The sequence below is a fragment of the Pteronotus mesoamericanus genome, unplaced genomic scaffold (assembly GCF_021234165.1).
Source record: "Pteronotus mesoamericanus isolate MK-2021 breed Mesoamerican mustached bat unplaced genomic scaffold, CSHL_Meso_final contig_468, whole genome shotgun sequence".
Classification (NCBI taxonomy): Eukaryota; Metazoa; Chordata; class Mammalia; order Chiroptera; family Mormoopidae; genus Pteronotus; species Pteronotus mesoamericanus.
In genome coordinates, this window is record NW_026555176.1 from 5,335 (window position 1) to 131,870 (window position 126,536).

The window sequence follows — 126,536 nt, forward strand, 5'->3', positions numbered from 1 at the left end:
TATTGGAAGTCCTAGCCACAGTGATCAGACAAGAAAAAGAAATAAAAGGCATCCAAATTGGAAAGGAAGAAGTAAAACTATCGTTTGCAGATGACATGATAGTGTACATAGAAAACCCTATAGACTCCACCAAAAAACTACTTGGCCTAGTAGGTGAATTTGACAAAACAATGGGATACAAAGTAAATATTCAGAAATCAAAGGCATTTTTGTATACCAACAATGAAATATCAGAAGCTGAAATCAGAAAAAAAAATCCCATTTGCTATAGCAACAAGAAAAATAAAGTACCTAGAAATAAATTTAACCAAGGAGGTAAAAGACCCACATGCAGAAAACTATACAACACTAAAGAAAGAAATTAAAGAAGACACAAATAAACAGAAACATATACCGTGTTCATGGATTAAAAGAATTAACATCATCAAAATGTCCATACTACCCAAATCAATTTAAAGATTCAATGCAATCCCTATTAAAATACCAATGACATATTTCACAGACATAGGACAGACATTTCAAAAATTTATATGGAGCCATGAAAGACTCCAAATAGCCACAGCAATTTTGAGAAAGAAGAACAAAGCAGGAGGGATCAGAATACTGGACATAAAACCATATTATAAGGCCACTGTAATCAAAACAGTCTGGTACTGGCATAAGAACAGACACATAGATTAGTGGAATAGAATAGAAAGCCCAGACATAATCCCATGTCTCTATGGTCAATTAATACTTGACAAAGGGGGCAGAAGCATAAATTGGAGTAAAAATAGCCACTTCAACAAATGGTGTTGGGAGAGCTGGACAGCTACATGCAAGAGATTGAAATTTGATCACCTACTGACACCATTCACAAAAACAAACTCAAGATGGATAAAAGACTTAAAGATAAGTCATGACACTGTAAAAGTCCTAGAGGAGAACATTGGCAGGAAACTCTCAGGTATCCCATACAGCAATATTTTCACCAATATGTCCCCTAGAGCAAGGGACATAAAGGAAAGAGTAAACAAGTGGGACCTCATCAAAATAAGAAGCTTCTGCATGGTTAAAGAAAACATTAGCAAAATGAAAAGGGAACCAACTGTATGGAAAATATATTTGTCAATGATACATTACATAGGGGATTGAGCTCTAAAATATATAAAGAACCCACATGACTCCACTCCAAGAAGACAAACAATCCAATTAAAAAAATGGGCAAAGGACCTGGACAGGTGCTTCTCCAAGGAAGAGATACAGAGGGCCCAGAGACATTTGAAAGGATGCTCGGCATCACTAGTCATCATAGAAATGCAGATCAAAACCACCATGAGGTACCACCTCACACCGGTCAGAATGGCCATCATAAACAGATCAACAAACAACAGGTGCTGGTGAGGCCATGGAGAAAAGGGAACTGTAGGAAACTGTTGATGGGAATGCAGACAGGTGCAGCCACTGTGGAAAACAGTTTGGAATTTCCTCAAAAAGCTAAAAATGAAGCTGTCTTTTGACCCTGGTGATTCCACTGCTGGGATTATATCCTAAGAATCCCAAAACACCAATCCAAAAGAATTTATGCACCTCAATGTTCATAGCAAAACAATTTACAATAGCCAAGTTTTGGAAGCAACCTAAGTGCCCATCAGTAAACGAGTGGATCAAAAAACTACGGTACATTTACACAATTGAATACTACACAGCAGAAAGAAAGAAAGACCTACCACCCTTTCCAACAGCATGGATGGAACTTGAGAGCATTATGCTAAGTGAAATAAGCCAGGAGGTGAAAGACAAATAGCATATGATCTCACCTATAAGTGGAACTTAACCAAGAAAACAAACAAGCAAGGAAAATATAACCAGCAACACTGAAAGAAAAAGGAACCAACAGAATCAAGAGGGAAGGAGGGGGCAGGGAAAGGCAAGGGAAGGGTCAAGTCAAGGAACATGTATAAAGGACCCCTTGACAAAGCCAAAGTGGGAAAGGATTGAGGGAAGGAGGTGGGGGAGGGGGTGCAGGGGAAAGTAGTGGCAGGAAGGTGGAGAAAAATGTATTTGAACAATAAAAAAATAAAATAAAATAAATAAAATTAAATTAAAAAATCATTGGTTCAAACCTGCTATAGGAAAATGTATGTTTAAAGGGAAAGCCTTTGCTTTCATTTAGTGGCTTTCCATTGGAGCCACATTTGGTGAAGTCCAAGGTTTGAAAATAAAGAAATGGTAACCTGTATCTTGAGTTCTGGGAGATTAGAACTAAGCTGAGTTGGGGCTGGGGAGTGAAGGAGTAATGGTTTCTTCATGGAGAAGCATGTGGTCATGATGGAGGTACCTGGAGAGTGTTTCAGTGGTTGACTATTAGAGATTGGATAGAGAGCCAAATCCTCCACCCATGGCCTCCACCTGGGCTTGTGCATTCTGCTGTGTTTTGGAAGGAATGAGGAAGGCAGAAATGGAGTGACTCCCTCATTCTCCCAGCTTTCCTCCATCCTTTCTCTGCCTGTGAGCTCCTGTAGGTTTAAAGAGCCCATAGACCATCTTGGGTTATGTTCAGTAATAGGATTTATTGTAGCACATTTCTGGAAATTAGGAAGCCACCAATCCTGAGGGGTTCATAAACACTGAATGCAGATTAAGTTCTTGAAGCTTAGAACAGGATTCTGGATCTGTGGCAGCTCCATGGGGCTGGTCATCTCCTCCACGCCACAACAAGAGGAGATATACTCAGTTTACTGCTGGGCTCTCTCCACTCCTTTGTCTCTGCCTCTACGGACCCTGCTGCTCTCTGCCAATGTGTGGTTTCTGGTTATTCATAGCTTCTGCTTACCCGTGGCTTCTTTCTCTGTATCTTTTAGCTTCTATTCACACTACCAGTTGCCTTTTATTTTACATTACAACTTCTTGAGAGAATTTGATTAGACCATTGTCACTACGGCCCATGTTAGTAACTTTCATGCCAGACTACCTCTTGGACTACTGGCTGGTCAACCAATGGGCTGTACTTAAGTCCCATGCTCATCCCTGGCCCAATCAGATGCAGGTGGGATAACAGAATAATACATGACACGATCCTTTCCTTTGCAGAAGGGGACTGTTTGTGTTGGTGGTAGGGTGCGTGTCAGGTGGGGAATGTTGAATGAAAGAATAGCACACCTTCTAAGACTTGGCCCGCCTGAATTTTTAATCCAGCAATAAAAGCTAGAAACATACTGAGGGTGGGGCTAGGTCCTTTGAAAAGATTCCAAAGGCCTCCACAGTATGCATGAGGAACTCAAATTGCCCATAGCACTGTTTCTTGAGTCAGATCTCCCCATCAGGTACAGAGAGTGGTAGGCTTGAAAGGCACTGCCTCATTCCTCCTCCTCCTCCTCTTCCTCTCTCTGTCCTCCTTTCTTTTGGTTTTGTTAGTGAGAACAAAGAAAGGTGACTGGACAGGTCTGTAGAGCTCTCTTTCTGGCTACAGGAGATGACCTACAGATTGCCATAAGACATGGGTTCCACGGCACCCCTGTTTACCTGACACTTAGCCCAACTGACCCTTTTCCTTTTTATGCTACATTTAATATTTCCAAATTTTGAAGTAGTATTTGAAGCCTAGTAAGTGCTGAAATGTTTGATAAATAAATAAATATATGAATGAATATGCCATTAGCCCTTCATGGAAAGCTAGCAGAAGACTGAGGGGCTTTGGTAGAAGAAAGGCCTAACTCTGAATCCCAGTTCTACCACTTGCAAGCCATGTGACATCAGAACAAGTTACTTAACTTCTCTGAGCCTCCTTTTCTTCAACTGGAAAGTTAGGATAATGTCTACTTCAAAGTTCTTTGGGAAGTCCAAGTGACCATGTATTTCTTAGCATAGAGTTTGACACAGAGGACCACTGGAAACTCAGTGCTGAGAGGGAAGGTAAAGTGAATTTTATTCCCTGACTTTCCCAGAGAGGAGTCAGTCTTAGGACTGGTTACTCAAATAAGGTCTTCCCTCTATGAACATGCCTATTCTTAGTAGACAAATTACATGACTCCTAAAGCTCTGCTGGGCATCCAGCCCAGTTCCATTTCTTAGAGAATTATCAGAAATTCAACTTTAAAAGCTCTGACATGGAAAAGGATATCTAAAAAGAGAATTTGAGGCACAAAATTCATCATAGTTCAGCCTTTTGTATCTTCTGTAAACATTACTGTATTCCCATAAGATGTAGAAGAGCACAAGCATAACAAACAAAAGTGGTCTGGGGTGCCAGGCTCCCAAGAAGGGAGCACAGTAGCGCCCAGTGCCTTCAGACCCTAGCTGCTCATCTGACCGGTGTGGCCAGAAGAAAGAGTCACTGTTTAGGCTCTTGCAGGACAACAAATGGAAGTGGGGTCTGCAGATTGCTTGCAATTGATCTCCCCTTTTTGTTAGAGATTGAAAGCAATGAATATCCCAATATTGTCTATCAACTCAGAAGATGACAGAATTCTGCAGATGTAAGGACTCTACAGGGCAGAGGGCAGGTGGCAGTCAAGTCTGGCCATCAGGTGGAAGAAACTGCCAGGGATTCCTTTAACTAAAAACAGAAAGGTTCACTTATGAACTCCTGGGACATTCAGAGACACTCTGACCTGCCTGAAAACTGATTTTAAAACAAAAGCTAAAACCAGTTTGGTGGTAAAGTCAGTCTTTGTCTGACAGTCCCCTGGGGCAAATGTCCACAATTCTCCCTGACAACCAGATGAAGAAACCATGTATTTCCTCCAGGACTTGGCTCTGTACCTCCCCTCACAAATATCCTCTACCCCATGACTCCAATGCCACCTCTCATGGTCAACGCTATCCAAGTACCTTAGAAACAGCGCAGGACCCTCCAGGGCCACCAACATTGATTTACACAAAGATGAGGACCCAGTCTTCTCACATTGGATTTCCCTTCTGTCAGAAGCCAGGCAATCCTCTACTTGTACTGAGAGTTACCTGCACCCTAATTCTACAGGGCACTACTCCGCCGGGGACCCTGTACTCAAGGAGCTTGCCATTGGATAGTCTGAAGGCCTCTACTTCCAAGAGAAATGGAAAAATAAACAAGAGTATTGTAAACCAATGAATAATGAAAGAACAAATTTGAATACCCCATGGATAGAATTCTATGTTTAAATTTGTTTATTCAGACTTCCAGCCAAGATGGAGGCATAGGTAGATACACTTTGCCTCCTCGCACAACCAAAAAAGGGCAACAACAAAATTAAAAACAAAAAATAACCAGAACTTCCAGAAAATTGAACTGTATGGAAGACCAACAGCCAAAGAGTTAAAGAAGACACATTCATCCAGACCAGCAGGAGGGGTGGAGAGGATGAGAGGCAAGGCGGCAGCTGGGGGATGGGTAGGTGAGATGGTGGCTGCTGGTCTGGGCAGTCTCACATTTGTGTGCAGATAAACCAGGAGGAACAGCTGGGGAGTGATACAGATGGCGAAATCCAGGGTTCCAGTGCAGGAAAAGAAAGCCTCAAAACCTCTAGCTGTAAAAACTTGTGAGGGATAAGGCAGTGGGAAAAACTCCCAGCTTCACATGAGAGTCCGATGGAGGAACCCACAGGTTACTAGAATATACACAAACCCACCCACCCAGGAATCAGCACTAGAAGGGCCCAATTTGCTTGTGGGTAGTGGGGGAAATGACTGAAAGCCTGCCAAGAGCTGAGCATGTGGCATTGTTCCCCCTCCGACCACTCCCTCACATACAGCGTCACAACACAGTGACCTGGGTTGCCCTGCCCTGGCAAATACCTAAGGCTCTGCCCCTTCCAATGTAACAGGTGCGCTGAGACAAAGTAATATGGCCCAAATGAAAGAACAGATCAAAGCTGCAAAAATAGAACTAAGCGATGAACACATATTCAACCTATCAGATGCACAGTTCACAACACTGGTAATCAGGATGCTCACAGAAATGGGTGAATATGGTGGCAAAATGGAGGAAAAAATGAAAGCTATGCAAAGTGAAATAAAGAAAAATTTACAGGGAACCAACAATAAAGGAAAGGAAACCAGGACTTGAATCAACAATTTGGAGCAAAATGAAGAAATAAGCATTCAACCAAAACAGAATGAAGAAACAAGAATTCAAAAAAGTGAGGAGAGACTTAGAAACCTCTTGAACAACTTTAAATATTCCAATCATAGGAGCACCAAAAGGAGAAGAAGAAGAGCAAGAAATTGAAAACTTATTTGAAAAAAATAATGAAGGAGAACTTCCCAGTCTGGTGAAGGAAATAGACTTTCAGGAGATTCAGGAAGCTCCAAGAGTCCCAAACAATTTGGATCCAAGGAAGCACACACCAAGGCACATCATAATTACATTACCTAAGATTAAAGATAAGGAGAGAATCTTAAAAGCAGCAAGAGAAAAGGAGGCAGTCCCATAAGACTGGCAGCTGATTTCTCAAAAGAAACCTTGCAGGCAAGAGATGCTGGAAAGAAGTACTCAAGGTCATGAAAGACAAGAACCTACACCCAAGATTACTCTATCTAGCAAAACTATCATTTGGAATGGAAAGGCAGATAAAGTGCTTCGCAGATAAGGTAAAGTTACAAGAGTTCAGCATCACCAAGCCCTTATCATATGAAATGTTAAAGGGACTTATTGAAGAAAAAAGAAGGTCAAAAACTATGAACAGTAAAATGACAACAAACTCAGAACTACCAACAGCTGAATCTAAAAAAAAACAAAATTGAAAACAAACTAAGCAAACAACTAGAACAGGAACAGAATCACAGAAATGGAGATCAGAGGGGAGGGGCAGGGGGTGAATGGGGGAAAATGTACAGGGAAAAAATAAAATAAAATACATTAACTTAAAAAAATTTTGATTATTCAGCAAATATTTATTGACAGCCTGGCATGCCTGAGGTCCTGTGCTAGGTCACAGAGATATAAAAATAAGTAAGACCATGATCCTTACCCTTGAGGAGATGTCTCAAACAGGAAAATGCACTTAAGAGAGAAGGTCATTGCAATGAGAAAAGACAAAGTGAAGGCCTTGATGAAATGTGAAAAGACTGCTCTGGAAACATTTAGGAGGAGCAACTAGTCTTGGAGGGCTCAAGAGAAACTTCCAACAGGTAATTCCTAAGAACCCTCAACAGTTATGAGGAGTTAATTCGACAAAGAGGAGGAAGGCATGGGGGTGGGCACAGAGGTGAGCCCAGGGGTTGCCTGCAGTGTAAACTGGGTGGAGATAAGGAGTGTGGCATCATCTGGGGAGGATGGTAGCTCAGGTGTGCTGGAGGAGAGGGTGTGCATCAGGTGAAAGCTGATAGGCAAGAGACAGTGGGAGGCGGTCTAGGAGAAAAGACCATGGGTGCCATTTGCTGTGTGCCAGTAAGGAGCAAGGCACTTGGCCAGGGATAAAAAACCCAAAAACAAAGACATGTATACATTACTTCATTTTATCTTCACAGCCCCCTGTGAAGTGAGCATATTACCCTCATTCCATGCCTAAGAACACAAAGCAACAGGTTCCCCCTGCTCACCCTCTTTATTCTTTACAGAAGTGTTTAGAGGTTTGGCACATTCCTCGAAGACTGCTAAGTGGAACGTGAAAAAGTATGCCTCAAAAATGAATGTCAAGGACTTGATGAAAGCACTCCATTGTGCTGATCAGGTGAGGACATCTCAAACATCTTTCTGGCTCCAGCCAAAGCAGAACCACCTCCATAGAGACAGCTGGTTGGGTGTACAGCCATTGAGTCAGAAGACTGGGAAGAACTTCCGGTCAGTAGAGCACTACAATCCCAGGTCAGCTTCCCATGTGCTTAGTTTGACCCATACATTCTCTGCCTTCCTCAGCCCTGGGTCCAACTTTAATCTCTCTAGATTCACTCTTCCTCTTCCTTTCTCTACCAGGATCATTATTTTCTTTTTAAAAAATCTCCATCCTTCAACCTTTCTTTTTTATTGAGTCACCTCTCTCCTATAGTTCCCAGAAGAGGAAATTTTTATACATCCTCCAGTTACTGCAGCTCAATGTCATGCACAATAAGATAGGAACTGCACTGTGTCTGAAGTTGGTAGATGTAATTGCTAGCTACCTGAGAACAATGGTGAGGAGCCCATGCCCCTTGGGTGGCGGCTGTGGGAGAAGATAGGGTCCTAGGTCTAAACCCAGGAGCTCCTTTCTGGTGAATGATGACATTTGGAAACTAAGTGGTATCTGGGATATGAGTACTTACAGCTTCTAAACAATTTACTACAGCTTACATCTGATATCATGAACATGTCTCAAGAACTGTGACCTAGAAGATAAAGTAATGAACTAAAGGGGTAAGGTGAGAGAAATGGGATGGAAAGAGGGGGAGAATTTAGGCTTTTGGCCTCAAAACCTGACCTTGTTCTCAAGTTGTGAAGCAATAGACAATATAGGAAGAACTCTGAGACTGCATTGTTGTTACTGGCCAGCATCTAGCATCCTGGTTGCCAGGAAACGTCTTTTATCACTTAGGTAGAATGAATAGCAAACCAAGGCAGGGAGGAGGAGCAAGACATGTCTTGTCCACTAACTCAGGAGTCCTGAGCCTGGTCCAATAATATTGCCAGGTGTTCCAACATCACAAGAAACACTATGTTAGTAAGGAAGGAGGGAAGTCCTTGAAATTCTATGCAGCATTTACACTTTCTGGGGGAAAAAACCCCCTGAAACTGTGCTTTCACTCCAAAGCCTGTAATGCGGGTGAGGGTCGACAGTGATCAAGGAAGAAGCCCATAAAACACCTTTGGTCGTCTACCTCTGGTCACTATCTGTTTTAAGAAGGAGTCCCTAATGCTTACAGAAAGAACCCATAAATAACTTTGAGTAACTGCCCCAACTTTAATTAACTACCTCCTGTAATGTATCTGTTTTATAACAAGATGAACAAATGGGGCCTGAAGCAAGAGAAGGATTTGAGCTACCAGACCTCCACATACCTAGGTTTGGGTAGTCACATGCCTCCTGGGAAAGCTGGAACCACATTTACCCGTTAATCAATATGTAACTTTTTTACTCCCATCTCGCCAACACACACACAGCCGTCCATTCAGCAAGGTGTCACCGCTGGGCCCTCTCTGGGAACCCAGAGCCTCCCTTTCACACCTCCCCTCTGCACTGCACCACAGACTCAGACTATAAAAGGCTGCTCGGCAACAGCTGGCACACCTTGGACTCCAGAGCTGCATCTTTAAGACAGGAGAGGGGTAGACAGGAGAAAGAGGCCTCCATTCTGTCAGAAGTCACTCTCCAGCAACACGGGGTCCTCCCCCTCCCACCTAGAGCTTCCTGTCCTTAGATCTGGCTGGTTTTGGCTTTTAGCCTTTGCCTCCAAACTGACCCGTGCACTTGGTCTCTGACTCTAAGCCTTCATGTACCCTGTGTAGGTTTTGGCCCTGCTGGTGGTATGGCCCTTTTATTGGGTCCTGGTCTTCCCCAGCTCTTTCCCAAGGCCAGGCTTCTGGGACACAGCGTCTGCTTGCCAGGCTTGTAACTTAGCCCTGGTTAGAACTGGTACTTTAGTCCCAGCATGACAGCTCTGCTAAATGATGAAAGTGAAGATGAGACCAGCAGCTAGGGTATGGGCCTTGCCCTTCATGCCCTTCTTTATAATCACAATCAAGCAGGTATTTCCCAACAGGCCTGTGCACCCATGTCCCCTTACGGTGACTAAGCTGCTCCTATTTTATGGTCCCCTGGAGCTAAGGGCCCAACGTTTACTTGCTTTATTGGGAGCCAAGGAATTTGAAGAGGGTTTCAGCTGTAGGTGGGGATGGTTTAGATTAGACACACATCAGCATTTCTTGCTAGGAGTCAGGGTGTTTGGGAATAAGGGAGGCTGAAGCTCTTCCTGCAAAGGTCTTTAAAAAAAGGCGAGTTCTCATCCATGTGGAGTGACAGCAAGGTGGGCGTGTCGGGTGATGGAAGACTGAGCTGGCTGGTCTCGGGTAGACCATTTCTTCTGCTTAAATTAGGTTATGCTATTGGTAGGAATGTGAACAGTGAACCAGGGAAGTGCCTGAGAGTTGGTTTGCATTTTGTATGGATGGCCCACAGGTGTTCAAGGATTTTAAACAAGACCCTCATCCCTGTATCCTTAGTACACATGTCCTCTCTCCCTCTCCCATCTCTTTTGGGACAAGAATCAATTCTATTGAAGGAAGCCATGAGATGGGGCAGATTGGATGAATCCCTGCACAGAAGCCTGCTCAGGCAGAGCCCTCCTCAGCTAAGCTGATTAAAATAGTCAGTGCAGGACACTTTCTTCTTCCTGCCTGCCCAGGGGCCTGCAGCTGTTTGCATGTTCTGGACACAAGTATCTAAGCATGCAGCCAGGAAGCAGAGCTAAAGTAGGGATTGGACTTTAAGTCAGTCTATTTGGTGAGTGGTTGAGGGAGGAGGACCCCTCAGAAGTTCGGCCTACAAAACCCCAGTCTTGGAGGAATCAGGAAGCACTGTTGAGAGAATCAGCATCCTGCATTTTTTTCCAGGAACTTGTATTTGTAGGGTGAGCCTGGAGTGTGATTGACTGTAGGTGAGAACTAGTTTTCCTTATGGTAGTGCCGGAAGGGATAAGGAGGCTAAAGAATGAGTGTTACTGAGGACTGTGGGGCTGCAGTGCCTATTTACAAGGGTTCCTTGTTAGGAAAAAACAAAAACTGCTTCCTAATATTTCTCCAGACCAATGGAGGCAATGAGCCTAGAAACAAAGTTAGAGAAAGGCATCAGAATTAAGATGTGTTTATTCATCACTCATTCATTCATTCAACTCGTAAGTGCTCAGCACTGGGCTAGGCACTGAGACGGGGAAAAAAGAAGGTAGGATCCTGATCTCTCAGAACTTACAACTGAGAATTGAGATGTATGGCAAGGGCATAGCTAAGCACATGTGCAGCACAGAAAGGGGAGATGGCTTGAGATTATTTTTTCATCTTGGTTTGGACATGGGGTGTCCTATGTACCTACATCTTCCTGCAGTGGATATTCCTACGGCCTTTAAGTTCTGAAACATTTTGTGTGAATAGTTTTGATGGAGATCTTTAAAAGGATACTCTCCTCTGCCTTAGAAAACAAATCACAGAACACAATGTCTCTGGAATGATTTGGTTCTAATTTGACCTGTCCTTGAATATCCCCCAACATTTTCTAGTTGTTAGTGCTCCTTTTCTTCCAAACCATTTCTCATCTTGTCAAGTTGTGGCTGTTCTTGCTGCCACTGTACCCTATTTGGCTATAACCATAATGAATTGAAAGGTGACTGGAAGAACAGGAGAACTATTTTTAATGAGCAAGTTTAACTTTGTATTCAACTTAAGTGTAATAAACTTTGGCTTGGTGATTGGAGACTTGCATCGGACAATGTGACAACTACTCTCCTTTTCTGAGAGTGTTTCCTTCCCTTAAGCTGTATTCTGCAAAATCACAGTTGTTGGGTGTAACTTTGGCTAATGTAGGACAAAACTCTATAAGGTGCAGTTGTCAGAGTGAGTGACACCATCTATAGTGCTGTGAGAGTTTAAAGAAAAAAAGTTCTCCATGGACTGGGAAGCCCTAGGAAAGGTTTCATGGAAATGAAAGTAAGACCTGGAGGACAGAACAGGAGATTATTGCATTGAGAAGTGGCCACATTATTGATAAACTCTCCAGTGGAATCAGTGTCTTCATGATCTATTTATGTAACTCTTCATGAGGTTATATGAGATGTCCCAACATCCACCCTGCCAGCCCAAGCAGGGATTTGCTCTACAGAGCCTTGGCTTAGCACCCCTCCCTGACATTCTGCAGGATGCCATAATGTGTTTGCTGGCTGCAAGTGCTTCCCGGAGTATGAGTGTGGATTGCAGGACAGAAACTTGTACTCTGGATTCCACTCAGATGTCATAAAATGAGACAGTATTACTGAACTTTTATGTGTACTTCCAAACGGGAAGAACACTGGTTTCATATCCTTCTTGTGCTGTCAAAAGATCATCCTCTTCTCTGAAATCCAAATTTTCCTAATACTTCAGAAGAGTTAAAAAGTTGCACTTGAAATCAGGGGCAACCAATGGGTGTTAGCTCATGTGAGCATCTGTTTTATTAATGAAACACATTAGGGTCTTTTTTTTCAATTTATCAATCCTTGGAAAATAGGGAAAGACAAGAAAAGCTATAAAACTGGGGCCAAAGATCTTACCATCTGATCTGAAGTTCTGCATCCACTTAAAATGGGGTAGTGGCGGTGGAAATCAGTCACTATGTCAAAGAATCAACAATTATTTTTCAAGTGTAAAAATTCTTCAATAAAACATAGCAAGCCATTAGAATCCATTCACTTATCCAACAATTCTTTATTGAGAGCATATCATGTCTTTTTGTTCAAGTTGAGTAATTAAGCAAAAATGGCATTTGCACTGTTCCACCCCACATTTCCAGAAATGACAGAATATATAATTTAAAAATAGAAGCAATGATAGAAAACAAAAAAAAGGTGTCCTTGGTACATCAGAAACTGAAGAATGTAGTAGTCAAAATCAGATCAATGAAGAAAGCCACAGCTCCAGATATCCCTATAAAGGATTGTTTTTAAAAAAGTTTCAGGCCTGGAAGTGGCAAATATGGGGCAGAAGGAAGCCTGGAGTATATAATAGGGTAAGTATTTGCAGTTACCAAGAAGATCAGGCAGACAGGTGACTCCCTCAACACCTTTACATTTGACCCCCTCAGGGCAGGCAGTAGGCAATGAAGATTGTTTAGATGCTTGGGTCAGAGGGGCAGAGCAGTGCTCCAGGTAGCCCAGACAACCCAGAAGAAAGATGTCCACTTCAATCCTCCCTACTGGAGCACTTTACCAACAGCAGGCACCTTTCTTTGCTTATCTTGGACAGGCTGAAGTAACATCTGACTCATAATACATCCTACTATTTCCCTCTATTGACCAGATTAACATGGTACAAAAATGAACATGTATCCAGAATTCACCAGAAATGTGTGGAAAACCAATACTGTGAAAAGAGGTACTGATTGCATAAACAAAAGTTTGCACCCAAGAAAATCTTAACAGTTTAAGAAGAACAGGAATTTTTCTGGGGCTTTTGGAGAAGTGCAGACATAGGATTTGTAAAACAAAAACAAAAACAAAAACAAAAACAAAAACAAAAAACCCCCCAAAACAACAACAACAAAAAACTCCTCTCCCCAAAATATTAAAATGAACAAATGGGTTGTAAGAGTAGAGTGAGCATAACTGAAGAGTAAGTTAGTTAAATGGAAGATGAAACTGAAGAAATCTCTTAAGTATGTGGTCTAAAAGGATCATGAGATGGAAATAGGGAAAGAAAAGTTGAGATATGGAGAACATATTCAGATACCCAAGCATCTCTCTACAAAAAGTTTCATGAGGATAGAATGGGTGGAATGGGGGAAGAAAATAGAAAAAAATAGAAGAAAATTTGCAAGAAGATAGGTCAAAAAACAGCATAAGATTAAATAAGATGACCAAGTGCTAAGTAGGAAGAAAGAAAAAAAAACCCCTGAAACTAGATACATCACAATAATAAAGTTAAAGGAAAACTACTTAAGAGAGAAAAAGAAAAGATGGTAAAAAGAACTTTCAGAGAGGAGAGTAAAAATAAAAAAGGTGATCTGAAAAAGAAGAATGAGAGTGACCACAGATCTCTCACTGGCAATACTAGATACAGAAAGGCAGTGGAATTGCATGCACAAAACTGGGACAAGGGAAGATGTTGAAGCTGGAATTGTATACCCAGTCAAAAACTTTCAAGTGTATAGGTGAAAGAGAGTCATTTTGGACGTTTTGGATTCCAAGAGTTTACCATCCACTGGCTCATTTTAATAAAATTGTTAGAGGTCATAAAAAAGCAAAATGGGAATGAAGAACTTGCTTTTTGCTAACTCCATACTCTTCTGTCAAGAGCGGGGCGAGGCAGTCTTAGTTAGTTCACTCTTGGTTGAAAAAGAGTGAACTTACCAGTTATCTCCCCAAGATAATTAGCTAGACAGAAGCAACTGCCTTACAGTTGAGCTGCCCTTGTGTGTTTGTTGTATTAAAATATGGAATGGGTGCGACTTGTTGGCAGTCTTCTCTCAATCCTCATCCAAAACTCTGCTTTTGTCTCTGGAGTCCAAAGAGTTATGGTCACCTGGCTGGATTTCTACCGTCTTATTAAATGTTTGCTATCTCTTAATTCTCAAATTTATCCATGAGTGCTTAGAGGGGATGAGGCTAGGGAAATGATCTCACTCCTCAGACTGAAACTGTGGATTGCAGTGATTACACTTCTGTGAAATTTTTTGATTGGAAGCAGTGCAGTTGCAGACCCAGATGGATCAGAACATCAAGCATATACCCAGCTCAGCAGATAGAGGCATGGCCTGGATCTCTAGGAATGCTGCCCAGTGACCTGGAAATTTAGGGGAAAAGACTGGTCAGGAAGGGGCCCTGACAGCTTTGGGAAGGAAGAAAATAACAATTGTTAGGAGGCCATACTTACCAGAAGTCTAGGAAAATCCACGAAGTACTGCTTTAGGAAACCTCCTGGTGGGGGTGAGAGGAGGCATATGGGACTGCCCCAAATGTCACCATAGTCTGAGCTAAGGTACAACAGATTCTGGCTGGGAAGTGTTCTGGATCTTTTGTCAGTCCTCTCCACAGGGTAGGATTTGGAAGCTCTTTAAAAATTCATATGTTATTAGAGTAATTCTTCCCACTCAAATATCTGTTCTTTGCACAATCATGTTTGAGAAAACCATGTGGGACTAATGTTCCCAACCCAAGTTTGTGCTTCCCTGGTGGCTCCTCCGGTCAAGGTTGGGCCTAGCCCTGTGTGGAGCAGAGCCCTTCTTAAACTTCCCTTTACCGAGATCCATCTTCTGAAGAGCGTCGGAGACACATGGCCTCATGCCATCTTTGCCCAAGAATGAAAAGCCCTCTTGGTTCTTGAACCTGCTGTACAGAGTTTTTATATGTTACATGTTAGTGTTGGGTTTAATCCTCAGATTTTCAAATTTATACCCATTTAAAAGCATCTGAGCAGAACTAGAGGAGACTATGGTAGTGGGGACATAGAGAGGGTAAGAAGTGTGAAGGGAAAAATGGTAGATGAACAGGCAATTGTTTATGGCTGCTTTGCCAATAGTTACCCAGAAGTACCAGTCCACAGATGCACTTCACCTGCTCACTCCTTCTGTGTGCACAGATAATGGAAGAACTCTAGCCAGGATATTTCTTCATAAATTCCCAGCTACAGAGACTTCTTTGCAAGCCTAGCTTGAATGCAATATTTATTTACTTTTAGAAAGGGGTGAGGGGAAAAAGGGAGAGAAACATTGATGTGCAAAGGATCACCTGAAACCCAGGCATGTGCCCCAACTGGGAATTGAACCAGCAACCCTTCCACAGGCTGGTGCTCAATCCACTAAACTACACTAGATTCTTACCAGGAGACCATGAGCACTGGAGCTCATCAAGGGGAGGAGATAGTATTTAAATCTTGTCCTTTTTTTCTTTAAGGAGAGAAACAACTTTGAGGATAGGTAGGTTTGGGTATTCTTGAGGCTCCAGGGCCTGAGCCCTCAGGGCACAAGCTTCTCTAATACTTTTTCCTCCTCCTCCTAGTTTGTTACTAGAGCTAGAGATAGTATCTCCAGTCTGAATAGCAGCCACAGGGTCACAGTAATAGGATGAAAGAGTTCAAAGTGGCCCATGAATTCAGCTTGTCCATATTATAGTCTCCTCATATTATAGAGGAAGAGATGCAAACCAGGATTACGAAGGGCTCTAGGGCAAGGGCAGGCCATAGCCACCCCCTCCCATTTCTCAGGGGTCCCTCTTTCAACACCTCCCCTCCCCACAAGAGTCTTCAGCAACTTGAGGCGGCACTGGAACTAAGATTTGAGTCTCCTGATTCCAGTTCCATGCTCCCTGCCCTTCGAACTCCATGCTTTCTCTGCAGCTTGGAGGCCAGGGCACAACTTATAAGCAGATGGGCTGAAATACTAGTGCAACATGATTGTAAAGAGTTCAGTGTGAACTTCCACCCTTAAATCATGCTCCCAGCAGCCTGGCACTGATGCTTGACCTTGTACCATTAGAGATTTATTCTTTTTTAACTTGGAGATGAGACAGGCTTCCAGAATATCCTTTTGAACTGCAAGTACCTCTGGGAAGGCCACTAGCAGCTGATAGCTAATAAACTACATGCATGGAGAGGAAGCCAGGGCAGAGAGATTTTGGAACATGTTGAAAAAGAAGACAGAGCTGGGAGTGGGTTCACCCTGTTATAGATAGACCATAAATGCTACTACCTGCCCTGCTAAATTGCCCCAGAAACATTGGTAAAAAATTCCCTTTACAAGGCATGAGCAAATGTTTGGGACTCCAAAGGGAAAGGCAGGGCTGCTCACATCCTGTCATAAGAGCACACCCTGCCCAATGCTTCCTGTGTATGGGGGAGTTGAGCCAGGTCCCCTCAACTCCCCCAAGGCTTCATTTGCCTGAATTGACCTGCAGGGGTACTTTGGTCTATGGATGAAGAAGAGAGAAGTTTTCAGTAATATTTTATAAATGGAAGGCAGAGCAAGAGACAACAACAGAGGGTATGGTGGATTATCTACATTCTACCCTGGCACTGGGCTTTGTGCCTTTCCAGAGGCATGGAACAGTTAGGGCCAGAAATGGAAAGAAGTGATTCTTCAAGAGGCTTGATGAAACTCAGGGCACTAGGAGTGGGCTTGGAGGCTTGTCAGCTCTGTCCCTGCTGCTGCTCAATACCTGGAAGTGGCTGGGTGTGTCTGGAGATAGCAGCCCTGGCACAGCCATCAGCATCCTTATGAGGGACATTGTCAACATGGGCAATGTAGGCTCCTGAAAGCAACTTCAAGATTTTTGGATGCTAACTAAGGGGAGTAGAAGATAAAAAAGAAGACTCAATGTAAGTATATATAATGTGGCCCTACAGGGTCTCTTAGACACTCTTAGGGAGACCTTTAGAAGGGGAGGGGTGATAAAGGATTCTGTCACAAGAAGGATCAAGAAGAGAAACTTCGGGCCATTCTTATTTAGTGTGACACAGGCTAGAGTAGCCTAGCCCCTCTTATATCATTCAAACCTTGCCCGAGATGCCGATAGACTATAAAGGTCTCAGACCCCAGGTCTGGGGAAAGGATCTGTTGGCCCTGCTTAGAGAAATTCCGGTAGCTCACTGATGCAGTCTCCATTCTTTCCCACCCAAACTTAAGCTTTGATGCTACTGGATGCTACAGGACTGGAAAGTTTGCTCTAAACTCAGCCTGGGAAGGTCAGAAGCAAGAGCAGTTTCAGGGACCCCATTATCCAATCAGTAGAAGGCAGAGAGAAACCTAAGCACTGTCTGAACTACCGTAACCTGAGATGAAATGAAGCACAAGGATGAAGACAAGACTCGTTCAGAGTCTCTCAGTTGGAAACCATGCCTTCAACTTTTCAGGGCCTGGTTTATGGGCCAGAAGTAAAAGATACAGATTTAGGACCTGCTATTTGTTTTTGTTTTTGTTTTTTTTTAAAGACCAAACTTTGCAGGCTGGAAAAGAGCCAAAGCTCATACGCAAAATCCTTCTGATATTGTTGTCCCCTCCTTCCTCCACCATCCACCTGCCAAAGTGCTGAATCTTTCCTTCCTTCCTGTGATTAATCCCACACTTGCTCAGAATGTATTAAGTCCTGAAGTAGTTATGTGGCAGTTTTGGCCACTGAATAAGATGAATTTTCCAGAAGTTAAAAAAAAATCAATGTCCTCTCTACCTGCAAATATAGTATGCAACCCAGAGTGACAGCACTTAGAGCAGCTACTAAGCAGATGTGACAGGAAGGGCTGCAGTAGGAATACAGGTTGACAGGTGCCATTTCGATGGTTACCCTGTCTGGAGACATTACCAGGCTGACAGATACCCTGGCCTCTGGAGTGGGGTGTGCTTTTTACACCTGTAGCTGTGCCTGACAGCCTAAAGTAACAGCCGATGCAGTTTTGCTGAGTTAAGTGGGTCACATCCAGCCATGTGCTGCATGCCACCACACCCATATATTGAGCCTGGTTCTGGGGTAGGCACTTTATAGCAACACTGAACAATAGTTTTCCCAGATCCAACTCTTTTCACAGATAAGAAATTTTGGACTCAGAAGTTAAGCAATGTGCCCAGAGTCACAGAGTCAAAATATCAGACACTGGGTTTAAAGGCAGGTCAGTGCAGTTCTGAGGTCTGTGCTTCCTCCACGGGTGGAGTTGGGGAGACATGGGCTCTAGGCAAGGCTCAATACCTTACTAGGTGGGTGACTTTTGCAAGTTCTCTAACTTTTCTGAGTCACCCTTTCATCATCTATACAATAGGGATAGTGATGCAGCTAACCTCTGGGGTTGGTATGAGGATTCAGTGCAATCATGTGTATAATGCGTTTAGCACAGTGCCTGCCCGGAGTGCACATGTGGCCTGTAGTCACCATGCTCCCTCTCCCTCTGTGGGGCCCTAGGAGAGAGGAACCACACCCACAGGAAACAGCTCTTTGCTTTGCCAGCAGTATTTCCATTTCAGGAGAGGGAAGCCCTTCCCTCTGGAAGCCACAGCTGCATTTTAATGAAATGGATACTTGGATAGTCCAAGAAATCAAAGCCACCCTTTTCTTGCTGTGTGATTTAAAAACATCATCTAACCTTCAGGTAGTTTTTCCTGTGGAACAACTTGAACAATCCATGACCCTGAGAGGTGTGCTGGGATGATAATTGACTTTTGCTCTTTCCATAGGGAATTAACCACAGAATGCAGTGTTTCTGGTATGGGCAGGACTCTGGCCAGCTACTGCAGCCACCAAATGGGCTACTTTCCAGACCATCACCCATGGCTGCCATTGTGTCCTGGGACAGCATATTGACTTGTATATATTTGAAAACAAGAATCATTAGACAGGTTGAAATTCTATTTACATGTATCTGGATACATAAATTGAGTCAAAGAGAAGTGATTTTTGGATAATCTGCTGATTTGCATTATTCATGAATTGACATGGATCCTTGAGAGCTGATAGGGTTAGGTTGATTATAGTCCAGTAGTCTGTGTTACTCAGAAATTTCCTGGTTCCCCCAGTGGAGCTCTACCCCTTGACTCCATGTCAAGTGATGGGCAAATCAAATGACGACTATTTACAACGACTGCTTGGTCATTGCCTTTGAGTCTGCTGGAATCAAACAGGGCTCTTTAAAAAAAAAAAAAAAAAAAAAAGAACTCCTTTTGATATCTGGAAAGCCTTAATCATAGCCCAGTCCAGGAGTGAATGTTATAATCAACATTACCTACAGGAATCCTTTGTGAATCTCTGACCTGTAACTTTCTATTCCATTACCCTTACCCTTTCTATCCATTACAAGTGGCAGGGAGAGGGTGTTCTACTCCTCAGCATTTGTTTTGGCCATGAGTGTTGAATTTTGGTGTGAGTGAGATGCATGTGACCCGTCTTTGTTGTGATTTGGGTGTGGTTAGAGTCACAATTTATACCATGCATGAAGTGATAAAGCAGAAAGGGCATGTAGGGCTCGTCTCACGTAAACTCTTCCTTTCAAAGAAGAGGTGATAGGCCCAAACGCTTTCTCAAGGCCACCCTGATGTTTAATGACAGAACTGGGACTTGGGCACATGACTACTGACTTTGCAGTGCCCTACTGCACTACTGATTTTCCTATACCACAATATGTCTCTATTTCATGTGGACAGAGATGGTCTTCTATAAAAAGGTGTTGGGAAGGACACTCACTTTTATTAAAACACAGTTTCCCCAAGACTGTGCTAGATGTGTCATCTACATTGGGTTATTTTATTCTGACAGTGCCTCTGCTGAAGAGAGAGGACCATCAAGCCATTTTTAAACAGTGGAGCAGTTAACTGACCGGTCTTTAGACCACAAAACCCCTGCTCTTTCTCCCAGGCTCGGCCAAATGTCTCCTTCCTCTCACTTCTTTCCCCTTTGGACTCTCTCACCATTGGAAACACCCTCTGACAGACTCAAGTTGGAAGTTGTAAATGGCAAGGCTTCCATGGATGAAGAGGCAATGCATGGGCTAGTCTGAATACAGCAAATACTGTTTTAAGAGGGAGCCATGCAAGACTTCTGGGAAGTGGAGAGTGTGGTTTTCCAGGTGGTGGGACTTCTATTAGGCACTGTGTACAAGCAGCTGTGGCATTGTCATCAATCCAGGCACAGTCTCCTCAAAGAAAAGGGAATGGAGGGTGGCCCACAGGATTCAGTATCCTTTGTGGCCATTCTACCTGAGTGACAGGCGATTGATGCGAACTTTTTTTATCCTTATTGTTTTTCAGAGCACAGAACCTCTTGGAAACATCAAATTCATGCCCTGCTGCCTAGCACTTGGGAGCAATCTAGTTTCCCTCCAGGGAGACATATCCCATGTCTCAGCATCTCTCATGAACATTTCCTAGGCATTGTAAAGCTCTTGGTGTAGGAAACACCTTTAAAACAGGGACTCTATCTTTTCTTTCATGGATCCAGGGCTTTGAGTGCAGCAGATGTTTTTGCACATTAGAAGAGAGGAGGGGAAGGAAGGTTGTAGCCAAAAGTTCAGGTTGTAGAGTTTGAGAAATCAAATTTTGGTAAGGATCTGGCAATATATATTAAAATGATACCACTTTTGGAAAACTACCATATGGAAATAAAAGCTATGGTTCAAAAGGGTATATGTGGAAGAATGTTTATTGCAATATTGCTTAGAATGACAGGAAACTAGGAACAACTTGAAAGTCCATCAGTAGGGTCCTGGTTTTAAAAAGTACAGTTTATCTATACAGTGAGACATGAAACAGCTTTTTAAAATAATAACTTGTATTTACATGTAGTAATCTGAAAAGAAGCCTATAACACACTTTTTAATGAAGAAAGCAAATTGCTGAATAATGTATACAATATGATTCCATATTCACACAACATGTACCAAGAGCACATGCTCATAGGTATATGCACATTTGCATGAGCAAAATATGGAAGACATACAACAAAATGTTAATATTACCCTAATGGGGGTACAGTTTCAAATGTGAAAAAATCTAATAAAGCTTAAAACAGCAAACCTTCTGAGAAGAGAAGAAAGAGATCGGGGTGGTTAAATGGCCCAGAAGGAAAACAGATGGAATCAAGCACAGCTTTGTTTAGCCATCTCTCTCATTGTGCATTCTCAGGCAGGGCTACCCCAGAATCACCAGGAATCAGCCCTGCACTAGGACAGATCATAATGTGTTATGCTCCATGTGACATCATTACATAATTCATGGCGGGGGGTGGGGGTGGCGCGAGGCTGCAAAACTACTTATCTATGAAAGCTTTGGAGGCACACAAGAACTTTAGTATCTTGATAAAGAATGTGTCCAAAAACTTACTTGATTGGAGGCTACTTTGCCGCTTGTCCAGGCCCCATAGCCTCCGGGGTCTCCCTGTCCTTATCAGTAGGTACTTTTCACAGAGCCTACCTCTCCATAAGCCATTGGTTATAGCTACATTTAACTAATCCGTATGACCCCTGATAGTACCCGAATCCATAACCAACTCTTCCTGGAAGATGTCTTAAGGGTAGGGATATGTCTTTTCACTTTTAATCCAGAATGCCCAGCACAATGCTTGGTTCCTAGTGGTTGCTATGTAAGGGCTAAATGAAGGAAATGTTTATTGAGTTGTTGTACCGGATAGACAAAATTGATTTCTACCTGGCTTTGAGGGGTTCAAGTGAGACTTTTTTCCAGAAAAAGTGATCCTTTAATGAAGGATTTGAAAAGGAGGAAATGAGTGAAGGATACAACAAAGAGGAAAAAGCTAATTTCTGTTGTGACGGCATTTAAAAAGTATTTTAGTGTCTTTAGGGCTCTGCTACTGCATCCCCCTTCCCCTTCCTCCAAAGAAGTTCACAGGTTATTGAGAAAATGTTGAGATGTCTTTTGGGTTTTTCTCACTGTGAGAGGAAGTAGGTAACAATAGTCCAATATTCAGCTTTTTTAGGGGCAAAGAACACCAAGGATTAAGCTATTAATACAGAATGACTAAGAAAATGCCTCCCAAGGATTGTTAGAATAAACAGTCAAACTAAACAATATAATAAAACTGATTGAATCAACATAAAGAAGAAATAATGTTTTGGTTTTAATGGGGGGGGGGGAGAGAAAATACCCAAATTACTTTGCAGGTACTGGTGGCACTCTTGCAAGCTGGTCTTTGGCATATAGTTTAAAAAATAACTGGGCCTTGCGTTAGAAAGAATTAAGACTGTGGAAGCTTTTGTGTAGGAGCACTGCCCAGGTCTGGGGCTGCCTGGAGGTTCAGCCAGGTAGCTGGCTGCTGCAGCCTTGGCTTGGCTCCCATCTGGCCCAGAAGACACTAAGAATACCACTGGGTTATCTGCCAAGAGGTGGTGGTGGGTAATGGCTGTGGCCTGATTCTTGAGGAGCCATGGACTCACTGCAGAGTGCTTTAGCCATATGCACGCCCTAGCCATGTGTGAGGTTCCCCTGGCGGGGGCGGGGAGGGGGGAGGGAAAGCCACATGACATGGCTATGCACCACCTTGTATTACAGAAACCACATTTGAGCAACCCCAGAACCTCGCTTTCCCAGAAAGGTCTACTGGTTAGAGAAACTGCACCTTGATTCCCTAGGCACTGGATTTTGAAAGGCATCAAAGGGAACGTTGGTTGGTGCCTACCACACATGGTCTTTACCTTCTGGAGGGCTCAGAGATGAAAGGAGACAATTATGCAGTCACAGCATGGGGCAGGTCGAACCTTAGGGGCTTTGGTCAACCTTCTAAGGTTTGCGGCCATGGCTACGCTGAAGAGTTAGTCTAACTGAACCCTTCCAATGACAGGAAACTCACTTTGTGGCACCTCATAAAGCTGGATAACTTTCAATTATAGCCCTCCCCAAGAGTCTCGTTCCAGCCTTTGCACCCTGGCTCAACCATCAGTCCAACTTCATGCTTTCAAGAATCTTGTGACTGTCAAGAACCTTTGTGTTTGAGATGAACCTTTCCATAATGTGGGTGTTCTTGCAGTTTTGGGGGGCCCTTTCTGTAACCTAGGGGCCTTCTTTCTCTGCTAATTTTTTGATCTCCTCCAAATATCCTTATCCAATTGTCATCAACCATGAATGACCATTAAATCATACTGCTTGGGGGTCAAACCAAAGCATTGGTATTTTCAAAGCCCCATTGTCTTGTTCCCTGAAATTGGTTAACCTCTTGAAGGTCATACTATGGAATGAGGCATCTTAGATTTGAATCCTGACTCTACCACTTGGGTAATTATCTGTGTTTTTGTGTCTTCATCTGTTATGCAGAGACAATAACAGCACCTACTGCAAAGACTGTTCAAAGAACTGCATGAGAACCCACCAAGGCTAGAAGAGTCTCTGGCATGTAGTAAGTGCTCTACAAGTTTAGCTCAGAACCTAGGACAAGGCCTCGCAAATATTAACAAAATATCTGTGCTATTACCACAGGCCAAGTGTTGTTCTAGCACTTCGCAGGTACTACTCAATATGTTTTGTTGTGTTGATCTAGTATAAGAAAAGAGAAATAGCAAAATATGATTTGGGATCACTTTACTTAATAGGACTATTGTCCCAGACTTGCCCATGTAACTCACATCCTGGTAAATTCTCTTTACACCTTGTAATCTCAAGTTTCTTCTTGCCTCCCATCAAAATCCCTTCCAAAGTTCTTTTACAACAGTTCTGTACATTTCAAGGTGCTCAAGGTAACTAAATTAAGAGCTCCATATCTAAGTCCAGTGCCTACTGATGAGCTAGGCATGTAAAGGATACTTAGTAAATTCTTCATAGAATGGTTAAATTAATTAACCTGATACACTTATGCAAGAGGGACAAAGAAGCCTGAATTCCTGTGAATGACAGGGATGGTGAGAGAATGCTACAAAATGCCTACTGTGTGCTAGGAACTTCTTCATGCATCACAAAATTTTCAAAACCCTACTACATGGGTTTTCAGGTAACCTTCCTGTGTAACAAAAAGTCACCCCCAAAACTAAATGCCTGAAAGTAACAATTATTTTGCTTGTGAATTTGTAATTAAATGGGAGCACAGCAGGGACAGCTCCTCTCTGCTCCAAAATGACTCAACAGAGGACTGAAGTATCCACTTTCAAGACAGCTCACTGGTCCTCCAGCCATGACAGAACCAGCACGTGACCTGGGCTCTCACTCAAAGCCTCAGCCTGGCTCTGGGTTGAATGGGTTGGAATAGAAAGCTCTTGCCATGAGAATACAGCTCTCTATCTCAGCCTCTCCACTCTTCACTCCAAGGGGAGCAGTGTCTGTGCTTGGGGAGAAGCCAAGCAAGCAAAAGATTTCAACAGAGAATGGAGGAAACACACCCACTGTGGTTCTCATAGCAACATAATCATACATAGGCAGCAGCCTATTTCGGTGGGAGTTTGTCTCGGCTTCCCTCCCCCCTCAGTTAGTCACAGAATGGATGCTAGGCACAGGCAAGCAGAGTGCGGTGGGGTCAGAGGAGAGTGTTGGACTGAAAGTCAGGAGGCTGGGGAGCGGCTCTCAGATGTTCCCACAGCTGGCTGAAGGGTCAGGGACAAATGTCCTCTCTCTGATCTCTGGGTCTTTATAAAATGAGAGGACTGGACGAAAGGGTTATGAGCGTACTTTCCTTTCTGGTTTTCTTTGATTGGACAAGTAATGAGACTCTTTTGTTAGGGAATCAGATGTCTTAGGATCTTTTACCTCTTAGAAAGATACTTAAAGAAAATGGGGTTCGATGGGGTAAAAGTCACTCTTTAGATTCACCTCATTTATCCCCTACTACTTGCTGCATGATAGCAGGATGTGAAAGGGAAGGAGAATGACCAGGTGTTGCCAAAGACTCTGCTCACTCACCCTCAACACTAATCCAGGTCTGTGGTCTGAGAAAGAAAAAAGGTTAAGAAGGGTAAGTTCTTTTTTTTTTTACATTTAAATCTGCTCCTTCCTCAACACACACACACACACAGACACACACTCTCATTACTCCAGCCTCTTGCCTGTCCTCTTGTCAGTCTTCTTACTCTGCAACCCTTCCTCTTGTCTCCCTCCTCCATTTAAAGCAATGTGTCCTCTCTTTTCCCTAGGACCGGGTGAGGAAGCCATCCTTAGCTTCTGGTCCATTTCTTCAATGGACTCTGGGGTTAATTGAGGACAATCAGGCTCACACTTCCCGACTGTCAAAGGTGATATTCAAAAACAAACAGGACTTGCACGCAGGACTGCTTTTCCCCTGTAAGTACAGGAATGAAGTGAAGAGAGACAGGGTGCTCAGGGAGCATCATTTAGGTCTCTGTCCTCGACCTGTGCGCCGAAAGCTTGAAAGTGCAGCTGTCTTTGAAGGAGCCGGCTCCAGTGGCCTGTTGTAGTTGGAGAGACAGAGTAGGGTTCTCCCTCCGCCTTGTTCCATCTCTCATAGCCTGACAGATGGCCGGTAAGAAAGGGGGAGAAAAAGCTCTCAAAGTGAAGACAGGAATGCATTGTATAAAAATTCACACCCCCTGCTGCCGCCCAAACTCCTTAAAAAAGGATCAAGAGAATCCTAATGGGTTCGTGACATCCTCCCTCTCTCCATAAAAGGGACTTCAAAATCTGGTGACGAAGGGGGAGGGGTGAGGAGAAAGAAAAGAAATGGATTTTGGGCGGGGGGCGGGGCGGAGCGGCGCGGCTACCAGGGAAAACTAGAGTAGGGGAAGCACGACCGCAGGCTCTTCCATTTGACTCTCTCCCACCCTCGTTCCCAAGCCACCTCTGGCTGAACCTTCGCCCCACCCTCCCAGCCTCAGCGAGGCTAGGAGCTCCAAGTGCCCTGGATAGGGAGAATGGGAGAAAAGGAGCGCTCGTGATACCGTACTTAGTCCTAGAGTTGAAGGAGTTAAGGACCCTCCCTCATCCACATGCCTAGCCCGTCGCTCCCAAACCCTTCGACGAGGCAGGATCCAAGAACTGACCGAGGAGCGGGAGAGTTCGGGGGTAGAGTGGGTGGGAGCGAGGTAACCGTGGCCCAGTTCTGCCCAGAGCTTGTCCTCGGTGGGAGGACGCACCCCCGGGTCTAAGGACCTGCACGAGTCCAGTTCCGGCGCCTGCTTTCTCCAAGCCTCCCGAGCGGCCCTGCAGCGGCCGCGCGGCCCTGGCCCCCGCGCAAGTGGCCCGCAGCGCCGGGGAGTGGAGGCGGCCGAGAGACCCCGGCAGCCCGGGGGAGGGGGCGGGCGCGCGGGCGCCGCGGGCCCTAGGTCTGCGCCCAGCCGCCGCTCGCTCCACCGAACCTCTTACCCCGCCCCCACTCACCCGGCTCAGCCCCTAGGAGAGACGCGCAGGAAGCGTGTTGCTTCGCCCGGCGGATCCGCAGAAGTTGAGAGGAGTTGGCGGCAGCCTCGGGCCGGCCGGACTTTGCGAGCAGCCGCGGGAGAGACGCCGCCGCCGCGGAGCCTTCGGGGCTGCCTCGCTCCCGCTGAGCCCGCGGCGCGGGTGGAGAGGGGCGGGGAGGGGGTCGGGCGCGCGAGAAGAACTTGAAACTGTGTGAAGGAATCCGAAGCAGATGAGAAGGGAAGAAAATAAAACAAAGTGGGGACTGCAGGAAAGACTCAACCGTGGTTGATTGTATCGGCTGGCGCTCCGGCAGAGGGGCTGGGTTGAGTTTTTTTTTTTTTTTTTTCCTTTCCCCCATTCTCTCTCTCTCTCACTCTCTTTTAAAGCTACACCAGCTCTCTTTCTCTACTATCTTTGTATCACCAAACCCTTGCTGGCTCTTATGGGCATGAAACACTCCTCCCGCTGCCTGCTCCTAAGGAGGAAAATGGCGGAGAACGCTGCCGAGAACACCGAGGTAAGGAGGCGAGCGCTCCGGGCGCTCGGCGACCCCGGCTGCCCCCCGGCCGCCCCCCGGCCGCCCCCCGGCCGCCGCGCTGCCGCCGCGGTCGCTGCTCAACGCCTAGAGCCAAACTTTCCCCAGTTCCATCCCGCTTGCTTCTGCCGGCCGGCTGTGTGTGTGTGTGTGTGTGTGTGTGTGTGTGTGTATGTGTGTGTATGTGTTGGGGTGGGGGTAGACAGTGCACTTCTCAGGTCCCCCCCTTTGAAAATGCAAAGGAGTCGCTCTCACCCCATCTCTCTCTCCTGCCACGCTCTGCTGCTTGCTTCTCTTTCCCCCAAGTCCTAAATCCTGGGCAGCCGCGCTTCCCTGCCCCCTCCCTGCTCCGACAGGGCATCAGAGTCCCGACTTTGTGCAGAGCTGGGGTGGGTGATCCTGGGGCCGGGTCTTCTCCCTGCAGAGTCTTGACCGTCTCCAGCCTCTGCCCCGGATTTACCCTTCAAGCTCGAGCCCCTGAGCCCGCGGTCCCCGCAGCACCGCGGAGAGCTCCCGACCGCACGCGGCACCGCTGAGCTGGTGGGGGTGCGATTTGGGCACCACCAGCAGACCCTCGGGCCCAGATTCGGGCCGGAGAGGTCTGCCATCGTCGACTGTCCGAGCCGTCTCGGGCGCAAAGCCCAGGGAGGGAGTGCCGGCAGCGGCCACCTTCAGAACGAGGGACAGCGTCCGCTCCTGCCGCAGCCGAACGAGCGCTGGCTGTGGTGGCTGCGCGCCGCGGGCTGCAGCCACAAATGAGTCTGCAGCCACTCGTCCCGCAGCAGCTTTTGAATGCCTCTCTAGCTCCTCAAATTGCGCTCTTGCCCCCCGTCTTTGGCAGCCCTTTAGCTGCCCTTTCTCTACTCTGAGTTGGCCATGAGCCGTAAAGAGCCCTGCTGCGTTTTGCGTCCCAATACTTATGGCTGCGTTTTCTGGCCTCTCACTGACCCTGCTGTCATTACAACTGGACTAGTCCGTAGGTTCTGGGCACCTGTGGTCACGAAGGGGATCAGCGTGGGCCGTCCCCTTACCTTCCTGGAGAGACGGTGAGCCGAGGTGGGGGCGGAGTGGGGTAAGTGTGTGAAGATCATCCCTTACCCGGTGGCAGGAGAAAGGCAGGGAGCAAACTCTCGAGCTCTATTAATAGCCGGGTGTCTGGTGGGGCTGCCGTACATTTCACATATGGTTACCCATATGCAGCGTGGGGCAAGGATGGAGGTGTGGTGCGGGGATTGTCTCTCTGTCTTTCTGGAAGGCAAAAAGGTGCAGAGACCCTTCCCCGATCTTCTTCATGTGAAGTATGAACTGCAGCTAACCCCTACCCCCACAGCGTAGGCAGCAAAGCTTTTTAAAACCCCATTCTGGGAGAGACTAGAAGCAGCATGCATCTGGCAACTGTCGATTTTGAAACAAACACCCTCTAGGGCTTGGAAACAGTAGGATACTCAGTAGCTGGTGCCTTCTCCTTGAGTTAGGGCACAGCCAGTAAGCCTGCGGGTCTCCCTGGAAACTTCCTCACCTCCCCAGCCCCACTCCCACCCCAGAGCACACATTCTGAATGATGTGCAGTGCAAGGCTCTAGGCCTCACAGCGGAGAGCTAGCCTTACCTCCCTCTGATCGCCCACCCGAGAAAGAGGTTTCTAAAAATAGCTCGCAGTCAAGGCTGCACTTCTGTGAAATGTTGGACTCGGCACGTAGCAGCAGTCCCTGCAGCTAGGTGGTTGGGGCAATGGAGGGTAAGAAACAGCACCCCTCTGCTCCCCACCCCCGTCCCTCTCGGTTCCTGGAAAAAAAAAAGTTTTCTAGGGTTTCTAGCCCCTGCACCCTGGCTGTTGCGCGTGGTCTGAGCGCAACCCCCTGCAGGGTTTCTCGATGTGCAGCCGTGGCTGCTGAGCTCCCCACCTCGGTGAGGATTGAAAGCGTCCGGAGCGAGCAGAGCCACACGCGCCAGGCTATTTTTACTTGCTTCCCCCGCGGCTCCGCGCTCCCCCTTCTCAGCAATTGCATATGCCAGCCCTGCTCAAAGCATCAATGAAAATAGCTGTAGAGGCTCTAAGCTCCTGCAAGGGGGTGGGGGACAAGTCGTTATACGGTGGTGGTGAATGGGGGCAGGCCCATGGGAGCTCCTTACAAGGGAGTGAGTCTGGGGTTCAGTTCTTAGCAATTTCCCTGAGAAGCGGAGGGAGCCAGGCCTAACCAATGTTCGAATGTGTCCAATGAAGCCATCCAGGCAGCGTGACAATCACTTGGTTTTTCTCCAGGAACTGACTGTTTTTGGAATAAGCCAGGACTAGAACAGTACTTTCAAAAGTGGGGAACCGTGGATTTGCCTGCATGTATGGTGGGAGAGAGGAAGGCAAACACACATGTCTCTGGGGTGTGTGTGCGCGCGCTGGAGCACTCACGCTGCACTGATGGTGGTAGTGGTCCTTCTTGTTAAATGAACATGTCTTTATCAAACACTGACTCTGTATTAGGAATAATTAGCTACCCTAGATCTAAAGCTCAAGACGATCAGGGCCCTTGCCTTCCAGGGACTCACAGTCTGGTGGACAGTGGTGCTGGATCATCCAGATAATCCTGTAGCACCCTTTCCTGCCTTTCGTTGATATTGTTTGCAAGCACTTTAATCTCCTTTCATCCGCACAATAATCCTGTGAGATAAGCAAAGGTCAGTATTCATTTTTTTTTCTTTTTTTTCCCCCCACTCTATAGTTGAGGACATAGAGGTTGAGAGGTCCAGCAATTTCTGAAAGTCACATGGCTGGCTAAGGCAGCCTTGGAACACAGCTTGATCCCACTTCTGATCCTTTGCCCTACATTTGTACTTCCAAAAAGATGCCATGTGTGAATGGGAGTAGGCAGGAGCCAGCTGGGAAGAGAAGGTTACTTCGGAAGCAAGAGATGAATGTGGGGGTAGGCAAGGATGATGGGAGAAGGTGTTCTTTCACAAGGTAAAGAGAGGGAAAGATATTCTAATTGTTAGGCAAGAAGGAGAAAGTGAAGAATAAGACTACTTATATTGTGAACCAAACCTTTCTCATCAAGTAAAGTCTGGAGCTGGGGCCCGGTTGGCACTGGGTGGCCCAGAGTGCACTCTTTGAACACTTTGGCCTCAGTTCCTTTAACTTGAGCTGATTTTCCTTATGGATGTAAGGAAATGTGGGGACTCTGGCACATGGTAAACATGCAGCAATGTTAGTTCCACTCTGCTTTCTCTGGCTTCCTCAAATACGCTTTTCTTCCTCTGCTGAGGGCATCTTCACCCAGCCAACCTCACTCTTATCAGCCTCTTCTCCTTCTCCCCTACTCCCCACACATCACCAGAAACCTTCTGAAATGTCTGAAAAACTTCCAGTCTGACTCTCCTTTTCAGTCCATTCTCAGTGTCTGAGGCAGGTCATCCGCACCTCTGTCCTCACTAAGGCAGTAAGTAGCCTCTCAACTGTTGGTCCTTTCCCCTAATCCAGGCTCATTCTCACTGCTCAGTGGGCTTTCAGGAGCACAAATCTGCTTGTGATCAGACATCTCTTTAAAAGCTCCCCATGTTCCCCATGTATTGCATATAGGATCCAGGATAGAGCCCAGTTTCCGTAGCATAGCCTAAAGGCCCTCCAATACTCGCCCCATGCAATCCTCTGTGTAGGATGGCCACTGACATCATACCTGAATGCTTCTGTGCGCACTGGCCCTTCTGCCTGGGCTGCTCTCACCCACTGCCTTTTGGAAAAAAAAATCTTCCTCCACCTGCAGGCCTCAAATCAAAGGTCACTTCCTCTGGGCAGCCTTTCCAGATCTGCCATTTATTTATTCTCCACCCCCATGGAGAATGAGTGTTCCTTCTCTTCCTTGTTCTTCACACCTGCCTCTCACTTTTCCTATTAAAGATATTTGGCTTTATATATATCTATTTCTCCAGTTAGATAATGAACTTTTAAAAAATACCCTGTTCTTAACACTGTGCCTGACACACAGTGAATAATAAATGCTGATGAATATCTTATGAGTTGATTCACAGAATTATGAACAAGCTCATGAGCCTTCTGGGTTGTAGCCATTCATGGTTTCTGAAAATTGGGCTTCGTATCTTCCACCCTTTTGCTATACTTAGATTACTGTGTATCTTTAAAATTCAAAATGAGTAAATATTCTGAGAATCAAGGTGCTACAGTAATTCAAAGCATGCGTACACTTTGGTTATTCATGTACCTATTCAATGCTTGGTAATTACTGTTACTGTGTGGTGTTCTTCTGAATGGCAGATAAATGGATTAATCACACTGCCCAATTATGAACCATGGGGGATAATGGACTCTTGTGAGCTGCTGCTTGCTTTACCAATTCTTGAAGAAAGTTGGGCGCCTCGTTGATGGTGATGACTCCCTGATTGGGGTTTTAGCACCTTAAAGGAGAGCCACAGAGGTGATAGAACAGTTTTAGCAGAGGAGTCATTTGGAGACTGATTTTGAATGTTCTATTGCCTTCGCGACCCAGGGAGAGAGAAGAGTGATGGGTTGGAAAAAGTCCTACACTAGGACAGGGAGGTGAGGGGTGCAAGTGAGCGCTGCTCCGTGAGTCATGGGGAGAACTGAGCTGACCTCTGACACGGTGTCTACTGGTGGTTTTAGCTAATGGAAGCTTCTCCTCAGAAACTTCCTTTCAGCTACAGGGTCAGGGAATTGAGGAGGAAGAGGGCAAGAGGAGGCAGGACCCACGCCTACTTCCCTGAGGATGTCTCTTTCCGAAGAGGTGGGAGCTAACTAACCATGTAGCCTCTGGCATCAGCCTGCCTGGTTTAAAATCCAGCTCTGAGCTTAAATGTGTTGTCATGTTGAACATGACTTAACCTCTTGGGGCCTCATCAAGTTGTTGTGATGATTAAATGGATTAATTCACGCAAAAGGTTTAGAAGAACATGGTGAGTGCTCCGTGGCTGTTTATGATTATTATCCAGCTGGCTTTTGTAAGTCTTGCTGAAAAAGTGCAAACTGGGTGAGCTCTCCGGCTTTCTTGTTTCTCCATGGAAATGATCTATAAAACATAGTCCATATCGAATTTTTTCTCCCTCCACAAACAACAATTTCAGCCCTTAAGTGAGATCAGGGGAATTAAGAAGATACCCACATTCCTCCCCCCCTGGGAAATTTGGCTTTTCAGAGAATCCTAAATTGGCTTTTGGCTGTCAACAGGGTGAAACACAGCACTCCTGTCTCCAATTCAGGAGTGGGTTTCATTTCCTCCTCTTTGCTAACTGCGCTGTGAAGTGATTATCACATATCAGTTTGGAACATGTAAAAATCTGTAAAAACAGTACTTGCACCTTGGAGTCTACTGTGCGTGCAGGGAAAAAATGGGCAACATGACTATATGTGAACTGCCAAGGTAACTGGAAGTGGAATGGAGTTGTTGTGTAAAAAGCAGACATTGTTGTTCTGTCGTGAGCTGATTCAGTGGGTGCATAGAGAGAGCATAGGCAAAAAGGGACCCCTGAGCTGCTACTGCCCAGCGTACTTACTTAACCAGAATGCACAGTTGGCTGCTGGGTAAAAAGCTTCAGAGGAGGCGATTTCCCCAAACTCCTTCTGCATCTCGGTGGTCAGGAAGTTCTTCCTTAGGTTTGAGCTCAGTCGCTTCTACTTCAATCTGAGTCATGCCTGTTTATGTTATGCTAAAGAGATAAAAGCTGGCCAGTTGCCGTTGCATTTTTGGGCTGTATTAAGGCTGTGTCACCTTCTTTACTAGTTTTTGTCCCAAGTGATTTCCACCCCTGTCTCTGGTATTCTGGTAGCAGCCCTCTAAGAGGAATAGCCAGGAGAGGAGTCCTGGAGGTTTGCCTCCCCAGTGTTATCCGGCCCGTGGGATGTCTCACACATCAAAGGGCTTTTCCACTTCACTTGCTATTAGAATCCCCTCACGCATCACAGCTTTCTGCAGATTTATTATGGGTGGCCCATAACTAAAAATTTCTCTTTAAAACATATTTTTTAAAAGAGCAAATAGCTTGATGTGCACCTTTTCATAAAGTCATAGAATTAGAGTCAGATGAAAACTCAAATCATTTTTAAACTAAGTGATGGAAAAACTTGCCTAGTGTCACGGAGCTCTTTAGTCTTGAGGCCTTGCTCATACCCAGGTCAATGCCATTTCTGTTTCCCTGAAATGTAGCATCTGGTTTATTGTTTCATTTTTGTGCTAATTTTCTAACATATCCAGAGGTATCATATAATATCTAAAACCAGTGTTTCTCTATATGGGGTCTAGGAACTGTGCATAATGCGATCTCTCTCTTTTTCATATGGCACTTAAAATGCTTTGGCATATATCACCATGTTTAATGCATGCCATCATACAGTGCACACATACATGTGTTCCATAATGTACACCACGCAAAGATTCCTAACACTGTGAGTTACTATGTGTCCCCATTGCACAGATGAAGAAACCAAAGCACAAAAAGTGTTACTTGCCCTCAATCCCGCAGCTAGTAAATGATGGAACTGGGACTCGAAACTGTGGTTTTCCAACCACCAAGACATGTCTTTTTTCCAGTTTGCTAGGCTGTGAAGACATCATAAGGACAGCAGGAGAAACTTAAAATATGAAGAGAAAGAGTGGAAGAATTAACAGGAGAAATAAGGAAGGGTGGATCTGGGAGAAACCAAGAGTAAGATGTCAGTCCCACCTTTCTTTTCCCAGGTCTTCTTTTCCTGCCTCCACCACTGCCCTGCCATCCCTCTCTCTCACTCTCCTCAGTGCTGTTCCCTGTGGGTGGCAGGGATCTGCTATAATTTGTGGCTGGGACAATCCTCATTCCACGCCACCTAGTCATCTAAACTGCCCCCGTGCTTCGGGTCCCTACTGGTGGGCCGGGAAAACTCTTTTCTAACAAAGTACACCTCTTTGGAAACTAGACCCAAGGCCATCCATAGTAAACCTGGACTCCCATCCCATCCACCTTCTTTGTTGGGATGAAATAAACAGCAGATGCTTCAGCATAGGAACTTTTTTTTTTTTTTAAATTATCTCTGTAGTTTTATCACCTGTTTTCTTTAGCTAGGGCTTCTGTAACAAAGTACCACAAACTGGGTGACTTGAAAAAACGCAGATGTCTTCTCCCACAGTTCTGAACGCTCGAAGCCTGAAATCCAGGTGTCAGCAGGGTCCGTTCCTTCTGGAGGTTTTTAGGAAGAACGTGTTCCTTGCCTCTTTCCTAGTTTCTAGTGGTTGCCAGCTATGCTCAGCATTCTTTCTTCTGTAGATACATTATGCCAGTCTCTGCCTCTGTCTTCACATGGCCTTCTCCCTTGTGTGTGTGTCTGTATCTCTTCTTCCTATGAGGACACCAGTCATACTGGATTGGAGGCCACCCTATACAGTAGGACCTCATCTGAACTTGATTATATCTGCAAAGCCCTTATTTCCAAATAAAGGTATATGTATAGGTGACAGGGGTTAGGCAACACACCTTTTTGGGAGGCTTAATTCAACCCCCAACATCATCCAGTGTCTACACATAATAGGTTGGAGTAAAAAATGGCTGATAAAGACTGAATGAACCCATAGCGGGCCTTGGAATAGTTGCAGAGTCAATGAAGGCAGTCTCTCCCTTCAAGTCCCTTTCTTGATGCTCATTTCTTAGCTGACCACCTTGCCCACTGGCTTTCCAGCACATTTGTTAGGACTTCTTTCCTTGAGCAGTAACATTGATATAAGAGCTACCATTTTACTGTCTTCATTATGTGTGGGGCACAGTGTTAAGTGCTTTGTAAGCATTGTCTTATTTAATTTACACCACAAGACTGTAAAGCATTCTCTTAATATTCTCGTTTTGCAGTTGAAGAAATGGAAACTTGCAGTGGTTGATTAACTTGACCAAGATTATAGCACTTGTAAGTGGCGGGGCTGGAGTGCACTCAGAATTGGAACGTGTTCTGCTGTTGACTTAGGCCTCTTTCTCCACTTTTTCCACATTCCCAACCTCAAACTGATCCTCACTTTTACCTAATCTCCCTTCCCCACACCAGCTCCCTCTCATAGAAAGAGTTGGGAAGGAACTGATTACTTCCTTGCATGGCAAAGGCTTACGCCCAACTGGATCCTCTCAGCCTGTAACAGGCCCGTGTGTTTAATCTCCTCAGCTTCACCAGGAGTTTGCTTTGCCATTGCCAGGGGAATTATTTCAGTGGTAGAATTGGGAGCACATTAGTAGCTTATTGAAGGGCTATTCTGGAGGGAGGGAGGCATAAGGACCTCCAAACAACTAAACCATATATCCACTGATTTCTCAGCCTGAGGTAGTTTCACGTGGAGGTGAGGTGTGCAGCCTCTGCGATTAGTATGCCTGGGTTCAGATCTCAGCTCTGCTGATTACTAGCCTGCTCAAGTCACCATAGTCATCTGTGCCTTGGTTTCATCATCTAGGACACATAATAGCACCGTATCCCATAGAGTTATTGTCAGGATTAAATGAGTTACTTCACGTAAAGCACACATCTGGCACATGGTAAATGCTCAGGAAAGATTAGCTATTATTTGTAATCTGGGTTTATCCAGTGGGGTCCTGAAGTGAAAGCAGATGAATAAGGGGCCTTGACTGGTGACATTATTGAGTTAGTGGCAGCAGAGACTGGAGCAGAAGAGCCAAGGGAGGCCTCTTTGACTCAGGTAATTGAATCATTGAATCATCAATTCAGTCATTCTTAGGTCAGCCAGCCAGAGTCACAAAGACAGCTGAAAGCAGGGCTCTTCAGCAGCCCCTGCCCAGGGAGCCACTCATCCTCATGTGATGTACACCAGCTATAGGAAGAATAGGGTTCTCTGTTACCCACAGGCTGGCCTGTCTTTCTCCAAGCTCACATTTGGGTCTGGGGTCTGGAACTCGAAATCTGGAGAATGAAACTGCAACCTCATCGAGTCCCTACCAATGTGAGAGAACTGGAAAGTAAAACCTGCTAGACTGCAGACCCCCTGAGAGAGAGGCCAAGATCTCAGTCTCCTCTGTGCCCTTCATAAGGCTTGCTGCTGGAAAGGATGCAATTCCTATTTGTTGATTCCTAGATTGAATGGTGGTCATTGCCCATGTTCCCACTGAGGGAAACTCAGGCATGGAGGAAGGGGAGAGAGAGGACAGAGATATTGCCCAGACTCATGTGGCAAATAGATGTTTAATTACCCAGTTAAACTCCCTGTCCCCTGTGTGTGAGACCTGACCTGGGGGTGGTACCACTAAGACCAAATTGGGTTAATGCTACTGTAAAGGGAATGGCTATTCACAAATTCATCTATTAGGGTCCCATTTGTAGCTCTATTGTGAAAGATAATCTCTTGTAGGCTGAAGTAAAGCAAAGTGGTAGCCTTTAGGGCTGGGCCTGCCAAAAAATGAAAGACTGCAATTCCCATAGACAGTTAATATTAAGGACTTCATCTCTCCCTGACAAGCAGTTATGACAGCAGTTCCCTAAGGAGCATCAGCCAGAGACGCCCACACAAATGATTACAGCCCATCAGAGGTGTAGATAGGGTCCCAATTAAGGAATGTTCTCTATTAACATGCATTAGTTCTACTCTGCCTCCGGGTATACAGTAGGAAATTGATGAATATTTATTGAATGAATAAAGGAAGTAAGCCTGTATATCAGACATATATTATGCCAACTTCCTCTTGTTAGAATCTCTTTCTAATCCTCAGACCTGTCTTCTGAGCTTGGATCCATATATCTGACTGCCTTCAGGACATCCCCACTCAGATGTCTCACAAGTACCGCAAACTCTTTGGGGTCCCGTTTGCAATATCATCTCTTCCCACCAACCTGCCCCTCTCCTTCTGTCTTCACCTTGCTTAGTATTAAGTCTCCAAGGCCATAAGCCCTAACTCTCCTCCCCGCTTTCTCCACAATGAGTCCTGATGGGTCTACGTCTCAAGGCTTTGCCCCTCTGTCCTGAACTGATCCTTCTCTTTGGGGTCTGACTTTTGTTGTCCTAGTTCCTGTTCTCCCATCTCCTGTTTAGATCTCTGCAGCAATCTTTTGGATGCTCCCAGAATATCCTCTCTCTCCTTACTTTGATCGATTCCCATGGCAGCATGAAGGTACACCTAAGGTGGAAATCTGGTGATATGAATCCCCTCCTTAAACCTTTCTGTGGCTTTTCCATTCTCACTAGAAGAACTCCCTGCTTACCATGGCGTATAAGGCTCTGGTTGATTGTGCCCCCAAGCCCTGTTCCACGCTCATTTATTGTAAGTCCTTCCTTTTCAGTCCAGCTGTACTCCGCTGCTCATCTCCCTTCATCTCCTTCCCTTCCTTCAAGTCTCGGCTTAGATGTCACCTCCTCCAGGAAGACTTCCCTGACATCACCCCTTTATCCCAGGCTGCCTTAGTTCTCCCTCCTATGTGATCCTATAGCACCTATGCATCTTCTGTCACAGCATGTATCATGCTGTATTTTATTTGCTGGTTTTCTTGTCTATAAGTCTGCCATAAACTTTGTAAGAGCAAAGGCTCTATCTGTGTGGTTCACCATTGATTCCCAGCACCTGTCCACAGGGCCTGGTACCTATTAGAGGTTAAAACCCACTTGTTCAATGAGTGACATTGCATGTACCTTTCCATATGGAAAATGTCCTCTGAATGCTAGTGTTTAAATGAATATCTATTTATTGTTTCCTTCCTAATGCGCTGCTTCAAAGTGCATCAGTCATATAGGATCCCACTGCAAGAGGAAATGTCTGTGGTCATAGCCATCATCCCCCTAACCCAAAGAAGGCTGTGATTAAGCTGTTTCAGTTAGATGCTCACTGCTGAGGAGCAAAGACAAAACTGCACAGAGAATGGTTATAGTCAGTGCAATCTGGGTAAGAAGAGATTCTGAATAAACAGCAGTATAAGTTTAGTGCCCTCTTGAACATGGACAATATGAAGTCTCAGAAAGGGCTGGGAGTCAGGGCTTTGCTTGGGCAGCGGGAATTCCCTGCACTTCGGCAGTGGCAAGAGGTGGCAGAGAGGCTGTGGAGTCTTCCGTGAAAACTCTTGCTTGAGGCAGGGGAGTTTGGAGTTTGGATCAGCTGAGATATATATATATCCCACTTGGCCTGATACAACTTAATTGGCTGATCTGAGCAGGAGACATAGTGGGCAATGTCCTCAGACAGGCAGCTGAGCGGCCCTGGGGCTCTGGCTCCTAACCACAGGCCCTCAGGGCCCCAGGCTCCTGTGCTGGGCCCAGTGCTCTGCCCCCAGCATTGCCTGAGCCTCCTTTGTTCACGCTTGTCTTCGTTCAGCACTGCCATCCCATCTCCTGTTTAGAAGAAAAAAATAAAATGCTCCATATTCCAAGAAGCGAAGGACACCAAACCAATGTCTTGGGTGCCAGTGCTGCAGGGCACCAGGCCTTTGTCCACAAGGCCAGAGCTGGCGGCTTTTCTTGGAGGTTTAACGGAAGCTCTGCCTAGCCTGCGCCCACCTCTCCTTCTTCTTCCAGCTCTGCTTCAGCATTAGCGACTGGAGTCTCAGAGCTTTTTAGGTTCATTCTCCCACCTCAGAACCCCATATGATTTGGTCAAGACAGTCAGGCTCTATCCTGAGACCCCTGGAGGAACTACCTCAACTTTTCTTGTTTATTCACTCCAGTTGCTCAGCTGATCTCAGGGAGCTTAGAAAGACTAGGAAACCAAGAAGCAGAACCCAGAATCCTGACTCTGTTGCCACCTCCCCTCCATGACTCTCAGTTACATGTATGGAAAGTGGGTGATGTGCTCCTAATCTATCTCCTTTGATGGGGGTGCACTGAAATAAATTGAGTCAATGGGCATGAGGACTCTTGAACAACGAGGAGGTACCTGCAAGTCTTACCGTTTGCTGTCAATCCCTTGCTGTCTCAGGTGCTCCCAGTGCAGCTTTGTGTCTATTTCCCCTCTATGAGTTGTCAGTGGGGTTGGAAACAAGCTCATCCCCATCCTTCACATGGCTTCTGCACCCAGACATGCCCACATGGGCTAAATTTGTGTTGTTGAAGATGGGAGATGTTTTTCCCTCTTGGTGGCAAATGGCCGTCACAGGGAAAATGGAGGTTTGGGGGAAGGCAGGAAAGCGCCATCAATCTGGACTTTGGCTCGTTGGGGAGCTGACCTCATCTAGGGCCCTGGCTTGAACAAAGGACATAAGGATAGGCAAGTTTCAGGCAAATAAAATATTTATCTGGGGGAAAAAAGAATCTGCCTCCAGAAACGTCTGCTTTTACCCTTGCCGTCCACCTGCTGGCTCAGTCTCCTCCTTCCTTCCCCACTATGCCAGGCATGGGTGCCTGAGCTTTTACAAGCGATGACCCTTTCTTTTGCAGGCAGGAGAGACTGTGAAGAGCTTACTATTCAGCTGCCAAGGACAGGCAGCCCCAGATTCTTGGCTGTGGGGCTCTGTGGGCCTGGATGTTGAACGCAATCCAATCCCCAATAGCCACTCCTTCAGTACCTGTTTGATCAGGCATTGATGCAGAACCTTATCCAGGTGTTAGAGGTCTAGCTTGTTCCAAATGTATACAGGTGCAAAGGAAAACAGAAAGGGAAGATTTGAGTTTCAAATTCGTTAAAGCCACGCTTCTTTGTCTCACCTAGCAGGCATGCTGGAGTATTCTTTCTAAAGTGTTGGGACGTGACTCATTTTCCAGAATTCAGGACCAAGCCACAATGTTGAATACCTTTGGGTACCAGGCCTGGTGAAGCAGCCTAGCTCCACACTGGGGGACTGGAGGAGGGCTGATGCTATGGCCATCCCTCCAATTACCCTCCTCTGACATGCTCTTGTCATCAGCCTTGGAGAACCCCTTGTTACTCATTGCTGTGAATTATCACCTTATCTGACCAGCGAAAGGCATTAGTCACTGTTGGTCATTGCATTTTTTAAAAAGCCTCCCTTTTTTGGGACCCTAAGTCCTACTTTTTCTGCCTCTTCCACATCTCTGATGACTGTTCTCTTTCAAGTTTTCATGTGTATCCTTCTTCGCCTTAATGATGCTGTCTAATCCTCTTCCACAACTTCTGACACCCAGACCTACACTTCTAACTGGATTTCTGTTCCTGAGTGTTCTGCAGGCACTTCGAATTTAACCTGACCCAAACTGAATTCCTTATCATCCTTCCAGACTTGCCCATCTGCTCCTTCTGTTGTATGCCTGTCTCCATGAAGGGCACTGCTGTTCTCTCCTTCACTCTAGCCAGGAATCAGGAGTCATACTCCGTAACTCTCATCCCTCCTACCCCAATCAAAATCTTGTGAATTCTACTTTCTTAACATGATTTTCTTTCTGCTTCTTCTTATCCGCACTGCTTTAGATAAGACCATTATCTCTTGTCTGGGCCACTGCAGCTGGCTTTTCAGCTTCTGCCCTTGCTCTCTGACGGTCCACTGTCTGCTCTGCAGCACAATGTCTGGACTCCAGAGGACTCAGTAGATGTTGGTTGAATGAATGAATGAATGAGTTATGAGTATTGATTGCTTGTGAAGAGGAGTAATGCAGGGCAGTTTTTCTACAACTGGTTGTCATTTTGAGTTAACATCAAGGATCAGCATTCTCCACCTCATCTGGCCTTAGTGGAGGTGCTTGGGTATTAAATACATTTAGAATAAATTCATGGGGTTCAGGAGACTTGGGTGATATAGTCCAGGCTCTGAAACTTGCTTACTATGGGACAAGTTTTTTCTGGGGCTGTTTTTGACCCTGAGAGCGCTGCAAAACCTCGAATCAAGGAACTTGAGGTTCTCAGTTGCTCTGCACTGACAAAGATGATAGAGAGTAAATTTGGAGGAGTGGCTGAGTTTCCGGGGAGGTGTCCTGGTAGCTCTTTGTGTGACACTATTCAATCCCACAGCATCACCCAGTCCTCTCAGACATTTCTAATGAGGGTTTCTATGCCCTGTTTCTTCCTCTGTCCCTCATGACACAATGGGCTTGATCTTGGGGATTCTGGAACCATCTTTGCAGGACTGTGACTCCTAAACCAAGCACAGTATGTGCTGTTGGACAACTAAATCTTGTTTAATTTCCCTTACACCTTGGCTTGCACAGAGCCTTTATATTTAAGTTGAGTACCTCGCTGGGGGACCTCCAGTAGGCTCTTTGGGCCTGGTTAATGGCAACTTACCAGAGTCAGGGCACAGAACTGCATGACTCATGGAAGTACCTTTTGGATTTCCAGCTGTTAATTCTACTCTTCTCATGGCAGTTTTCAGTGAATTATATTCTGTGATAGAGTACATATTATCTTCTCTTCATGGAAAACTTGCTTCTTCCATGTCGCTTTGTTCATCAGTATCAGGGAAATGCAGAGCCTCAGCCCCCTTAAAGGTTCTAGAGGCAAGAGCCAGTATTTGAGTAAAGAGGGCCTCAGAAGTTACTAGTCTTGGGAAAATGTTTAATAGAAACAGTTTTATTTCAGTTTGCTGCCTCAGCAGATCCATTCCCTGCAGTATATTATTTTTTAGTACTCCATTCTGTCCAATTTTAGATAATAAATAATCAGTTATGTCAGATAGTGCTCCATTGATTTCCTTCAAGTAGCCTAGGGTGACAGAGCACATCTCAGAATCCATTTCCGGGCCCTAAATCCTGACTGATAAGGAGCTGGATGGAGGAAGGGGGTAGGAGTAATCACAGCTGTCTCTTGGAGAGGGAAGCTCTGAGGAGAGGTACTTTGTGAAGGTCAGAGAATTGGCTTCAGGGCCAAAGTCAGGCTCTTAACCCTCATGGTCCCACAAGTCGAGTTGCTTGTGTTTATTTTCTAGTCTCTGCTAACTTGAGCCTGTCTTTTTTGCTACCTGCAAAGTTATCTCTTTTCTCCTACAGAAATCCTACAGTTCATTTTCCTCCAAGCTTGATGCCTGGTTGGCTCAGTGTCAGAGTTCCGGCTGGGTCTGGAAACTGTGACCAGATTGGTGCCAGGTGTGACTGGCATTTCAGGGTGCAAGATGTAGTTTGGAGAGGAGTTGCCCACCCCGACTCTTCAAGCTTTTCCAAATACATCAGCTCTTTCATTGGAGATCATCAATATAAATTGGATTAGGGGACCCCGTGCATCTCAAGGTGGGAGTGTAGACCAAATGAGTCTGAAGGCCCTTTTCTAAGTGTGCTGGTATTCTGCATATGATAATAGCATCATATATCAGAAGATAACAGCCTGAGGAACTGGCCACCCCTGCTGCCATGGTAGGTATCATCACCTGTACTCTCACTCCACTGGTTCATGTCACCAGCTTTAGACATGCCTGTTTGATCCATAGTATTTAATCTGGTCCCTTCTCTTTCTGAGATGGGAATCCAAGGCCCAAAAGGGTCAAGGATGACCCAAGAATACACAGTGAGTTAATAGCAAAGCTGGGATGAGAAATAAAAGCTGGGGTCCAAGTGTGGGTCTTTTCTCAACATTTGGTCCTGGCTTGAAGGCTGAAGATCTCTGCGTACTCCTGAGTATTTGCAAAATGCCCAATTAGAAACTTTTCTCTTCAAGATATTTTTACAAGCTGAAATAAAAGAAGGCCCTTGCCAGTTTGTTAGGGTGATTCAGAGAGACAAATATTTGTGTCCAGTTGTGAAAATGGTGAGGCACTTAAGAGATAGTTCAGAATGCTACACTATGGGGCCTAAACGGATGACTTTGGAAACCTTTTTGGGCAGGATCTGTCATTACTGGCTGCCTAAACATCAGGATCTTAATTTTGGAGCAAGAGGAATCTGTGTTGAGATATAGGAGGCAGCTTCCCATAGGCTTAAATCCATGTTCTTCTAATTTTTAACTCTATAACATTGAACTAGTTACTTATCTTTTTTCTGAGCCTCATTTACCTTATATATAAAATGGGAATCATGTTTTCTTTTTTTTTGAAAGAGTGGTATGAAGTTCAAATGAAGTAATAATGAAAATGCAGGGAGACTTCTGGTCAAGATCTTGGCGTAGGCAGGCACAGCTTGACTGTACAACCACATCAGAATTACAACTAAAATATAGAGCAACCATCACTCAGAACCATCAGAAATTGAGTTGACTGGAACTCTGACAACTATGGAATTCAAGAAACATCCATCCAGTCTGCTAGGAGGAGCAGAGATGCAAAATGGGTTGGTCCCACATCCACGTGTGATGGATAAAAATTCGGGAAGGATATCTTGGAAGTGAGGATTCCTAGCCCCACACAAGGCCACTCAGACCAGGGTTCCAGTGCCAGGAAGGTAAGTCCCCACAACTTGTGGCTGCAAAAACCAGTGGGCATTGAGTTGGTGGAAGGAACTTCTGGAGCCCCAAGCAGTTCCTCTTACAAAACCCACACATGTACTCACCTACTCAGACTTACTCCCTCTGAGCTCCGACACTGGAGTAGCAGCTTGAAAGGCGTCAGTGGCATGCAGGGAGAAACTGAAGTGTCTGGCATCAAGGCAAGCACAGGCTATTGTTCCTTTTCTAATCCGCGCACCCCCCACCCCGCCCCCACCCATAGAGCCATGGAGCTGCAATCTGGTGCCATATCTGAGACTCCATCAACCTGGCCAACACAGTTTGACCTGCCTTGGAGATCCCTGGAGACTCCACCCCACCCTGCTAATGGGTCCACCCAGGCTGCTTTTCCATATGAATGGTTGGTCTTGGTTCATGCTGCTCAACTTCCTAAATCCTCTCAAAAAAACAGCGGCTGGCCTCCTTGAACCCCAGGCCCACCACTAGCAGCAGCCAGCCTAGATTCACAGCTTGGTTTTGCCTGGGAGTCTCCAAACCGAGCACAAGTAGCAGCCACCTCACATTGCTTTACAGCTCAGGCACGGTGGCCCCAGGCAAAACACAGGTGGAGGCTGAACTTGACCGGCACCACCCAGGAAACCCCAGGGCCAGTGCACCCAGGGGACAGCTATAGACCATGTCAGAGCACCACCACCTTGCCCTTGCACAGCTGATCCTCCACAGAGGGCAAAGATTTGTGGTCAGTGGTCACAGCCAGTCCTTGCAACTGACTGGCCTAGGTAAATCCCTCCTATTGATCTGCCAATAGCAACCAAGGCCCAACAAGAAGAGGGAGTACTCCACCCACCCAAAGGGTACATCTTGAGAACCCAGCTTGGGTGATAGGAGAGGCTGTGCCACTGGATCCTATAGGACACCACTATGTTAGGCCTCACTACCAACACACTGAGTCAAAACAACTCTACCTAATATAGAGAAACAAACACAGAGAGGTTGCCAAAATGAGGAGACAGAAACATGGCCCAAATGAAAGAACAGATCAAAATTCCAGAAAAAAAGAGCTGCATGAAATAGAGATTGGCACTCTATCAGATGCAGAGTTCAAAACACTGGTTATAAGGATGCTCAAGGAACTTAATGAGGAAGGACCTCAGCAACATTAAAAAGATCCAGTCAGAAATGAAGAATACACTAATTGAAATAAAGAACAATTTACAGGGAAACAACAGTAGAGTGGATGAAGCCAAGAATCAATCAATGATTTGGAACATAAGGAAGCAAAAAACAACCAATCAGAACAACACAAAGAAAAAGGAATCCAAAAACATAAGGATAATATAAGCAGCCTAGGACAACTTCAAGAGGTCCAATATTCACATCATTGGGATGTGAGAAGAAAAGAAAGAGCAAGAAATTGGAAAGCTATCTGAAAAAAATAGTGAAAGAAAATTTTCTTAATTTGGTGAAGGAAATAGACATGCAAGTTCAGGAAGTATGGAAAGTCCCAAACAAAATGGATGCAAAGAGGCCCATTCCTAGGCACATCATAATTAAAATGCCAAAAGTTAAAGATAAAGAGAGACTCTTAAAAGCAGCAAGAGAAAAGCAGTTACCTACAGGGGAGCTCCCATAGGACTATCAGCTGATTGCTCAAAAGAAACTTTGCAGGTTAGAAGAGATTGGCAAGAAATATTCAAAGTCATGAAAAGTGGGGACCTACAGCCAAGATTGCTCTACCCAGCAAAGCTAGCATTTAGAATCAAAGGGCACATAAAGAGCTTCCCTGAGAAGAAAAACTGAAGGAGTTCATCATCACTAGATCAGTATTATATGAAATGTTAAAGGGACTTATTTAAGAAAAAGGTCAAGTTTATGAACAATAAAATGGCAAAAATACATATCTATTAACAATTGAATCTAAAAAAACTAAGCAAGCAAGAACATAGACAAAATCCTGGATATGGAAAGCATTTTGATGGTTGCCAGATAGGAGGGGGTGTGGTGGAACGGGTGAAGAAGTGAAGGGATTAAGAAGTACAGATAGGGAGTTACAGAATAGCCATGGAATCTCTGCCCTGGCTGGTGTGGCTCAGTGGACTGAAAGCCAGCCTGCAAACCGGAATAGCCATAGGGATGTTCAGCACAGTATAGGAAATGGAGTAGCCAAAGAACTTACATGTGTGACCCATGGACGTGAATGATGGTGGGGGGATTGGCTGAGGGAGTAAGGGAGTGCTGGGTGGAGGGGAGCAAAGAGAGAAAACTCAGGACAACTGTAATAGCATAATCATAAAATATAATTTAAAAAAATTAAATAAAAATAATTAAGAAAAAAAGAAAATGCACTAAGCAGAGGGTCTGGTCAACAAATGGTGGCTGTTGTTTTGTCTGTGGTTGTGAATGTTGATTATGATTGCTTGAAGCTCTCCTGTCTTGGTTGAATTCAGAAAAGCAGACCTGATTTGCATGACAAAGTTAAGCCCGAAGAAAGCTGAGACCCATCACCTGGGAAGATGCTTAGGGAATGGAAGAGGAAACTAGATTCTGAAGAGACATTCCAAGTGCTTAGCAATCTTGCCTAGGGCCAACTCTGGCAGCACCTAAACCCTGAGTTTTGTCATTTGCTGAGATCAGGGACCTGTGGGGCAGCCACTTAAATAAACTCAGTCTCCTCTGCAGAGCTGTCTGTCCATGTACCCACCTATGCATTCAATCGGTTGTTCTTTAAATAAGCATTTACTGAGAATGTACAAGGTGTCACCCTATGCCAGGTATTATTATAAGCCCTGAGAATGCAACCAAGTAAGAAACATTCCTTGCTTTTGAGGAGCATATGCTTCATTAGGGGAGTCAGAAAGGACACCAGTGGTTACAGGGGTATAGTGAAAACCATAGGAGAGGTGCCAAGGAAGCCGCTATAGAAGGGAGTTGTCCCTGGTGGATGCAGTTCTGGAGACTGTGACACTCATGGAATGGAAAATCCCATGATACATAGTAAGAGACTTTGGGACCCTCTGATCAAAAACCTCAAAATGCTGTCCTTAGGGAGGGGCCTGGCAAAGTACTGAGGTCTTGTCAATCCGTTGAGCTCTATCTTTCTATATTGGACAGATTACATGTTCTATGACTGGTTTCTTCACCAGGACATTAACATGGTGGGGGAAGGTGATCAAAGTGTAGGTAATGACATTAAGCTTCATTGAAGTCTTACTGGAGTTGTCCACATGTGGGCTTCGGCAAGTATGTGGCAGGAGAGAAGGAGGAAAGGAACGCGGGTACCTAGGTCAGGAGGCAAAGGCACAGTGCCAGAAGGGGACAACAGGACTGGAGCAGCATTTGAGGAGGGAAACTGAGGAGTAGGCAGGAGACAGATTACGGTGGGGCTGGGACAATGGTAAGCCTTGAGAATGAATCTGAACTTTATCTGTAAAGACTATGGTAGCCCCAGCTTACACTTTGGCCTCATGGGCAAAGCTAGCCAAGCTCTCCTGGGCTCTGGAGTGCTCCAACTCCTTCTGAGAGACAGCAATGAAGAGCAGGCCATTCGTGTCGGAGTGCATCTTAGGGCCGACACAGAGCGGGGACAGTCAAGCATAGACAAGTGGGGAAATGCCCTTCTCCACTGTGTGCCTTTGGGGCTCTCTGGGGTGGAGCTGCCCAGTGTGGGACTGAGAGTGGGCCTCCAGGACTGACTTCCAGCTGCTCTGCCACTGTGTTTTTCATTCCTGTTCTTTCCATGGTTGCCCCGGGCACTTTGTTGAGGGAAATCATTCATTCATTCATAAGCTCATTTATACCTTCAACAAATATTTATTAAACATCCACTCAGTGTCAGGTAGGTTGTATGAGCTGGGATTACAGTAGAGTCTTATGCTCCCTGCATTTATAGAGCTTTCATTTTATGGGGCAGACAGATATAAAGAAATAAATGAATTAGTGTCAGGTGCTGATAAGATTTCTGAAGAAAATTAAAGTCGGTAAGGGAAAACTGAGGTAGAGATGGCAGTGTTTGCAGATAGAGTAGTCTTGAGAGGCCACTCTGCAAAGGTGACATTTGACTAAAAGACTGAGTGAGGTGAAAGAGCGAACCATTCATATATATGGGGAAACAGCTTGTGCAAAGTCCTTAGGCAGGAATGAATTTTGGGGGTGTACAAGGAGCAGAATAAAGGCCAGGGTGACAGAGACTGAATAGTAGGAGGGGTTTGCAGAGGTTTCGGGGCCTTCCAGGCTTGTGGAGGATGCAGGAGTTCAGGAATAAAATTTTAGAACCCCAGACCACTGAGCAGATGGCCGCTGGACTTGGGCTTTCCTGCTTCTTTCTTTAGCACGTGGCCTTCCTGGACTTCTAGATAAGGCCTTTCCCAGGCTCCGGGACTCATAGGTATTCCCTGAGAATATAGCCTCTTGGTCTTGTCTTCTGCCTCTTTCTCATCATTGTTAAATTTCATGATTAAAATGAAAGGGGTACTTTCTTCCTCCTTTCAGTTGTGAAGGGATTGATGGGACTGACAAATGGGTTCACACTATGGTGTTAGTTTGACAAGCAAATACTGAGTGTCCTGTATTTATTACCCCAAATCAACTTTGATTTGGGAATTTAGGAAATAATAGGAAAGATAGAATGGGGAATGCTGCCTCTAGATTTCTTGGCTTTTAAGTCCAAGCATTGCTTATTTTAGTGATTATCAAACCACCAAATTAATTTCTCTCCTTGTGGTTTTATCATTTTTTTTCCTTTCATTTTTTATTATGGTCAAATAAAGAAAACAAAATTAACTATTTTAACCATTTTTAATGTACAGCTCAATGGTAATAAGTACATTGTTATTGTTGAACCATCATTACTATCCATTTCCAGAACTCTTTTTATTTTTCAAAATAAATTTCTATACTCATGTTATACTAAGTCCCCATTCCCCCTCCCTCAGCTCCTAGCAACCACCATGCTTTCTGTCTCTATGGATTTAACCACTCCAAACACCTCATGCAGGTAGACTCCTACAATATTTGTCTTTTTGTGACTGACTTGCTTCACTTAGCATAATGTCCTCAGAGTCATCCATGTTGTAGCATGTGTCAGAATTTCCCTCCTTTTTAAGGCTGAATAATATTCCATTGCATGGATAAACCAGATTTTGTTTATCTATTCAGCCATTGATAAACAACTGGACTGCTTCCGCATTTAGCTATCATGGGTAATGCTGCTATGAACATGGTCTATGAATGTCTCTTTGAAACCTTGCTTACAGTGCTTTCGGTTATATACCTAGAAGTGGAGTTGCTGGATCATATGGTAATCCTATTTTTAATTTTTTGAGGAAGCACCATACTGTTTTTCACACTGGTTCCCACCAACAAGTGAACAGGATTCCAATTTCTCCACATCCTTGCTAACATTTGGTGTCTGTTTTTCTGTTTGTTTTGTTTTTGTTAATTATTAGCCATCCTAATGGGTGTGAGGTGGCATCTCCTGTTTCAGTTTGTATTTTCCTAAAGATTGGTTCTATCAGTTTTTGCTTAATGTACTTTGCATATCTTTTATTAGATGAATACACATTTGAAATTGATGTGCCCTCTTACTGAAGTGACACTTTTATCATTGTGGGAAACTCCTCTTTTTTCTGATATTATTTGCTCTGGAATCTACTTTGTCTGATATTAATATAGCTAGTCTACCTTTCTCATTGAGTTAACATACCATTTTCTTCATCCTTTTACTTTCAACTATTTTTTTTTAACTTTAAATTTCAAGCAGGATGGCATACGGTTGTCTTTAAAACCTAATATGATAATCTCTGCTTTTTAATTGGGGTGTTTGAGACATTTATATTTAATGTAAGTAAACATAAATATTGTACCAATGCTGTTGGGTTTAAACCTACCAGCTTTCTATTTGTTTCTACATCACTTATCTGTTCTTTTTTTACACTTACACTTTTTTAAGTCCTTTTTTGGTGGAAATACTTGTGTATTTCTTATGATTGCATTTTATCACTTTTCCTGGCTTATTATCTAAAACTTTATGCGTTTTTTTAAAAAGTGCCTTCTTTAATTTGCAGAATATATACTGAACGTATCATAATCTACCCTCAACTAATACTATAGTGCCTCGCATATTTTACAAGTATTTACAACAATACACTTCCATCTCTCCCTTTTGGGCCTTTGTGCTAATGCCTTCATATATTTTGTTCCTACCTATGCTATAAATCTCACAAGACGTTGTTGTTATTTTTTTTTAAACAGTCAGTGACTGTTTCAAGAGGTTTAAACAATGAGAAAGATGTCCTTTACATTTACCCAGGTAGTAACCATTTCCAGAGCACTTCATTCTTGGCCTAGATCCAGATTTCCATCCGGTGTCACTTTTCTCTGCCTGAAGGATGTTCCTTCAACATTTCCTATAGTATGGGCCCGTGGATAACAGAAGCTTTCAGCTTTGGTATGTCAAGAAGTCTTTACTGTGCCTTGTATTTTGAAGATATTTACACTGTGAATAGAATTCTGAGTTGACAGCTTTCTTTTTTCCTTTCAGTACTTTAAAGCTGTTGCTGCCCTGTCATCTGGGCTGTGTCGTTTCTTAAAAGAACTTAGCTGTCATTCTTCTATTTGTTCCTCTGTATATAGCATGTGTTCATCCCACCTCTGAATGCTTTTAAGATTTTCTATTTATCAGTGGTTTTAAGGAATTTGATTGTGATGTGACTTGGTGCAGCTTTTTTTCCCTCTTATTCCTTTTCCTCAGGGTTTGTTGAACTGTCTGGACCTGCAATCTTATGGCTTTTATCAATGTGCCAATTTAAGTCATCATTCTAACATTTCTTTAGATATTGTTCTGTTCTCCTTCCTCTGCAAATTACAGTTACATGTGCACTAAGCCACTTGAGGTTATTTCACAGTTCACTGATGTTCTATTTAACTTTTTCTGTGTTTTTTCTCTTTGTGTCTTATTTTGGATAGTTTTTATTTCCTTGTGTCAAGTTCACTAACTTTTCCTTCTGTAATGTCTAATCTGCTGTTAACCTAATCCAGTGTATCTTTTATCACATATAGCTTTTCTCTCTAGAAGTTCAGTTTTGGATCATTTTTATACATTCTATGTCTCTATTTAACATGATTAATCATTCCCCTAGTTTCTTAGACATGTGAAACCAAGTTACCATAATAATTTTAGTGACCTTGTCCACTAATTCCATCATCTGTTTTCATCTGGGTTGATGCAGAGTGACTGTTTTTTCTCCTCATAGGTAGCATTTTCCCATTTCTTTGACAAGCCTTATAATTTTTGACTGAATGCCAGACCTTGTTGATATTGGATATTTTGGAATATTTAGTATTTCCAAGCTTTGCTCTAGGATACATTTAAACTACTTGGAGAATATAACGCTTTTAGGTCTTGCTTTTAAGCTTTGCTTGGTAAAATCAGAGAAATCTTTAATCTAAGGTTAATTTCCATGACTGAAAGAAAAAAAATACTACTTGTGAGCATTCATGAATTATGAGGTCTTCCTATCTGGCTTGGAGGCACAAGAACTGTTTCTGGCCCTGTGAGTGCAGTCGGCTGGTCCCTCTATCTTTTCAGTAGTGTCCTTCCTGGCCTCAGGTAGTTCCTTCACGTCGATGACTTGGTCAGTCTCTGATGTGACTTGAGGGGCACCCTCCCTGCTCTCTAGGGGACCCTCTCTGTATAGGCTTCTGTACACTTCTTTGCAAACTCTAGATGCCTTGCTGTTCTGGTTCCCACCTCTGGCTCCTCCACCAAGAGCTTTCCTCGCTCTGCCTGGGTTCCTCTCCCTACACCATCGCTCAGGTATTCACACCAGGGAATAAGCAGGGCCATCATACTGTTCACTTTGTCTGTCTGTCATCTCTCAGGGATATAGGTTTTCATTGCTTGATGTCTAATATCTTAAACACTTATTTTTTAAATATATTTTTGGCTTGTAAATGATCATAAGAATTGCCTGGGAGTGATTTTAAAACACCAGCTACGTGTAATAGGTCATTGGATAACTTGAGGTCACCTTTGGAACAGATCTGAACATAACCAGATGGCTGACATTGTTCCCTCTCTAGCTGGAATGTCAGTATTTGCAGTGAATATTTACCTCAGAATCTCTGATTAAAAGAGTCATTCATTTCTGCTAAGAATGTGGGGTGGAAATATATTTAGTTCAAGTGAATAGGTTTGCTAGGACTAGAAAGAAGGAGTCTAGAGGAGTCCATGGAAACCAGATGAGAATCTAGATTAAGTTGGTGTGGCTCTGGTCTTGGCCCACAACTTGCGATTTTCTTTCTGACTTATAATGTGACTTTGTAGCTTGTTTTTCTCCAGCCATTGGCTTAATGGACACGTGATGGGGCCAGAGACTCTGCGAGGGGGTCAGCTCTTGGGTCCTGAATAGCTATGCTGTATGGGTTGAATCAGTTTCTCTGAGCCATGGAATCATTTCCTGCAATTTTCGCCTTGCTTGACCTGGCTATGAAGGGATTGTTGGAAAAATGTCCAGCAAATAACTCATATCTGTATTGAAGTCACTAGTAATCTATATGGATGGAATTATGGGTGCTTATTAAATGTATTTTATATTTGCAAGATATTTTCTTCTTCTAGAAATCCCAGGAGATAAGACACTTCTCAGTAAAGGCATTTGGAGTACCATTGAATGCTCCAGAGAGTTGAGTATTACTAGGATTCTGGTGATTATTCTTCTCAGTTTCATCTTTCTGGCTGCCACCTCCCCACCTTCTCAGGGAGATGGAAAGGTCTATGAGTGCACAGTGGGAAGGAGACTCCTTCACTCTACTTTCATAATATATTTATGAAGGGCAGTGCTGACTCAGCTGAAATGTAGGGAAACTATAATCATCATATCTTTACTGAGCCCCAGCTCGGGGCCAGGGGTTAAGGGGAAAATAATAACACCTAAGACCTGGTTGCTGGTCTGAAGGAATTAACTGTTTTCATTGCAGAACTCCTACAATTGTGAGACAATTTCAATGAGACCATTTGCCAAAAAACAAACCAACAACAAAGTCTATAACTGGTTGCAGAGGCCATAGACATTCAGGATAAGAGCAGGAGAGACCAGGTGTCAGATGCTGGAGAACATAACTGACTTTCCATGACAGCAATTCCCTAACAGGCAGAAAGCTCTGAGGAAGGAGGTAGCCTAAGGCACGGGCAACTTGGAGGATGAGGGACAGGGTCAAACAGCCAGCAGAACAGAGTGATAAGGGCAGCCAAAGTCACTGTGTCTAGTGCCAGTGAAGGGTCCAGAGAGCATCCAAAAATAGCATCATGGCCTACCATCACATTTCCAGAGATGGAAGTCTGATACCTCCATCCCATACTTGAAAATTTTCCCCAAACATTTACACACTCAGCAACTTTCAGTCCTCACACTAGGCCTGTGAAAGAGGCAGGACACACCACTGCTGTCATTAGGCAGGAGAGGAAACTGAGGGTAGGAAATGTTACTTGGCTTTTGCATAGTGACCTGAATAGGGGAAGAGAGAACTGAGACCAGAATCTACAGTTGCTCTATCTGCCTGACACCCTCTGCCCCCTGCACCCCCATAACCCCAGCCTGGGGTAGAGAGTTGCGAGCCCAGCTCAGGTACCACAGGAACAATTTAACCCAAATCTGGGACTAAAGCTTGGTCGGATTCCAGGCACAGTGCCGGTGTGAAGGGATCTGCCATGTCTAGAAAGACACATCTGCCTATAAAGGCAAGTAGAGAGGGAAGCCAAGTGCTCTGTGACCTCCTTCAGGTCACAGCAGAGAAAGAGGCTCCTTTTGCCTAGGGGAGGGAAGAAGGAGGAAAAAGAGGGGATGTTGGCTTTTTGAGCCTATTAAGGAGGAAGAGCCAGAAGCCGAACATCCAATTAAACTGACATTTCTTGCAGCCAAAATATCTGATGAAATAAGAGAATTTAGTATGTGGAGGCTTGGGAGAAAAGTGACTAATAGCTGGAAAATAGCCCCAGTTTATTTTATTTTATTTTTTTAAAATAGAGCAAGCCCAACCAATCCAGTAGATTCCTTCCTAGCAATTCCTGGTCCAGGAGCCAGAGGGCAGGCCGGGTAGGTCCCATTTAATTCCATTTTGATTTGAGGCAGGTACTGCAGTTGTACCACAAATAGACAGTCAGGGGCTGCTGGGAAACACCAGGACACAATACCCCTGGCGTTGACCTGCCTGGTGGCCCTGGCAGTGACAGCATGTTAGAGATTGGCCCAAGGTCACCCAGGTTGAAGGTGGCAGAGCCTAAACCCAATCCCAGCTCTTTTGCTGTGAGAAATAAGGTACTTTCTGTAACCTCTTGCAGGTGTCCTTGGTCCTGCTTGGACATTGTCTGGGAATCCCAGTAGCACTGAGGCAGAGCCAGGCTTGCCTCCGGGGGCCGCAGCGAGAGTCCAAGCGGAACACAGAAGGCAGGAGGACCAGGGTTTCACAGGCAGCACTGGGGGAGCTGGTCAAACACGCAGATTGTTGGGTCTCACCCACATGGGTTCTGATTTCCTGGGTCTGGGGTGGGGCCTGAGACTCGTTCCAGGGGGGCTGATGTAGACTGTAATAGAGAAACACTGTCCTAAATCAGAGCCCCCCAGACGGTTCCCTCAGAACATTAATTCTAGAGATACTTATAGATCTCTCAGGAAAATAGGGTGCCATAGCCAAAAATTTGGTAGCACTAGGCCCCCTAATTCCTTCTTGGAGAGCCACAATTCATTTAAGTAAATTAAAGCATTGAAAGGAGTACAATTTAAAAAATCTCTTTGCATTTTTGCAATATATACATATATCAAATTGTTACACTGTATACCTTAAACTTACACAATGTTATGTGCCGATTATACCTCAATAAAGCTTAAAAAGAAAAAAGAAAAGATACCTCTTTAGCTACTTGCCCAAACCTACATCACCAGAGAATCTACCACAGAGTACCTATTCTGTGGAATACAATGCAGAAAAATGCAACTCTAGCCCAAATGTTCTCAAACTTTGTGATGCATCAGAATCACATGGAGGACTTGTGGGAATAGATTCCTGGGCCTCACCCCAGAGATTCAGATTCAGTGGTTTCCGGTAAGGCCCAAGAATTTGTATTTCCTACAAGTTCCTGGGTGATGTTGACTGATGCTGGTGATCTGGGGGCCACAATCTGAGAACCACTGCTCTAGACCCCTCTGTAGGCCCTGGCTCAACCAAGGGTCCTGGCAGGCCTCCCGGCAGTGTTCCCCAGTGGGAGGATGAGGACTGAGCATGGTGAGGACAGCACCTGAGGGAGAGGATTCCAGGAGCACAGCGTTGGAGGGGCCTTGACTCTTAAGGTAATAAAAAAGCTTGTCAGGATGGGCTCTCCTGCAAAGCCAGAGTTGCAGTCAGAGACACTGTAAAACAGGAAGGCCTCAGTGGGTGACCATAACTGACACCCTGTGACAAGCATCTGTGTCTGGCCTTGCTGCAGGGTAACCCAGAGTGTCTGTGCCTTTAAAAAACCGGCTCTAGTGAGGCGCATGAGGATGGCTGTTGACAAGGGAACAAGCCAGGGGTCCCTGGAGGTCGTGTAATGGAAGACAACACCATCTTGCAGGACCAACAGCATCTAGACCGTTCCCCCATCCCCCAGACTCCCAGACATCTGACACTGCCTCGCCCCCTTTCCCGTGAGAAGCAGTGAGCTAGGGCTATCTGCTGTAGCCTAGCGGATACAAGCCTTCTGGGGAGGCTGACTTCCCCAATATTGCTTTGCTGGGTCCCATCTTTTAGGCCAGATGCTGGGAAACATGGGTGCAGGAGAGTGGATATGAGGGTGGAACCAGGGCTGTCTTTGAACAAAGCAGACATGAAAGCTCTATATTTGTGGGCAATAGGAGAAGTCCCAATCCCCAACAGAGCCCTTGCTTGCCTCATGCTGCCTGACTTTCTGCCACTGGAATATTGCCCTTCTGGGTGAAGCTGTGGTCTGTATCTGAAGGCAGATAGATGGTGCTTGAAGAGCTAGCGCTACGTGATTATAAACTACATGGGCCACAGTTTAGATCACACCTGGTGAGTAAACATGGGGAGGAAGAAGGGGAGCGCTGTGTCTGAGGGTGACACTGGGACGGGGCCAGATGTGAAAATGGGTTGGGTGGGAGGGAGGAGGAGGCATCTGGGAAGAAAGATATGGTGGGACCTGGGCTGGGTGTCCCCCCTCTCCCACAGCCCCCTTTGTTCCCCTTCTCATGCCCCCAACACCTACGGTCTTTTCTCTGTCCCTCCACAGGGCCTCAGTGCAGGCAGACTGCTGCTGAGGACAGACACTCAGGTTAGAAAATGCTTTCTTGACATTTGGAGAGCAGAGCAGGATTTGGCTCCTCACGTGGAGCCTCTTGTTCTCAGGAAAATCATTTTCACAGCTTGGGCTGGTGCCAGTTAAAAGCCATTAATAGCCGCATGGGGCTGGGTTAGCTTCAGCTGCCCGGCGCAGAGAACACTGGCTTCTCTCTGCCAGGCCGCTTCCAAACTTCAGATCGCCTTCACCTCCGCTCTCCTTCCTTAAAGCCACTTCCTTCCCCTCACCACCCCATTCGTACACCCCAAATGTACGTTCTTGGAGGTTCCAGTTCTAGACTGGCCTGTGTGGCTCTAGACACATTCCTTTCCTTGTGAGCCTCGGCTTCTTCTTCTACAAACTGGAGCTGACCATCTGCTCCCTTTTGAACTCGGTCACCTTGAGAAAGTGCCTACCTGTGCCTATGTCCATCAAGGCACTTTCCTCTGTTTAGTTGTTGCCTGTTGACCCTCCTTCTCCCCCAGGCCTGGGCTTCCTGCCTGGGCCAGCTTTGTCACCCATTTCTGAGCACAGGGCCTGGCTCCTAGTGGAAGCTCCATTCAGTTTGGTGGGACTAGACTGAGCTAACCAGAGTATCTGTGACCAGAGCACAGCATAGCATCAAACAGATATTGGTTTACATCCTGGCTCTGTTACTTGGTAGCTCTGGGCCCAGGCAATTGACTGAATTTTTGGAGCTCTATTTCCCTCATCTGTAAATTTCAGTGCCTCATTGTGTTGCTATGAGGATTTTATTAGATGATATTTGTAAAATGCTTAGCACAATGGGCCCCCAATTAATGTCATCATCATCAATCATTTACCATCACTTTTAGGCAGAAGTGGGGTTTGGTAAAAAATGCTTGCCCTGAATCCTCACCCATGCCTGTGGAAGTCCTACCTACCCTTCGGGACCAGCTCAAATCCTTCCTTAGGAAGCCACCCTCTTCTTGGTGCCTCCTTTATCTTATGTAGTGGGGCCTGGGCCCACTCACCAGGAGGAATGGGATAGACCAGGCAAATTACAGATGGTTTACTGGGGAGAAAAACTGCTGAAGAGGTCCTGGGGAAGGCCAGGTCTAGAGGTAAGCTAGTGCCTCAAGAGTCCTGATCGGCAGTTGGCACTGAGAATGGAAGACACAGTCACACATCCTAACAGTGGGAGATGACCCTCAGCAGATCAGGACAGCAGACAGTGTTGGGAGACCTTCCACAAATGTCAGTGCTCTGAGCTTGGGTTGCTTGGGAGGAGGTGGAGTCAGAGCAAGGCAGGGCATGTTGTACACATTGGGGCACCAGGCATCCCATAAGGTCAAGGCTGAAGGCAACTGTGCAGAAACAGTTACTATAACCAGACAGTAGGGCAGAGCAGGCAGAGCTGAAACTCCAGGTTCCTGAGCACAAGCTCCCACTGCTGACCTAGAGAGAGTCAAATGTCCAGTGGGAAGGGACGGGGAGCAAATTGGAGCTGTGACAGCCATAACTGTGGGGAAACTGCAGTGGCGAGGCTGCAGTCAGTCTGGCTTCCTCCCCTGCGTGGCTCCCAATGGCTTTGTTGACTTCTCAGCCCACATGTACAAGACTCGTTAATGTTTGAAGGCTGCCTTTGCCTGGAGCTTCTATTGCCCACTGTGGCCTATGTAGGGGTCAGGACTTCTGACTTTACAGATGAGCCCACCATCATCCTCCAAGACCCAGGCCCTATATCTCTTGAGTCTTTCTAGGGCCTTAGGAGGGCAGGGAGATGGGCCAAAGACTGAGTTTTCAGAGCTTCTTCCAGGGGTCTTCCCCTGAACCATCTCTAATAACTCCCAGAGGCATGTCTGGATTCCTATATGGGTCTCTATATGCCTACATGAGGACCCAGAGGGTCTCTGTACATCGCTGTTTCTCCCACAGGACCACGTGGTGCCTCGCTGCAACAGATGCTCACTAGGTACTTGTGGAGTGAAAAGCATCACCCAGGTAGCCGCATGCCCAGGGTTCACGGGCCACTGCTGTTTCCCACCCCACTCCCAGCCTCCTGGGACAGGACACACCTGTGAGCTCATGGGCAGAGTGCAAGGCTCCTCTGCAGGAGGCTGAGCTGGGCCGACAGCCTGTGACATCAGGGATGGGGCCACACTCACCTTTGTTCCCATGACCTGTGAATTGAATCACTGGCCCTCGACCCCAATAAACATTCATCCCTTTGCTTCATGAATGCAATGTATGGTGCATAGCAGATGCTTTGTAAGGTGGCTGCTGGGGACAGAGTCTCAGGGAGCCCCATGGAAACGGGAACCTTGGAATCAGAGTTGAATGGCAGCTGAGGCGGGCAGGAGCTACCTGTGACCTTTATTTACCACGCATGCCGGCCAAACCAGCTGTAACTTTTTCTCTTCTTAATATATTTAAATGGAGACAAGATTGGGGTCAGCTTTGTGCACAGAGCCTTTTTCAGCTTTAGTGGTAACTGCGCAGCTTCCTGAGCAGAGCACCCTTTTGGATCTGCAGGGCTGCATGGCAGTTTTCTTTCTTTGATGCCTTTGCCTGGTCCCTGGAGTGCAATGTGTGGGTCGCATGTCCTCAGAGGAGGAGCAGTCACAGAACTAGGGGGGTGAGTACACATCTCTCTCCCTGGGCCCCTGGTGCCTCCAAGGTCCTAAGAAGATAATGTTTCAGCTTCTCTCCTGGGCCTAGTCTTACCCCCTCTACCTCCTTCCCTGAGGGCCTTTTTCCTTTGTAAATGCCTCAGCCCTTCCTCTCCCGCCAACCAGTGCAGATGGTTTCCCAATCCAGAGTGCCTGTCTCAGCTTCCCTCTAGAGCCCTGGGATCACATTTCCTTTTCTTTCCCAATATTACCTCTTGCTATTTACAAAAGCAGTATTGCTAATGGCATACATTTTAGAAAATATAAACAAGCACAAGAAAGAAAAGAATTAACAGTTGACAATCCAACACCCTGTGACAATCCCTAAGTCCCCCCTCATCACACATAGGCATGAATAGGTTTTAATTTTCAAAATGCAATCATGCTGCCTATTCTTCTCCCACTTGTTCTTCTCCACCCACAGGTTATCATGATTATATTTCTGTGTTATTAAACACTCTTCCACAACATGTAAAAGGCTGTGTAATGCAGCCTATATTGTGTCAATGTACCATAGTCTATGCAATCATTTGTGCTTTGTGGAGCCTCTAAATTGACGCTTACTTTTTGCCATTAAATAGCGTTATCACAAAATTCTTACAGTCACACATATATGACTATCCATGATTCTTTCCTGGGGGCTAATTACCAAAAAGTGGGATTATTGGGCTACTGAATTTGGGCTTTTAACACTTTTAATAGATTTTATCAAACTACGCTCCAAAGAGTTCTCACTAGATAGGTATGAAAGTACCTATTTTTCTGTAACCATTAAAAATGCAGAGTTTTAGTAGTTTGAGGGGGTAGTTGAGCTTATTTGGTATTTTAAAATGATCACTTTTTTTATTTTAACTTAAGGTTATCTGATTTCTACAGAGATTAAACATGTCTGCTGGGCGTCACTTTGCCATTCGTGTTTCTTCTCATGTGAATTGGCTATAAGATCATTTGTCCAATGTTAAATTGGGGATGTTCTTCTTTTTCCCATTGGTTTGTAGGAGCTCTGTCCATGTTAAGGATATTAACCTTTGCCTGCCATGCATGGTAGAAATGTAATCTCAGTTCACCACTTGCCTTTTAATTTGGTTTGTGGTATTTATTGGCTGGGACTGCATTGTTGTCTGCTTGCTAGACATCTTTTCTTACATGACTCAATGCCATTTCACACTCACATAGCGAGTTGAAATTCATCATTTCCCTGCCCAGCCTGCCCTTCCTGATGACTTGCTTGTTTCTGTTCATGTCACTGACATTTGCCTGGTCCCGCAGCCTTGAACTGTTGGAGCCACCAGTTTGGGTCCTGACATGCTTATCAGCAGCCAGCCCTCGTAGATTCTTTTTCTGCAGCTTCTCTGGCAGGCAGTCCCTCTTGCACAACAGTCCTCCGGGTTCCCATTATTTCTTTGCTGAACTTTGCAAATAGCCTCACAAGTTCATACCTTGCCTTTCCAATGCCAGTCCTTCCACTCTTCCTTTCTCCTCCTTGCCCCTGTGGTACATTGTCACCACATTAATCTCCCTAAAGTAGAGCTTAAACATAGAACTCCTTGGTTACAAACCACCAACGGCTCTCCATTGTCTCCTGTTGAATTACATCATAGCCTGGCCATACTTTCCTTTCAGCCCAATCTCCCACTCTCTGCGCCAACTTGCTCCCCAAACAAGCTAGCTGCTTTCCTGCCCCTTTTTACCTCTTTGTTCAAGCCGTCCCTCCTCCTAGAATCCTTCCCACCACCTCCACCTACAAATCCATTCAGAAAGCTTCCCACCTACCCCACCACTATTATCCCAGGCTTTTCTGACTCTTTAAATGGAAACAAGTTCTCTCCTTTGAGCCCCAGCACAATTTTCTTGAGCTTCTCTTGTGAAACAAACTTATTCCATCATCTAGTGGAGCTATCGGAGGTCTTATACCCCTACTAGAAAGCAGAGTCCTTTGAGGACACTGTCCTGTACACCCATTTTCCCCACAGGACCACGTGGTGCCTCGCTGCAACAGATGCTCACTAGGTATTGTGGAGTGAAAAGCATCACCCAGGTAGCCGCATGCCCAGGGTTCACGGGCCACTGCTGTTTCCCACCCCACTCCCAGCCTCCTGGGACAGGACACACCTGTGAGCTCATGGGCAGAGTGCAAGGCTCCTCTGCAGGAGGCTGAGCTGGGCCGACAGCCTGTGACATCAGGGATGGGGCCACACTCACCTTTGTTCCCTTGACCTTTGGTTATTGAAAGGAATGACCCTCTATATCTATTCATTCATTTCCCTCGTGAATGTGATGTGTGCATGTGGTTGAGACTTTGTAAATGGGCAGCTGGGGAGTCTCAGAGAGCCTTGAGTGGAATGGCAACTAAGGGGTGCAAGAACTACCTGTGACCTTTACCACACATATTGCCTGAACCAGCTAGGATTTTTTTCTCTTCTTAATATATTTAAATAGAGTCAAGATTGGGGTCAGCCTCATGCGCAGAGCCTTTTTCAGCTTGGGAGGTGACTGTGCAGCCAGCAGGGAGTGTGCAATTGACACAATCTATTTTTAGCCTCTGTAAGACCGTGACCAACATCCTAAACTGAGGGTGGGCACACCTGCTGCATTCCAATGAGGCGGCCCGGTTGCTTCTGCCAGCCTGGGAGCTCAACGACCTGAAATCTGATGTTGCTAAACTGGGAAGTGTGCTTATTTCCCAGAGGCTGTAGCCTAGATACACCAGGAAAATGGGAGCATCACATGCCCCAGCTGGCTCTCCTCCAGCCCCGGGTGGCCTTGGGGCTGTGCCCGCAGCATGATGAAGGGACAAGGTCACTAGTCTTTCTTGATCTTGCTCTGTCCTAGGACCTCCCTGTTTCCTTTGCAGGAAAAGAGGTAGGAAGTCTGTGCTGACCCAGCTACAGTTGTGAAAATTGAGGCAGAGAACAGGGACATGTTTATGTAATCTGAATAAAAAAAAATAATACACTTAATGCCAGCTAATATTCTAATATCTTTATATATATTAACTCGTCCAAACTTCTGGACAACTCCTTCAGGTAGCTTTTATTTTGATCTCTGCATATGGAGGAGGAAACTGAGGAACACTGATGACAAAATGACTTCCCAAGGTCATTTGTCAGCAACGGGTAGCAGGCCTGGGTTTCAGAACCACGCAGTGTGGCTCCAGGCTTTGCGTTCTCGCACTGTGCCATCTGCCACTCAATATTTACTTTTAATTTTACTAGAGCCAGGATAGGATCCGGGAGCCCTGGTTCTCAGCCTCAGACAACCAACTATTGGATACTGCTGCCTCTCTGTTTTTAAAAACGCTTCCCTGCTTTAAGGCCTTTACTGTGCTGTGTGTACCTGCATTTCCTGCACCCTGGGGAGGGAGGCTCTTCTGGCAGACCTGTGCTTCTGCAGGGAGGCTTGGACTCCTGGGCCCCAGAAGTTCTCTGAGCTTCCATCTCCTTCTTCCTCCCCTTGACCTGTGGAGGTGTGGGGGGGGGCGGCCAGTGGGGGGCAGCAGCAGTGTGGTGTGCAGCTGGGCCAGATGCCAGGATTGGGGAACCCAGAAAGGGCGGTGAGGGTAGTGCCTGGGCAGTTGCCGACAGTGTGGGTCTTCCCAGTTTAAACTTCTGCTGAAGTTCAGAGCAAAACTGTGGGCCAGAAAGCAGAGGGCAAGACAAGAGGCGTGAGACACCAGAACCTAAATGGACCTGCATTTTGGGGACCAAGTGCTCCCTGTTGGGTAGCGAGAAGCCCGTGGGTGTGATCTTCTCAAGGGGACAGGTGGGGCTCCCTTTAATTGAACAAACACTTAGTGCTCGACCCTTTTCTAAGCACTTTACAAACACCAACTTGTCTAATTCTCAGGACAACTCTAGGCAATGGGAACCATTTTATTCCCACTTTAGATATGGGAAAACTGAGGCACCGAGAGCTTAATAACTTTGCTCTGGTTTGTATAGCTAGTAAGTGGCAGAACTGGGATTCAAGTTTCGGTTGACTGGCCCTGGAATCTGTTCTGTAGCCACCATGCTATGTGATGCTATGCTGTACATCTTTCCTTTTGTTGAATGTTTACTATTTCTCTCTAAAGAAAGGTATCATTGTCCCCATTTAATGGATATGGAAACTGGGACCTAGATGGGCTCAAGTCCGCTGACTAGTAAGAGACGGAACTGGGAGTCTGATTGGCTCCTGAGGAGCACGCCACCTGAGCCATCAATGTGACTGCCACAAAGCTTGAATGCACCATCCACCCCTCGGGAATGGCTGCGGTGGTTGACTGGAGCTGGGCTCAGGGGCAAAATCTCAGAGAGCAGCACCTCGCTGCCACTGTTAACACCTGGCTCCCTTTTTTTTGCCCTCAGGTGAGCAGTCCCCCCTCTCAGCCCCCTCAGCCTGTGGTCCCATCCAAGCCAGTGCAGTGTGTCCATCACGTGTCCACTCAACCTAGCTGCCCAGGACGGGGCAAGATGTCCAAGCTGCTGAACCCAGAAGAAATGACCTCAAGAGATTATTACTTCGACTCCTATGCCCACTTTGGGATCCATGAGGTAAACCATCCTGAGCTGGTGGCTGAATGGGGCAAATGGACCCACTGTTTCATCGCTGTTCTCAGAGGCAACGTAATGTGTTCAACTCTCTACTGTCATGCAGTGAGTTCTCCCCATGGTCCAAGGCCCCGACCCTCTCTCCATCCATGGGTCCCTTTGGGAGGGGGTCAGGGTCTGGCCTGGAGCAGGTGAGTAGGTGAAAGTGTGTGTCTGTGTTTCTCAGCTGGTGAGCAAGGAGAGCTCATGGTTTCTTGGTTTTAGAGTCCGGCACCTGTGTCTCTTCCTGATCCCATTCAGTTGACTCAGGGAGACAGAATGTCCTTGGTCCTTGCTCTAGGAGTTCAGATGCTTTGCAACTAGGGTCCTAAGGCTGAAAGGGCCTTCTGGAGGTCACAATATCTGATTTTTAGTCAGGAATGAACATGATCCCTTAGGTTTGTCCTAGACCAATGAGCACCTTTAGGGGAAGAGATGCAGTAAGTCTGCCTGGAAACCTGGCCCAGGTCTGGCACCCTGATTGATTCTCAGGAAATTCCTATGGGTAAATATTTGTCTTGACCCATAGCAGGGAAGGCTTAGGTGAGCTGTGGCATAAAACGGAGCTCCCTGATGAGAGGCTTCCTGACTGTAGTGGGGGCTCAATGGGGGCTTTACCCCTTCCCTGCCTTTATCACCTTCAGCACTCTCTTAATTCACCCCGGATAAAGGACTAACATTAACTGAATGCTTATTGTTCTAAGCACAGCATGTGTATCATCATTTAATCCTCATAAGAACCCTACAAATAAAATATTTCTGTTATTTCCTCATGCTATGAAGAAACATTGAGAAAGAAAGATTTGCTTTGTATGCAAATGCTTTTTCAAAGTTAAGTCTTGAAGCTCCCCCTTCCAAATAGATGCTTCTGTAAACCCTTCCTATATCGAAATGGCCCTACTACCATTGCCAGGAACATGTTTAATAACAACCAGCATTTTTTTTGAGTGCTTACAACAAGCTGGCTGTTGTAAATTCAAGTTTTTTATTATTGGTTCATTTATTCCTCAGGTCAATTCTATGAGGTTGGTATTATAATTTATCTCCATTTTACAGATGAGGATATAAGACCTTAAGCATTAGATCAACCTTCATTCATTCTTGCCGGTTCCTTTGCATATAAGGTTACAGGCTAGTAAGTGTCAGGGCTAGAAATTAAACCTTCACATTTTGGGCTCAGGGCCTTCATTCCTAACTATGATGCCACGCAGCTTCTAAAACAGTTCATTCTTTCTGGAAACGTTGACTTTGTTCCTGCTGGTTCCTTTCCCATTCCATATGGAGGTAGAGGGTGTGAGCTTAGCCTGGGGGGACTCAAGGTTTGGCCTCCTGAGAACTGCTCCCCACGTAAAAGCTTAGGCCTGGGGCATGCAGTGGGGAGGGGGATTAGGGTCCTGTGTTTAGCTCTGGGGACCTGAGCAGTCAAACTTGCCATTCTTGGTGGATCAAATGCCTGCTCAGGACAGATGGGTGAGTTGTCGTACCTTCCATGATCTTGCTTCCATAGGGGTTGGGATGGTGCACAGAGCCTTGTCCTGGGCCTATGTGAGGCTCTGGGAGGTGGAAAGGACTCCTCCAACAGCTTTCCTCCTCGAGACCCTGCCCCTAATTAAAGGATATATACCTTCCATGTGACAAATTCTAATAGGCCGTGGCTCTGGGCACCTGTTTCAAGGCAGATTCCTGGGAAGAAACAGCAGTTCTAGGTGCCCTAATGTGCCTCCCCTTGGTCCTGCCTGAAATCCCTTCCAATAGAAACCAGCCGACACAATGTGCACCTCATGCCTACCCTTCACCAGTCTGCAAGCTTCACTCCTCCAGGGAGCGCCCTTCAACTGACTTCTCCGGCACATCCCTCTGAATTGTTAAGTTCTTGCTGGGCAGCACTTTGGTACCTAGGGTCTGCTCTCATGGGCTATTAGTAATATCTATAATTCCTTTAGGACTTGGTTCCCCAGCCCCTAACCCAGGGCTCGGCTCATTGTCTGATTGGCAAAAGTTTATTGATGTGGCTGCTAATCTCATCGCTCAGGTGATGCCTGGTCAGCACCATGGCCGGGCATCCAGCAGGGTGTGGTCTGCACTCAGACAGGACACCAAGGGTCATTAAACAAATAAATATTATACTATGTGTCCTCAATTTCATGTAATGATACAAAAATCAAATTTGCATGTGAACATATATAAACATAATGTAGATTGAGCTAATTAAGTTGGAGTAAAGAACCTACAGGTCATGCCTTACCTGCCCTAGATTAGCTCTAGCAATCCTTCACATCAGGAAGCGCTTCTGATCACTTAGCTTAAATCGCTCCTGCTGCCGTGGCTGGCCACCTCTGGATTCTGGCCTCAGGGAAAATGCAAAGGTCTGTAATGTAAGGGTGGCTAGTTGGCCTTCCTTCCTAGTTGGAGCTTTTCCTCTATCGTGTTTTGGTTTCCAAGATCACCTGGTAGGAAATGGGGAAGGGGCGAGCGGATGGACTCTTAACCGTGTTCTTTTCAGAGAGAGGGCCTGCTCATTTCTTGTTATCGCGCTCCAGGGATCGCTATTCTGTGCCAGACGGCTTGCAGCGACACCTTTGCCTCAGTCTGGGCAAGACCCATATCTCAGCCTCCAGGGCTGAGCTGGCCATTTGGCAGGCTTCTCCTGTCATTAACAAGATGTTCACAGGGCAGGCAGTGCAACCACCAGCTTGCTGATTAATAGTTTTCAGCGAGTGTTTAGGAAACATGGTGCGGGATGGCTTGGGTTTGATTAGTCTGCAAATAAATACAAATGAGAGTGCTGGGTTTGGAGAGGGACACTGTTGGGGGCTGGAGAGCATAGCAGGAGGTCATTCTGAACACCTCTGTTCTTCCATCCCATGATTCCACCCAGAGAGGGCTCCATATTCAACCTTCCGAGGACAGGGATGAGGGAGAGGGGGGACAGTGGCCTTCTATCACAGGGCCTCTATGAGAAGAGTGGAATCTTGAACATAGGAACAGAAGTGACAGAGGCATGCTTACTGAGGCCTCTGCTCAGAGTGGAGAAAGCCAGCTCCGTGACCCCCCAGATTCCAGCTTTGCATTCTCAGCGTCTTTGACAGGCCCTGGGCTTGGTGCCTCAGCTGCCTGCCAGTGGGGCTGTGTTCCCAGCCCCCAAGCCCTGGGCGCCCATCCCACTCCTGGCCAGCTCAGTTCTTTTGACAGTCTTTCTGCAGTTTCTTTGGAAACCTTTTTCAGAGCCTCATTTCCCAGCAATTAGTCAATGTGCTGTTACATTTTGTTTAATAGGCAAGAGAGCTGGGAGACAAAGTCATCCACAGCTGGGGGCTGGAAATTGTTCTCACCGGAGTGGCATGCTCTGTCTGAAACGTTTGAGACTTCTTTGGGTCATTCTCTCCCAGGGATGATTAAAGGAGGGGTAGAAGAGGAAAGAGCCTTTACTTTGGGCAAGCCAAGTAGAGTAAGATTTGCTAAGTCATGACTTTTCTTCTCCCAGAACTTGTATCTTTGAACCAAACTCCTGTGTTCTGGAGCCTTAAGGAAGGGAAAAAGGGGCCAAAGAAGTGACAAAAGGCAGTGAATTAAAGGGGAGAAGGGCATTTGGGCAGGTTCGCTTCAGCAACAATAGGCTCTGCAGAGGTACTGGGCCCATCTAATTCATCAGGAAAGGCTGTGAGGACGTTTAACCATGACTGTGAAAGTTTTGCCTTTATTTTGCTTCTATTCTTTGCTCACCCTCAACAGTTTCCTTGTGTGGACAAGAAGGGTCATCGTTGTCACAAAAAGCCAGAGCTAACACTTATGTAATTCTTACTATATTTATTTAACGATTACAACAACCCTTGGAAGTTGATGCTGTTATTACCCCATTTTCCAGAGGGGGAAATTAAGATAAGGAGGATGAATGATGTTCTGGATCAGAGAACTCAAAAGCATTGGTGCATGATTTGAATGTAGGGACCCTGGCTCCAGAATTCCTGTGCCTGGATCTGGGGAAGCTGTCTTCAGTCCTGCGGTCTCACACTTGGAGGTCTTGCCATTTTGATGTACAGTGGCCTTGTAGTGTTCGGTCCCAGACAACTCCCGGAGGGAGAGGCTTGAGCTCACGTACAAATATTTTAGAGCCAAAAATGAACTCAATCTGAACAAACCCTTACTTTCTCAAATTCTAGTATGATCAAATATATGAGCCCTGGGGCAACATAGGAAGTAGTGGCTCCACTGGAAAGCAAATACAAGATCTTTTAGCCCCCTGTGGCTGAATTCCAAGCCTTTAACAGAAGGATAAAAGCCATAAATGCATCCTAAACCTGCTTAGCTCCTGATCGGATTTAACTAATCAGCCCATCACTCTAGCTGCCTAACAATGGAAAAGACATTCCTTTTTGGAAAAAACAACAATAAAAATTAACTTCAGCTAGTAGCGTTTCTTACACATTATCTACAACATAAAATAAAAATTATAAGGCATGAAGAAACAGGAGAATTTTGTCCGTAGTCAAGAGGAAAAATAATCACTAGAAGCAGATCTATAAACAGCCAATATCTTGGGATTATAAAAATACCACTGTGACATAACTACAATAAATATGATTTTTAAATCTCCCAGAAAAGATGGATATAGTAGGTGAACTCCCACAATAAAAATACAAGATCTAAACTAGATGTTTACTGGATGGATTTAATAGCAGATAGGATACATAGAAAGAAAAGATCTATGAACTTAAGGACAGGCAAATAGAAGTCATCCATAAAGAGGAAAAAATTGACAATAAGCTCAGTAACATGTGGGACAGAATCAAGTGGTAAATATGCGAGTAATTGGAGTTTCAGAGGAGAAGAGAAAGAATGGGACAGAAAAAGTACTGGAAGAAATGTAAGTGGATAAATTTCTAAACGTGACAAAATGACAAATGGTAACTCTCTGTATTAGTTTGTTCAAGCAGTGAAGCCACATCTGAAACAACTGCTATAATTGGAATTACCACCTGATTATGTTTATGATAATCCCTGGTCATTCTCCAAGATCCACCCTGTCTCTGCACAAGCCAGATAGGCAAACTGAATAGGCATATGGTTCTCCAGAAATTAGTCTCCTGGGATAATGGGTCCCCTGGTATTAGTGTCAGTTCAGAGCTAGTGTCCATTAACCCTCAAAAATCTGGCTTTCTTTCCCTCTCCAATGTTACTGCCCTGGTAAATGGCTATCAGCCCACTTGGAGAAGGCTGGGGAATGATTAACAGCATAAATTTTTGGCAATGTAACAGGATTTTCCCCCATGGGGCATGCCCATTCAAGGGGTTCTGTAAACTGACTCATCTGGGACTCTCTGTTTTGGTGATTCAAGCCAGACTTCTGTTCACTAGACCGATAACTTTTACACTTGAAGATATTAAGCAAGAATTTAATATGTTTCCCATCTATTTCTTTTCTGGAGACACTGTGACCAATGAGTAAACATCAGAGGTCTTTTAATCTCAGACTGTTCTGAAAATCCTTGGCTCCCATGTCCATCATGGTAACCACACCCATCTCATCTCTGATGATTAAGTGCTGTAATTTGGCCTCTGCTACCCCAGGATCCCAGTTTGACATTATTCCCATGGCATTTAGGGATCTCAGTTCAATGGTAGAAACTCCTCCTGTAATTTCTGACTTATAAAGAAGAGCAACCACAGAGCTCTTCAAGGATGCTGGACTCCTCTTGCAATTTTATTTCCCACAGCTATGGTGAAGGGTGTGCATTCTGGCGTTCGGTAGAAGGTTTGACATGACAAATGCACTCTAACATTTTAGTCTCCCTGAGCCTTTGGGTACCTCCCTCGTCAGCATACGGAGATAGTTCTGACATTTAAATTTCATTTAGTGTAGGCTAAATTTATTATTTGGGTCCATGTTTCAGTCAACCAACCAAACCAATAGTTATTTTTATTTTTTATCTTATCTAATCCTCACCTGAGCATATGTTTATTTATTTTAGAGAGAGAGAAAGGAGGTGGAGAGAGAGAGAAAGAGAGAAAGAAACATTGACATGAGAGAGAAACATCAATCAGTTGCTTCCTGTGCCCCAACCCGCAACCTTTTGGTTTACGGGATGGTGTTCTGACCGAGACACCCCGCCTGGGCCAAACCAACAGTTAGAAGCATTTGAAGCCCCTGGAGCTAAAATGGTGAATCCAGAATCTTTGCTTAGTGGTCCTGTATCAATAAACTTGGCCCAATCCAACTTTATATTCCTTCCATGTCAATCCCACACCCCCTAATATAAATCTCTCTCTCTCTCTCTCTCTCTCTCTCTAAATATATATATACCCCAGCTTTCAATCTATGTGAATAAAAATATCATGCATTTCATTTCTTTGGGTGTCCTGATGAGTCACACTTCACACCTTTGGGACCTGCTTGGAGTTGAATGTAGTTTTGGGCATAGCAGCAAAGAAGGCTGATGGGGGTAGGTCCTGAAAAATCAGCAATACTTTGCATACAAGTACTTCAAAGGAAGCCAATGCGATTCTTCAGGAAAAGGAAAACTCCCTCAGGGGTAGAAGAAGATTCTACTGGCAAAGAAGACTTTGCGTAATTTGGGGACTTGAGGACCCAGCTTCATCCAAATTTGCCTATATGTTCCTATTCCAATTTTCAGGCTCCCATTTCTTCCCAAAAGATGTCTCAAACTTTAACAAAAAGAGACCCTGCAAGGATGGGAATTCAATTGACATTGTAATTTCAGCATTTGCAAAATTGGGCTTTTGACTTGGTTATCAGAAATCTTAGCCCTGATGCAAAGGAAAAAAGGATTTTTTTTTCCCAGAGAAGTCATAGAAACTTTTAGGTACTATGTTTAGACCCTGAACAGAGAATTTTAAATCCCTGTGCTCATGCTTTGCTTTCTCTGTTTTCTAGCAAAGTTACTAGTAATCAATCAACCAACCAACCCACCACATTGTGTTCTTCATTTTGACTAAAATGTGCAAAAGTAACAAATACTTGGTCACCCAGTATTGCCTTCCATAGGCCCTTTATTACAGGTATCTAAAGCTAAAATTTGAGTAACTCCTTCACCATTCCATGCCTGTGACTACCAGTGCCCTCTTTACCAATGGCAATAAAATTATTAATGCCTTTAAAACTCAGAACTGATTCAGAAAACACAACCTTAGGTTCTGTTCCTTAAGAGCTATTCTTGGTACCAAACTGTATGAGTCAGGATTCAACAATGGAAGCAGATCCAGTAGGATATATCTCCATATCTCCTGTTATTGGAGCCTGAAGTCTACAGGACAGGTAGCTAGAAAAGAAATTTGGATATAAAATAAGGGGAGACCAGGAGCAACTAGAACCCACAAGCACAAAGCTTGAGGATAGTTTGAATCATATGTTCATTCTATTGCCTTTGACCTTGGTGGCAAGCATACCCTATAGAACAGGGGGGTTTCACCATAGAGCTGAACAAACATATACCTGGCCCAGGAATCATAGAAGCTGAACTTGAAGACAGAACAATTGCAGTTGCTCCTTCATGCTAACGAGTATGGAATCAACACATCAGCAATGACATGTGCTATAAAATGGTTCCTGCCTCCTTTGTGCCTTCCAAGTCTCACAAGAGTCTCTCTTGTGACCCATTGTAACTGGAAACATAATAGAAAGAGAATTCTGTGAAATGTAGTTCAGGTGGCCAAGATGACATCTTATAAAGTCATTGAACCTGTGTGCACAGAGTTTTAAACACATGAAGCAAAATCTTCAGAACTAGAGAGAGAAAAATACCAATCCCCAACCATAGTTAAAAATTTGTTTTAACATTTCTTTCTCGGTAATTGATAGAACAAATGTACAAAGAAATCAGCAAGCCTGGAGAAAATATGAGCAATTTTATGACATAATCAAATAACCTGACCTAACTGACATTTATAGAACTTGTGCCACCAATCTCCAGACTGCACGCTCTTTTTGAGTGCACATTGAAAAATTCAGTACGATAAATCATATGCTGGGCCATAAACAAATCTCAATCAATTTCAAAAGATTGAAATCATGCAGAATATTTTTTTATAATAATAGAATTAAGTTAGAAACCAAAAGCAATAAATTATCTAGAAATTCTCCAAATATTTGGAAATTAAGCAGCACTGAGAACAGGGTCAGGAAGAAATCATAAGACGTCAGGAAATACTCCAAATGGAATGATAGTGAAAACACAAAGCTATGGATGGAATGTGTCTCCCTAAGTTTCATATGTTGAAATCCTACCCCCTCAAACGTGATGATACTAGGAAGCGTGGCCTTTGGGAGGTAACTAGAACATGAGGGTCAGCCTTCATGAATGGGATTAGTGCCCTTCTGAGAAGAGGCCTGAGGGCTTGCTCTCTCACTCTGCTCTCTGCCATGTGAGGGTACAAGGAGAAGACAACCATCTCAGACCAGAAAACAGGTCCCCACCAGATACTGGATCTGATGGCACCTTAACATTGGACTTCTGAGCCTCCAGAATTGTGAGAAATAAATGTTTGTTTTTTAAGTCATCCTGTCTGTGGTATTCTGTTATAGCAACCTGAGCTAAGACACACAACATATGAAAATTTGTGGGATGCAATTAAAGAAATCTTAAAGGAAGATTTATAGCTTAAATGCTTTTATTAGAAAGAAACCAAAGGTATAAAATCAGTGATCAAAGCTTTCACCTTATAGAAAAAGAAGAGAAAATAAGATCCATGTGGGTCAAAGGAAAGAAATAATAAAGATGAGAACAGAAATCAACAGAGTAGAAATAAAACATTAAAGAAAACCAACAAAGCCAAAACTTGGTTTTTGAAAATACTAATTGAATTGATAACATCTAGCTAGACTGACCAAGAAGAAAATCAGAAGAAACACAGATCATAACTAAATGAAGGCAAGAACATTACTACAGATCATATGAACACTCAACAGAGACTATTATGACAATATTATACCCAAAATTTTACATCTTAGCTGAAATGGATAAATTCCTTAGAAAAACACCTTTTCAAAATTGATGTAAGAATGCATAGAAAGTGAAAAGAGCCTTCTATCTATTAAATAAATTGAATTCATAATTTAAAATCTTCCCACAAAAAGGACACCAGGTTCAGATGGTTTTACTGGTGCATAATATCATACATTTAGGGAAGAAAAATATCAATCTCACCAAAACTTTTTCAGAAAATGTATGAAGAGATAATACGTCTTAACTTCTATGATTAACTCAGCATAACTAATTATCAGAGACAATAAGAGAAAGTTACAGATCTATATTTCTTATAAATACAGATACAAAAATTTGCAACAAAATATTAGTAAATAAAACCCAACAGTATTTAAGAAGATAATACATCCTGACGAAGTGTTAGTTCAACGTCTGAAACCAATCTTTGGAGCTCAACACATTAACGGAATAAAGGAGAGAAGTCATAATCATCTCAGTAAATGCAAAAAACAAACAAACAAACAAAAAACTCTCAAAAAATGTGACAAAACCCAACACCAATTCATGATTAAAAAAACTCAGAAAATTAGAAAGAGAAAATAACTTTTCAGTCTGATAAAAGACATTTATGAAGAGCCCACAGTTAAAATTGTACTCAATGGTGACATTTATAAATCACTGGAACAAAGGAAGGTTGCTTATCTTCTCCAATTTTATCTAACACATTACTGAATGGTCATCCTTGCCAGTACAGTATAGCAAGAGGAAAGAGTGAGAAATAAAGGGCATATAGATAGGAAAAAAGAAGTAAAATTGTTTGTATTCAAAAGTGATGAAAAATTTTTACATGGAAAACAAAGGAATCTACAAAAAAAGAAATCCTGCTAGAGCCCTGGCTGGTGTGGCTCAGTGGATTGAGTGACAGCCTGCAAACCAAAGTGTTGCTGGTTCAATTCCCAGTCAGGGCACATGCCTGGGTGGTGGACCAGGTCCCCTGTCGGGGGTACACAAGAGGCAACCACACATTGATGTTTCTCTCCCTCTCTTTCTCCCTCTAAAAATAAATAAGTAAAAGCTTTAAAAAACCTTACTAGAATTAATATTTGACATGAGCTAGATGGCAAAATAAAAGGTCTATATATATAGTAGCAATTGGAAAATAAAAATTTTAAAATATCATATACAGTACCATAAAATAAAAGTTAAGAACAAGTTTAATTAAAAAACACAAGACCTTCTCTCCTCATAGGTTATTTGTTAGAACTATTGTTTAAATTACAAATTAAATTCCGCAATCTTAAGTATATATCTTGAAATTTACATACATATACACCTGAGTAATCATTACCCAGATCTTTTCCAATACTTCAGAGGGTTCCTTTTGTGCACTTTCCCAGTTAGGTCACCTCTCCTAAGGCAACCACCATTCTGACCACTATCACCATAGATTACTTTAGCCTGTTTTTGAATTTCATATGCATGGAATTACGTACATGAAATGAACCCTTTTGTATCTTTGACTCAGTATCGTTCTGTGAGATTCTTATTGCTGTATGTCTCAGTATTATTTTTAAAAAATGAAATGCTGTGTAATATCATTAAAAAATACAAGACCTCTGGATTGAAATCTATAAAATATTGCAGAGAGAAATTAAATAAGACCTAAACAAACAGAGAGCTGTATCAGTGTTCTTGGATTGTAAGACTCAATATTGTTAAGATATCAGTTCTCCCCAAATTGATCTATAGACTCAATTCAGTTCCAACCAACTCTGGCAGGCTACTCTCTATGAGTTAGCAAACTGCTTCTAAAATGTATATGAAAATGCTGAGGATCTGGAAAAACCAAAATAATCATGTAAAAGAACTAAGTTGGAGGACTAACACTACTTTATTTCAGAGTTAATATAAAACTATGGTAGTCAAACGAGTGTTGAACTGGTATATTAATGGAACAGATCAGAGAGGACACACATGTACAGTAAACTGGCTTTTGATAAAGGTGGCAACACAATTGAAACAAAGGAAGTATTTTTCCAAATGATCTACCCCTGTAATTCACTGGGGAAATGAACGCTGGTGCTTGAGCCATCTATTTGTATGAAAATAATGAACTCACATTCTTAACTTAAACCTCACACAAAAATTAATTTATCATGAATCATAGACTTAAGAGTAAAATTCATAACTATAAAACTTCTGGAAGGAAACATAGGAGAATATCTTCGTGACCTTGGGATAGACAAAGATTAGGCAGGGCACAAAAACTTCTAACATAAAAGAAAAGATCTAAAAAATTGGTCTTTATCAAAATTAAAAACTGCTTTTCAAAAGACAACATTAAAAAAAATCACAGATTAGGAGAAGATATTCACAATGTGTATACTGACAAAAGATTTGTTTCCAGACTTTATAAACTCCTATAATTCAGTAAGAAAAGAGCAAATAGCTCAAGGGGGAAAAAAAAAGGACAGACACTTTACAAAAGAAAATATATATAAAAAGTCAATAAACACATGAAAAATTATCTACATCAATAGCCATCATGGAAATGCAATTCAAACTATAATGAAACACCAATCACCACTATAATAGCAATTTTCAACCCTTGTGCCACAAGAATTTTTAAAACATGCAATACCTGACTCTTTAGTCAGGGGTACTGACCTCTTTTAAACTGCCAAGGAAAAAAATGACAACAGCCAGCACAACAATAGTCATCCAGTGTAAATGAATTAAAAGTTATACCTATTTTTTGTCAGATTGGCAAACAATATATTTTTTCTTATGTTTGGCAGAATTTTAGTAATTAGTTTATATGTGCCACCTGATGAAAAAGGTTGAAAATCACTGCAAAATAACTAAAATTAAAAAGGCTGATAAGACAAACTGGCCAGCATGTAAAGCAACTTGAACTCTCATGTATTGCTGGTGGAATCATACAATGGCACAATTATTTTGAGAAACTGTTAGGCAATTTCTAATACAATTAAACACCAACTCTAAGACTCCCAATACCCACTTCTAGGTATTTACTCAAAGTAAATAAAAACACACATCCTCAAAAATGCTTATACAAGAATGTTTGTAATGCCTTTATTTATAATGATACAAATACCCATCAATGAGCAAACGGATAGATTCATTGTGGTATGGTCATACAATGGAATGTTAGTCAACAATGAGAACAAGAAGAAGGGTAAGAGCAACAGAATCAACAAGAAAAAGGGAACAATCCTTGGAGACATGCAAGAAAAATGAATGAATCTCGAAAACTAAGCAACAAAAACCAGACACAAAAGTTTATATATTGTAATAAGATTCAATTTATCTGAAATTCTAAATCTGGCAGAAGGAAGCTTTGGTGATAGAAATTAGATCATTGGTTGTCTGGAGTAGGGGGGAGGGTTAATTGCCCACAGGCATGAAAGACTTTCTGGGTCATGCACATGTTCTATATCTTGATTATGGTGATAATTACACAGGTGTACATTTGTGAAAGCTCTTGTACTTAGACATACATTTAAAATCTGTGCTTTTTATTATATGCAAGTTATACTAAAAATTATACCAAAAAAACTCAGTACTATTGGTGATGACTTAGAGTGCTGTTACCTTGAATGGACGAAGACCCCTGCCTCATTACCACACACAGGTTAATTGTGTTCCCCTTGGGCTGGAGGCAGTTGTAATGGGTAGTCTAGTTCTTTTCTTACCACAGAGCACTTAAATAATGGTAGATAAAGGAATTGTTTTCTATTCTTAAAAGCAAACAAAATAGTATTCACACAGAAGACCTCCTTCAATAACTTGTTGAGCACTAGCACTCTCGCCATGGCAGAAAGTTTTGTTTCAGGTCTAACTTGAGTCTCTCATGTTGCACCCAACTGACACTTTATTTTGTTTTTTGGTAAACTGGCACTTTCCCAGGTCTGGACATGAGTTTCTCCTTTGATAGTACAAAGCTATTTTCTTGGGGCTGGGGTTGTTTGTAATGATGCAGGTGGCCTCTGGCCTAGCTGGCCCACAGTACTCTTCCGTGGCTTGTCTAGTAACCTTATCAAGGTCCTTGAAGAGTTTGGTGGGTCAGTCCTGGGGCTCATGCCCTGGCATTCTCCCAAGAGCCTTGAGTACATTGACACTGGCTTTCCTTCCACACAGGAAATGCTGAAGGACGAGGTGCGGACGCTCACTTACCGGAACTCCATGTACCACAACAAGCACGTGTTCAAGGACAAAGTGGTGCTGGATGTCGGGAGTGGTACCGGGATCCTTTCCATGTTTGCTGCCAAAGCAGGAGCCAAGAAGGTGTTTGGGGTGAGCATGCCACTCCCTCCCTCACGTTGGCCTCTGCTGAGCTGGCCCTTCCTAGAAGTATTGTTAAAAACCCTGGTCTGTCTCTTTGCTGAGGTCACACCCTCAAGGAGAAAATCAAGTGTGACTCTCAGGAGGCAGAACAGTTTCCCATGGCTCCCTGTCACCCAGGCACTGGTCCTGGCTGCTTGCCCTGGTGACTGCTGGCATTTGCAGAAGATTTTTGGTTTTTCAGAAACCCTTTCAGGGTTATCACTACCTTACAGTGTGTGAGAAGCAGTGCTCCATGGTTCCACATGTGAGCTCTGGCTTGAATCTGTTCTTCCAACTCAAGAGATGTGGGACTGTGAGCAATTCACTCCTCTGTGCCTCATTTTCCCCATCTATAAAATGGGCAACATAGCAGTAGCTTGCTCATGGGGTCATTGTGAGGGGTGAAAAGTTTAATACACATGTAATGTGCTTAGAACAGTGCCTGGAATATGACAGATGCTCAGTGTTTATGAGTACAGTTGGGATAAGGGCCCTAGGACAGTCAACAAGAAAGCCCTCTTTCTTTGTCCTTTGAAGGGCAACTTCATAGATCTAAATTCTGCTGCTCTCGTTGCTGCAGCCTCTCAGGCTAGAGGTGGAGGTTGACCCTCTGGGAAACCTCCCAGCCTTCCTCTGGCTCCCACAATGCAGCTGTTCACAGCCTGAGGATGGGGTGCTGGGAGGGTCTGGAGCTTGGAAGAAATTGTGAAGAGAGTTCCAAGATGCTGGCTGACATTTTAAAAATGCAATGAGTCTAGGGCTGGGAAATGGAAATTAATCTTGATCAAAATTAAAGTTACACTGCACTCAAAGCATATGCATAAGACAGCCCGTTTGCACAGGCTCCCAGGGAGCTGGGCAGCTCTTGGGGAAGCTGTTTTCTCTGCATTTGGCTGGGTCATGAGAGCCTGTCCTGAGAGCCCCAGGCTCCTGGGTTGACTAGAGACCTCCAAGTCCCTGCCTCGGAGGCCTGCCCCTAAGTCCTCAGCAGGGACAGAAATTGCTCCCCACACCTGACCTGGAAAGCACTTGTGCCTGGGCCATGGAAGTCTTTTGGAAACCTGGGCTGTCCTCAAGGCACTCCTGGCATAGCCTTGACCGGAAAAAGCTGTGATGCACTCAGCTGAGGCACATGATTAGGGTGCGCAGCCCATCTGAAGCCCACAGCCAACTCCTGTCATCGTCACAGGTACTGCCCCGCCCACCTTTCAGCTTTCCTTTCCAAGGCCCTCCTCCCTGGATGGAGGCCTCCTGTCCAGTGAGACTCCACTTCCAGTGAGCTCACACAGCCTCAGAGCTGTGAGACCACCTGGTGACTCCGAGCGCCTCCCCTCCCGGTGCTGTCTTTAAGGCCCGGCTCAGCTCTGGTCTCCACCGGGCACTCGGGAGCCAAGGGATGAGCAGGGAGAGGCAGGGCCACCTATCAGTGGCTTCCAAGTCGGTGGGGGCTCCAGCCAAGGAGCTGTCAGGAGGCTCCCACACAGTGTCTTCCAGTGGTGATGACTAGTCCTGTCTGTCTGCCTCCCGGTCTTCTGCTGTAACAGCTCTTTTACAGACAGCTCCGCCACAGTTAGCTGGGCTTCTTTCTGGATGGCTCATTTCAGTTTCTCCTGTTCCAGGCTCCCCTTTCCACCCACAGCTCTCCTCCAGTGGGGGAGGCTGGATGGCAGGAAAGAGAGAGAGAGACAGACAGACAGACAGAAGAAATGGCCAGAAACAGCAAATGGAGACAACAGACAGAAGGATGAAAAGACTCAGAGAAAAGCTAGAGGAATGGGAGATGGATCAACAAAAAGGAGAAAGAAATAAAATAGAAGTACAAAATAAAAATGGGAAAAATGAAGAGAGAGTGAAGAAAGAAGAAGAGGAAAGGGAAAGGCATAGGTTGAAGAAAGAAAAAGAGGAAAGAGAGCAAAACGCAACCTCACGCATCCTGTCAGCTTTCAGAGGGCCCATCAGTGCTCACTGCATCTTTTTTTATTAAATTTTATTTATTTTATATATATATATATTTTAATTTTTTTATTGTTCAAGTATATTTGTCTCCATTTTAGTGCCACCACTTTCCCCCGCCCCACCTTCTCCCACCTCCCACCCTCAATCCTTCCGCACTTTAGCTTTGTCCATGCGTCCTTTATACATGTTCCCTGACTTGGACCCTACCCTTTCTCTTACCCATTACCCGCCTCTCTCCTCCTCTCTGATTCCTGTTGGTTTGTTTTTTCTTTCAATGTTGCTGGTTATATTTTCCTTGCTTGTTTGTTTTGTTGATTAGGTTCCACTTATAGGTGAGATCATACGGTATTTGTCTTTCACCCCCTGGCTTATTTCACTTAGCATAATGCTCCCCAGTTCCATCCATGCTGACTCAAAAGGTAGTAGCTCTTTCTTTCTTTCTGCTGCATAGTATTCCACTGTGTAAATGTACCACAGTTTTTTGATCCACTCATTTGTTGATGGGCACTTAGGTTGCTTCCAACACTTGGCTATTATAAATTGTGCTGCTATGAACATTGGAGTGTATAGGTTCTTTTGAATTGGGATTTCAGGATTCTTAGGGTATAATCCGGTGCTCACTGCATCTTCACATTGACCACGTGAAACTAGGGCTATGAGGTCATTATGAGGAAACTGAGGCAGAGTTAGAAAATGGCAGCGGCCAGATGTAAATCCAAGCTGCCTGGCTCCAGAGCCCATCTTCTTCACAGCTAAACTCAGTACCTTCTTGCAGTTGGAATGAAAACTTGGTGAGGCAGGGGAAAGAAGAGGAGAGAGATGCAGTCCTGTTGACAACAGAATTGTTGTCACAGAACCTGGTAGCTCAGGAAATGGCAGGTCCTCTCCTGTCTAGAGTCTGTCTCCCCTACCAGAGTGACCCCTTCCTGACCCTGTAGGTGCCCTCACCTTCCCAAAGGCTTTGATGGAAGCTCCCAGCAACCTGCTCAGTGCCTCTGTGCTAATGTCCAAGGCCCCAGGGGCAGCCTGAGTGTGGAGGTGAGTGGGGCCTCAGTGTGGAGGTGAGGGGAGCCCCAGGCCCTTAATGCAGGCTGGTCTCTGTAGGCCGGCTAAGGAGGTGGAAACAGCCCTTGGCAGTCGCCACTCTGTTTCCATCACCCCCTGGCCCAGTCTGGCATGCCTAGAGTCTGTACCCTCTAGCTGGGTTTTAATTTTCTGCTACTCCCATGAGGTCCTTCTCTCAGCTGACAGTCAGCTAATCCCTCAAATACCTTAGCCCTCTACTCAGGAGATTTTGGGAGCATGGAAAAACTTTTAGATTCAAAACAATCAATTATTTCAAAGGTGGAGACTGCAGAAGAGGTGAGAGTTAATGTGTGTGTGTGTGTGTGTGTGTGTGTGTATGTGTGTGTAAAGATTTTAGGACTGGCCCTGAAGCCTTAAGTAGACATTTTCCAAATGGGCCCTGTCCTGGAATGCTTCCAGTTTAACTAGTGAGGGCTGGAGGGTGGGAAGATGATGTTGAGGGAGAGTCACAGCACCTCTGGTTGGCTCTACATCCTCTCTTGAGAGGACAGTGGCTGTGCCACCTCATTCCAGGCTCCCCCTGGTCAGAAGAGTGAAGTCTCCCAGCTCCTCCTGGATCTTCCAACTCAGACATGGGACCCTCTGTTGCAAAGCACAGGATGGGGTTTGGCCCCACAGGAAAGGCCGAAGTCTTCCACTGAGTGGAAGAGCTGCTGGCCTGCAAGTTGAGAGAGCTGTGTTGTAGTTTTAGTCTGCCACAGATGAGCAGTGACAGCTGTGGGCAAGTCACTACATCTCAGTAGGCCTCAGCTTCTCCGTTCATTAAATTGGTGCTGGTCGTATTTTTGATGCATTGCTCCTTTGTTCTGTGCCCTTTCTAGATTGAATGCTCCAGTATTTCTGACTACTCAGAGAAGATCATTAAGGCCAACCATTTGGACAACAGTAAGACATGCTTCTGTGTCTTTTCTCATGAATGGAGCAGGGAGGGGAGCTGTACTTCCTTGTTTGGGTGGCCTAGACTGACAAAAGAGAGGAGAGGACAGAGCACTTGGCCTTGGGGAGGAGGGGCCCAGCTGAGGCCTTGTTCACAGGACTGTGGTCATGAGGTTCTGAAGTTCCCAATCCCTGTCATGTCTGCCAAGGCACATTTGTCCCAGCTCAACTTCCTGTGAGTCCAGCCTATGGCTAAATTCTTAGTTACCATGCCCTCTCCTTGGCCCCAGCTATCGACAATCTATTGAGTTTTTCAAAATACAGCTATTCCTCCTTCTCCTGTTCCCTCTCCATAGGCCCCAGCCCTACCTGTCCCATCACTTACCCAGTGGCAGACCCAGGCTCTGACTGTGGGGAAGTGTGGTCCTCTCCTGTTCACAGGCCCTGCTGCTGATGGGGCTGTCTTAGTAATTAGGTCATGTATGAGATCGGGACCTTTTTCAAGCTGGAGTCCGATTATAGAAGTACATTCCCTTCCCTTTCTCTCCTTACTCGTTTCCCATGTATTGCAACGTTCTCCAGTCCCTTCCCTCCAGAACCCATCTTGAACACACTTGTGCCCACAAATACCCATGATTAGGAAATGTCTTTGTATCATCTGGCAGTTATCAGTCAGCAGAATGAGATTTAGCCACCAGGCCCTGTGTTGAGTGGGACTAGATCATGTAGGATTTGCAAACAAGAAAAACAAGCTTCTGTGAATGATAGACTTTTCTGAGACTTTTAAACAAAGGAAAAGCATTCCCTGTGGAGAATGTAGGCAGACACAGTAGGAGGCATTTCAGTGCACCAGGGAGATGTATTGTGGCCTGGACTGAGTCAGTGACCATGGAGGAAAAGAGGGATGACCCCTTGGGCTATGCTTGGAAATAGAAACAAGAGAACCTGCTGGTTGGAACAGGGAAAAAGACAGGAACAAAGGCTAATTTTTTTGCCTTGAGTAACTGGGTGGATGGTGGAAGGTGAGGTAGAACAGTCATGGGGTTGACAGGAGGGAGAAAGAAGTCAAGAGTTCTCTCTTGCACATGTTAGGTTTGAGAAGCCCATTGGGTATCCAGGTAGACACGTTGAATAAGACTTGGATGCAGGAGTCTAGAGTTCCAGGGAGAGTCGGAGCATGGCGTATACACGCAGGAGTCCTCAGCATACAGATGTTATTTAAAGCTATACAATGAGGGCACTTAGAAATGAAGCATAGCTAAAGGAAAGAAATGGGCCAGCAGAGAGGCAGAAAAGATACATTCAATGAAGTTGGTGGGCATTCAGGGGCGAGGAGGACCATGAAATCAAGGGAAGTTGGAAGTGGTCAACTCTAGGGAATGCTAAAAGCTCAAGATAAGAACAGTGGAGGTTACTGGTGCTCTTAGCAAGAGCAGACTGAGTGTAGGGGTAGGGACCAAAGTCCAGCTAGAGTAGGTTAGGGAGAGACTGTGAAGTAAGGACTATAAATGAGTCTTTTTGCTGTAATGGGGAACAGAAAAATGGAACAGTATCTACAGGGGGATGTGGGCTCAAGGAAGTAAGTTGTTTTTGTAAGGATAGGAGAGGTGAAAATATGTGTGTGTGATTCAATGGCCCAGTAAAGAGAGAGAACAAAATTGCATATAGAGGAAACAGTACATTCAGGAGCAAGGACCTTGAGAAGGTAAGAGGGCCTGGGGTGCAAAGCACAGGTGGAGGGTTGGTCTTTTCTTGGAATAGAGACAATTTAACCACAAAACAGAGGGAAAGCAGGGCATATGGGTCCAGGTGGAGGTGTGCTGGTGATGGGGAAACGCCTGCTTTAAAGCTTCCATTTTCTCAATGAATAATGAGACGGTCCTTGGAGGAAAAGACCAGGAGGGGAGGGGCGTAAGTGTGTTGGAAGGAGATGAGAAGGAATAGAATGGTCTTTTAGAGGGAGGGAGAGAGAGAAAACAAGCATACTCGGCTAGTGGAGATGGCCGGGGCAGGGAGGGCATGGTCAGCACTTGTTAGAGGTCAGTGCTTGTCACAGGTGCATGGACATAGATATAGAACGAGCTCAATTCTCATACTGTGCTCAGTAGCCTGGGCGAATGGAGAGGAGAGCTGCCTGTGTAGGGGCTTTGCTGGGAGGACACACAGAGGGAGGGAGGAGCCAGAGTTACACCAGTCATGGACTGTGATATCTAAACTGGGCTAACAAGAAAGTGAGGGACTGAAGGGGGTACAGGTGGATAATTGCTAGTGAAAAGGCCAGGGGTAATGGGTGAGCAACGTCCGCAGGGGCCATGGGCAGGGCCAAGTTCCAGAGGTCTCTTTCCAGCCAGAGCAGGGTAAATGTTTCTCAGATACCCCTGACCCGGGTCTTGGCATTCAACGTCTCTTGGTTCACTTAGGGGGCCAGGTCTCTTCTGTATGCTCCTCAGGAAAGTACTTGACCTGGGTAGGAAAGATAGAGAGGCGACCTCTCTACTTGCCTACTAAAGATGGAAAAAGAAAACAACAATTCTTTCTCTACAATAGTGACACATCCTGGCATCTGCCTCTTTTCATCTGACCTCCCTTTTCCCAACTCTGTGAAATAGGGCAAATGGTTTCTCATTTAACAAATGTGGACACTGAGGATAGGAGCCATGGGGCAGAGCCTTTGGTTTCAGGCTTCATTCTTGTACTCATTCCTAAAGTTGATGTGGAAGCTCAGTGAGTGCCCGCCAATCCAGAAAATCAAAATTAAAATAGATGCATAATCAAATTTCTTTTCAGGGTTACTGAGTGTCAGCCCTGGGCTCTAAGAGACCTTTAAAGAACATTCAGACAATTTCCTGGCCTCTACACGGGTTTCAGTTGCACAGCAATTCCTCCCTTTGGAGGGTCTGCCCAGTGCTCACTCTTTATCCGTCTCTGTTGCTGTTGGCTTTTGGGGCCTGGAATCACAGCTTTCCGGGATCACCTCCTCTCGCTTGTAGAGGGCTACTGCCCTGCACCACTGGTGGCAGAGTGTAGGGTGGACCTGGAATGGGAGGGGACTGACAGCAGCTGAGAGGTCCCAGACCTTTGGGAGGAGGGCAGTCTGGTTCTGAAAGCTCCCAGGAAAAAGAATTGTGCAGCCCCGATCACCCCTTCTGGTCCACACTTGGTGGTTCCCACCTCCTTTCCCCTGTCTCAGACTCCTATAAGTTGTTAAATTCCCCTTCCTTTCCTTTTTCTTTTCTTTTATAAACTTCAAGACATTCTAATTTACAAAAAAAGGTGCAAATATAGTTGCATTTTTTTTTAGCCATTTGAGAGTGAATTGTTGACGTGACACCTGTCATCCCTGAGTACATTAATGTACATTGCCCGCAAACAAGGATATTTTCTTGTACAACCACAGGGCAACCATAGGAATCAGGAGGTTAACATGAATACGTGGTCATTATCTAGTGCTCAGATCCTCGTCACATTCTGCCATTGTTACAATCACAACCTTCATAGCAAAAGCATTCAGTTACAGAGCACACGTTGCATTTAGACATCATGTTGCTAGTTTCCTTCAAGTTAGAACAGGCTTTCCTCAACTTTTGTGGTCTTCAACCCTTAAAGATCACTGGCCAGTGTTCTGTGGATATCCCTCCATTTGGATTGTATGACTCTTCCTCACAGTTAGGTTCAAGTGACACATCCTGTAGGAACACCATGCACACACACCATTTTCTCACAGCTAGGAGCTGGCATGCAGTTTTGATTTGCTTGGCAACTGACAGAATTGACTTTGACCATGTGTCTCAGTGATGTCTCCTAGGCTTCTTTGTGGTAAAGTTACTCTTTCTCCCTTCATAATTAGTAAGATTTCCTGGGACAAGTACTTCAAAACCATGTAAATATTTCATTCCTCATCATTAATTTCCCATTTTAGTCAATAGATTGTATCTATTATCAAACTGTCCCTGATTTGGTCACTGGGAGCCTCTTCAAGCTGGTTTCAGGTTCATCCTGTGCATTCCATGCCTCTAATCTAGAATTGGCCATCTCTCCAAGGAGAATTGATTCCATTTAGTGGACAGTGACATTTAGAAATGAGGACCCGGGGCTAGGTGAGCTCACTGATTTTAGGGTGCTGATACTCCCAGTAGAAAGAACGCATATGGGTGTGTGTACATGTGCACTTATATAACATACATGTCTATGTCCATCTATACATGTTGTCAAGTATGAGTTCATGCAACACCTCCACTTCAAATCCAGCACCACAATGCCTAGTTTCTATCGCCCTGCCCATTCCCATGTTTGTGACTCGTCTCTAATGGTAAAAACGCTGGTCCTTATTATTCTGAATATGTTTACTTATTGGATCAATCCCTCTGTGGTTTAACAGCCTCCCATTGGCAGCACCTCCTGCCCCGTGCAGATGCCTCTGTCACCGAGCGCTAGGCTCCAACACCCTGTGTCAGGCAGCCTCCAGCAAAGATGCTCTCCCTTCCCTGCTCAAGCTCCAGCTGGCCGAGCAAGGCTGCCCTCCTGTGCAGAGGCCCCCCGGGCCCCTGCCCTTCACCATCCCACATCAGGGATGCCCTGCTCACCCCACGCAGGCTCTGGTGCACTGTGCTTGGCTGCCCTTGCCTGCTCAAGCTTCAACGCCTCACACTGGACTATTGTGGCATCCACGCCACATACCACCCTCCCCCCATCCTGGGCAGCCTGGAGGTCTGGCTTGCTTGGCCCCACCTGATGGCTTTAGGATGGAATTGTTCCATGTTTCATATGTTGATGGCTCACGCTTGATTCTGTTACTGAAGCAAAGGACAAACCATTGTCCTCAAGTGAATAGCCAGCCCTGTGCCTTATATCTATTCCTGCCCTTCACACCCACTGTGCTGAGGAGGAGGGGAGACCCCAGGCCCAGGGGCAAAAAGAAGGCAGAGTCGCCTTCATCTCCTCTTCCCCGGGGGCAGCAACAGGGGGGTGGAGCCAGTGAGGCTGCCAGGGCCCTGCCAAGGGCACAGCTCGTCCAACCGTGGCATGTGCACTAGAAGGAGGACAGCTTAACTGCGTGAATGCTTCCATGGAAATGCTTTGGAAATGCTTTTGAAATGCTGCGTCAGCCAGCATTTGTGTGGGTCTCAGGAGTGTAGGTGTAGAGACATAAATAACAACACAGGGCATAAAATACCTGCCACAGAATCAATCAATCTCTCTCCCCCTGCACCTCCACACAGCTCAGGACACATTGCTCATGTGCAGCCACGCACCTCCACGGAGTCACCTGCAGTGACCGTGGCCATGCGGCTCCCGAAAGAGCTGCTTCCACACGCATGGCCCCACATGTGCTCACAGCCTCCTCTGTGACTTTGGCACTGACAACTATCATTTCCTCTCTTTCCCTGCCGAGGAAACCAGTTAGCTGCCGAGATGCTAACAAAGTTAGATTCTTTTGTGAAATTTGACATGGGAGCTCAGGGATTTATACAATTTTTATAGTTGTAGAAACAACAACAAAAAAAGTATAATCTTTTTGTTTCTCAGAAAACTAAAGGAAAAAAAGCATATCCCTCCTTTCTGTTCTTCTACCGGTGCGCATCCTAAAGCAGGTGTGTCATGGATAAAAGGGGCCTGAGTGTAGTAGCATGACAACTGGGTGACAATGGACAGTGGGGCCTCTGCCACGTAACGTTAGGAAGGACGTTGTCATATCACATCACGTTTCTGAGCTTCTTGCTCCCCACAGAGGAGATGTGTTGATGAATAGCTTGCAGGGTTGGTGGGGGTTTAGAGATAAGTACATAAAGTACCTAACATAGAGCCTTGCATGTAGTAGGTGCTTAACAAGAATGAACTATTGGTTCTTTCAGGCTTAATGTTCTACACTTGCTCTTCCTTGGCCACATAGCTCCAAGCCTTTTATAAACAGTGCTTGAATTCTCTGCCCCTGCAGCAATTCTCTGTGGCCTGTAGTCACCCAGTGCCAGCATGACTCCTCGGACAGGGTTCTCACCACCAGTTTTCCAAGAGCCGTGATTGTTAGAAAGCACTGCTTTCCACTGAGGTGGATTCTGCCTCCGTGAGACCTTTCCGATGCTCCTTTGGAGCCAGAAGAGCAGGGAGACTCCTTCACATGTCTGTCCCCCTCCCACACCTCCAGGCTACACACCCCAGTCCCTTTATCCTTTGTGCTGGGTTCAGTCACCTTTTCTTCTGGCCACGCCTCAGCGTCTCTCTTGGTCCTGGAGAGTCAGGCTAAGAAATCAGCACAGGCAGGTGAGTGGTCTGGGTGCTGTACTTGTAGCAACGTGGCTTCTGTTTCTGAGAGCAGTTGTGGGAAAGGCCATGTCACACTGGTACTGAGCTGGAACCCACTGCAGTCGCCTATGTCACCGGCAAGCTATAGCTCCTAACCTGTATCCGCCCAGCAGATTTTTGGAATCCAAACTGAGTCCCACTTCTTATTTATATTAAGATCATGTAGGATTTGGTCCTTCCTGACAAACAGAACATCGCTCTCTGAGGTCATTGTTCTCCTTGATGGGTGCCCAGGGGTAGATGTGGGTGCTTCTTCACACTGGTTCACACTCAGCTCTTCATCTGCACCTTGGAATTCCACCAGGTTGCCAGTTATGAACCCACATAATCATTTGTCACCTTCCCCATGAGGATGCCATGGGGGGAAGGTCTTGTCAAACTCACTTTCGGTGTCTCAGTTTCCTTGCCTATGAAATGGGAATTATGTACCTGATAGGGCCATTGTGAGGGTCACAAAGTTCCTGTGTGTAAAACTGTGCTGTACTGGAGCGGGCTCTGCAGGCTCCTAAGAGGAGATTGTTAAGCAGTCAGTAGATTTGTGGAGGGGATGAAGTAAGTCACTTTGGTGTCTTGAAGTTGGCCACATTGGGAGTACTTAACACTACAGAAATCAGCAAATGTGAAAATCTGGGCTTTTTTCCTGGAGGGCCTTTTGTTAAGCATGTATCAGCACACCACTGTATAAAATACAACAGTATCTGGTGGGCAGTAAGCAGCCAATAAATATTAAGTATTGTGATTATTCACTTATTAACTTGACTAATAGCCCTGTCAAAAGAAGACGTGAGATGAGTCGGCTATAATGGTTCTTAATGAACCTGTACTAGTGCCTTCTGGCAGCTGTTATTTCCTTTCTAAACTGCTTAGGAGGGAGCCAGTTGACAGTCTTAGGACCGGGCTCCTGCACCTGTTCCTTCAAGCATTATTGTGCAACTCTCCAGGCCTGTGCCAGGCGCAGGGGGTCAATGGCAAACAGGACAGACAAGATCTTTGCCCTTGTGAAGCTTACAGTCTCACAGAGAAGATAGACATCAAAGCAAGTGCACAAGCACTATAACAATAGAATTAAAGTTGTGAAAGCACTTAGAAGTGTGATGGAGTCACTGAGAAAAATGGGGCATCCACTCGACTAGGTGGCGGCAGTGGCTTTTTCCCCCCGCATGCAGCCTGTTGTTAAACACCGAACCAGCACAGCACTGGAAAGATGGCCCTTTTCTGAGGGAGAGGGCATTGAAACTGAGACTCAAGAGAGAAGTCAGCATGCTAAGAGAGGAGGGATGAGTGTTTACACAGAAGGATTGCCAGTACCAATTCCCGGGGTGGGAGACACGTTCCGCCTGTCCCATGTATAATTGGTGAGTGAAACCTGGCATGCTTTTATGGATCCCTGAGCCTAGGGGAAGCTTTGTTTCTTTCTACAGTCCCACTGATTACAACCACTTTGTCTACTACCACTGCCTTCTTAATTCCCTTCCCCTTGGCCCAGTCTACAAAATCATCTGCCCTGGGCTGCCCCGTGATGAGTGATAACTGGGTATGGGGATGAGCCCTGGCATGGTTTGATTACCGAGTGTTAGTTCAGCCAGTGCCTAGGGGAGGAGACCCGCCAAGCAGGAGCTCTGGCCAGAAAAGGGCTCAGGCCAAAGCAGAGAGCTCCAGCTAAGCAGATCGGATTCTTGGCCCTCAAGGGAGTCAGAGCAGGCTAGGACATGAAGCCAGGCAGATTATGCACTGAGGACAAGGCAGATCCTCAAGCCCTACGTTTGTGGGTAAGAAGAGGATTTGGGAAGAGAGAGGGGAACCGTATTTAGGTTTCTATAATACTGAGTATACCCAGTACCCAGAGCTCATTTATGCCACTCCAGTTATGGGGTCTGTTGGCTGCAGGATATGTTCCAAGTGTCACCAGATCTTGAGGTTACCGATGTTGCTAATCTCTTTTTCCCATCACCACCGGCTTAAGAATGGGACTGAGTCTGACCTTGTAAGAGGTTTATCTGTGTATCTGGACCCTGGAGAAGACAAGGGTGGGAAGCCAAGATGGGGCTGATAGGCTCTACCTCTATAATGATTCCACCTCTCCTCATCCTACCAACCAACTTGACCAGCCTTCAATGAAAAGATGGATGGCCCTTGGCCTTCTCTGATTTCTTTTCTCCCGCAATCCCAAACACTTGTTTGGTGTGCACAACAATCCTACGAGGAAGGTGAGTTGGATATTTTGATCATTTGTAGATGAAAGATAGGACTGTCAGGGAAGCTGGTAACTTTTACACAACATGCCTAGGTTTTGGCTCTACCTCCTGACTTCTGTGGACTTTAGTTTTCTCATTAGGCAAATGGAACAATGAGACCAACCTGACAGTTTCCTGTGACAACTGAGGCAATGTATGTGAAATCGCTTAGCAAGCTGCTATTTAAATGTCAGTAATTTTTTACTGTCATAATTAGGACTAGTTTAAAGACCTTTTGTCTCTGAATCCAATACCTTTTTTTCCCCCGAAAATTGCTCATTCATCCATTCATTTATTCAGTAACAATCTTTAAATGTTTGCGAGGAGTCAGGTGCTATGCTGGAAATAGGAGGATAAAATAGACAATTAAGAGGAAATAATTGGCGAGAGGTGAGTCAGGCCCTAGAAGGTGCCTGGCAGGTGGCATGGTTATCACCAACATAGGGGTGTGAGCAGGGTGGCCAGGGAGCAGAGGGCAGCACATGGCTATGCTAAGCGGGGGAGTGGCATTGCAGAGGCTCCGCTGCCTCATAACATGCTTCCTGGCCTCGTACTCGTGACCCTCAGGCCCACTCTTCTCTGGGACAAGGTCTGCTCTGGGAAACGGCGAGGAGTCTGTAATGGGGAGACCATAAACACAAGCCCTATGGGATCCACTGACGCTGATGAACACCATGGCGACCCAAATGAGATCAGGCCTGATTTCTAAAAACAACAACAACAACAACAACAACAACAACAAAACCCCACAAAACAAAACAAAAAAATAACCAAACCCGCCAAAACTAAGCTGTTAAACAAATGACCATGAATTAAAATTACTAAATTTACATAATAACAACACAAGTCAGAAGGAAATAATAATCCCACTAAAAACAACCAAAAAAAAAAATTGGAATGTCTGATTTGTAAACTTGAAGTTACGGAGGGGAAATCTCTCAATTGGGAGTACATTGGTTCCTGTTGTGTATTTAATTATGATTAGTTACTCTAAAATTTATAAGCCACAGTCCTGTTACAGCTAGTTGAACAAACTTTCTATCATCCTCATGGAATAAAAACATAGCTCTAGAGAGTGACCTCAATATGACCTTGAGGTGACATAGTATTTGTGATGTGGAGTCCAGATTAGGAGTGGGGCTCACAGCCCATTGCTGCTCAGAACCTTACGATCAGTGGCTAAGATCCCCTTGCAGAGGCTTCATGGAGCAGGGACACCTGCAGCTGCATGTGCCCACATAGTTCTTTGAGTCAACCCAGTGCCATACACTCGCCAATAACCCCTAATTAATTGCCACAAACCCCACCACAGGTGGTAGCATTTTGCAGACTGGGAAACTGAATCTCACAGTTTAAGTAATTATTGGCAGACACTACAGAAAACAAAAAGACTACTCCTGATGACACAGCGGTGTAATTGTATTTGGGTCCATAGAAACAATGTGGCTTCTTTAAAAAAAAAAAAAAAATCAGACTTGATAAACTGGTGCAGATTAGAGTCAAACTGGACATTGCAGGCACTGTTTCTTTATTGATGTCAGTTATTCCCCCAAACATTCAGAATAGCTTACATTATACACGCTCAATACATATTTGAAAAATGAAAGCATTTGGAACTGCAAAGCACCTTAAGGATTTTTCAGATTCAACCTCCCTTCTTCGTCTTTTTTTTTTTTTTTTTCCCCAGTGAGGAAACTGAGGATCTCAAGGAGAGAAACTATTTAATCAAGGGTAGCTGGAAGAAGGGCATGAATTGTCTGCCACCAGGACCCTGGTATAAGGTTGTGCAGGTTAGGCACTGTACAAAAGCAAATGGGTAAGGGGATGGGTGGGGCATGAAATCCAGGCCACAGCTGGACTGAAGGAAGGTGTGTCTGTTTCCTTTCACAAAGGAACCATCTACTCAACAAGCCAGGCAGGGGCCATATCTGCTCTGAGAAATGTTTGGGTACAGAAGAGCGATGTTAAATGAACAGAGGCCCAGGTTGTGGAGTGTTTTATAGGGTTAATTGATTCCTTTTACCTTTTTGTAAGCAGAAACAGCGTGATTTTTGCTGTTCTGTGACATACTGTATCTTTGCTTCTCTGTATCTTTATATTTATAGCAACAAATGGATAAGAGGGCTAGTGCAGAGACAGAGGCAGCATTCATGCACTCTGAGCAGCACCCAAGTTATCTTCCATACATACCTATCTGGCAGACTAAACCTTAAGTTCTCATCCCTTTTTGCTTCTTGCAGTCCTACTGGAGTCCAGTCCATTCAATCATCATGGTGAACCTTGCACTGGGCACTCAGAGTGGACGTCACGGGGCACCACAGGCAGGAACAGATAACTTCCTGGGCCACAGGGAGGCCGTGATCTAATGCATCCATTCATTCACTCAGTAACAATCTTTGAATATTTGTAACCCACAGACACATGCAGACATTAGGGGAGAGTCTTTAAGAAGTGTGCACAGAGAAAAGAAAAGGAGGCCATTGAAACACTTTAAAAATATTTACAAAAAATAAGAAACCAGGCTTTGCACGCAAATGACTAAGCAACTGGATCAGGGATATCTGTCCATTCTTTTTCAGAATGAGAAATGAATAGGCACTTTGTTTGCATTTCCAAAAATCCTTTACTTTGTCCTCTTGTGAATTCTCTTGGTGTTTCCTGAGCCCTGCACTAGGTTGAGTTTCTGCCCTTGGGTCTCAGAGCTGGCAGAGTGGCAGAACTTGAACACTTACTCCTCCTACCCACTTGTAACCTTTTAGAGATGACAGGTCCTTCCTGGCGTAGGGCTTATGAGCAGTAGTCTAGAGTGATCTGGGCCAATGTGCACCTGCCAAGTGTCTGAGTCCTTTCAGGGGAGGCCTTATCTGATTAAGCTGTAATTAAACACAAGATACCAGAGAACAGAGCATCATTAGAGACTGCTAATGGACACTCCATCACCTACATTATCCACTGCGAACATGGGAGGAAAAGCCAGTGACCTGTGTGCCCTTTGCCATCTAGAAGACTCCAATTCAAACTCATTTTCATGAAACTCAGATTCAGAACAGATATGAGTTTTTGTTTTTGTTTTTTGTTTTATTGTTTTAACTCCTGAGTCAGGCCATTGTTCAATTTTCCCAGCAAAACTCAGGCATTGTGTAATTTTTCAGAAGATGACATAGAAAGAGAGTCTCAGAGCATGAATATGTGTAATCTTTCAGAGAAAATGTTCAGATGGAACCAGCCAACCAATACATCACCCTGTCATTTTCACAGCAGCATCCAAGACAGATTTTGTTCTGATTTTTATAACAACAAACACACAAAGAGACTCCAAAATTAGGTGTACATGTTTATCAAATGATCAGAAACCCAATAAAGAGAATTCTCCTGCCATAGATGGACCTAAAAGTCTTGGAAGTGACTCACCAGAAGCCACTTAGAGCAGGGGCTTGGTCCTGACCCTGTCCCCTTCACCTCTGTATGGGCTGGTCAACAAAGGGTAAATGTCAGATAATGTCTGCTCCCTGCTGAGTCCCGGCCCTGAGCCTGGTACTTCACATGTGTTACTTCATTTCATCAATACAACCACCTGCTAAGTAGATGTCACTTTCCTGGGTTGTTCTCTAGGGGATTGGAGTTTGGTTTAGTCAAGTAACTCATGGAAAGTAATACAGCTAATAATGAGACTATCCAGCACTTAAATCCAGGTTTCTCTGACCCCAGAGCCCATGACCTTGTCAAAACTCTAAATTGCCTCTCTCATGAACCCACTGGGGGATGAGTCCTGGCTGTGAACAGATGCAAGAGCAATAGAGGAATCGCCTCAGCCTTCTTCAGGTTGAATTGTCACAGGAGCCTAAGAAGAGATGGGGGCCATGAGAAGAGTGTTAGAGTCATGACATATTAGACCTGGGCTCTATTTCTCAGCCACCATGATTTAGGCCCTTAGGCTCTCTAAACCTCAGTTTCCTTACTGGTAAATAATAAGAATAAAGTGTTTATTTCATAGAGTTTTTCAGAGGATTGCATAGTATGGTGTATGTCATGGGTTTAGCACAGCCCAGTACATAGTAATTGCTCAATACATTTCAGGGGAAAACCATGCAAGGAGCTTTCAATTCTCTCATAAACTAGCATGGTGAAGGGTGAGGTATGTCCCGTCCTAAAAGTAGAATCAGAACCAGGCTAAAACCCATAGATCTGGCTTTGCAAAGTGTGGCCCTGGGGTTCTTATTTTCCAGTCATCACCATATTTAAGGGTAAAGTGGAAGAGGTGGAGCTGCCTGTGGAGAAGGTTGATATTATCATCAGCGAGTGGATGGGCTACTGTCTCTTCTATGAGTCAATGCTCAACACAGTCATCTTTGCCAGGGACAAGTGGCTGGTGAGTATCCTGCATGCTCTGCCCTTGTTGGTCTCTGGCTGTCTTGCTGCTCTACCCTTGGGTTAAGGCCTAGGAAGGATATGAGGACTTGGGCTAGAAGGTCATCTCTTCCAGTCCCCCCTCTTTAAACCAGATCTGCTTCAGGGAGCAAAATGATTGTCCCTAGGTCCAAAATGTGCAACTGTTACAATGTTCTTCTGTAGGTCCAACTTTGGTTTCGTTTGCTGTAATTGAAACCTATTCCGTGCTGTCAAGACAAAAGTCTCTTCTGGTCAACAAATACATAGGGTTGCATGGCTGCCAGAGAGCCGAGAGTGCTCCTGACCTTGGCTTCTCCAGACTGAGAGCTCATGCCATCTTCCACTGTTCCTCAATGGATTTATCACTCCCTCCATTTGATTGGCTCTGTTGATTTCACCTGGGTCTTTCAAATTCTCCTTGCTCCAAAATAAAAAGTGAGCATTGCCATGTGGCCCCTAACCATGACCAAGACAACAGTCTGCTGAATGAGAAATATTGGTAAAGGGATGCCTGTCTGGTGACTCTATGTGCAGTTCAAAATGTGATGTCTTTGTCAGGTGAATAGATTACGAGACCCATTTCCCCACAATTCATCAACAGAAACCTGGAGGGCTTATGTTTCCAGACCGGGCAGCTTTGTACGTGGTAGCAATTGAAGACAGACAGTACAAGGACTTCAAAATCCACTGTAAGTCACCTTTTTGTTCTCCACTGGGTTGTCATTCATTTATGTATGTATGTATTTTTGCCCAGTTAGGGTGGGAGGCATTTCAGTGGGCCTGAGGTGAGCAGCTAGTCTATAAAACACACTGCTCTATCTGTGGGATTCACCTGACTCTTTCTGAGTTCTCTCTATAAATGTTTTCCTCTAGTCCCATGGGTGGGAGGTCTACAGAGAGAAAATAAGCAATACAGCTGGTATAAGATAAGTGTCTTGGGGTGAGAGAGTAAATGCAATGTGAATGAAAAATAAGTCAAAGCTGCAGAAGCTGAGCTTTTGCAAAGAACAACAGTCCAGGTGCCTGGAAGTTGGCAGGTTTAGTTATCCCGAAAGCCTACCACAGGAGTCAGAAATGACAGGTCTCTAGCCTGGCCAAATCATTCTGACTCCTGCCTTCATACTACTCAAGCTTATCAAAATGATATCGGTTCTCCTTCACATTAAGTAAAATATGTATTTTTCTCTAAGGTTCTTTGGGGAAGCAGTGGGGGTTGGAAGAGGCAGAGGCGGCACATGCATGCGTGCATGTGTGTATGGGGGGGGGTGAGGGAGACTCATCTCCAAATCTGTACTCATAATGCTTTATCAGCTGGAAATGTGTTCTTTTAGGAAACAAAAGCCAGAGAATATCTTCATTGTTTTATCTGGTTCAAAAAGGACTATTTTGTTTTATTTAATTTAAAGGATAACATTTCTCGGCAACATAAGCCTGGTCCTCAACGAGATTATAGCAGACCTTTCTAACCTTTTATAAGGTTAGAAATGGCCATGTCTCCTCAACCATAAATAGACTTGTCAAATGAGCAAAGAATCCCTCCTCATACAAGTGACACACACAAAATCTAGCCCAAAGCATGAGGCAGAAACTCCAAAAGCCCCATGAACTCAGCAGATCTGGAGCTCCTGCCTCTCCAGTGGTCCAGCCCTTTTCACAAGATGACTGAGGTGGGGTCACAGTCCAAACAGATGAGGAAATGCCTCGGGCCCTGAGAGGCTGAGACTCAGTAATATGGCAAGCTGATTCATAGAATTTCCACCTAATAGTTGTTAGTGCCACCGATGAGACCTCAGCTGGACTGTGCTATGGAATGTGTGTGTTTGTGTGTTCACACCATTCTGGAAATATAAGATCAAAGTGTGAAGTTCAGGATCAGAAGACAGGAATGGGATGGTTGTTTGAGGCTCTGTGCCCTATCCCTCAAAATTCTTCCTCCAGCCAATTTGCCATCATTTCTAAAATTTGATGATGATTGAGAATAGGATGACTTAATTAGATGATCATGCTTTGAAATCTGCCAGCCTTGGGTTCAAATCCTACCTGAGTCACTTTGAGCAAATTACCTAATAACCTTGAGCCTCAGAGGTAATATCACTATTCCCATAGCCCTGTCATGAAGATTAAATGAGGACACAACTGTTCTTGGTGCTACGGGGCACCAGACTGGTCTAGTCTCTGACTGTGTCACTCACTAAGCTCCTTTCTGCTCCCGACTCTGGCAAGTGAGCCAGACTGCTATGCTTTCTGGCCTCCAGTGGTTCACAATCTGGGACAGATGTGATCTCACGATAGATTGTAGTAACAACCTAACAGTGAACAGTGATGAAAGGTGTGTCTACATCTTGCCCTGGAGCTGCATTATAATGCTACTTTTGGAGTTCTTGCTGTGTAATTGTACCAAATAGTGTTTTGAGATGAACCTTCATGTGCATTCTTCATTCTCACGTACACTTAAATATTTGTTGAGCTCTGACCCTGGGCACAGCTCCTTAAGGAACTTTCTCATGGCTTAGGAGCAAACATAGCTTTTCCTCCTCTCTTCCCTGGGTTGTGTTTGGGAACCTCTGGCATGTGCACCTGGTGATGAGCCAGCTGGGGCCAGAGGGGGCTGGGCAGGCTCTGAGAGGTGCTAGGGGCAGTGCTGCTACCCAGGTGCCAGCCCAGAACTGGAGGTCATGTGATCTAGCCTTGCACTGCCTGTTGCAATTTTCAAAGCTTCTGGGAAAGAAAAAAATTGAAAATCAGCCCCATTTTTTTTCTTGTGGAATGCTTGCTCTGGAGTATCTGTCAAAAAACAAACAGAAACAGAAATTAAACACACATTTAAAAATTATTTAAAACATTGTTAAGTTTTCTATTTGAATGTGTTTTATAAATGATCTGTTTTTGTTTTTAGGAAAGGAGGCAAACCCATTTAGAAATCTGTTTCAAATAATGAAGATTTTGGTTACTCTGAGTTCTAAATCAAAAGTGAAGCATAAAGGTTGCTGGTTGCTAAGGGAACAATTGTAAGCAAATTTCAGTTGGCTGAAGAACCAGCTAAAAGAGAAAAATCTGGAAGTGGGGCAGGAGAGTGAGACATGCCCAGTCCCTTTCAGAAAATAAATTGTTAGGAAAACAGCCTCCTTTCCTCTCCTCTCCTCTCCCCACCTCTCCTCTCCTTTCCTTTCTCAACCACGTGCAACCTGGGAACACAAGAATGAGAGAAATACAAAATCTGCCCTCAGTTTGCTCACCAAATACTAGAGAATACATGGAAAGTGAGACAAATGTCTGGCATATACTAGGCTCACAATACATATCTTGTTGAGTGAGTGAATAAATAAACAAATGAAGGAATAAAAGTGAGCCAGCAGAGGAATGAGCACGGAGTACTGTTTAAATCTGAGAGAGGGCAATCATTTCTTTACAATCTCTGCCATGGAGGGGAGTTATAGAATCTTAAAACTGGGAGGAAACTTGGTGAGTATTCTGTTTGATTCTTTACCCGATACATGAATCTCACCCAATACATCAAGTTTACAAAATGCTGAGTTGGAGAGGTGGACATAGATCCTTGGCTTATGGGAAAATGAAAAGGAAGGCCTGTCGAGCCAGTGGCGCCTGCAGCTGGAGGTTGGAGAGCAGTGCTTTGTGGAGGACTCAACTGCTGTCCATGGTTTCTCCTCCACTTTCACCCACAAAATCCAGAGCTCTAGTCTCTGGTTCTGGCCTAATTATACAATAAGCTGACTTGGTTCCTAAGACTCTAAAATATATAAAACTATTGTAACACCCTTCCTTCTGTCCTGAGTAGAAACTGTAGGTGGCACCTGGTGGCACTTGCTCTGTTCTCCAAGGAGTCCCATTCGCCCTAGCGGAGAAATTCAAATTGCTGGGGCCACCGTGGGGAGGGAGGACGTAGCTACAGCTCTCGCCAATGAAAAGTGAAATTCGTTTTCCACTACTTCATATTTCTTTTCCTCCAGCTGCTTTTGAGATTTTCTCTTGATTTTGATATTCATCAGTTTGACTCCGGTGTGTTTAGGTGTGTTTTTCTTTGTTTCTATACCACTAGGAGTTCTGTGGAATTTTGGGATCCATGGGCTGATGATTTCATTAGTTAGGGAAAAATTTCAGCTATTATCTCTACAAATATTTTACTTCTGTCTGATTGTCTTTCTCTTCTTCAGGGACTCCAATTACACATATGTTAGAAATTGATATTGTTCCATTGATCTTGGATGCTCTGTTTTTTTGTTCATTTTCCTCTGTAAGTTTAAGTTAATTTTTATTGAGCCTGTTCTCAAGTTTACTCATTATTTCTTCTGATAGATGTGTCCATTCTGCTAATAAGCTCATTGCAAGAATTCTTTGTCTCTGGAACTGTGATTTTCATTTCTAGGATTTCCATTGGCTCTTTTGGTAAAGTTTCCATCTCACCAATGAAATTCTATAACTTTTGTGTATGTTTTTCCATTAAATTTTTAAACATATTTAGTATAAGTACTTTCAAGTCTCTGTTGAATAACTGCAACAACTGAGCTACCTCTGAGTCTGATTTTATTGACTTTTTTATCTTTTGGTAATGGGTCATAATTTTTCTTTTTTCATGTGTTCTGTAACTTTTTAATTAACACTAGAAATTGTCAGTAAAAGAATAGTGCAGATAGATGAATAACATTTATTCCCAGAAAAGAACATGTCTTTTCCTTTACCAGGTTGTTAAAGTTGTCAATCTAGTATATAGTTTTGGTAGCTCTGGGCTTTGTTGTTGCTTTAGTTACATTTATTGCACCATAGTGCAGTTGTTTTAAATAGTTTGTTTTAATCCTTAAACAAAAGCTTCAAAAGTCCTTCTGATGATATTTTTTCAATCAACAGAAAATTAATAACTATATTTCCTGGTAGCCAATGTCCTTTACTCACATTCACTCATTGGTTAGACAAGACAGAATTGCAACAAAAGTTAATCTGCTTGATTTGTGTTGTCTTCCATCCCTGCTCCGCTTATGTTCAATGGGAACTGCTAATGGGAAATGAATGGTCAGCAGAAAGGAGAGGAAAAATTCTAATGTCCTGGGTGATCTGTCTCCTGAATAACTGAAGGTAGGGTAGTCTGGCTGGGGACATAAGACATGAACTAAACCCTCAAAAGGAAACTAAACATTGGGTATTATGTAGCAGTATAGATATTAAATATTTGGGAATGAATTTCAATTAAAAAGAATCATCTGGTCATCTGTGGTCCTGTGTGGTGCCAGAAGGTGTACAGTAGGTGCTGCAGATACAGGAGAGGTCCCATGGCTGGGAGTGGCTGGAAAAGGTCTCACAAAGGCCCGAGATTTTAAACTCACCATTGGAGGACTGGAAGGGACTTCTAAGAGTATCTAACACAAAGCTTTCCACACTTTGGTCAGAATTGCCTACATAGATTTGTAAAATTCCAAATTTTGGGGTCCGAAGTCTGGAGATTTTGATTCAATAGGTCTGGTTGGGGCCCAGGTAGGTGTATTTTCACAGGTGTCCCAGGTGATTCTGGAACACAGAACTACTGAACCAAGCTCCTCACTTCATAAACAAGCCCAGAGAAAGGATTGATCTGCCCATGGTCACACAGCTCGAGTGGGGACAAAGCCAGAGCTCAAACCACATAATAAAAACAACCACTATCTGCCAACCACTTTCTATGTGCCAGGCACTGCCTTACACACTTGTTGTTTATTATCACGTTCAAACTTCATAACTGTAATTATCATTATCTCCATTTTAAAGAAGAAGAAAGCAACTCTTTGAGAGGTGAAATTTGTGAAAGTTATGTAGCAAAAGAGTGGCAGAGCCCAAATTTGAACTCCAAAGCCCAGGCCTTTAACTATTACACACACAGAATCTCCCAGGTATTTGCCCAACACTTGCACTAAACCTCAATTTGGGCCACAGCTGAGAAGGACGAAGCAGGCGCGTGGCTACAGGCCTCTTAGGGAAGGGTTATAAATGAAGGCAGCGTGTCTCAGTGCGCATGTTTCATCCAGGAGAGGATGAATAGCTACTTCCAGATTCTAGAAGGGGTCTTCTCTGATGCATGTCCTGTTGCCCACTGAGCAGCTTTCTTTTCCAAATGTAGGTTTCAATTGGAAATTTGGCACGAGCCTCGGGTGATTTAACAGGATATGAGTAGTATCATGTGCGCAGCCAAAATTTCACAGGTGCTCACCCTCTGGGAGATGATTATTTTCTCTGCCTCTTCTCCCCAAGGAAGGTCTTTGTGTGCCTTAGAAAAGAGTGTGAGTCAAAGGAACAGCTTTCACTGACCGTTCTTTGTTCCCCCCTCATACCTCCCCTCCTCCAAATGTACAGGGACATAGTTCCCTAAGATACCATGTATGTGATGAACATTTTAAAAGAAAATTTAATCTCAAAAGATTTTAGAGAAAAGCATCTCTACTTCAATGCATTTCTAAGCCCATCCAAGTAAACAGACAAATGAGATTCAGCTGCCTGGTAACTAAAGCCTCGGCTCAGGCCTCCCATCCCCTGCATTGTGTGGAGAGGAAATTGTATTCCTGTTGCTGTCACATTGGCTTGGGGGGCAAGCTGGGTTTGAGTCCTAGCACCACCATTTCCCTGATGTGTGACACTGGACCCAGTAGTGTGTGGCAGCCCAGTGCCAACTCCTCCCAGCCCTGGTTCCATCTTCACAGAATTTCCGGGTAGCTGAAGTAAAGAGTCTGGCCTGGGCTTGGTGGTCACTCAAAGACAGCAATGATCATCATCATTTAAGGGTGGTCATGGGCCATCAGTCTTGCATTCATTTAAGCACCAGTCCTGCACCCTAAATCTTTCTCCCTCTCAAAGCAGCTTACAAGCTGCCCCAAGGGGCCAGTGAGCACCACAGGGATGACATGGGCCCCACCTGGGGGATATTTCTTGTGGGACAGCTCCTTCGTGAGTGCAGCATGGCATGTGAGAAAAGTCAAGATGCTCATGAACACTCCCTGCATTTTTCAGTTGAGAAAATTGAGGTTCAGAGAGGTTAGAGAATTTGCACAAGGGCTTGGCCAGTAAGTGGTAGTGCTGAGATTCAGACTGTAGCCTCTTCCACTTTAAAAGCCCAAGTTCCTCTCTGCTGCATTACAGGTTCTGTGGGCTGGGACAGAAGATGGGAGAGAGATGGGCCTTCTAGGCTTGAGCAGGGGCTCTGACATAGAAAAGTGGATAAGAGACTTCATAGGAGACCGCTAGCTCAGAGAGGGAGACAGGAAAGTAGGTATAGGAAAAGTCAGGTAATTTGGATTCTAATATTGGGCCTCTGGCATTCTACCTGTGTGACCTTAGCGAAGTCTCCCAGCCTCTCTGAGCTTCAGTTTTCCTAACCATAAAGACAGACCTGTACACATGAGATAGTGTGAATGAGCGTTTGGCACATTGCAAAGCTCTCCACCCAGATGAGCCATTGTTCCCCTCTCTTGATGCAGGGGAACACAGGCCGCCCCTCACCCTCTTGGGCATGCTGCACTCTAGTACTCATAAGGGTCTGGAAGACTTCTGTGGGTCCTGCTGCTGGCCCTCATGTCTTGCTCTGTTCCCTCAGGGTGGGAGAATGTCTATGGCTTTGACATGACTTGCATCCGGGACGTTGCTATGAAGGAGCCCCTGGTGGACATCGTGGACCCAAAGCAAGTGGTGACCAATGCCTGTTTAATAAAGGTCTGCAGACTCATCCTGCCTGGGCCTGGGCATGCTGGGAACCCAGCTGTGCCACCCTGGAGAGCTGGGGACCTGGAGTAAGGGCATCGCCAGCTTCTGCACAGCCTCAACCTGATGAGGCAAGGCTGCCTTGGCCAGAGCCTCTGGCATCACAAGGTTACCAGTCAAAAAACTACGCAGAGAGTGACTGGACTCCATGGTGACACAGCTGAGGGGAGGGAGTCATACTCCTTGGAGATGCTGGGGACAGGGACGGGGCAGGGGAGGGGGCAATAGAGACAAGGACACCGTGGAGGTAGGAGGGTCTGCTCAGGTGTGGGGAAGCTACTCCATTCAGAGGGGTGTGGCCTGCTTATGAAAGAAATCGGATACTACAATCTGCTGTGTAATCCTCATTACACTCCCACAACTGTCCTAGATGTTCCTGTTTGTACATCCTCTAACATCTTTTCTTCCAAGGCTTTCTTCAGTGCAGATGCAGAACCTCTGGTCAGCATCTTCATCATACCATTCCCTACTGTGTCCTCATTATTATTAAATAGTCAAATCAGCCAAATATGATAAATTAAAACTCAAAGCTCCCCTTGACCTCCCTGCCCCCCTTCAAATGCATGCTTCTTCTAGAGGGAAACACTGTTCACAGGTGGGATTGAGCTTTCCAGTCCTTCTGCTAAGTTTCTGCATATATATATATAAAATATATTTATATTGATAATATAAATATAAATATATTATATTGAATCATATAAACTACTTACATGTGATTGTTTTTAATAATCTAGAAAAACATTAATTTCATGTGGTTCAAGCTGATTCTTTAATTTAAAAATCTGGATTCATTTATGTAAGTATTCATCAGCCCATCCAGCCCTCATCTTGCTAAAACATACCTGCCTGCTCTGGTCCTTTACCACCTCTTTTCAGGTGTGGTAAACTGGGGCATTTACAGTGGACGAGGGAGGAGGGGCCCAAGGCCACTGGGGATGAGGGGATGTCTCTGAAGGACTAATGCAAACTGCTGACTTGCCGGATGAGAGCTGTCCTTTGTCTCCAGATGTGGTCTCCCTAAGAACTACAGTCCTTCGTTCATAGTGTCACTGAAGCATTTAGAAGGCAACTCTGAGAACAAATGAAGGAGATGTGCCTCACACAGGCCTCATCAGACACTGCCTCCCTCTCATAACATCCTATCTAAGAGGTTTGGCATTGAGTCTAAGCCTCAGACTCTCCATTGACAGGGTTCTACTACTTACTAACATGGCCCATTCAGAGTCCAGGCAGGATTGATTATGAGCAAACGTGTCCTTTAATTTCTTCCTCCCAGCCCCTCTGTCCCTGGAGCTTCTCCCTTCGGGTGCCCTAAACGAGAACCAAGAAAGTAAATCCTCAGACAGGCTCACCATAGCACAAAACATTTCAGTAAATATAATGAAATAGATAGAAATCAACTGTGTGACTACATTTGCCAAAATGACACATGGCAGCTCTATTTGACCATTAGGCAGCTGTGTGTCCTGGCTTAAGCTTGAGGATAAAAATCCCTTCAGTCTGCTTGGCCCCACGTGGCTTTCTGCCCCTGATCAGCAGGTGTGATACTGCACCTCTGTATACCTGCTGGTCACACCGTGGACTGGCCCATTTCTATCTACCCAGGTCACACTGGACTCCTTCCTTTGCCCTGTCTCAGCCAGGAACCAGCAAGGGACTCCCCCTTGGTAGCACCTGAGTGCAGCCCAGGGGAAGCAGCCAGACTCAGTGAAGGGGCAGCAGAGAGGCTGGAGCTCTGGGCTGCAGTCCTGCCCCTCATTCTCCCTGTACCTTGCTCTTCCTCTGCCCTCAGAGAAAGCTGGGGACGGTCTGAACTTGCTTCCTCCACCAGGAGCAGCGCCCCTTTGTCAGCTCTCTCGCTAATATGCTAAGCAATGTCTTGCCGAGCCTGTTGGGAAAACACTTGCCCTTCTTCACACACTTAATTGCTATTTTCATGCTATTAACCTTGCAGAGTGTGACACTCTATTATAATTAAAACTCTGTTTTGACCACACTTCTTCTCTGAGACATCCATTTGTAACATTATTTAGTGGTAGGGACAGCAGTGACCAGGGGCTCTTCTGAGTCATTGATACCTGCAGAGCCTTCCACTTCATGGGGGTCACCTGAGGCCAAGTCACGGGTTCTCTGAGGGGTCTCAGAGATGCTGTTGCTTCTGTGAAAAGAAAGAAACCTTCCAGCAAGGTTCTGGGTAGCCAGGATAACTGGGTTTGACTCTGTAGACTTGGGGTCTGACAGAACTGTGGAGCAGAGCCCAGAGAGGGTCTGTGTCTCAAAAGCCTTGCCACAGCTGATCCCACCCTCACCGATGGCCCAGCCCCCACTCCAAAAGACCCACTGCCTCCATTGTCACCATTTTAATGTGTAGCTCCATTACTTCTGTCTCAAAGGCTTTTGTTCCTTCACCAACCCCCGTTAAGATGCAAATGTCTGCAGGACCTAGAGAACACTGGCAGCTAACACAGTTGATAGCTGACATTTGGTTGATGGACAGCTGAGAGAAAGACCCTTAGAGATAGAATTCCTGCTAGATAGGTGGTGTGTGTGTGTCACACATCAATGGTACACAGACCAATAAGGTGCACCCTCTGCCCCTACAGAACTCCAATCCAATGGCAGAGGCAAAGCAAAGACGTGAGCCTGCTGAGATGAGCCAGAAGTAGGGTAGAAAGACTAGCCTGAGCTGGTGCCAGAGGGGGCCAAGAGAGAAAATACCATGGCCCTTGGAAAGAGCCTGGAGCCTGGATAGCTGGCCTCGACTATGAAGGAGATGGAAAAGTCAGTGAGTGTAGACACTGTGAGCCTGGTGGACTGTGCTAATGCCGTTAATAAAACTACAGTTGGCCACAGCTTGCTCTAAGGGTTGTTGATCTGGAGGGAACCTGTGGACAACATGTGCCCAGGAGGGATAATGAACATGATGAAGGCTGGCAAGCATCCAACCTATTCTATGGGTGGAAGTTACAGAGATTGGTGTGGGCTCTCATTTGTTACATAGAGGGACCTACCAATTGGAGGTCTCAGGAAATGGGATCTGCTGCCTGGTAGGTAGTGAATGCATCAGCCCTAAAGTGTTCAAGCAAGCACTCCCTAAGAAGGGATGGTCACTCCCTGGGAATGCTACTGAGGGGGCTCTTGCATTGTATACAGGGGACTGGCTTTCTATTTCCTGACCCAGGGCTCACCATTCCTTTGGTTCTTGTTCCCAATCCTTAACCTCATAGAGAGGTTCTCACACTCCCCTACACCTGCAGTCCCATCTCTTCCCAACTACCAAGTCGGGCTTCATGTCCCCGGGCATGTCAAGGCTGCTCACCTGAGGCCACCACAGGGCTCTGATCTGCTGGCTCCCCTGAGCACACCTCCTCCTCTGTCCTGCGAAGGCAGGGCTTCTCCTTGAAGGCCCCGGATGCTTCACATCTGTTTTTCACTTTTTTATCTTAGAAATATGGAGAGATAAGGACCACTTCTGCCACATCACCTTGTCTTTTCCCTGCTCTTGTTTTCCACTGTCAGAGCCCTGTCCTAATTATTCCGAACATGTCCCGTCACCCAGGTCTCAGGAGAGCCCCTGGAGAACATTCCAGGCACGCAGGTGTCTGGCTCTTGCAGTCCTTCGGACAGAGATCCTTGCTGCACACCCCCGACAGTGGGAAGTCCTTCCTTAGACCTCACGGGAAGCTGCCTGGATGCCTCTTGCGCTCTTGGAAGGTTTGCCCTGCCTCACTGGAGCCAGCAAACAGTTTGGCACTCTTCACATAGAAAAGAACAGCACGTTGCAAACTGTCTTTTATTACACTTGTTCCCCAAGCAAGATTGATTTTTAGCCACTTCCCAACTGAAATTGTTAGAATTATTTGTCCTTCATGTTCTCCATTCTCCAGCCAGAACTGAAAAACTTTCACCTCTTATTGCTTCCTTTCCTTCCCTCTCTTCCTTCCCCACCCCCTATCTCTCCTATCCAGGCTTATTATAAACAGCCAGCAGAACTTCCTTCAGCTTGGTCTGTGACTGCAGGTGGGCTCAGATCCTCACTTTTGTGAAAATACTTGATGACTCTCGTTGCCAGGAGCTTAAGTGTCTCAAAAGTGGGAAATGGGTAGCCTGGTTCACCGGCATCACTGGGGACTTGATAAAGCCCAGATTGCCATTTTGATCCAGTAGGGCTGGGAAGCCCTTCCCTCCCCATCGCACCCTACCCCTTGGAATCCACTCCCAAGTGATGCCGATGCCATGGGTGTCATCCCGGGACCACACTGTGAGAATCCCTAGATGAACGCAGCGATGCTGAGGTGGACCACTCTGAGGACAGTTTTGTTGGGTTTAGGGATGCTCTATCTAATTAATGCTTCTTTTCTCTCCCCTCCCTTCCTCCATTGGCCCCCACCCCTAGAAGATTTATCCTTTTAATGTTCCCCCCTGGGTTCTGATTCATATCTGTTTGCTTCATTGCTCCACCCTAGAATGGATTAAGGGGAATATAGAGAGGGTGGTGGGTTGGGCCTGGGAAGTCACCCTTAGAGTAATGACACTCTGGAGAGTCTACTGTCAGGAGTCCCCCTCAAGGATGCAGCTGCCCACCAGGACCCAGACCTGGTGGAATTGTCTAAATATGTGGCCTTCTCTCCTCTCTGGGCAGGAGGTGGACATTTACACGGTCAAGACGGAAGAGCTGTCATTCACGTCTGCCTTCTGCCTGCAAATCCAGCGCAACGACTACATCCACGCCCTGGTCACCTATTTTAATATTGAATTTACCAAGTGCCACAAAAAAATGGGGTTTTCCACAGGTGAGCCTTTTGTTTGCATTCCAGACCCACCCTCCCCACCCCCTGCTGAGGCTTTGTGGAAAGTGACCCCAGGCTGGCCCCAGCTTCTGGGAAGGACCTGGGCATTAGCCAGGGGCCTTTACTTGGCATCTCTTAAGCCCTCTGCAGCTGTGGAGTAAGCAGAGCAGCTGCCCAAGGAGAAGATAAATAAAATTGTGGCTGGCATGGCCAGAGCCGAGAGAGTGTGTGAGGTGGGGAGAGGTGGGGGTTTGGGCCCCTTTGCAAATGCACATTTGTTCATTTAGCATTTCTGGAGCATATTTTTTTGTGAGGGGATAAGGAAACAGAGTGGAATTAGACTTCTCTCTCTCCGCTGCCATGACTTACTACAGATTCAGTAGACTGCATATGGTGTCTCTACGTCTCCTGCCTTCTTCACTACATCCAACACAATCCATCCTCATTCAGTCCCTGACAGTGTTCCCCAATGACCACCCACACTCTCCTTCCCAACCCTCCTTCAGAGATGACTCGCTGCCTGCAGCAGATAAGCCCAAATGTCTTAGCTGGGTAAATGGGGGTCCTGCAACCTGGCCCTAACCCATTCGTCCAACCTCATTTCTCACCTCTCCTTTCCTTTGCCTTCCACCCCTGTGCTGTTGCTGCCACTGCACACACAGCACCTTGCAGTGTCCTGAACTCAGTGAGGCTTCTTAAGTCTCTGGGAATCGCTTCTGCACATGCCAGCCCCTTGTCCATCCCAGTGTGCCCTGGGCGCAAGAGGGTCTTTTAGTCAGAAGCTCTTGTCATCTCCTTTTCTCCTGCATTAGTTTGTTAGGGCTGCTGTAACAGTACTGCAGACTGGGTGGTTTCAACAATAAGAATGTATTTCTCACAGTTCTGGAGGCTAGAAGTCCAAGATCAAGCTGTGAGCAGGGTTGGTTTCTCCTGAGGCCTCTATCCTTGGCGTACAGGTGGCTGCCTTCTCCCTGTGTCCTCACATGGCCTTTCCTCTGTGTGCACCCATCCCTGGTGTCTCTGTGTGTGTCCTAATCTCTTCCTGAAAGGACACTAGCCAGATCGGGTTAGGGCCCACCCCAAGGGCATTATTTCAAATTGATCACCTCTTTAAAGGCCCAGCTCCATATAGAATCATATTTTGAGGTACTGGGAGTCAGGGCTTTGGCACATAAATTTTGGAGGGGATACAATTTAGCTCATAACCTCTTCCTCGGCCCTTCCTTCTCACCGGGCGAACCCCAGCACAGGACTTGTCTCAGCTCGGTATTACTTGATCCCCTCCTTCCCTCTTGGGTCAAGCTTAGGTGTCCTTCTCCAGGTTCCCTGACACCCTGTGCTTAGGGCTGTTATGGTGATGTTTAAAGTGATGCATATACATGGCAGCAGAAAGGAAACCAAGGCAAAAGTCCTCTCCCCCTTCATCCCAGTTTCACACCTCAGAGGCATATATTGTTAAGGATTTCTTTTGTATCCTTCCGAAAAATTTCAGTGGTGCACAAGCACACACATATCTATATACACCTTTTTTATTCTTTTTATTTGAAATAATTATAGACTCCCAGCAATTTGCAAAAGTGGTACACTCAGTTCTATGACTCCTGTGCCCAGCTCTCCCCAGCTCTCTCCATTGGCGGCATCTTACATAACTAGAGTACAATATCAAAACTACAGCATTTTTTAAAAAAACATAGGTTGGCTCATACCATATACAATGCCTTCTGCTACCTATTTTTTATTTTACAATATGTCTTGAAGGTACTTCCATAGACTCCCAGAGATATCTACTTCATTTTTTGAAGAACTACACAGGAATTCGATGTAGGATATGCCATCATTTATTCAACATTTCCACTTATTTTTGCAACCCTTGGCCTCCCCATGAGTCAGGATCACATCTCATTAATCTCTGCACACCTGGCTTCTGTGGCAGTGCTTGGCTTCTCCATTAAATATGTGTGTGAAGACATGACTTCTGCCCCTGGGGATGTGTTCAGATTAATCATTCACGTGGAGTCTCCCTGGGAACTGGGAGCACGTAGTCGGGGGTGAGTGAGTGTGTGTGTGTGTGGCAGGAATAGAGGGGTTCTACCAGAATTCAGGGATGTGATTAGTCACTTCTGGAAGACATAGTGACAATGATCCTCTCTTGCCTGTTGACAGTGGGGGCAAGGGACTTATCTAATCCCTCACAGAAGGGTTTTTTCCAGAACCCGCGTCTCCCAACCACCAATACGAAGGTTTTCCTGTCTCCATCAGCCAGGCCAGTGCTGGTACTCCTTGCCCTGGGTAAAACCAGAGGAGTCTAATGTGGGTCATTACAGCTGTTACCCTTCTTGGAGGGGCAGCCTGCGAGCTCATCTTCTTGGTGAGCAGGAGCAGCCAGGAGGGGGCATGGAGACTTTGCCTGGACCCTGAAGTATGGGGGAAACTCAGCCTCACAATGGTGAAGAGTGGGGACAGTGAGAGAGCTGAGGAGCCTGCCTGGGCACCAGGGCTCTGACCGGAGGCCGGGGGTGGAGTCTGCTTCTACCACCTCTGGGACGATGCCTTCCGCAAGGCCTGCCCTGCTGCAGGTGATGAGAAAGTCAGTGGGCAGGGGTACTCTGGAAAAAGCTCTGGCTTTTGAAAGCCTGGGTTCCACATACATAGTGATGAGGGGAAATGAAATTATTTAGCTGCTTTCTCAGCCGCCCAGAGATGTCCACATGGGGGGTTACTTTCAGCATGTAGCAGATGTCCTTAGCAGTTAGCATGGGTTTGACGGTGGGCTTTATGCAGTCTCTCTGCATTCTGAGCACCAAGGGAAGACGATTTCCTTTTTGTTTTTAAGGACCCCAGATGCACAGAATTAGATTAATCTTAATTCTTGGTTCATGACCTACTATCATCACTGGGTCATACATGGTTCACTTTTTTGCTTGTTTATTTATTAATATAATGAATACCTATGAACTTACTACCTAACCCAGTGACCAGAATAAAGTATTATTAAAGTAAATAAAGTATTATTAACTAATATGTAAGTAGTAACTAGTAATAAGACTATTTATTATTATTGGAATGTAAATATATTAGTTAAGAAATGAATTACTCAAATATACATATTAACCAGAAACATATTATTAATAAATATGGTTATAATAAATGTAAGTAAATTTATTCACAGTCACATAATAAATCCCTGTGAGCTCAGCACCTAACTCAATGACTTAAATGCTATCAATACCTTTCAATCTACCTGGATGCTCTGCTTCTATCCCTGCCCTCCCCCCATATCACCTCTAGATGAACAGGATCCTGAATTTTGTGTTCCTTATCCCTTTGCTATTTTAGAAAAGTTTTATCACATGCTTGTGTAGGCCTAAACAGCATTGTATTGTTTGGTCTCAGCTATTTTTGAACTTCTTGCAAAGTGTAGCCTGCTTATGTGGCCCCTCTTCATCAACCCCCAACTGTGTTTCCATCTCAGCCAGCAGCAGCTGGCTCTGGGGGGCCCACACATCAAGTACTCTGCAGCTTGAAAATGATCCCTGTTAATGGCCTGATGTCTCCTCTCTTCAGCTCCAGGAAGGCGCCCAGGGTTCCAGGCTGTGCCAGCCAGCAGGCCCAGCTGCCCCAACCCACTAACTACTTTGGGGGCACATCCTAGGCACGTGGGGGAGGGGAACTGGAACTGGATCCCTAGGGCAGTAGGCTGAGGAGAAACAGGCCTGGATTTGAGTTCTGGTTTTTCCAGGATCAGGAAGTTAGGGTGGTCAGCTGCTGGAGATGGCCTTAAGCAAGTTACTCTCTGGGCCTTTGGCTCGACACTGTTGGACCTAGATGGCCTGGCAGCCCTTTCTAGCTTTGCCATCCTGTGGCACTGAGTCATTCTCTCAGGTCAAAGAAGCTTCGTGTTGCATAGTCTTTAATTCTTCAAAGAGCTTGTGAACCCCCTAAGGAAGATAATTACAAATTTACAACTTGAAAGAGTATTAGATTCCATTTAGCCATTGGGAAGAGAAGCAGGGAGCAGGATTCCACTTCCTTTCTAAAATCACCAGGAAAACGATCACCAGTGCTTGTGAGAAGACCTGCTGTCATCACAACTCACAGGGGGCCTCATTTAGGTGGTAGGATCTGAGGTGGGTAAGGCTTTATTGGTTGCTGTTCCCTAAATTTAGGACCATATCTGGCATATGATAGGCATCCTGAATAGATGACTGTTGAGTGAATGAATGAATGAATGAACATGTACTTGAAATGCCGCAGGCAGTACTGGTCATGCTCCCTTCAAACTACAAAACGTAAGCTGTCCATAATCCAGAACTCAGAGAGACTGTGAGGGGAGGGCTTTCAGGGAGGGAGAACAGGGGTCTAGATGTTGAGAGTATGAAGGTATCTTCATAACAGGAAAGCTGAGGGCAGGGGAGGAGAAGAAAAGACCTGTTCACTGACGAGAACTCTAGATGTCTCCACAGCCCTGTGGTGAGTGCTAACCCTTGTGCACAGCAACTTTCTGGACTCTTTCCCTGGGCATTCTAGACCACTAGGGTCAGGCAGCACACCTTTGCAGGCTGGAGCCATAGCGTATGGATAAGAAAAATGATATATCATTCTCCACAGTGTTGAAATAACCACCTAATGCTTACTAACACTCTAACGTTGTAGGCCTAATATGTTATAGGTAGGGTGACCATATAATTAAGAACACCTCTGAGAGTGAAAGGGAAAGCTGTTAATAGTTATGCCAGGAAAACAGAAGTGAACTGGACCTGTCCTGGGCACCATAGAAGGTTTATAGAGTCTGGCATATAGAGTCCAGCAGAAATAACGCTTGCTTGAGTGTGGTTGGTAGAGTAATAATATGGGAGTAATAATTTATAGTTTTAATTTGAACACTTCACCTAAAATGTCATATGGTGTGCTTGAGTGTGATATTGTTATGTTACAGAATTACATGCTTATGATTTTGTAATAAAAGATATTGTAATAAAAAAGGGGTATTATTTGTGCTGGGCCCTGTATCTTTCCCCCTTTCTCATCCCACCTAATCCTCACAGTGCCCACGATCTGCAGGTGTAGAAAAGGAGCCCCAGGGTCATGGTGCAAATATGTGGCAAAGTGGGAACTGGAAACTGGGCCTGTTGTTGCCTAATTAAGTGTTCTTTCCACTGACACTCATCTAAGAGGTATTATCAGATGTAAATGTTTAGGTTTGCACAGTGATTTCAGCCATAGCTATTCGTCTGCTTCACCTGGGGGAGATTTCTAAGTCTTGGCAAGCCTGCTCTCTTCCCACCACCCAGAAATACTGAATTCGAATCCTAGTAGAGTGAAAACATCTGAATTGCAGTAAGTTTCTTCTGGACATCTTGTTGGAGGATTAGAACTGAGAAGACTGATTAGATAATTAGTCCATAGTTAATGGATCCATCGCAGAAATGAGATGTCTGGGGACATTCTTAACCTTCTGATGTTGATGTCAGGGGAAGAGATCACTTTCTTCCAACCCAAGGCTGGCATTTTTTTTTTCCTTGCTGCCATTAGAGGCAGACTCCTAGGCTTGGTGGCTGGCAAACCTGAGCCAGTGAAGTCTCTGGGATTCTCATAAGACCTCTGATTAGGTGCCAGAAGGAACATGCTTGAATCCCCTTGCCTGAAGGTCTTAAAAACAGGAGAGGAGCCCTGACTGGTGCAGCTCAGTGGGTTGAGTGCTGGCCTGCAAACCCAAAGAACAGGAGAGACACCTGTCTGAGCTGCTGTAGGTGGAAGTCGGGGTGAGAGTGCTGTCAGTCATATTGTATACTGCTCTTCTCCACACTGAGACTGTCTTTAACAATTTATTTAGAGGTAGTTGGCAAGGAAGATGCTGAGAGCAGGTAGGCTTTGTCCGTAGACAACAGTATGACTTAGAGGCCAGGAAGGCTGGATATGCTTGGGGATCCAGGCTCTGAGAGGCACAGATTGGATGTTCATGATCTTCCTGCAAGCCCTTCCAAATGTTCAGGCTGCTCTTCCCCTTCCATGACCTTGAGTTTGCACTGATTTCCCACATGCACACACTCAAGGCTGTTATCCAAACCACTGACATTTGATCGAGCCAGTTCATTGCAAAGGGCAAAGAAAGACAAACTCTTCACCACCATTAAAATAGGGCTGGAAAGATCTTAGAGGTCACCTGGGCTGACTTGGTGCCTGATAAATCCCAGGTCAGTGGCCCTCAGAGAGCTCATAAGACTGTGATACAGCTCTAATTCTTTCTGGTGAATTAAAAATCTACATTCTACCCCAGTTGGTGTGGCTCAGTGGATTGAGTGCCGGCCTGCTAACCAAAGGGTTGCCAGTTTGATTCCCAGTAGGGGCACATGCCTGGGTTGCAGGCCAGGTCCCAGTAGGGGGCGCGTGAGAGGCAACCACACACTGATGTTTCTCTCCCTCTCTTTCTCCCTCTCTTCCCCTCTCTCTAAAAATAAATTTTAAAAACATGCCTTCTAATAATTCCCATCAAGTAACCTTTATTCTGACTCCAAAGCTGATAAGGCCACATGTAAGTCTTTCCATGTGACAGCTTTCTGTAGTGTTTGAAAGGCACTTATTATGTTCTCCCCACGTCTTCTCATCTTTAGCTCTGGTCCTAAGCAAAGAGGAAATCAGTATTAATGAGTCCTGTATCCTGGTGGAGGAAGGTAAGAGCCTGAATGGCCAAGAGGAACTTACTATGAGATGGGTTCTTCTATAGTCCGGAGGTTTTAAAGCCCCCAGTGTAACTGAACATCTATGGGTGCTTTGAAGCATCATGGAAAGTCTATCTACTCTGGTTTTATACCAAATAAATCATTCATTTATTCAGGAATTACAAATCTACTAAATGTGGTGGTTAAGCACTGAGGATTTACAATGAACAGGCCTGGCATGGCCCCTGCCCTCACGGAGATCACAGTCTTGTGGAGGACACAAACTAACGGGGGGAGAAAGACATTTATGCCGCATCATGACAGACACCCTGGTAACACAGGCTCAGGGTTCCCTTAATCCAGGTGGGTAGTCAGGCAAGTCTTCACAGAGCAAGTGACCTTGATGGATGAGGAAGAGGGAGCCTGGTGAGTAGTAAGTAGGGAGGGAAGAGTGTTCCAAAGACAGCTGCTGCTAAAGAAGATGGCCCATTAGCCAGATCTCTCACTTAGCTATAGAGTTTGTAGTATGCTAAGAGGGGACTGGTGGGATTTAACGGCAAACGCAGTGGGCGTACAGCGTCAGTATGGCTTTGGGTCACGCGGGAGGTGTGAACTGTGGACCAGCGTTGGGGCTGTGGAATGAGAATCATCCCTCATTTCTATTTGATCCAGTTAGGAAGGCACAGCTTAAACCCCTGGCAGGTTTGGGCCAAGGGTACTAATTTTGGTTCTAGGGCAGAGAAGCAGGCAGAGAAAGCTATTTGTAGGACTGGGCTGTCAATAGAACTGGGGAAACTGGGTTAGCTGTGGGGTTTGCATAAATGATGCCATTTAAGGTAAGACAGGATGGCCTACTCTACAAATCTCTTGCCCACACTGTCTGAAAGTCTTCACTCTGTTGAACTAGTGGGTGGGGGGAATAGTAGCATTCTGAGATTCATTTGTGTTACAAAGTTTAGCTGGTGAGCAGGTATTCATCCTCCGCCCCTTGGCATGAATTTGTTATATCATCTTGTTCTTTTCTGCTCCACAGCTAAGACCCGCAGCCCTGAGGGGTGGGGATCTGATGGAAGGAAGGGTCACCGGGGTCAGGGGGCAGTTCTGGTGGGAGCTTGAAGTCTAGCTACAGGGGCTGGGCACCTGACCCAGCAAGAGTGCTGTGTGGCAGTCAGAGTCCCAGAGGAAACCCAGCGACTTGTAGGCAGGGTCCTAGCCTTCGCCCTTCTGGAGACGTCTTCCCTGACTCTTCCATCCTACCTCCCTGTCCTTCGCTCCTCAGCCCCTGATGCCCCCTACACCCACTGGAAGCAGACTGTTTTCTACTTGGAAGATTACCTCACCGTCCGGAGGGGGGAAGAGCTCTATGGAACCATCTCCATGAAGCCAAATGCCAAAAATGTGGTGAGTGCTAAGGCAGCCTCCATGTGGGCAGGGGATCAGAGATGAGAAGGGACCGCAGTCCCAGGAGCCACTCGCCCAGGTGCCTATGTGCCTTGTGCACAGTCAGGAAAGTTGCTGAAGGAGGCAGTAAGAAGCTTGGCTTAGATGTTGCTAGGCATGACTGAAGGACTCCAGTGTTGGCCCCTTAAAGCTCAGGAATTAGAGGCTTTCTAGCTTCTACTTCCCCCGCAACCCCAACTCTCTCGGCCTTGAGCACAGCTTCTAGCTCTTCATAGAGGTTGAGAACAAAGGCTGTTGCCATGGCTTTCACCTCCTGAAGGATGAGCTGAGCCAGGAAACAAGAGTTTCTGGTGGCCCCCAAGAAGTTTGGTTTGCCTGTCTTCGGCTGGTCTAGTGGGTTGGAGATGGTGAGACAGGTTCTTTCTGAGCCACCCTGAGTGGGCAAGTGCACTGAGAGCCTACAGAATGCCTCGAGAGTTATGTGACAAAAGATTCACCCACCCCACTCGGTATTCTTCCAGGATGAAATCAGAGGGAACAGTTTATATTATGACAGGAAGGGTTTAGGTTAGGAATCAAAGAACTTCCTGTGAAGATAATGAGGCACCAGAATAGATTCCTGAGGGCTGTCCGTGGGAACTCCTCAGCTAGCAGACCTTAGGAGCACAGTAGCTACCCACCCATCCCCCTGCAGGGAAGGGAGTAGTATCGTTACTTCCAACCACACTAACGTTGTGACCCTTTGCTCCTTTTTCCAGCGAGACCTCGATTTCACAGTAGACTTGGACTTCAAGGGACAGCTGTGTGAAACATCTGTATCTAATGACTACAAAATGCGTTAGCACACGTGGGAAGCTGCAGAGAGTGAGTGAGAAAAAATTCTCACCTCGATCTGTGGCACTGTGATAAGGAATACTGTTTGCAGGACTATACACTCGAATATCAGAGTTTTAAACTCTGCCTTGAAGATTGGGGAACTCACCAGGGCCCCCATGGGCACTGACACTGGACAGATGGCCTCCGGCTCCTCAGCTCTGCTCTGGGAGCCCTTCACAAAGGCTTTGCTGTCGCTGATCAAGAGCGACCTCATGGCTGGGCCTGGGGACAGAACGTACCCATGTATCCCCATTGTCCTCCTGTACTGTGAATCTCCGGATCTTCCAAGTTTTGCATGCTGCAGGCATCTAGGGCAGATCGCTTTACTAGAACCTGGAGGCTAGTGTCTTTGATAGCATAAGCCAGATTCTGTCTGTGCGGTGGTGTGTGCGTGCGTGTGTGCATACAGCATATACAGTCGTTTATTTACCCACAACACTGTATATGCATGCATATACAACCACTGGGTTCACCCACGTGTTCATTCAGGGCGTGCGCGCGCACGTGTGCGTAGAATATATATTACTCTCAGAGGAGATTTTGTTGCTTTCGAATAGGACTTTGTTTTGTGATTAGCTCTTCCCTCCCCCATCCCTTACCAGATGTAAGCAGCTATGAAATGTTCTCTGTACTAGCTCTGGTCTCCTTTTGACTAGACCATGGCTCCGAACCTGAGCATAGTACCACGCACTCTGCGGGCACTCAATAAATGCACATGACAGTGAAGCAACAGGATGGCTGTGTTCCTGGTGCTCTGGAGTGGGAGGGCTGGGCAAGGGCCATAAGGAACAGAAGTCAAAGGAGCAGCACCTTGGTTGCTCCCTGCTCCTGAAAGGGAGCAACTTCAGTAGGAGTAGCTGTGAAGTCAGGACTGGCTGAAAGGCCCCTCCCTGTTGACTCTCAGGGGGTGGGAAGAGGGTCTCCCTGGAACTGGGAGAACATGAGCTAACAGAATGCTCTGGAAGGGGAGGCCACATGTAGCCTGAAGGGAAGCCAAGGTCAGGAGCAGGAATCTGGGATGTGTACGCTGCTGGGAGGGCCAGGAGAAAGCAAGAGATGGTGACTGAGCTTGTGGTCCTGAGTGACTGGGCAGAGACTGGGACAGGGACTGAGGGAAAGGCCAGTTGGCCAGGGAAGGGACATTTCTTGTCTAGGGTGTTGAGAGTTTGCAGCACCAGACAGAGTGTGAACGACCCTGTCCCCACCTGTCACCCCGGACCAATGTCCAGCCAGGCCCATCACCCTCTGCATTAGCAGGAGCCCAGCCATCTTGAACCGAGCCTTTCCAGTGAGCTCAGGCGAAAGACATTTGGTCCTCGAGGTGACACCCAATTTCCCACCACAGCTCCCTTCCCCAGTATGGTTGGTAAATCTCTAGTTTCCCCCCAAGTTCTTCATTCCTGCCACCTCTAAGATTTTGGACTCCAGTTCCATCATGATGAGGGCAGAACCGGATGAGAGACTTCTGTGGCTGGGACTGGCTACACAGGGAAAAGAAGGGAGCCTCACCTGTGGAGAGGGACCCAGGCCTAGCTGCCTTGAATACTCAGTTGCCACGTAGTGGTGCGCGTGTGCGCTTGCTCTGAGTGGGGGAGGAAACGGGGCCATGCTCCTGGGCCATGGGGGCCTAGCCCAGCTGTGCCTTCAATGCAGCATGGACCTTGGGCAAATCAGGCTACATTCTTTGGCGTCAGCCCTCTCACCACTGCAACAAGGGAGCTGGGCCATGTGAGTGTTTTCCACACTGTGTCCTGGGGGGCCCTAGGGCTTGTGGGAGGTGCCTGGGACAGCGTGGGCAGAGCTCTGGGCCTCCCCTCCTAAGATTTTTTAAAAAAGCAACACAATTTTTCCTTTCTCTGTTTTTATTTTCTTTGGAAAAAGAATTCTAATATGAAAAATAAAAATAAAATAAAGAAATGAAAAGGAATCAAGGCCAAAGTCAAACACCTTTGACAATGACTTAAGTAGGTGACTCAACTCCTCTTGGCCCTAACACTCAAGCCAGTACTGTCTTCGACCCTCTCTCTCCCCTTCCCTCCTGCCCACCAGACCTGTGCAGTTTTACCTAAAGCCCTTTCTGCAGCCCAGAAGGCTGCTGGGTCTTAGCTAGGCACCTACCACCTGGCCCAGAACCACAGTTTCACCTGCCTGCACCTTTATGTTATCTCCTGCCCCCACTGGCTCTAAAATATTCTCTCTGGAACCATTATCACTCAGAAAGGGAGACAGGTCTGAATTTGAAAAGGGGCCTCTCCAGGAGCACATAGCTCTGTAGATGGTGTGCTTGGCAGGCAAGTGGATTTCACTTGCCCCTTGGCTTGATGCTTTTGTGCAATGTACACACTGCGGGATGGTACGCAGAGGCCCCGAGGGAATGAGCTGGGCCCCTTGCAGCCTTTGTTTCCATTAGAGACCTCTCGGGGAAACTTCTAGCCTTAGTCCCAGTGTGGTTACAGAATCTCTGCAGATAGAGATACAATGTTCCTTGCCAGAACTGGTGAAGTGTTTTGATTTGTTGGGTTTGGGTTATTCTTTAGCTTCGGAGACAGGCAGTCTCATCTGTGTCATCCTCTCTCCTGGAAGGGACAGTCCACAGTCTGGCAAGGCAAAGGGGCCCTTTAGAGAAAGTGGTCCAGCTGACAGAGCCCAGGATGGGAGGATGCAGAGGAGGCCTTGGCTTGTTGGGGGATGGGTCTCCTGGGGATAATAGTGACCTTAAAAATGATAACTGACTTCAGTAGCTGCGGCCCCTCCATTTCATAGCTCTCTGGCATCTACTTACTTGTTGGCTTCCCCCAAGCCCTGGGAGTCAGGCATGAGGCGCTCCCACATTGCAGCTGAGGCACTGAGACCCAGGAGGAGGAGCGCAGCTGCGATGGAGCTGGTCAGTGACGAGTCCTGCTCAGTGTGCCCTCTGCTGACCATGCTTTTTTCTCTGAACCTCCGGCTGGGAGGCCTCTCTTTGTACCTGAGAGAAATAAAGTGAAAATCATGTAATGCTTTTTGTCTGTGTGTATTAAACAACAAAAACTGGGAAACTTAAGAGGAGACAACAGAGACTGTACTAGAAGATGGAAGGGGTTGTGGGAGGACCTGGGGTGGGGTCCCCAGAGGGCATTCTGGGGAGACCCTTTGGTGGGTTTTCACTGTGATGGGAGTCAGGGAGCCCTGGATTCTGCCTAGCCATTAACAGCATGGCCCTCCAGCTTTGTGGGGAATTCCATCCATGGTCAGAGGGGCAAACTCTTACATTGCCAATAGCCAATTAGAATGGAGACCTCACAGGGGCTCAGGTGTTTGGGACCTGCAAGAATCCCTGACCCTCCCGGGGGACAAGAGGCCGGCAGAGAAAAGGCCCAGCAGTCCTTGGGGCCTCTCCAGGCTTCTGATGGAAGGAAGGTCTCCTCACAGCCTGCCCTGGCCCTGGGTCTCTGGCCCCTGCTGCCCATGCCCCTCTCTGCTCCCAGGCTGCAGAAGTGAAACCTGGGAGGCCTGAAGGAGTCATCCACAATGGCCCCTCCTCCTGCCCCTGGGAACGCTCCAGCGGGAATTGTAATTTCTCTCTGATTCAGTGGGAAATAAACAATATCTGCTTTCAGCATGTTCTGAGTAGAAGTTAGTGTGTAAGAGGAGGTTTCAGCATGACAATAGAGAGGCTATAAAAATGACTTTACTTATAAAACCTGTTTGTTCCCCAATTCTGCCTTTTTTTAATTGTATTTTTTCCATTACCATTTAGTCCCCTGTATACCCCTCCCCAACAATCACCTCACTGGTGTCCATGTCCATAAGTCCTTTTTCCTTTTTGCTCAATCCCTCTATTCCCTAACCTCTCCCCATCCACTAGCTGTCATCCTGCTCTCCATCTATGAGTCTGTCCCCACTTACCTTGTTATTTCAGTTTGTTCATTGGATTCCACATATGAGTTAAGTCATACGGTACTTGTCTTTCTCTGACTGGCTTATTTCACTTAGCATTATGTTCTCCACATCCTGTCGCTAAGGGCAAAATTTTCTTTTTTCTTTTTTTTCATGGCTGAGTAGTATTCAATTGTGTAAACGTCCCACAGTTTTATCCACTCCTCTACTGATGGGCACTTGGATGGGCTGCTTCCATATCTTGGTGATTGTAAATAACACTGCAATGAACGTAGTAGTGCTCATGTCCTTCTAAAATAGTGTTTTGGGTTCTGCCTGATATATTCCCAGAAGTTGGATTGCTGGGTCAAAGGCAGATCCGCTTTTAATTTTTTGAGGCAATATTTTATCAGATATATCTCCCCAGGCAAGGGAAACAACAACAACAAAAACAACAACAACAAGCAAATGGGACTATATCAAACTAAAAGGTTTTTGCACAACAAAAGAAATCATCAACAAAATAAAAAGACAACTGACAGAATTGGAGAACATATTCACCAATACATCTGATAAGGGGCTAATATCCAAAATTTATAAAGAACTTAACAAAAAACTCAACACCAAAAAAACAAACAACCCAATTAAAACATGGGCAAAGGACCTGAATAGGCACTTCTCCAAAGAGGACATACAGATGACAAATAGACATATGAAAAGATGCTCAACGTCATTAATCATCAGAGAAATTCAAATTAAAACCACAATGAGATACTATCTCATATCGGTCAGAATGGCTATCAGTCACTGTGGAAAGCAGTATGGAGATATTTGCTTCGTGTGTGTGTGTGTGTGTGTATGTGTGTGTGTGTGTGAGAGAGAGAGACTTTCTCCCTGTCACTCTTCTCCCTTTCGTTCACCCTTTCGCCAGACCTTCAGCTGTGTTGCCTCTTCTGTGGTCTTAATTGAGCTTGTCTGTACCTCTGAGATTCATTGCAAGCATGGTCTCTCTTCCACACTAGACCACAAGTTCCAAGGGCAGGACTTTGCTTCCTTCTGCCTGTTGTACAGGTGGGAGACCCCAGGGTGATAGCTGAACAGTTTGATTCTTGTGGAACATGTCCCAGAGTGACTCTAGGACCATCAGCCTCTTGTCCTTCTGTTTGTGCCCTGGGAAGATGACAACATTTTCTTTTCTTTCATAAAAGCCACTCTGTGAAGGCTGTGTCCCCTTTGCCAGGCCCTGCCTTGTTTCCTGTCTTGGCAGCCTTCCTCTTCTCTTGGCACCATACCTGGCACCCCATCTCCAGACCCAGCCTGGCTCCAGGCCTCAGTAACAGGATGAAATTAAGCCAGACATCTCAGCCCATCCCTGTTCTTTGGGGTGGTCCCTGGCCAGGTCCCATATCATTGGATATCTACCCTGCCTTGATCTCCTATCATTTAAGTCACAGGTCCTCTGTGGTATGTGAGTTTTGTCTCATTCTTGCAACCCGCAGCCCCCCCCCCGCCCCGCCAACTACACAGAAGTTTAGCCTGGTTTCTGGAATGTTCACCCTAAAGACAGATTTTTCTAGATCCCTGCTACCTGCCTAGAGTCTTGAATGACACCTCCTGCACACCCGGTTTCTGAGTGCCACCTCACCTCTGAGGCACCCTAACTTGCCTTAGACCCTGAGTCTATCTCATGTCATGTCTGAGCCCTAGGTCTGTGGTCTTGTGACTGCCAGGATGAGCCTGACTCCCTGAGGATGAGTCACCTCCTTAGGCCTGTCAGACCACATGCCTGTTGATGTGCCCATCTCCGTGTCTGGAGCCTCCCAGCCTGCCCTGTCCTGGTCCATTGAAAGCAATTGGCCCATACTTAGCTAAAGCTCAGACACAAACATGTTCAGTGATCAGAGATCCAGCCAACAAACATTTATTAAATACTTAATGGGTTCCAAGCCCTGAGCTTGGCATAACAATGCAGCAGAATAAGCAGGCACCGTTCCTGCCCTCACAGCATGTACTGCCTGCTTGTCAGCTTCTGGGCAGGCCAGGCCTGCTCCTGCCCAAATACTGAGAAATGCAGTCCCTCAGCCATCATCCCCAGCCAACCCTGCTCTACTCTTTCCCACCCAATGAGCCATCCGTAGTCTTAGCCCAGCTTGGCAACATAAACTGTGTCAGGGTAGGAAGTGAAGCATGTTGCTTCCTTAGCATCTCTCAGTCAGTAAGCCTATGAAACAGAAGGAGAGTATATCCCCATTCTCTGCAAATTCCACAGGAGGGCCCAATCAGCCATTTTCGGAGAAGGAGACCTTGAATCCCTATTTATTCTAGCAATAGGTCATTTCTAATAGCAGAAGTGAAAAGTGCCTTTCCCAACCACTAGGCTGCAGATGACACCTCAGCTTCAAGCGCAGCCAGAGCAAACTAGGCAGAGAAATGCCAACAACACTGGCCCATTAGACCCAGGCCTCTTGTTGTCCCCACCTTGGAAAATAAGTGACAGTCACTAGACAACTCATGACATGAGGTTTGGAACCAAAGGACCAAGTCAAATCACATCACTGCTGCTTACTATGTGACTTTGGGTAAGTTACTACACATCCATGAAACTCAAAAGGAGATAACTCAGATAAAATGAAAAAATAAATAAATAAAGCATGCTTGGAAACTGTGAAGTATAATGGAAAGTCCAGTTATAAAGCTATTTTAATAATACTTCTGCAATGTATTTCAACTCTGTTACTGAGAAGCACATCAGAGGCCTGTGTGCCTGGAAGGTGCTGGAGTGTGGCAAGAGTCGCCATCACAACCTCAGACGGCAGCTGGATAGCCTCAGGGCCACTGACTTTGGCTCAGAGTTCAGCGACAGCACTGTAGATAACACACATGTAGCATTTTTGCAAAAAACCCTGGCCTGTGCATGACTCTGGTTCATTAGCTCCTTAAAGCTTTTACAGTGGCTTGTGGAGCTCTTGAAGCCCATCTCCCAGGCCTTGGGCAGGTGACGACTGGCTGGCATCTGTACACGTGGCCTTTCATTAGAACCAAAAGAGCCTCAATTACCGAGATGCTGCAGACCCACCTGGGACACTCTGGGCAGGGCCTCGCCTTCTGACTCTGTTGACCTGCTTTTCTAATCAGAAGGGCTTCCTGCGACCTTGAGACTGAGCCTACTGCCCATTTTGATCCCCTGAAGAAGAGGAGGAGTAATCCAAAGTTAACTTTATTTTCAAATCCTATACATGCTGCCTTTCCAGGAGAATTTTTCCTCTTGTCATATTTGGTTTTGATCAGTAATGTGTTGAGTTTGTGGGCTCCAGCACCTAATCTCTTTGATGGCCAGAGCTGGTGGCTTGGAAGCACATTCTGGGGACCAGCAAGAGGGATTAGTTGGGGACCAGGCTGATGGTCTTGTCATGACTGCAATGACAGCCACATAGATGCTTGAGAGTTGTCTGGCTACACTTAATAAGAAATAACCAGCCAAATCCCTTTGTCATATGTTGTCATCAATGTGACAGAGGCACATGTCACTATGCCACTGTGAGTCAAAAGGCATTAACAGACTTGAACAATAAGGATCCTTTTCTGTGTCCAGGACAAGACTGAACTCAGTTGGAACCAAGAGAGCTAAGTGAATTTTCTCTCCCAGCTTCCTTTATTCCATTCATATTTCTCAGGGCTTTCCTGTGTATCAGACATTATGCTAGGCACTGGGAATACAGCAGTGAACGAAACAGATGCCAGTCTCCTGAAGGAGCAGCCCATAAACAAGAGTGACAAATATTATGAAAAAAGAAGTACAGAGGCTGTGGGAATAACAGCCTGTAAGGAGAGCAAGAAAACCTCTGTAAAGATGTGACCTTAAACAGAAACCTGAACAAGGGGAAGAGGAGGGGAGGGACAGGGAAGAGAGGGATGGTCTGTGCTGAGGCCCAGCCCAAATGAGTCTGGAGAGTGTGGCAGATCTGAAAACTCAACAAGAGCAGAGAACAAGAAAAGGTGAGGGCCCAGCGAGGGCAGTGAGGAGGGAGGCTCAAGATGCAGCCAGGGCACACAGTTAAGGGCCTTGTGAAGAGTGTCAAGGAGACCTTTTCCTTGGGCACTGAGAAGACAGTACTGGCTTTAAAAGAGGAAAGTGACAAGACTAGATTTGTATGCCATACATGCTCACAATCTAATGAGCTCAATTTGGGAGTCATTTCCCCAGGAAAATGGCAATAGATTTAACCCATTGCCTCCTTCAGAAAATCAGCCACAGGAAAGATAAATGTAAAACTGGCAGAACCTTTAGGAGCCACAGGGGAGGATAGAGATGGAGGACTCCTTGGGTTGCTGTTATGGAAAATGGCTTGGATACAGATTGCTTTATTGTAGGATTGCCTCATTCATCAGCTGGGAATCTGCAAAGGGGCAACCTGTGCAACTCTGAGATCACTTGCATTATCCTTTCTGGTGTCATGTCATCCTGTCCTTCCCACGAGGACAGCTTCCTCTCAGCTCAGAGGATGTTATTGTCTGCGAGGCAGAAGGTGATTGGTAGGGTCTGAATTTGCATTTCAGGAGAGCTCTGCTGTCTCCCAGCTGAGGCGGCTGTTTCCAGGTGAGGACAGTGCTTGGCCTCACTTCTAGCTCACAGACGTATACTTGAAGTACCTTTCAGGGGCTCCATGGATCCTAATGGGTTTCTAATACTAAGACAGTTGCATTCTGGCCACGGTTGTTTAGCCCAGTTGTACAGAGCATCATGCTTGAAGCCAAAGACACAGTCCTCACATGCTTGCTGCTCAGTATCATGCCATAGGTGATGCCTTGAAACTCCAGCCTTGGGGATAAATAGACCTGGGGTTGAAGCCCGGCTCTTCCAGCCAGTGGCTCTGAGACCTGCAGCGAATTCCTGGAGTTCCCTGTTCCTGTGTGACCTCTTCCCCTGTTCAGCAGGGATGATAATAACACCTTTCTCACAGGGTTGCTCTGAGTGTGAGGTGAGAAATCCTAAGATGGCCGGGTAACGCACCCTCGCGGGGTGCGATGGTCACAACTGTTTATAAATGGTAGTTTCCTGTTCTGAAACTGAGGACCCTAGATGAACATATGCAGATGAGCCTGGGCTCTGCCAGGAAGAGAGGGAAGAGCAACGTCAGCAGAGTGTCCGGCCACAGTGGGTTGGAGAACTTGCCTTGTGGGGCCAGAGGGAAAAGGCGCGATCCTTGGAAACAGCTCTAAAAGTGGTCTTGGAGATACCTGGATAAGAGAGGCTGCAGGAGGTCAGAGCAAGACCAGGGCTTGGGGCGATCTGAGGTCACTAAACATAATTCAGTCTGAGGCCACCTGCTGTGTCGGTGCAGAGCTCACACCTGGTCTTGGCATCAGGAGGCTTCCCACAGTGTCTTAACGGAGGACCCACAGTCACTTGAGAGCAGAGGAGCACGGGGCATGGTGGGGTGGACGCTGGAGCTGCAGACTGAGTTCAAATCCCAACTCTCCCAAGCCTGGTTACCTGACCTTGAGCAAGTCAGTTAGCTTCTTTCTGCCTCAGTTTCCTTTACCCGTAAACTGGTGGTAATCCTGTGGTCTTCCTCGGAGGAAGGTGGTAAGAGTCCAATGCGAGCCTCGCCTAGGACGAGGTAAGCATTCTGTGTGTTAGCTGTTACTTCATGACTGCCAGCCATGGCTCTGACTTACACCAGGCTGTGAGCTCCTCTGAACCTCACACTTGGCTCCCTGTGCCCTTGAGTGAATATCGGTGCCCACGCTTACCAAGCTTAGTGTCAGCATCTGTTTTGTGTCGATCTTCCCCCAGCTTGTGATGTCCCCCCGAGGCCATAATGTCCCAGCCCCCCACCAGACTGTGATGTGCATGTCCCCCATTAGACTCTGTCATCCTGGAGGGAAGGTTTTGTATCTCCTTAGGTGTGTAGTTCCATGTTCAGCACAGCCTTGTGTGGCCTTGAGGCAAGCACTGTCCCCTTGTAGACCTCAGTGTTCTCGTTTACAAAATGAAGGTGTTAGCTTACAATGGTCTCCAGGTCCGCACCCTTCTAGAAGAATTTGTGATTTTTCTAACTCTCCAGCTCCGCAGCTCATATTTTATGAACTTGAACTCAGAACTTTCCAAGCAGATTTTGATTTTTTACTGGAGGAGAGTAGAATGGCTGCTGGGCTTTTGGAGAGGCAGGGATCAGGGTGAGAAATAAAGATTCGAGGAGGAAATGAAGTCCCTGCCAGAAAGGCAGAAAGAATTCTGGAGACTTTGCCAATGAGAGGCCAGAGGAAATGAGGGGGCAGGCCAGGATGCCGGGCTCCTCCAGCTGTTTGACTGCACTTTATTAGTCTGTGACTCTGCTGAAATGAGACTATCTCTTGGAAAATCATTTTAATAACTGTCAGGAAATGGAATTAAGGATTCTGGCAGCTGGCTGGTCAGGGCTGGGTGACTCTCGTCCAGGTGGGGAGTTAATTTGGCTCTGCTGATATTGCCTATTGATCATCTCTGATTAGATTCCCTTTCATGTTTCACCTCCAAATGCTTCTCATGGACGGGTCTTGAAGACTTGGACTGCTGTGGAAGGTGAGGGGGGAGCAGGGCGAGTGGGGATGGGCAGCCGTCTGGGTGCAGGGGGCCTGGGTGAGATGACCAGAAGACGGAGGCTGTGGGCAAGCCATGCGATTGCGTCTAAAGACTGCATGGTCCTGGGCCAGGGAAGTCTTGGCTCACTAGCCTCACTCTGGACAGGGTCCTCATGCTCACTGAGCCTCAGTTTCCACAGAGAGAAAATGATTCACAGAGGGTGTCGTGGAAGAGACTCAAAAACTCTCAAGTGCCTACATTTGTGGGTTTTCTGTTATTCCCTCCAAGTGCACAAGCACAGCGAGCTTTGATTATTTGTGGGCATGGAGGAAACTACGGCCTGGAGAACTCAAAGAAGCAGATGATACAAAACTTAATTTTATTTGATTTTGGGTTTACAGTGTATAACCTCCAGGTCCCCATCTTATTCTGAGAAATCCCCTTTCCTAAGGCGCTTTGGATTTAATTGGGAAAAACTCAATGTTTGAAATTTAATGACAAAGTATGTGGTATGAAAATGTTGGGCAGCCTGGAAGCACACTGGACTGTGGGAAGGCAGAAATGGAAGGCCGAGACTTAAAACATGGCCTGGCTCACAGAAAATTTCAGGACACATTGGGAGTTGAGGCTGGTTGGTTTTGAGGTTCTTTCTTCTTCCCTCCTCCCACCTCCCGGCCCATTCTCACTGTTGTGCTCCAGTTCTTGTCCTCATCTTTCTACTCCACTCTCTGTAAGCACAGTTGTAAACAGGACTTTGTGGCTCTGCTGTTAAAACCCCTCCAATGGCTCCTTGTCACCTACGGGATGGCATTGAAACTCTTCTGATTCAGGAGAGCATCTCTCAAGTTTTGGCCTCTTCTGCTTATACCCCCAGTTCACTCTGGAAGCCGAGCTTCAGCCAGCCTCAGACTCCTCATGCCACGCTTTGCTCCAGCCCACTAGCCTCATACCCAGCACTGGTAGGTCCCCAAACTGGCTCACTTTCTTGTGGCCCTTCTCTCCCCCCATTATTCCACCCCTTCCCACCTTTTTTAGTGGCATTAAACAAGAACCATTTTATTATGCTCATGATTCAGTAGGTGGGAAGTTTGGACACGGCACAGAGGGGATGGTTTGTCTTTGTTTCCCAAAGTGTGAGGCCTTAGCTGGGTTGGCTCAAAAGGATGGAGATGGCAGGGACAGCTTAACTGGGATAGTGTGTCTGGAGTTCTGGCTCTTCTCCATGCAGTATCTTCTGGGAGAAGAGTATCCAAGATGGTTCCTTCAGTCATATGTGCAATGTCTGGGCTGGTATGATTGAAACAGCTGGGGTCTGGCCAGGATTGTTCTCTCTCTCTCCATGTAGCCTTTCCATGTGGCTTTAACATCTCACAACATGGCAGCAAGTTTCAAAGAGTAGGGATCCCAAGAAATCTTGGTAAAAGGTGTACAGCTTTTTATGACTTGGCTTTAGAAGGCCCAGGCTCTCACTCCTGCCACATGACACTAAGTCCAGCTCATATCCAAGAAGAGGGGAATTGGACCTCACCTCTTGGTATACCATGCAGCATGGATTTGTAGGGAGGGACAGAGTTAATGACAGCCATCATGGAGACTATCTACCATAGTCCTCACCCCATCCCAGCTAATAAAATTCATGTACCTTTCATGGAATTGACTTAAGTCCAGGATCTCATCAAACACAGGTTCCGGTGGATGAGGCTCCTTGGTTGTAACTCTTGTTCATCTGAATAACTGTAAATTAAAGAGACAAGTTATCTGTCTGTTTCCTGCCTGTGTTCAGAGTCCCCAAGACTACCATCAGTTTTGATGATTCACTAGAAGGACTCACAAGACTCAGCATACGGTGATAACATGCATACGGTTTATT

General features: G+C 45.6%; 1 protein-coding gene across 2 annotated transcripts; it reads left to right on the forward strand.

Moving 5' to 3' along the window:
* Positions 1 to 26,770: 26,770 nt before the first annotated feature.
* Positions 26,771 to 115,018, forward strand: PRMT8 (protein arginine methyltransferase 8). 2 transcript variants are annotated; one of them, XM_054577937.1, is made up of 10 exons: positions 26,771 to 26,889; positions 62,435 to 62,620; positions 75,757 to 75,912; positions 79,806 to 79,869; positions 92,621 to 92,763; positions 93,385 to 93,472; positions 100,354 to 100,469; positions 105,160 to 105,310; positions 113,246 to 113,367; positions 114,126 to 115,018. In XM_054577937.1, the coding sequence occupies exons 1-10, from the start codon at positions 26,815 to 26,817 to the stop codon at positions 114,207 to 114,209; spliced, it is 1,185 nt and encodes a 394-aa protein (XP_054433912.1). In that variant the 5' UTR covers positions 26,771 to 26,814; the 3' UTR covers positions 114,210 to 115,018. The 2 variants fall into 2 exon arrangements, with proteins under 2 accessions (XP_054433912.1, XP_054433913.1); XM_054577938.1 differs by lacking the exon at positions 75,757 to 75,912.
* Positions 115,019 to 126,536: the final 11,518 nt, after the last annotated feature.

What these genes read in the sequence shown, in the direction of transcription:
- PRMT8 (XM_054577937.1), top strand. Translation starts at nt 26,815, where the DNA reads ATGGGCATGAAACACTCCTCCCGCTGCCTGCTCCTAAGGAGGAAAATG. An exon ending in ACGCTGCCGAGAACACCGAG is followed by an intron (nt 26,890 to 62,434) that starts GTAAGGAGGCGA and finishes TTTTGCCCTCAG; the next exon opens with GTGAGCAGTCCCCCCTCTCA. An exon ending in CCAATGCCTGTTTAATAAAG is followed by an intron (nt 100,470 to 105,159) that starts GTCTGCAGACTC and finishes CTCTCTGGGCAG; the next exon opens with GAGGTGGACATTTACACGGT.